The following is a 136,082-nucleotide window of genomic DNA, read 5'->3' on the forward strand; positions in this document are numbered from 1 at the left end:
AATGTCCTAAGCTGACCTAGGGGTTCTCTGGGCCCCCAGGACTAGGGAGGCCTCTGGAGTGAACAGAAATGAGAGGGGTGGGGCTGAAAGCATGGAACCCCTGCCATAGGGACACAAAACCAGGGAGACATCTTGCCACAGCGAGGGGGGGGGGAGTGGCTGGGCCCAGAGGGTGGGCCTGCCTCTCTGGGAAGCCACTGATGGACACAGCAGATTCACCAGCTGGGCGTCCACACAGGCCAGCTCTTCAGAGATGGACTAGTGCTACCTAACATGGGCTCTCGGTGTCCAAGAGGGATCAGTGATGCCTGCCATCCACTAGCGATGCCTGCTCTGGGCGCTGAGAACAGCAGAGAAGCGGGGGGTACTTTATAGAAGGAACACGTGGACTGAGTGTTTGCCATCTCTGAGGGAGCACCAGATCACCAGCCTCTCCTCCCTTAGAGACCTTCTGACTTCAACACAGCTGACCCGGCAGGCACCAGCACCCTCGAATCTCCACAGCCTGGCCTTCTGACTCCATGCCCAGTGGCCGCCTGGTCACGGTCTAGCCTAAGTGGCCTGCAGCTCCTCCCACCCTCAAAAACCCAACCCACCAGTCCCGGAAGGGGACAGGAGACTCCAAGCCACCACGAGGGACTGTGCCCCCGGGGCCACATGGTGGGCAAGGTGATGTCAGAGCCCCAGGTCCCTGGGTGGGGACACAGAAACCTCTGAGGAGTGGGGGGGGGAACCCTTGCCCAAGAGAATTTGCCATTTATTCCCGAAGTTGCCAAAATCATCACCAAGGGTTCCCCGAGGGTGCACTGAGGGACAACGAGGAGGCTCCAACACTGATTGAGGGGGATCAGGAGCACAGTGAGGGGGTGGGTGGATGGGGGGGGGACCCCAGCTGCCCCTCCCCCTTCTAATGCCACAGGAAAGGGCTCCTCCTCTTGCCAGCACCCCTCCCCCCCAGGTCCAGTTTCTCTGTGGGGAGGTGGAGTGGGGGGCCATGGGAAGAGGGTGTAGTGTGAGTGGGCCCCAGAGAGGGGGGCAGGGGGGGCGGGCCCGTTACACATGCACTCACAACACTGACCTCCCGGGGAGCAAAGATGGGGGGCTGGGCCGGGCCAAGTCCCCCTCTCCCACCCCGGGATTATAGGAGGAAGGGGTTAGTGTTGGGGGCCGGGGGGCCCGGGGGCATCATAGGGGGCAGGCCAGGGCCACCCCCGAGGGGAGAGATGAACGTTGCTGGTGCGCCCGGGACCTGGGGCGCAGGGCTGAGGCGGAGCTGGTTCAGAGTGAGGGTTGCCGGGGGCGCAGGCTGGAATGGGTTGGTGACCGAAGGGCCAGAGGCAGGGGCACCTGGCGGGAGATAACGACACAGCACAAGAGTCAACGAAGGGCCTTCAACAAACCGCCCGCCCGCCCGCCCGCCCGCCTGCCTGCACGGATACCCCCGGACCTGTGCCCCTGCTCCCAGCAGCCACTGGGCCTGGCTGAGCAGAGGGAAGGATGGGACTCAGGCAAGAGGACAGAGTCTGGGCACACAGGTCACTCACCACTTGGCAGGAAGGGGTTTGAGGCCTTGGCTCCGGGGGGCGTGGGGCCGGGCCGGCTCACCAGTGAGTCCAGGTCCACCAGCGCTGCGTTGGGCCCCAGAAACGACTCGGGTGTCTTCCGCATAGGTGGCGTGGGGGTTGGTGTGGCTGTAGGTGGGGGGCTCCCCACAGACTCGGCCAGAGAGCCCCCGAGCCCACTCATATCAAAGGCCCCAGGGCTACGGGCGGGCACCTCCCCTGCAAGCAGCTCCAGCTCCCCTGGAAGGAAGCAGGGGAGGGGCGGTCAGGACACCGGCTCCGCCGCCCAAAGCCAGGCCTGAGAGGCTGGAGGGGCCGGAAGCTGGCACCCAGGATGGTTTTGAACCCATCTGGTCATGTGAGGCTGGAGGACCTGGTGCCTGCCCTGGCTGAGCAGCTGGGGGGGACAGGTTTGGGAGTCCCTGGCAGTTGGCCAAGCAACACCCCTCCTCAAAGTGGGGACCCAGATTTATACCCATATCACCTTGTCCCCCACAGTCACCAGAGACAGATGGGCGGACAGATAGGAGGTGGAATCTCACCCAGCCAGAGGCAGGGGACCCTGAAACCGTCTCCAAGGATGGGACGGCGAGACAGGCCAGACGCAAACGCCTGGCCGAGGTTGCTGATGGGAACACACACAGCAGGGGGGGAAGGGGGGGGCACGGGAGAAACGTGGACCCCGACTCAAATGATAAAAAGCACAGGTGCACACAGGGCGAAGGACAGACCAGGAGATGGCCATCCAACAAGCACTGCTGGAGTCCGTTTCAGGCGACCGTCACCCCAAGCACCATGCCCCCTCCCCCGCGGTGAGAAGGGGACACTGGGCAGAAGCCCTCAAGGGCATCCCCTCCACAAGGGCCTGGCGACTTCAGAGTCATCAGCACTGGTCAGCACTCAGGAGACCTCCTGGTTGGAGATCTCGATCTTTTAGAAAACAGACTGAAGAAGTCTACCTCGTGTGAAAGGCACCCACCAGCCCCGCCGAGGGGGGGGGGGGAAGTGGTGTGTGAGAAAGAGATGCTCAGTGGGCAGCCGCCCAGCAGCACAAGCGGTGCCCGGCCGCCCAGCTGGCCACTGTGGAAGCCTGCGGGCACTCTGTCCCACGTGGGAGGCAGCACCAGGAGACAAAGCTAAATGAACAAGCACCACAGGTGGCGGCCATCATCCAAGACCCCCGGGGCGGAGGGACGGCCCTGCTGGTGCAATGGGAGCCCAGGACAGCCGCTCGAAGGTCGAGTGTCCACCACCCTGCCAGGCCGTTTCTGCGGCTGGAACGACTTCAAGACACAGACCTCCTCTTTCAAGTCAGGGGGCTGGGTCTGACTCCAGGGCCCACACAGCACGGGCTCCGCCTCCCTGCACCCCACCCTGCCCAAGCCAGGCAGCTCAGCTCACCTGTGCTGCTCCCCGAGGTGGGCAGGGCCGTCCGCAGCCGGTCAAAGTCCGAGAACTCATCAGGCTCCGGGTCAAATCCTCCGACTGCAGAGGGCAGAGCAGTATGTTCCACTGCACACAGGAAGGGCCGCCCCACCCAGCCCCACCCTACCCTACCCTGGCGCACACGCGCACACACACTCTCCACACGTCCAGGGTCAGTCAGTACCTGCCGTGCCATTGGTGCTGGGCTTGGCAGGAGAACCCCCCCAGGGGTCTGAGAAGGCAGGCGCTGGAGCCCAGGGATCAGAGGCGGGCGGCGGACCACCGACTGGGGCCCCACCTGCAGAGGAAGGAGGCTCAGTGTGAGGGACAAGCTACCTGCCAATCAGTGCCCTCAGTTCCCTGGGTGCCCAGCTGGCTAGGCCGCCCCTAGCACAGGGCCCAGGTTGGCTCCTCTGGGAGGCTGTCGGTCTCCCCCATACATCCCTCTCCTGCTCCATTCCACATCCCTGCCTCTGGCGGAGCAGACCGCCTGGTTCTGCACCCCGACACCAGCATGGGGGCTCACCTGCGCGGGCTCCCTCAGGGCCACCCGCACGCAGCTTCCCTGGCCCCCCCATCCCCATGCTCAGCCACCGTCCTTGCCGGGACGTGACACTCAGCTGCACTCACCATCCGCGCCCCCCCACGGGTCAGGCGGGGGCCCCTCCCCAGCAGCGGGCGCTGTGGTCCCACCCCAGGGGTCAGCCGTGGGCCCAGCTGGGCCGGCCGGCCGCCAAGGGTCCCCAGAGGCCGGCGTCGGGGCCGTGCCCCCCCAGGGATCAGCAGCAGGCGGGACAGGAGGGCCCCCCCAAGGGTCCGAGGCTGGGGCAGTAGTGGGGGCGGCGGCAGCAGTGGCGATGGGGGCTGGGCCCCCCCAGGGATCCGAGGTGGCTGGAGGAGCAGGGGCTGTGAAGACGTCAGCAAGATCCATGAGGGAAGACTGTGGGGAGGGAGGGGGAGTGTGAGTTGGGGGGTTGTCCCACTTGCTGTCCTAGCTCAGCCAGGGGGCCCTCACCTGGCCCAGCCCCACTCCCCAGTACACCCCTGTGTCCCTTCAGCCAAAATGCCCCTTCCCTTCTGCTTCCCCCCAACCCCAAAAAGCCCGACCCCCCAAAGCCCTGCGTGTCTGTCCTGCCTCCAGTCTCCCTTCCTGTGGCAGCTGTGTTCTAGTGCCTCCCCGACCCCCCACTTCCCAGTCCCAGGGAGGGGGCCTGCGGGCTGGCCAGCTGACACACTGTCCCCTGGGTGTCAGTGCCCTTCCCCACAGGGTCCCAGGGAGACACATGGCCCAGGGGCAAGACTTTCCTCCCACCTGGGTGACCCAAGGACCTGCCTTCCGAGAGAAACCAGAGCTGCCATGACCCAACCTGGACCCGACACAGTCCCTGGTGTCGAGACCACCCCGGGCCCAGCCAGCCAGACAAAACCCAAGAGTCCATCAGCCTGACTGGTGCCACTACCCAGGCACTGGAAGGGCTGAGAAGGGGACCGCCTCACTGCAGTCTGGGTGCAGGCCCTGGGACAGAGCTCGCTGGAAGCCCACAGGACGCTGCCAGCCAAGGCGCCTGACTGCGCAGCAAGGGCCGCGGTGCATTCATTCTCGCTCCGCTCCCCGGTCACCAGGGGCCTGGGCTGGGATGGCAGCAGCAGCTTCCAGAACCCACAGCTCCCTCAGCACCACTCTCGTTGGAGGCACCACAGGACCTAGACCTAGTAGTGTCCTGTCAGCGGTCAAGGCCCTAGGGACCTCGCTGGAACCAGCAGCACAAAGGAAAAGGCCTGGGTACTAAGCCTCACTCCCTCCTCCTCAGAGAACCCCCCACCCTAGTCTCCCCTTTGCTCCCTTCCTCTCCTCCTGGCCCTCATCCCCCTCACCTCCTCCTGGCCCCCAGTCTCCCTCTTGCTCTCCTCGATGGCCATCTGCAGCCTCAGGTCGTCCCCACGGCGAATGCGCTCTTCCTGTGTGGGTGGTTTAGGGGGTGGAAGCAGGTGGCCAAGGGAAGGGGAGGGCAGGGCACAGATCAGAGTCTGAAACCCGGCTCTGGGGGAGGGGTCCAGACCCCACTGCTGCCCCCAGGACAAGCCCCCACCCGACAAATGGCATTGGAAATAAAAATGGGATGTGGAGGTAGGGAAAGGGAACAACCAGGATCCAGGGACGTGGGGAGATGAAGATGCATGGGGGTGGGGATGGGTGGGGGTGGCACAGGGAGGTCTGGGAAGCACTGGGAGGCTGGGGGTGGCTGCTGCTCTGCTGGGGGGGGCAGGCATGGCGTGGCCCCCAGGCATCTGTCTGTCTAGGCCTTTGCAGACCGGGAGAGAGGCCTGAGGCCCTGGGGGCGGGGCTGGCGCTGCGCTGACCTTGTCGTGCTCCTCCCGGCTCAAACTAAGGGCCAGCTGGAGCTGGACGTCATCCTCGGGGCCGCAGGGCGGGGGCTGGGGGAGAGAGACTGTGAGGGGCAGGGGCTGGGCCAGGGGGAGGGTGGGTGGGTGGGGAATAGAGGAAGAGAGAGAGAGAGAGACAGACAGACAGACAGCAAGTGCCTGAGGAGGCTGAAAAATTGGGACCAGGGGGAGGGTGCCTTGAGAGTGGGGGTGGGAGGACAGAGAGAGAGAGAGATAGAGCTGGAAGCAGCCAGTGTTCTGGGCAGAGGGGTGAAAATGCAGGAATGGAAGAAATGGGCGACTGTCCTGATGGCTGAGGGCAAGAGTGGGGGTGGGGGGTGGACAGGACAGGGAAGGGCAGGGGCAGCAGAGCAAAGGGAGTGGCAGCATGGGCGTGGGAGGGCAGTCGGAGGTGGAGGGGCATCCAGAGAAAGAGGAAGGGGATTCCAAGACTATGGTAATGAGGCTGGGGGTGGTGGAGTGGAGACAAGGAGGGCAGAGGGCACGGAGATGGGATGGAGAACGGAGTCCCCACTACTACCACCGCCACCCCTACCCCATACCTGGTCGGCCTCCTCCTTGCTCATGGCCAAGGCCAGCTGCAGCTGCAGCTCCTCCTCCCCGCTGCTCTGTGGCCAGGCCTGCTCAGCCTCCGCAGGGGGGCCTGCGCCCACGGCCGCTGAGGAAGCTGGAGGATAGTGAGCACAGATCAGGGCTCGGGGAGTAGACCCCCCAACCAGATGGGGAGGGGGGCGTCTGTCTCTATGCTGGGCCAGCTGAGGATCTCTCACAATACCAAGTCAGGCCCTCCCCGCAAAAGGCCAATCCCGACCTTGAAGTCCCCTGGGAAAGGTGGGAGAAGGGTTGGGGCCCCAGAGAGGAGGGGAACCCCAGGAGCCAGAACTCCAACAGGTGTGTGTAGGGGCGGAAGGTGAGGCCGGGGAGGGGCTTCCTCCATCGAAGGCTCCAGCCCTGCTGCAGGGACAGCCTGGGGTGCCCAGTCAAGAGCCCAAGGGACAGGGACAGCAGCAGAGCCAGGCTCCGTGACACCAAGGGCCAGCATGCTGAGGGCTGCACCCACACACGTGGGGAGAGCGGCTTCCTTCCACCGCTGGCCACAGGCAGGCGGCCCAAATCCAGCCCCCAACCCTAAAACAAGGCATGGCAGGGCAGTCTGATGCTACTGAAAACCCCACACAGGGCAGCTCAGCCCTACACACAGGGCTCGAGGCACCCTCGGCAACTTCCACCCTGGAAGACCCAAGGGGCAAGGTGGTGCAGGTGCCGGGACGCCACGGAGGCAATCCCTTTCTAAACCCCCAGCCCCACAGCCCTAGGGAGGGGTCCAACATGCCCACCTGGGCCACCCTGCAGCGTTCTGCAAGAAGAAACCAGCCCAAGGTTGGAGTTCACTTTTCAAGAGCTGCTCGGGCCGTCCAACAGCCGAAAGAGTGGGGTTGGCGAAGTGAACCCACCCTGAGGCCCCAGGAGGAAAGCTGGGTGGGCCTGCTTCTGAGAGGTCCCCTAACCAGGAGGGTGAGCAGCACTGCGCAGGGCACCCAGCGCCACCTGAGGTCCTGCCATGCCCCTCATGGGAGTCTGCAGGGAGGGGCTCTGCTCCAGGGGTGGCTGGACAGCTAACACTGCGAGCTGGCCCCTAAAAAGATAGGCGCCCCCACCCCGACCCCAGCCAGCTGCTCAGCTCTGACCAATACACGTGACAAACTTCCGGGGAGGGGTAGGGGGGTAGAATCGCTGAATGGGGCGGGGCCCCCCACAGCAGCATCCTCCAGACTATCTAGGGAGATCGAGCCTAGCCCCACCTCCTGGGGCGGTCCTCCAACTACACAAACTGCCCTACCGGGTCACCATCCACCACACTGGCATCACCACCAATGAGGGCGTCCGCTTGGCCATTTAAAACCCCTCAAGGGCCGCGGGCAGCGCAGCCCGGACACACTCTGGCGGCATGGCAGGTTAAGCTCACAGGCTGGCGGTTTGAGTCCACCGGCTGGAAGCTCCCACTTCATCTCGAAATCTGCCGGGCAGCGCACAGGCCTGACAGACTGCACGCGGTCCCCCCGCCCGCCGAAGGGCAACAGCGTAAGGATGCTCCACACGCCTTTGCACGGCCCTGCGTGTGCGCTACCTCCCGTCCCACCTGCGCCCTGGACAGCAAGGCGGGCAGGTTCCTGACACCCGTGCCCCTCCCCACCCACCCCCGGGCTCTCTCCAGGGCGGGGTTCTGCTGCGTGGGGCTGGGGGCGCCCGAGGCGGCGGGGTCCCGGCTCACCGGTGGCCGTCTGCGCCAGCTTCTCCTTGGTCTTGAGCGCGTGCGCGCGCTCCTCCCGCAGCCGGTCCTCGTCGCGCAGCAGGGCCACCAGCTGCTTGGCCTTCTCGCGCACGTTCACCCCCTGGTCCTTGCCGTCGCGGTCCACGTACTGGAAGTCCTTGAGCGTCTGCACGGCGTACATGTTCTCCTTGCACTGCTGCGACACGCGCTCCGAGCCCGTCTTGATCAGGTACTCCATCAATGTCATGGCCTGCAGGCACGGCGCGGTCAGTGGGGCAGGCCGCGGGAGGGGGTCAGCTCAGGAAGGCACGTGGCCGCAAGGCACAAGGAGAAAATCCCAGAGCCACTACATGCTGTGAGCGAATACGCACGATTTGGGTGGAATGAAAGGTTATTTTCTGCAGCCTTATTCCCTCAACCTTTATACGGATCCCTGGTGGTGCGCGGGGCTACGGATTCAGCTGCCGACCAGGGAACGTAGGCAGCCCAAGCCCCCTAGTCATCCAAGGGGGAAAGAAGCTGGCTTCTGTGAAGGCTGAGTTTGGGCAGCCGCAAGGGCACTTCATGTCTGTCGCCCACGGCAACCCAGAGGAGGGGCAAGGGCAGCCGGTGCCCCTGGTACCACCACCAGCCTCGGCCACTCTGCTAGGGCAATTCCAGTGGCTTCCAGGCATAAGGGCCTCCCACAGTAGGCTCACTGGCCGCCCGGCATCTGCTCTGGGCAGACAGGGGTAACCCAACGGTGTGCACTGCCGTGCACCAGGTGGCATGGCACCCAGGAGTGACCGAAGTCACAGTGACGGAAGGTGGACAGTTGGAGTCCTCCCAGAAGCACCTGGTGAGAAAGACCTGGTCATCCTCTTACAAAGCAGCAGTCACGGTGACCGTGACCGTAGGCGTGGGCACCCACACCAAAACTGGGCTGTATTGGGGGGGGGGGGGCTGGCTTTTCCAGAGAAGTGTGAGCAGCCATTTCTGTTTCCCACAGGGGCCCAATAGGCACCTGAGACTGGAGAGGTTGGGAGGAGAGAAGAGGGCCCACACCCCTGAAGGGCATCTCAGCACCAGCCACGGGGCCACCCATGCGGGGCTCTCTGTGACCACACCAAAAAGACGCCCAGGTGGTGGTGGGTGCCTGCCACGTGGCCCACACTGGCAAGTTCCAGAGCCCTAGTGGTCTGGTAGGGACACACTGAGCTCTGACCCTCCTACAGAGCCCCAGCCTGTGACACCCACAGGGGCAGGGCTACTGTGTCCAGCAAGGCAGCTATCAGTGAGGACCCTTGACGACAGTGGGGTGGGAGACACCGGTTCAGAGGGAAACCCCAGGCCACCTAGGAAAGCAGGAGCGGGGGGGGGGGGGGCTGGTTTGCCACCGGCAGCTAAGGCAGCATGCGTTTGATAAGACGAGATCAAATGCCTTCTTCAGAAGGTGACAACCCAATTGCGGGGGTGGGGGTAGGGGGGGCAGGTGTTGCTCTCCCGAGCAGGGACTCTGAGACCAGGCCCCTCCCGTGCATGGAGGCTGCTCCCGGTCAGAGCTGCGTCCCTGGGGAGAAAGCACCAAGGACTGGGACAGCAGGTCCAGGGAAAACAAACGAAATGGCATGGGACAGGAGGAAGGGCAGCCCACGGCTGGCTCTGTGCTCTGCCCAGGTCATCTGGAGACACTGCTGGGGACTCCTCCTCAGAGCCACTCCCAGCCTCAAGGGGGTCAGTTAGACTTTAACTTGCCCTGGGGTCCGAAGCTACAGGAAGTGACTGGCCACACCCGGGCAACCAGGGCATGGAGGGTAGGGCGGGGCCACAGAGCCAGGCTCTAGGCCAGCAGGGCTTTGGGGTCCAGCGGTGGTGCTGGGCCTGGGCTTTTACTGGGTGGTCTCATTGGGCAATGGGGCTGGTGAGGGTGTGTGTGACGTCCCTCTCCCTGAGCTGTGGATGGGCAGCAGGGAAGAAGTCAGAGGCCACGTGGCAATCACCAAGGGCTCAGAGACCAGGGTCAACAGGAAGGGGGGACAGTGAGGGCGCCCTCCCCTGGAGCTGACCCCCCACCCCAGCAGTCCTGTCCCCTGGCCGTGAGAGGAAGCCCCCGTGTGTCACATGCCCATCTGTCCCAGCAGACACCACGGTGAGGAGGCGCTTGCTAACTCGAATGACGGAGGGCCCTCAGCGCAGGCCAGACATGGCCCCCGGGTGGGCTGCCCCAGGCTTTCTGGACTTTGGCATGGGGTAAAAGGTTGTGGACCGGGAAATGGCCCCAAGGCCCATCAGAGTTCTGTCGCCTGCCCCAGGGCTGCGGTGTGGAGTGGATTCGGACACGCAGGGACAGAGCAGACCTGTCACCCGCACAGGGAAGTCTCCTCTGTCTCCCCTCCCTTGGAGCAGCTGGAGGCTTGAACGGCTGACCCTGCAGCAAGCCAGCCCCCCAAGCTGCTCCCACGGGCTGCTTTCCAATAGGCCTGCTCCCACGGGGGGGGGGGGGTGTCTGATGACTCAGAGTTGACTTTTACTCACAGGGACCCATCCCTCCCCGCATCCTGCCCGCTCGCCTGCGCAGGACTGCCCCTCCACTTCCCTAGGCTGTGGCCTTCTCAGAGAGGGGGCAAGTTATAGCTCAAAGATCCACTCCAGGGCACCAACTCACGTGCCCATGGAAGCCCTCCCAGGAGAAGGGTTTCCTGCCTTAGGACAATCTGAGACAGGTTAAGGCAGGGGCTTCAAATGCTCCTAGAAAGATGGCATAGGACTAAGAGTAGCCACCCCACCCATCTCCTGGGGTCCTCCCGGAAAGCAGGGGTGAGGCTTGGGGAGCCGGCAGTGGCGTGGGGCCACTACACAGGGTGCTAGAGCACAGCCTCCAACCAAGCCAACAACAGGGAAGCCCCGCAGGGCCAGCAATAGTCAGCCCCGGCGAGAACAGGCACCCGGTGTTCAACGAAGCCCAATGGTGTAAACAACCGCCATGCCCAGCGGGAGCTCGCATGGACACCCTGGTCCTCGTCACGGGGAGGCACAGAGTGGGTGCCGGTCGCACTGCCCACCACCCCACACATGCAGCGGAGCTCTGTGCGTCGCTAACAGACAATGTGGCGGCGGCCGCCACCGCCACCACCATAAGCTGCGTGGAGTCACAAAAGGACCTCCATCAAACGTCTGACCCCCCACAACCAGGATAGAAACCAAGACAGTGAAATGGACGGGCCATGGAGGCTCCCTGAGAGAGAAGCAAGAAGGCAGAGAGAATGGAGTAACCCCCCTCTCCTCCCAGAGGGAATGAGAAACAGGAGAGGCTGATGACTGGTCTGACTGTCTTGTTGGTAGGAAATGCAAGACCTGCCCTGCTGCCCTGGACCAGCCCCCTGCATCCCCTTCTCCCCCCAGTCACCTAAGTTAGTATAAAGAGGTCACTGGAAACCAGAGAGAATTGCAAAGAAGCGGAGACAAGGACCTAGCCAGGAGGGGACCGAGCAGCTTCCCTGAGAGCTGTACCCCAAGCTAGCGCTCACCTCCTTCCTCAATGGGGAGAGCGTGACTGCTGGTTGCGGCCACCCACTCCAGCATGTGCCCAGTGCGCCAGAGGCCAGCTCTCAGGGAAGTGGGGAGGGGTACCAGGTGGGCACAGAGGATGCACTGAAGGCCGGGTCACGGGGACAGACCCTTCCACCAAACGCTGTCACGCAGGAAGGTATCATGCATGTCAGAGTGGGTTTCTAAACCACAGGGCACTAAGTCCGTCCAAGTAATGCATGCGGGTCCCGGAATGGGACAGACAAAAAGGGTATTTTGCATATAAAAAGGACACCAGCCCATCTCACACCCTACATCTACCCTAAACCCTAATCCTAGCTCTATCCCTAACCCTAACTCTATCCTTACCTTCACCCTAACTCTATCCCAAACCCTAACCCGACCCCTCTCTATCCCTAATCCTACCCCTCTAACCCTAATCCTACCCCTCTATCCCTACCCCCCACCCTAACCCTAACTCGAGTCCTACCCCTAACCCTAGCCCCACCCCACCGTCCGTGCATCCATCCGTCCATGCGCACCAACCTTGTAGACGTGCCTCCAGTTCTTGCCGTGGTCATTGAGCCGCTTCCAGATCATGCTCATGATCTCGGAGAAGGCCACCACGTTATAGGTCAGGTCAGCGATCTCCGACATGAGGGAGCTCGAGGGGCCCCACGGGTCATTACTCGTGGCCTCTCGGACCTTGATCTCCGCCTCCGAGTAGTTGTGGACGATGTTCTTCATCTGGCGCCGCAGCGACGAGGTCGACATGGTGCCTGGCGGGCAGCGAGGGGCTCGGCCCCCCGCCCCGGGGCGTCAAGAGGCGGTGTGGCTGGCAGAGGGGAGCTGCAGCAAGGGCTGGCGGTCAGCGCATCTGAGGGGGAACAGGAGGGGCCTTTGGAAACACGGGTGACTGGCTCCCCATAGCGCCTCCCCAACCGTGGCCCCTTAACCTTTCAGTTCCTCATAGCTGCCCAGCTCCTTCCGGCCTTAGGGCCCCAGCTGGCCAGGCAGACAGAGCGGAGGCTGAGGTGATGGGAAGGGGGGCCCCGGGGGCACCAGCTGTGTGCCTAGGTCTTCTCCGTAGGATGGGGTGGAGGCTTGGCCAAGGTTGTCAGACCGTGCATCCTGCCTGGGGCTCTTCCCTTCTCCCAAAGGATCCCCCTCAGTGGCCCCTCCCAGGTCAGCAGGCCTGGAGATCGTGGGTTCGTGGGTTCACTTCCCGGTCCTGATTCCGTGGTTCAGGGTGGCCCTTGTGGCCCTCTGGATATGGCTTTCCCAACAGAGGGGCTGGCTGGGCCGGAAGGGCCACTCAAGGCCGGGAAGGCAGGAAGGGCGGGCAGTCAGGAAGGGCTCATGGCATGACGCCTGGGAGAACTTGTTGCTCACTGGGAAGAGCCCAGCCTCCGAAGCTTGGAGGGTGTGGGCTCCGAAGGCCAGCCAGGCAGGAGGGAGATAAGGAGCCAGCTGCCTGCTCCGGCTGGGAAGACGTTATCTCCTTCAAGGAGCTTGCTGTCTAATGCAGCTGCATCCAGACTAGAGGTGGTGAGGGTCTGTGGCCCATGGGCATGAAGCCGTCCAGGCCCTGTCAAACCCCATGATCTTGGAGGCAGAGGGAGACCCATTGAGGCCCAGCTACCTCCACACAGGTACTGCTCATGGTTCAATGAAGCAACACTAAAAGAGGAGGTTTGGGGTATGTGTGTGTGTGGGGGGGGGGGTGTCAGTTGGAGAAATCTCCCCTTCTAGGCAGGCCTGAGACCCCTCACACACAGCCACTCCTTCCCAGCCCGCCCCCCCACTACCCGCTGCAAGTGGGCTTAGCAGGCCTCAGAGGGGCTTTGGGTCCTCGGAGGACTAGGGAGCAAGGCTAGGTACCCTGGAAATGCAGGGGATCACCAGTCTTTGATCCCCAACCTCACCTGGGCATAAAAAGGGATAGGGAAGACCCAAGAAAAATCCAAAACCACACACTCACTGCCATCCAGCACAGCCATCCGACAAGGCAGAGTGGAACTCCCCCTGTGGGTTTCTGAGACTCTCAACTCTTCACAGGAGCAGGGAGTTGGTGGTTTCCAACTGCAGTGAGCCTGGCAACATGTGCCCTACCCTGGCAGGAGGGAACCAGCACTGCTGCTGCAGCCACCGCCACTGTGTGCCTTGGAGTCGATGCAGACTCCTGGTGGCTCTCTACAGCAGGGCAGAGTTGCCGCCCAGGGCTTCTGAGACAGCCACGTCTTTGTCCCACAGAGCAACTGGTGGCTGGAACTGCCGACCTTTCAACCAAACAGCTTAACCATCTGGGCCTCTAAGGATGCCAACAGCAAGCACTCAGGTGGCTCTTACCTCATACCAGCCTGTCCCCACTCAGGCCTTCCTCCTTCCCGACAGCTCTGTGGCTCAGACACTCAAAGGAGGGGCCGGAGAGGGAACACCTTTGCCTGGGGAGGGGTGGGTGGAATGGACAGACACACACACACTCATCATTCCACCAACCTGAACCCCAGAGCAGGCTCTGTGCACTCAAGATGGGCAGGCATGGGGCCCCACAACCACCTAAGCTCCCTGGGCCACAAGGGAGAACTCAGGCCAGCTAATAAGGCACTGGGGTGGGGGTGGCAGACAATTAAAAGGGACATCCAAGGCCCCAGGGAGGCCAGACACACAACGCAAAGGCTCCGAGAACAAGGGGCTGGAGCAGACGAGGAGAATGACCGGAAAGACATTCCGAGAGCGAGGAGCTGTGTGAAGACACAAGCAGGAAGAAGAGGGAGGCCGGGAAAAACAGAGACCCAGAACCGAGGAAGGCAGTGTCCTGGGGCAGAGACTTCGCCCCAGAATGGGACATGACTCCACAGTGGATGTGGGGTCCGGATCCTGGGCCAGGATGCTGCCACGGAGCGGGTCACTCCGTGGTGGTTTGTTGGGCCAGCAGAGGCTGCTCACATAGGCGGGGACAGACTGCGGCTGTAGGAGGGAAACGGTGGCTCTGGCTGTCACTATCATCAGAATAGAAGGAAAACCAACAGAAGCCGTTTCCAGCTGAGCTGAGCGGCAGCAGCCCGTTAGGGCTAATGGTCAGAGCCTGTCAGGGTCCACAAGAGAAGGAAGGCAGCTTCAGGCCCTGGAATTGAACAGCAGGCACCAGAGGCAGCACCAGGTTGGCGGCCTCACGCGCTTCCCGGCCTGGGTGCACCAGGCCTTCGGCCCACCACGTGGGGCTGTTGGGACCCCAATGCAGAGGCTGGGAAGGGGCGGGGTTCAGGGATAAGTCACCGGCCAAGTAGCCGGGCTGGCCAGCAAGGGGCCCTGGGATGTCCAGGCCTGGGAAGGGAGGTGGGGCGGCGCGGGCAGGCTCCCCACCTGGGGCCTGCGGAAGGGAGGGACCTCGGGGACCGGGGGCCAGGTGAGCCGGGAGGACAGACGGGCAGGGAGGAAGAGGCGCTGCGGGATGGGGGTACAGGCGGGGGGGTGGGGGGGAGGTGGAGACAGCGAGCAGCGGAAGTCACTGCCGCCCAGAGATGACAGGCGCGTCGCGACGGACGGCCGCACAGAAGGGCGACGCTGGCCGGCCGGACTGACGGACACAAAGGCCGCATGAGCAGTCCTGAGCCGACTTGAGGCAGCCCGCCCGCCCGCCCCGCTGCCCCACCCGCGCTCACCTCGGCCCCTCACGCCGAGCTCCGGGGGGTCATGGCGGTCAAGCCCCTGCCCCCGCTCGGCCTCAGTGTCGCGGCGGCCGCGCGCTCGGGCGTTCCCGCGGACGCTTCGGAGGCCGCACGCCGACCGGCCCGCCGGCCCGGCGCCCGGGACCGGGCGCAGAGAGCCGGGCGGGGGAGGGGAGCCGCCGAGCGGACGGGAAGCAACCGAAGGAGACGGACCGGAAGCGGAAATGACCCCGGGCCCGGCCCCCCCCAGCGAGGCGCTTGCGCGGTTGTCCCGGCCAAGCCCCTCAGGCACCAGCGCTTCCGCCGTGACCTCACTTCCGGCCCTGCCGCCGCGGGCTCCACTTGCGGCCCCAGGGGACACCCCTCCCCACCGTCAGGTACCATGGGCGGTGCCGGGAGCTGTCCCGCGCCGTGCGGGGAGGCGCAGAGGGCTGGCCAGTCCAGGCCGTCCTCCCCACTAAGCACTACCCTCGAGCTGAGGGCGGGGCCAGACACAGATGGGCCAGCTCGTCAAGTAAAATACAACAAAATGTTTAATGAGCAAATTCGTCTTAGCAAATATGAAATTGCCACAGGGGCCGGGCACGAGGCGGGGCACAGGTCTGGGAGACTAAGGGGGTCAACTACGTAAGAAACCGGGGCCTGGGGAGGAGAGGGGCGGGAGGCCGCGAGGCAGGAGCTGTGGTCCTGGGGGAATGGGGGCGCACCGGGGGCCGGGCAACAAAATTCAAAATCGTTTGGCCATAAAATATAAACACGCTATGTTCCTACCATGGGCGGGGTGGGCGCAAAGGGCGGCTGAGGGGGAGGGGCGTGGGGTCCTAACCCGCCAAGTGCCGCCCCAGTGGCCTGGCCCTCGGACTCCTGTCCACTGCCCGCTCCCTCCCCCGCCCGCCCCCCATCGCTGCCATTCCAGTTGCTGCCGCTGTTGCTCCTCTTCCCAAGTTTGTCTGTGGGTCTTCGGCGGGGCGGCAGAGTCCGGCCCCTAGGACCAGCCCACCGCCCCGTGCACGCTGTGCGCCGCCTGCCTCTACCAGAAGTCCCGGCGGTGGTAGGAGTCCGGGTCACAGTACTTGGTGACGACCACTCGGTTGGCGAACTTACGGCCAGTCAGGCCCTGCATGGCTTTCTGACAGTCAAACACGGAAGTGAACTCCACGAAGATCTGCCGGACAAGAGGCGGGGTCAAGACCAAGGCCCTGAGGGGCAGGCCGGCTAACCAGGCCCCAGCCCTGCACCCAGCTGGGAAAGGAGCCCTGTGCAGGTTTGTGAGCCGTTCACCCCATTGGCCCCTAGATCACGGGGTCCGCAGCAGAGGTATCTTCAGGGGGAGAACACTGGGGAATGTGGAGGGAGGGTCCTGCAGGCAGACAAGGGGGCCGAGGGGACACACACACACACACACACACACACACGAGGGAAATACACCGCCCAGCTGTAATGCAGTTCGCAGAGAACCTTGAAGCGCAGGATGGACTCGGCTTCCAGCAGCTTAGAGGAAAGGGGGTGTGGGGGGGATGGGACACACCACCACACAATGGGTTTCATCCAGTTCTCCAGTGTGTGGAACAGTCTACAGAACAAATGACCTCATGTGTCCCCAACAAAGCTGGGGGGGGGGGGCACAGACGTGGTAGCATCAGTAAACACTGGGACCCTTGTTGGATAGCTGCAGGACCAGTGCTGAAGGGCTCAGTAAGGGCCCAAGACAGACAGAGCCACAGTGTCTCTTGGCTGCAGTCACGCCAGCCTTGGCAGGACGACACACTGAGCAGACACAGCTGGGTAGGGGTGCCCCAGCACCATTCTTTCGGAGACCAGCCTGAGAAAGGTGCAGGCGTGACGCTTCAGGATCTCTACTCGGCCGAGCAAAGCATGTCACGAAAAAAAATTTGGGGGGAGAAGGGGTGAGCAAGAGCACAGAAAACGGTGTTTCCGCTGCACTGTCACCTAAGCGCACAAAGAGCACATGAAGATGTGAAAGGTCGTGCACCTGTCCACTGTCAGCAGGCCGCCCTCCAAGCAGGCTTAGCACAGAGCTACCTGCAAGGCGGAAAGCACTCTGTGAAGAGTCACTTGTAAGGTCTGGCGGTGACAACTTGACCTAGATTGCAGTTAGACAGCCAATGGGAAGAGTCATTACTAGGAACCCGGGTGGCACAGTGGTTACGGGCTCAGCAGCGGCTCCTTGGGACAAAGAAGCCGTGGAGGGGCTGCTCCGAGTCAAAAATGACAGCAACAGGGCTTGGAGCCCATTCTGCCTGGTGTCAGCGAGTCGCACAGGTCTGAAAGCTGGGCTGGCAGCAATCATGGTGGCTGTGGCGGCCACCTAGGCTTGTGGTCCTTGCTTTGGCGCCTAAGGCCAGGGTTTCATGGGACAGCCCAGCAAATTGGCCTAATGACATGTTCAGTGTTTCTGTTCCACCTCCTAGTTCTAGTACTACCTGCAGTCCTAAAGCTTGCAGACAGCCATTCAAGAAACTAGTCTCTTGGCCAGACCAGCAGAGGAGAGGCAGCAGGGGAAATAGGCTGGGAACCAACTTGCCTCCACCAACCACTTTTGTCTCTTGCTATGAAATCAGAAAAACTGCATGATGACGGCTACCATTACTGAACAGTTTTGCTCAAAGATTCCATAGAAGAAACCTCATCAATAGTGGCAGAAAGATTTTTCTGGAGCCTCGGAGGCTGACAGACCCCTGAACTACAGCTCCAAATTCACCTTTAAAGCTTAAACAGGAATTACCCCCTGAAGTCATATTAAAACTAGTTTGGCTTCACTGATAGCGAACACTGGCCATGAGCAGGGTGCTTCACTGTGGTCTACCACAGCGACAGGGACCTGAGGGGCTCCACGGGTGTCACCCACTCCACTCAGTGTCCAGCAGACAAGGTTGAACTGGTGTACGTGCTCACCCAGGAAGTAAATCTACAATAATAAAGATGAGGATGGGAACACAGCACAAGGAAAACACATGGGACTTGGAAAGCAGGCAAAGCAGCCACCTCTGCTCCTGCCTCACAGCCAAGGGCTGCTGCACCATGCAGAGGAGGAGCCGGGTCCGTGTCGACATGGCAGGCCTACAAGGGGTGTCGGGGGGGGGGGGGGGGAGCGATGATTTGTGTGGCTTTAGCAGGGCACAGGACACACCACACCACACGCAGAGGGACCGCCAAGGCAGACACATGCACAACACATAAGGACTCGCATGCCCCAAGCAAGGCACTGGCCGGGGAGGCGCTGACCTTTCCGCAGCCGGGCACCTCGACGCCGTCCACGGGCCGGGGGATCTCAATGGACTTGACAAGGCCATACTTGCTGCACTCGTCACGCACGTCCTCCACGATCTCCTCGTACTCCTCGTCGTCCAGCAGCTCCTCGGGCAGCACCATGTTCATGAGGCACAGCACCTCAGTCGGGTGGCCGCCCATCTGCACCTGGGAGCTCATGAGCCCAGGCACTTGCAGGGTCACGGGCGTCTGGTTGATGGTGCTCTGTGGGCAGAGGGAGCATCAGTCACAGGGGGCCCGGCCACCCCCCACCCAGCCTCCCTCTCTAACGGCCCATCCCCGGGGTCCCTCTAGCAATGGAAGATGACGTGCCGGGGGGCTCACCAGCGTGGCATTCTTGGCGCCCACACTCGCCCGCTGGACCAGCAGTTTCTTGTCACCCAGCTGCATACCGTTCAACCCAGCAATGGCCTGGGGGCGGGAGGGGAGTCAGGGGGCAGTCTCACCCAACCCCCTTAACCTGTTTCCTCATCCTACATGCTTGGGCCACAAGACACACCCCCTTCCTTCCCCATCCCAGACGTCCCTGTGCCCAGGCTCACCTGGTCCGTGACGTTGATGTCCACGTACTCACAGAAGGCATAGCCCTTGGAGAGCCCTGTGGCGCTGTCTTTGACCAGGTTGAAGGCTTTAAGGGGCCCAAATGATGTCAGTAGCTCCTTCACCTGCATAGAGCCATAACACATCAGTGTTTGGGGGGTTAGGGGGAATGGTCAGGGAGTGGTAGATGGGGGAGGCAGGGGACTCACCTGGTCGTCATTCAGGTAGTTGGGTAAGCCCCCGATGAAAAGCTTGTGGGCAGAGTCAGGGACCACAGTGGACACAACTCCTGAGGGGAGAGAGGGAACGATTCAAACCCCCCCCCCCACCCACACACATATAAACCTACAGAGTACCCCACCCCTGAGATCCAGGGAGACCCAGCCGAAACAACCCCTGACAAGATGGGCCTCCACCAGGAGCCCGGGAGAAGTCCCAAATGGCCCCAAGACATTGGCAGGTGAAGGATGCCAACTCCTGATGGCAGACTGGCGAAAGGGGCCCCGCCCCAAAGTCACATAGACCCAAGTTCACTCTCAGCCTGGCCCTGGGTGCCCTCAGCAGGTCACTCTATGTGGTCTGCCTCATCCTACTGGCAGGGGTAACTAAAACCCCCATATCCTTAGGCCTCCTGCCTCCCAGTTCTTTCCTGCCTACCCACAACTGACACCAAGCCAGCCCCCTCATTGGTCTGTAACATTACAGAACATGCCTGAAAAATAGCTGTCCCACTATCCCCAGGGATCTGTACTCAAGTACGAACTGCTTCCTACCCAAGGTGCCCAAGTGCTGGTGACCATCCTCATTAACGACCAAGACCCAGCGCTCCAGACCCTCAGCCTGTGCCTGCAGCTGCTCACACACATGCACGCACATACACACTCTCTCTCTGACAGGTACCCCGTGTGCTGCACACTGGGACACTCCCCACCCACCCCAGCTGCTATGAGGTGGGCAACCCCTGCACATGGACTACAATCCCAAGGGTCCCGATGGACCTCCAACCAGAGCTGCAGAAAGCTGCATGAGCCCTGTAGTCCAACTCTGCCTCGAGCTACAGTGCTCCCAGCCCCAGGGAAATGCTGCTGGGCCCCAACGGGCTGTGCAGGGCACAGGAGAGACCCCTCTAGGGAACGGAGGGTTTCCAGCCTCACAGAACCACCCATGCATCCTCTGACAGCCCCGAGTTACTTAAATCACCTCACTTTTCCTGCTCCATCTGCAGCTTTGGTGCCTGAGGTCATCAGACATATGACTGCCTACCCCCCACGCCCAAAATTCAAGGTAGGGCTTCAGAGCGCTTGGAGGGGGGGTGGGATTTCCACCGTCTCCTCAATCCCACCTCCACACTAACTGGGAAGCTGCCTTTGCTGTAACCCTAACCGCTGCTGCTTTCAAAAGGGGCGCAGGAACTTGTCGTGGACGCAGGCAGCTCCCTGGATGGCTGGTGCTGGAGGTTCCCGAGCATGCAGTACTCAATGCCCGCCGCAGTGGGGCATCTACACCGTCCCTGAAGGGCCCCACCACCCCCGGCTCGGAGCAAGATGACCCCAAAGGTTCAGGCCTTTAGACACCCCTGGAACTGAACTCAACCCCCAAACTCTGTCAAAGGCCCAAGAGGCCTAGAAGGGAACCAGACACTTCGGAGCAATCATCCAGGGAGAAAGCGCAATGGGCAGGGCACTCAGGGAGGGAGAATGGAAAACAGTCGGGGAAAAGGGGGGAACAGTGCTGTCGTTCTGTGGGAACAGCAATCGTGGTCACACAGCCCACCAGCTGTGAACTGCTGACACCCAACCTGCCAGGTAAACGTTCACCCAGAGAAAACCCAAAAACTAATCTCACCAACTCAAAGCAACCATCTAGGACAGGGTATGTAAGTGCTCCCCACGGGCTGCTGAGGCAGTTAACGCTACAGAGCAGCGGATGGGTTTGAACTGCTCACCTTGTAACCATCTCTGCCAGCAAGCTGCTCCGCCCAGCTCTCAGAGTGAAAGACAAGCCACCGAGGGCAGCCACGCAGCAGCAGCAGCTGCCAGCACCACAGCCACACAGAGAGGCGACAGACGGGGCGGGGTCTCCAACAAGTCACTCATGGCTGCAGTCCTCACCACAGCAGGGTCAGCACCCTTCCCTGCCAAGGCCTGGGTCTCTGCTCAGCCTGTGCCGCGAATGCAGCCAGCAACAACGGGCACAGCCCTGTGCCAAAAAAACTGGACTGACAAAACCCACTCAGTCCTGAGTGGGAACCGGCTGCCCCGATACTAAGCAGCAGACAAGGCAATCCCCCTTCCAGACTCAGAGCCACACCTGACGCAGCCCGCAGCGCAGAAAGCCTCCAAGAGCACTCAGGACTCCCTGGGAGACGGGCACAAGGAAAGCACCACAAGTCTCGAGCAAATCAGAGAAAAGACCATCCAAAACACATGCAAACCCCCAATGGACGAAGGGACCTTACGGCGTCCAGCCTCCATGGCCAAGACTTACAAGCAAGTGCCAAGCGCAGGCCTCTGGAAGGAATGGAAATAGCAGGTCTGGATCAAGTGAGAGACAAGACCCCAAAACATAAAAACTACCCAAAAAAGGGTTGCTATGAGCCGAGACTAAATCTGGAATCTCTCGCCCATCCCAAACACAGGCTGCCCACAAGGTAGGGTGAGCGCCACCAAGGGTTGGGAACACCTTGGCTAATGGGCATCTGAGATGGGCAGCATGTGCCCAAGGCAAAGGCCCAAGGGCAGGAGGGTTGGCAGAGGAAGGATGAGAAAGGAAACGGGGGAGAAGTGGATAAAGAGAAGGCACACGGCGGAGATGGTGACTGATGACGTGAAACCGAACGCAGGGATGTCACTGAACAGAAAGAAAATGACCAGCCGCCAATTGAGACAGTTACCCAAAAATCATCTGCAGCTCGCCTGAGATGGGGATGGGAGAGAGACAGGCACGCATGCACGCACACGCACACATCCATCCGGGCACCCAGACGGCAGCAGGTCAGTGTGTACTGGGCCTTTTAAGGCCCTGCTGTGATGGCAGGAACGTGCGGGGCCCAATGTTTCATCACCCTCTAAGGGGTCCCCAGGAGAAGCCCGAGTTCTCCTAGATCCCAGGGGCCTGGCTAGCTCCACCCCAACACCCAGAGCAGGCAACACAGGGCTCTGCTGGGGCCAGGACAGGAGACTCCTCGTTTGTGGAAATGCCGTGGAGTTCAAAGGTCGGCGCCGTACGAGCTGTGCTGGCAGCGCCCGCCAGGCCCCGGCAGGCAGCCTCTGGTCTGTGGCAGCCGAGCGGAGGGAGGGAGGGAGCGGTCCCAGCGGGGCCGTGAAGCTGAAAGCATGTACTACCTGGCCCTGGAAGGACAGAGCGTGCCGAGCCGTCACTGTACAGTCCACCGGCCAGGCCTGCAGGGAATGGGCCCAGAGCACAGGATTCAAGGGGCGCGGGAAGGCAGACGGCGTCCACGCGCCAGGCCCCACACCGAACTCTGCCGATACCGCACTGCTCGCACCCACGCACGCTCACCCCACAGTTACACACGCAGGTATGCATGTTCACACCCACTCACACAGTAGGTTCATGAACTCCCTCCTGTGATGAAATCACGCGGCCTGCCCAGGGGCCCAGAGCCAGGCGGCCTCAGAGTGGGCACAGGACCCCAACTGCCTGCAGACAGCCGCCACCCCCTTCCAGCCTGGCCGGGCAGCTCTGTCAGTCTCAATGCGGGCAACGCCCCCCACCCCAAGGCCCTCTGTAAGAACTCTAGGTGGGCCCTCCCAGGGGCTCTGAGGGCACCCCACTCACCGGGCACATAGACGGAGGGATTCTCCGACATGCCAGGCAGAGGCTGGTAGTCATGTGGTCTGCGGATCTTCAGCGACTGACCCTGGAAGATGATGCCATCGAAGGCCATGGCCTGGGTGGTCTCATCCACTGAGCGGAACTGCAAGAGGGAGGAAGGGTGAGGAGACAGGGCCAAGGCAGGCACCCCAGGCTCCGGGGATAAACACTGCCAGTGGCCCGGGGTGGCTCATGGAGACGGGAGCACTACTACTGAGAACTGCCCTCACCCCTCCCAGTCTGAGGACCCAGGAGGGCGTATCCACTCCAGGCAGCATGGCCAGGGCAGAGACGTGGACTGTGTGCACTGAAAGGTGTGAGAAAGGGAGGGAAGGCAGCCCCAATGTGGTGACAGGTCCTCTCCTGCCACCTGACTCACCTCAAGAAATGCAAAGTTCTTGTCCTGGTTGATCTGCACAGCCAGGACTGGGTTTCCAGGGGCCTGTGTCAGGCCGCCCAAGCGCATCTGGGCGTTGAAGAAGTCCATCATGGCCTCCTACAGAGGGAAGAGGAGACGGGGGGCGGGAGGGGTGGAGAGAGGAGGGGGAGGGTGAGAGAGGGAGACACAGAGGGGCATGGGGGCAAAGGGGGAGGGCAAGGGAGGGCGAAGAGCCCGTGGAGCATGGTGGGGTGGGGGTGGTCGAGAGTGGAAAGGGAAGGAGGGCACAAGGTGGCACAGCGGCCAGACGGCGGGGAACCGGCATGGACACGAGGGGGGGGTGACGTACAGCAGAGAGGCCAGGCACAGAGGAAAGCACAGGACACAGAGAGGGCAGAGAGGAAGGGTGGGGATGAACTCGAAGCAGGCAAGAGCCAGGGAGCACCAGGGACAGAGAGGAAGACAGCAGGTGGACAGACGGAAGGGCAGACGCAGGGTACACACGGCGCGAGACAGGACACGCGGCGTGGCAGAGATAGACAAAGACAGAGAGAGGAGGTGAGAGTGGGGGGCGGGGGAGGAGGAGAGAAGAGTGATGTGGAGGGGTCTGGCCCTGGAGTCCGGGGGCTGGTTTATCAAATGTAGCAAAGTGCAGGTTGAGAAAGTCAGAATGGGCCTTACTTGCCTTCGACGATGGTAGCAAACTTTTTGTTGCTACGAGGGATCTCAGCCCCACAATATTTCACTTTAAAGAGAAATGGAAACAACTCTTTGATCTCGGGATTCTTGGGGGGCCGTGGGAGGGGGTGGGGAGAGGGATGGGGAGGAAAGGGCGGGGAGGGGAGGGAAGGGAGGAGGTCGGGGGCGATCAAAACCAGAGAGCAGCGACCACGGGAGGGAGAGGATGGGACAGGCCAGAGGGAGGCGTGTCAGAGAAGCAAGAGGGCAGCGTGCGTCTGTGTCTGTGTGCGCCGTGTCTGCGTCTCCCCCGTCTCTCCGAGGGTGGTCACTTATGTGTGCGCTGGAGCCCTGGGGGCCGAGGAGGGTGGGGGAGGGCAGATGGGGGAGGCGAGAGGAGGGGGAGGGAGAGGGCCACCCCCAGCCCGGCCCCTGGCTGGCTCAACTCCATCCGTCCGTCTGGGAGGGGGCCGGGGGGTCTTGCAGGAGCAGAGTCTGACCCGTGCAGGTTGAGGGGAAGGGGGTGGGGAGGGGGAGAGGGAGGGCCAGGGGCAGGGCAGTACCTCAGTGATGCCAAAGGGGATGTTTCCCACATAAAGGCGTCGGGCCTGTCTGGTCATCTGGCTGCCGACCACAGGCACCGGTGTCGGGGTCACAGCCAGGCCATCGGGGGTCATGGTGGGGAGCAAGGCAGTAGCCGGGATCTGACCCGCAGCTGGAAGGAAGTGGAGCAGCATTAATGAGAGCAGCACCCTGAGGCCCAGCAGGAATCCAGCACTGCCATCCCCTCCCAGGCCTCCCCCAGGCATCAGGGCTCGGATCCAGCCGCAGGCCTACCTTGCATGGCCTTGTACTGCATGGGCGTGATGTGCTCAAAGCCAGGCGGGGGCACGTCCCAGTACTTCCGAACCTTCTTCTTCTTCTCATGGCGAGGGGAGCGACTGGGAGCAGGAGGGCACCTCAGTCTGACCAAGTCCAGCCCACGTGCCACTGGGTGCTCCCGCCCCCACCCGATCAGCTGGGGGGAGGGGGAAGGACAGGTTGGGGCCCGGAAGGGGTAGTGCTGGGAGGGGGCGGGGGGTGGTGGTAAGGTGGGAGGGGGGCAGGTATGCTCAGCTCACATCAGTCCACCATGTTCCTCTTTAGCGCCTCTGGTCAAGGGTTTGCTGGGGGGCCATGAGAGAAAGGGGTGGGGTGGAGTGATAAGGGATCATCTTCCCCAACTCCTCCTCCACCACCACCACCACCACCACCACCACCACCCACACACACACAGACACTGAGCCTCAGGGATAGGCAAGCACCCCTCAGCCCTGCCACCCATACACACACTGCTCCCACCCAAAACAAGGGCAGAAGACAGACCACTCCAAACCTGCCCACCCAAATAGAACACAGAAGACTAAGGGGAAGCTTGGGAGAGTGATATCAGGCAGAGAAGGCACCGACCCTCCCAGGCCACCCAGTCACAGGAAACGAGACAGCCCACTCGGGCACCACGAGGCCCTGCAGAGTGCCAGACTGTCTTGTCCCTAGAGCAGGCCAGGCAGGAGCCCCTGCCCTGCTGGCAGCACCCTACCTGCGCCGCCGCCTGTCCCTGGAGGCGCTGCGCTGGTCCCGGTTGCGGCGGTCCCGGCTGCGGCTCCTCCGTTTGCGGTCCCGGCTTCGAGAGCGGCTGTGGCTGCGCTTCCGGTGGCGGTTCTCCTTGTCCCGCTCTGGGGGGGAGGGGAGGGGGTTTGAGGCTTGCTGTCACCACCCCACCTGGGCACGGGAGGGCAGGAGTCTCTGGGGGGCAGGGATGGAAGCTGGGGACAGAGTACCCCACCCTCACAGCAGGCCGCAAGAGGTCAGGTGCCATGCAGGAAACTCAAGCCTGTCCCAGTCCCTGTCCCATGGAGTGAATAATGCAGGACCCAGCTCAACTTTCAGAACAGACAGGGATGTCCAGGTTCCCAGAGCCAGGGCGCGTGCCCTAACTCCAGTTCCTCCCTCCTGCGAGCCCCACAGAACCAAGGGGCCAGTAGTGGGGAACCCTGGGGGGTTTCTTCCAACCCCAGCAGGCTGGCTGAGCCTTCAGTTAAGTCGGCTTGAGGGCTAGGGAGCACTCCCAGAGGGGAAGGCAATGGCAGGGACCCTCCCATCCTGAGAGCGCTGACATCCCGAGTCAGACACCAGGGTGATGGTAAGGTCTGCACCTAGAAGACTGCACTAGTGACCACCCAGACTCAGAGACCAGCACGCCGCACACAACCGACAGGCAGAAAGACCTGGGTGACAGGTACTTTAAGAGGCTCCCACTCCAGAGAGGCATTTAAGTGAAGCTAAGTCTTTCTCCCAAAAAGGACTCCCCTGGACTGAAGGGGGAAAGGACACGACACAACACGACCCACAAGGGCTCTGCAGGCCTAGGGTGGGTGTTTCCACAGAAAAATCAATGCAAGGGTTCCCCCTGGGGCAGCAGTGGGAGCCCGCAGCAGGCACCCCTTTCCCTTCTCTTCCTGCTCGGACCCTCTAAGAGGGAGCCCAGTACCTGGGAAAGCTCTAACCAAAGACCAGCTGAGTGAGATCAGGGAATGACAGCATTTCTGCCACCCAGGCATAGGGCTCTTGGAAAAACACTAGCAAAAGCAGAATTCTGGCTACCACCACTGCCACACTCACCATCCTCTCAGACCTCCCCCAAACCCAGGGAGAGAAAAGCAACAGCCTCTGCCACTGGACCCCACAAGGCCTGCAGTTTGAAACCAAAAGCTACTTCTTAAGGGAAATGACGCTCTCTCTCATACAAAGCCAGTCTCAGAAACCCAAAGGGGCAGTTCTAGCCAGCTCCCACTCTGCTGTAAGACTACTATAGGTTGGTTGGTACTGGTGCAAAGGCATGACTTTTTGGATCGGTGTGGCCACTGACCCCAAAGCAACAATCCAACAAGCAAACTCAATCAAGTGGCACGGCTGCCAAGCCATGACCAGGTGGCAGTGGGCTGGGTCAGGTCTGTGACCAGCCACCTGCCAACACCTGCGGGGTTCTAAGATCACAGAGGCGGATCCTTCTGTCCTGCAGAACTCCAACCAGGGACAGTGTCTCTGATGGCCAGCACCAAAAACCCCAGGTCCTCAGCACTGCCATGACCTCTAATTGTTCACCCGCCAAACCAAAAACAAGACCAAGACGACCAAAAAAACCCACTAGCCACTGCTGAGGATTAGGGGGGAAGGGGGCCCCACGGGAAGACAACGTGCCACGTGCTTGGCTCTGACCACCCACCCAGGCTCTACCTGGGAGTACCTTCCTCTGGCCACTACTATCAGCACCTCACAAAGTCACGCTCCCACTACGCCCTTGGGGCCCCTGCTCTCTCCCCGTTAGGGCAACGGAAACCGACGTTTCGAGCCCCGAAGTTGGGATAGGCCAAGATTACCCAGTCCACCACAGCTCTAGGTGAAACGGGGAGGCGAGGAGGCAAACTCCCCATTGTGCGGTGGTCGGGGGTACCAACGCCGCGGGGAGCGCATGGAGTGCGTGGGCACTCGGGCTCGTGACGACCGGGCAGGTGAGGTGCATACACAACGGGCGCCTCGCAACCCTGAGAGCCGGCCCGGCGCCCCTGCCTCCCCGCGGCGCTGCCCTGGTCCACGTGAAGAAGGCATTGGGGTGGCCCCCCGCCGCAAACCTCCCAACCGCCATTTTGGAAACAAAGGGGGCGTGGAGACGGGGCCGAGGGCCCGACCGGAAGCGGAAGTGCCAAGACAGCGGGAGAAAAAGCCGGGATTACGGAATCTAATCTGGTCTACTTAATGGAACAACGAAAATTCTCAAAACCAAGCTTCGGGCCCAGGAAAAGGAATAGGCTTGACGGCCTGGGTCCCCGTTCCGCCCCCGCTGGGAAGCACGTGGGACGCGGGACAGGCCCCCGGCACGCATGCGTCACGGGCCCGCACTCGGCCACCCACTTACCCGCGCCGCGCGCGCGGCGGAACGCCGGGAGGGATCACGTGGGCCTGGCGCGCGCCGCCGAGCGGAGGGAGAGGGGGGGAGGGAGGATGGCGCCGCGCGGCGCTGGGGGTGGGGTAGGGAGTAGGGGAAAAATGGCGGGGGGCGAAGAGAAACGCGAATAGCCACCCCAACCGCCGCCCCAAAGCCTCAGCACACTCACCCTGTTTATTCTCGTTGAGCTGCCGCTCGAACTCGTCGAAGTCCGACATGCTGAGGCGGCCGCGTAGGGCCCTGTGCAGCTCTTGCTTCGCCTTGCCGCCCGCCCGCTCCGGCCGCCTCAGCTACTTCCGCCGCCTGCTTCGGCTACTTCCGGCCGCCGCCGGCGCAGCGCCGCCTCCTGCCTAAGCAAGCCCGCGGCGCCCCGCCCCTCCCAGGCTCAGACCCCCCCTTTAACCCCGCCCACCCACCCGCCCACGAGCTGCCCCTCCCCCCAGGGCCTGACTCCAGCGGGGGCGGGGAGGCGACGGCTAAGGCTTTTCCGGAAACAGCCGAAGGCGGGGCGGCGTCGGCTTCCCAGGTGTTCGGGAGATTGGCTCCTCAACGTTCGGGTGTTTCCGTAGGTCCTCGCGTTCCTCCGCGCCGAGTCCCTTCTAATGGTCCTGCTGCTTCCGACAAGTCAAACCGTCCCAAGACTTGGCTTCGTCCACAGAGTATCTTCTGCTCTTTTCTGCCAGCTTATGCAAGCAATCAACGATTTCAACCTTAACCGTTCCGAAAGGCTCCCGGCGCTCGTCCGCAGCTCAATTCCAAGCTTCGGCTCTTTCCGGAGATTCCACTCGCTCACTCCTCCCCTTCCTGGAAACTTCGGCTCCTCCCGCCACCGCTTCGGGAAAGTCTCTCTCTCTCTGAGTCCCTTCGGGTTTTTCCGTGTGCGCTTCGGTTTCTTCCGCCTTCAGGAACAGAAAAGGATTGGGAGGACGATGACGATATGTAAGGAAAAGGGACGCAAGGAGCTGGGTCCCGGCACTTCGCTCTCTGAGTGAGAGGGGGAAAAAAAGGCCGATTTTGTGGAAGGCCTAATAAGATTGCGCAAAACAAACCCAGCCAGCGGGATGAAGGGTGCGCGCGACCGCTGCGGTGGGTGCCAGCGCGGCTTAGTGCGCCTGCGCAGTTAGGAAGCGGGAGATACGCGAGAAGACTGCTGCGCCTGCGTAGAGATCAGTTTGAAGCGGTTTCTCTTCCCAGAGGGGCGGAGGCGCAGTGCCCAGAATACCTGCACGCATGCGCGAGTTTCCTTTCCTATTGCCTAATCCCCTAACATGAAGCAGGCCCACTCTCTCCTGGTTGTCCCAGCAACCGCTTCCGTCGGCTTGCTCTCCCTCCCTCCGCGCAGGCGCAGAAGCCGCGAGGCGCACACTTCGGGGAGACGCACGATCTGGCACTGGCGCCCCCTGGCGGCCGGCGGGAGCATCTGCCCTAAAATTGCCTAGTCCCCCAGGTAGCCACCCAGGCAGGCTAGCGGTCACTCACTCCGCCTGCCACCGCTATCCATGCCAAATAACTCAGAGGACAGTGCTCATGTTTCTTTTCGGAGCTCTACCCCCGCTGTTCCTTGGAGCACAGCTGCCTCTCCTCCACCCACCTCTGCCCGCAGGGGGCTAATTACATCCTGTCGTCCCTGTTTCCCGCCTGACCGCCCTGCTCCCTGAAACCCCCTGAGCCCCCATCGCCATCTCCGTGGCAACAGCCACCCCCTCCCGACCACGTCCCCTCGGAGCAAGAGGCTGGGGCCTGGTTTATTCCAAATTTTCTCATCTCTTTTTAATTTAAATTCTCTGTATAATTCTCTGTTGCACGTGGGATCGTGGGATCCAGCAGCCTGAGGCTGAGAAGCTCCTGGTGCGGGGAGGTCGGGCCAGGCCAGCTTCTCTTGGCGGCTGAGGGTGGACGTGGGGTCTGCGCTGTCCCTCCAGCCCAGCCAGAGCGGGCAGCAGGCAGCCAGCTCCGAAGGAGACGCCATTTTCCCCGCGAGGGTGGGCAGGACGGCCCAGGAGGAAGAGTGTGGTTGGGTTTAGAAGTGGGTACTAAAAGGGCAGAAACGGGCCCTGGGCAGTAGCCTTTGCGAGCCTCAGTAATGCCCAGCAGAACTCACAACCCAGGGGAAGAAGAACGTGGAAGGCAAGGGGTGAGGGGGAGAGCAGCTCTATATACAGGGGGCCTCGGGTGGGCGTCAGCAGGAAGGGAGGAAAGGCTCACGGCCCCCCTACCGAGGACCCCACTGGAAACACCCGCACATGCAGACGTGCTCCCCGGAAGGCCCCACTTGCGCATCACGCCTGAAGGGGCTGGGAAGGGGCAATGCAATCACGCATGCGCATTGCCAGGGGCCTGGGCCAGTGTCACAGGTGCACCGGCTCCCCACCGCGGGGGAGGGAGGGGGCGGGGCCAGGGGCCAGCGAGCACGTCCAGTGGGGCATCACCGCTTGAAGCGGTAGGTGATGGGCAGCAACAGCTTGCTCTTCTTGAGCGCCTGCACCTTCTTCAGGGTCTCCTCGTCCAGGGCCAGGAAGCAGCGGCGCGAGTACTCAAGTAGGCGCTCCTTGGAGGGGTCGAACTCGCCCACCTCTGCCAGCTTCTCGGGGGCCACAATCAGCAGCTCGGCGATGGGCGTGGTCAGCGCGACCGTGTTGCGGTCCACGCGGTGGTGTTCGAACGCCCGAGACATGCTCTTCAGCTTCTGGAAGGTGCCCAGGATCTTCTTGTAGCGGCACAGGACGCCATCCGCGTCCTTCACTGCAGGGGGACGTGCGGGACAGACACACATGGGGACAGAGGGATGCAGGTGTGGTGGAGTCGGGGTTCCCACACGGAAATGGAGACACGGGAGGACCCCCAAACCAGAAGCGTAGGGCAAACAAAATGGGGAGCAGGGGGGACAAAAACAAGGGTGACAGGAGATGGGGACGACAACAGCGATGGGGCAGAGGTAGCCCAGTGGACAGTGAGGGAGGAGGGTATGAGAAGAGTGGGAAGGAATTGCAAATGTGTCAGAATTTCCGTGGCCACTCGTCCCCAGGCCACCGCCCTGAGACCCTGCCCCAGCCTGCCTTCCTCACAGCGGACTGACACTTGGCAGGATGTCTGCTGTGGGAGGTCCCATCAGATCCCACCCTCCGAAGGGGCTCCTGTAGAGCCTCCATTTCGCCTACGAGGGCACTGAGGCAGAGAGAGGTTAAGGGGTGGTCTATGGTCAGGTACTGATTGGGTGACCAGAATGAACAGCTCACACCCGCCCCATTGCGGCTTTCCCAGAGGGGGAAACAGACCCTGGGGTCAGAAGAATGACCTCTTCAAAGTCCCCCGGGAATCCCTGCCCACGCACAGGGTCGCTGAGGCACACTCATGCACTACTCACACTGATGTATACGTGCACGGACACTCATGTTCACATACACTCATGCGTATACACACACATACTCATGCATGCACACATACACACAGCCATGTACACATGCTCATGCACACTTATGCTCACGTACTTATCCATCCTCAGACATACTGTCATACTCCTACATGGACACACTCATATACAGCACACATATTCACACTCACTCCCATACACACATGGACATGTGTACTCACAGGTGCATACACACCTGTATATATGCATATTTATTCACACCTGTACGTACATCTCAGACATACATACACACACCTATACACATACTTGCACATAGGCACTCACACAAGCACTCATCCTGCATGCGCACACACACTGGTGCATATATATCCACTCTTGCGTACACACACATGCTCACACATGTACATGTGTACTCATACAGGCACTCACACCTGCACAAACACCACACTCACATACGCACATATGCTCACACATGCACCCATGTACACCTGTGCGCGCACACACATATATATCCATGTTTACACATACGCACACATGCAGCCATGTATACCTGCACACATACCCACGCCTGCACACATATATTCATACAGAGACATCCACACTAACAGGCATACAGGTGAACTCACCACGTTGCCTCTCCCGAGCCTTGGGCTTCCCAAAACGCCGCCGGCCGGCACTTCCCTTCTGCTTCTGCCTCTTCCTTTCCCCAGAACTGCCTTCCTCAGACCCCGCGGTGAGCGAGGAGGCAGCCGACTCAGGGTCTGAGGCCTCGGCCCCTGCTCCGCCCCTGCTGTCCCCCTCACTCCTCCTCGGCCCAGGCTTCACACGGCAGTGGTCCTCTGGGGGGAATGAGAGGAGCGATGCATGTGAATGGAGGGGACAGGAGGCAGGTCAGCAGGAAGGGGTGGGCTGCCATCCTCTCACTGCCCCTGGGGCCTAGGTGGGTTCCTGGAGGTCAGGGGGACCATAAAAGGTGGGGCAGGTCCTGGCAAGGAGGTCTGGTGCTGGGGTTCCCACCGATAAGGCCCAGGAACCCCCAGCACCGACCAGCCAAAGACAGAGGCTGACTGCACAGGATGGAGCTGCAGTACCACACCCACCGCTAGAGGCGGTGCTGGGCAAAGGCACTGCTGTTTCCCAGGACACCAAAGTCAAGTCCACGACCACCGAGTGCCTCCCGATCCACAGCGACCCTGCTTAGAGTTTCCCAGACTGAGACTGTATCCTTTTTGGGTGCGGCCAGCCTTGTTTTTTGTCCCACAGCCTCGTTTTTTGTCCTACAGCGTGGCTAGGGGTTTGAACCTCCAACCTGGCAGTTAGCAGTCAAGGCTTAGTGGACAGCGCCACCCAGACCTCCCCGCTGGCATTCTGGTGAAGCTGTGGGTTGAGTTTAGGGGGCTGCTAAGCAAAAGGTCAAGTCAGAGGGAAACCCAGTGAAGGGCACGTAAGAAACCTTGGACATCAGGTGGCCAGAGGCATTGGAGTGCAGAGGGCTTGTCTCCAAAAGAGCAGAGATTAGCAGCAAGGTCCGAGACAGAGAGGGGTGGAAAGGGTCCTGGTCCCTAAGAAGGTGAGAGCCGGCCTTCCAGGGCTGCCTCCCCCCACACCTGCATCCAGCCGCGCAGAGGAGATGAACTTGTCCAGCTGGCACCTCAGGAAGTCCCTCTCCTCTTCCAGGTCCTCAATGCGCTTCTGCAGCCACGAGTTCCTCTCCAGGGCCATGTGCAGCTGGGCCTTGACGCCATTCATCAGGGCCAGGGCTGGGGAAGCAGCCTCAGGGGCCTCTAAGGCATGGGAAAGGGGGCGTGCCCGTGACGCCCTAGGACCACCCCTGGGGGCGGGGCCAACAGGGCCCAGGCCACCCCACATGCGCGGCTCACCCTCGAAGTTCTCCCGAGACGGGCTCAGACCGTAAAAGATCTGAGGGTCTAGGTGGGGCGTCTGGTCGAAGGGGATGGAGATCTCGAAGGTCTCATCGTCCTTCTTCACTGCAAACAAGAGGCCGCCGACGGTCACACCCGGGACGGGCCCCAGACAAGCCCCCACCGCCAACCGCAGCAGTCCCAAGGAGGGGAGAGGGCAGGGGCCCTGGTTCCTCACTTGTCCTCCGCCGGCTGTTTCGGTCACTCATGGCAGGGCTTGCTGCGGACCCGCGCGGCTGAGCGCCTCAGGGGCACTGGACAGAAACAGGTGCCAGAGGAGGAGGGCCTGGATGGACACCCTGGTTGAGGGAGGAGGGGCAGGGGCCTCCCAGATTCCTGGTCTAAGTGGGGAGGGCTGGGGGTCAGGACTCCTGATGTAAGGGAGGAGGGCTGGGGATCCCCAGACTGCTGGTCTGAGGGAGGAGGGGCTAGGGGTCAGGACTCTTGAGTCTGAAGGAAGAGGCCCTAGGGGCCTGGACACCTAGGTCTGAGGGTGGAGGAGCAGGGGACCCTCAGATTCCTGGATCTCAGGAAAGGGGAATTGGAGATCAGGACTCCAGGATCTGAGAGAGGAGGGGTGGGGGGCTCTGAATCTGAGGGTCCTGGGGGGCTGGGGACTTAGCCCGCAGAATTTCAAGGATGTGGGGCCCCAAATTTCTGGGATCGCCATGGGGTCTACAGAGTAGGAAGACGAGGCCTGACCTGGAAGATCCCCGTCACAGGGCACCTCCGGGGAGAGGTGCATGGGGGAAACTGCCCCAACTTCCGGGCTCAGGCATGGGGTTCGGCCCACGCGTGGCGCCCCCACCTGCGCTTCGCGCCCCTCCCCCGCACTCGCGTGGGCGAGCAGAGCCCCTCCCTCGCAGCGGGGGCCATGAGCGCGCGGTGCGCCGGAAGGAAGGTCACGCGTGGGGATGCGCCCCCCCGCCCCCGCCCTTTGTCCCGCGGGTGGGAGGGGGAGCGATGATGGGCAAGGGCCGCAGGGGGTAGGCGCCGGTCAGGGGGCGGGGACGCGGCCACCTCCCGCCCGTGGTGCCCGGGTCGGCGGGCTGACCTCCCCCTCCCGCGCTCACCCACCCGCGCGCGGAGTCCGGCTGGGGGCCCGGCGGCGGCGGCGGCGCCCATGCTCGGCGCCGGGGAGCGTCTTCAAAGTGTCACGGGCACGGGAAGCGCCTACCCACTTGCGCTCGGGCGGGGCGGCGGAACAACGCGCCTCCGTTGGGGCAGCGCGGCGGCGGCGGCGGGGAGGGGACCCCGTGGAATCGTGCCCGGGACGGCTCTGCGGGCACCGCCCCCTCCGCGAGTATCTGGCCGGGATGAGGCCCGTGTCCCCGCGTCCGGCCCGCACTTGCGCGATGGCCCCTTACGGCCCTTTTCCAGCCCCCTCCCACTCTGAAGCCGAGCAGGGAGCGTCACGAAATTCCCGTCTCTCGTGGAACTGGCGCGGCTCGCGGGTCCCTTGGGTGGGTGGTGGCGATTCGCCGAGTCGAGGCCCCACGGGAAGGCAGGCGAGTGGAGGAGATAGCTTGCAAACTGGGGCAGAGAGGGGAACCCCGTTTTGCCCACCTTCAGGAATTGGTCCGGGAGGGTCCCATGCCAGGCAATCTACTCCATGAACTCCCCAGGGCTCAAGCATTCCCTGGGATGGAGGCGGATCACGGTCACAGTCAGGGGTAAATGGGGACACCCCGCACCCTGAAAAACGTCCAGGAGCACCCCTTGCCCCACTTAGAAATGAGAAACTGACTTAGGGACACTCAGACCTAGATTTGCGTGCATGCTGGCTGCTGCTACTTCCGCAGGTGGGGGAGACTAGCGGGCCCTGAAGAGGACGCGGTGGGAATGCAATGGAGACCCTTGACCAGCATTCTGATGGGGGGCGGGATGGACGTGCCTGTTATATTCTTTGAGGTCAGATAGTGGTTGCACACAGGCAGCTCTCCTTCCCGCCCCAAAGGAGGTCAGAACTGTAGCCTAGCATAAAATGGACGCGCAAGGAAATTGAGGGAAGGAGGCAACTGTTTATTGCGTGCCCTGGTCAGTTCCACCTGCTTCTGCCTTCCTGGTCCCCATGCTCTGGAATCCAGCCAGCCCTCACGAAAAGCCAGAGGGAGAGCGGAGCACTGAAGGTTGGTGATCTCTAGGAAGCGGTCACCACACTCCTGCACTGTCCGCCTACACACACACACACACTCTCTCTCTCTCTCTCTCTCTCTCTTTACAGACGTGAAGCAGCCCCATCTAAAAGCCCAGGGCGGTAGGGGGGCGCCTCCTGCCCTACATGCATGTGGCTTCCGAGCTACAGGGTTCACCGCTGGATTCGTGGAGTCGGCTGCGATTTAAAATACGAATAGTCCATTCAACAGGATACTGGAACGGTTGGTTACCACTGGTGAAGAAATGTCTGCTGTCTGTCCATGTGCTTTGTGCATCTGAATACTACGAGCCCCGCCCCCTCCGCAGGTTAAGCCTTGCCTAGCTGGCGGTTTGATCCCACTGGCTGCTTCAGAGAAAGACAAGGCAGTCGATTACCACAATGATTTACAGCCTGTAGACCCCACACCCACCCACCCACCCCTGTCAGTTCTACACTGTCCTATAAAGTCGCCATGAGTCAAATTGACTGGCTGAAGGTGGGGTTGGTGTGTCATGCTTCCAGTCTGTGAGTGGTGGGACGGGTACATGCTCAGCTGTGAACCAAAGGGCTAGTCTGTCCAGAGGTGGGGCGCAGGAAAGGCCTGGCGAGACCCTTGGAGCAGTTGGCTCTGTAACACCGGAGCTCACCTCACCCAGGGGTTGGCAGGCCGGGAAGTTTGGGTATATGAATTGCCATTTAAAGATGTGTTTCTTCCTGTGGATTGTGGTCTACCAAGTTAAGTTTTAAAAACCTTGTGCCCGGAAGACAGGGGTCGTCAGGGGCAGAGCTGGGCTTCAAGCCAGTGGCAGGAGGCAGACCACCCCACTGCCCAGCCAGGCACACTGAGGCCCCAAGTGGCACTTGCTGGGGGCTCTCTGTGGCTGGGCAGGGGGCAGACGGGGCCCAGTTGTCATGATCCAGGGACAATCCATCGGTCCTCCTGGTAGGAACGGGGCTGAATCGTTACCTTGTGGAAGATGCTGCCAGGTGAGCTGGAAGCGGGCGGCGCCCAAAGGGCTAGGATGAGGACTCCAGGTCGCCCACAGCCTCGTTGGATTTGTACCACCAAGTCCCCCCACCCCCACCCCGCCCATGAGAACTCCCCCATGGCAGATCTAATGTCTGTGAGGTCAGAGGGCTCCCTCTGGGGCCCCCATCATCACCTCACCCCCCACCCCAAACTTGAAGGACCAGAAGACTTCATGTGTGGCCTCCAGGCCAGAGGCGGGGCTGCATTTGCATCGGGTATCTGGGTGTCTGAAGGCCATAGGCGTCCCGGGGCCCTCACCAGAAGGAGACTGCTGCCTTTGCTGGCGCCCGGGCTCACGGGTGCTTCCACCGCGTGTGCTTCTGCAGCGTGTTCTGCTCCATAAAGCGGCGCGGGCAGTGGGGGCACTGGAATGGGCGCTCCCCGGAGTGCACCCGGCTGTGCTGAGCCAGCTCACCAGCTTCCCGGAAGCGGCGGGGGCAGACCGGGCAGCTGTAGGGCCGGCCACCCCCCTCCTGGTGGATGGAGTGATGGCGAGTCAGGTGGCTGGCCCGCTTGAAGGCCTTCCCGCAGGTGTCGCACTCGAAGGGCTTCACCTCCGAGTGGGTGATGCTGTGTCGCTGCAGGTAGGACATGTACTCGAAGACACGCGAGCAGACGGGGCAGCTGTAGCACTTCTTCTGGGGCGCCGCGCCCTCGGCCCCGGGCCCCCGGGGGTTCTCCTCCTCCACCAGCACGGTGTAGGGCACGCCCTGGGTGTCAATGAGCAGGTAGTGGTTGGCCCGCAGAGGGGAGGAGGTCTGGGGAGACACCGTGGAGGAGGAAGGGCCAGGCTCAGGGGACCGGGCTGTCCGAGGGGGCGGGGCCTCCATGGCCCCCAAGAAGAGAAGCGCCTGGGGCTGGTGGCAGAGGGGTGGCAGCACCAGCATCCGGAGGGGTGGCTGAGGCCTGTGGCAGTAGAGAGAGGTTACTAGAAGGGGGGAACCGAGCCCCAATACCCAGCTGCCATGAACTTCTGCACCCCTCCCTCTCCTGGTCCTTTAACGCTCCCCTGAGCCCCCTGACTCTAGATGGCTCTTTAGCAACCACAAACTCAGTGCCTGGGCGTTGATTCGATTCAGTGACCCTCTGGGGTGGAGCTGGGCTGAGCTGAGGTACCTGGGGTTTCTGCAAGTCGCAGCCCACTGGGCGGCACCCAACACCCACAACGATGTTTCTGGGAGCTGGCGCCGACATCTTTCTCCTGCAGAGGCTGCTGGTGGGTTCGCACCCAAGACCTTTCTGTTTGCAACCACGTGCTTGACCACCGCGTCACGGGGCGCAAGTTATCTGGTTGCTAGTGTCTCTCTTCACACATCCAAGAGTCTCCTAACGTCTTGCTCCACTGTGCTCCCTCACTGGATCTCGGTCCCTCAGAGCGGCCCCTAGGAGCCCACCTTGGGTCCCTCCGCCCTAGCCACGCCCCAGGGCGTCGCCATGCTCCACCCACCGGTCTCCACCCACCCACCCCACCCCGCCTTATACCCTCTACATGCTGCATCCAGAGGGATCCTTCCTGCCCTGGCAACAACCGCCGCGCAGCACAAGCCTTCTCTGTTGGGCTACGATCTTAGGGTCCTCGGGTCTTAACCCTCAGGTCTTACCTGCCCTCTGGCCACCTCCAGGTCTCAAACCCACCTCCACCCACAACCCAGGTGCCAGCGCCCTATGGGGCTCCACCCCGGAGCCGGCCCTCGGCCCGCTCCCTCGGAGCCCTCCCGTCCGAGCCCTCTCCAGGTGTCGGCCGCACCCCGCCCCGTGCACAGGTGCCCCGGGGCCCGCCCCGCCCCTCTCGGCCGCCCGCGCCCGCCCTCCTCCCGGCCCCCGTACCGGGTGCAGCAGCCTCTTCGGTCCGGGCGACTTCGGAAGGGCCCCGGGCTAACCTCGTGATTGTAGGTGGCGGCGCGGTGGGGGAGACCCTAGGAGTCCTCCGGGAGCTGGCTGCGCCGAGCCGGGGGAGAGAAGACCCGGGGCGAGAAGAGGGTCCGAGGAGGGCGGTGGGGGCGGGGCGCCAGGGCCTTCGGGAAATGGCTCCGGCCGGAAACACTCGCCGAGATGGAGGTTCCCGGGAGCTCAGGGTCCCCCCACAGCCGCCACCCCCTGGACCCCCAACACACAGACGCAGAGGCCGAAATTGGAGTGCGGAATGTTTATTGAGCGGGAAGGGAGGGCGGGGGCGGAGGATGGGAAGAGAAGGGAGAGATACAGAGAAGAACTGGACGGCGCCCGTGCCCTTCCTTTTGTCTCCATTTCGCAGAGCAGGAAAGCGAGGCTGAGAGAGGTTAGGTCGCTTTCGAAGGCTCGCCCAGCACAGCACCACCAGGAGCGCAAGCCCGTGTTCTCCCCTCCCCGCCACCCATGTCGCGGGCCGGCAGCTCGGTCCACGTCACGCAGCGAGGAAGGGCAGTGCTTGTGTGTATGAGCGAGGGCGGGGACTTTGGAAAGACGGGGAAACTGAGGCCCGGGGCCGGGCGTGTGTGTATGGGGGTGGAGGTGGTCGTGGCGCTGCGTGGGGCGGGCGGGGTGGCCGGCTTGGCGGCGCAGAGCCGCGCTCAGTGCAGCCGCACGTGCTGCGCCAGCTCCGCGGCGTCCTGAAAGCGGCGCGGGCAGAGCGGGCAGGTGTGCGGCGGACCGGCGCGGGCTCGGTGCGTGGCGCGGTGCCGCGACAGGTGGCTGGAGCGCTTGAAGGCCTTGCCGCAGGCGCCGCACGTGAAGGGCTTGAGGTCCGAGTGCGACACGCGGTGGCTCTGCAGCCGCAGCGGGCTCGCAAAGACACGGGCGCACTCCGGGCAGCTGTAGCCCTTGCGCGGGCCGGGCTCCCCCGGGGCCGCCTCGCGGGGGGGCGGGCCCCGGGGCTCCTCCTCCAGCTGCACCGTGTACGTGTAGGGGACCCCGTTGGCGTCGATAAGCAGGTGGCGGCCCAGCCGTGGGGCTCGGGACCCGGTCGCCGAGGAAGGGGTAGAGGCGGGACCTTCAGCCTTGGGGAAAGGGGGCGCCTTGGGGGGCGGCGGGTCCATGGCCTCGGGGGAGGAGGACCGTGGGTGGGGCGGCCGCGGCGGCAGCAGCAGCATCAGGAGCGGCAGCTGGGAGCGGCGGAGGGGACAAAAGTTAAGGATCTCCCTCTCTTTTGAGCGCCCCCATCGCGACTGCTCCTTATTCCAGTCTAAGGGGCTACTTCTGCCCCTCAAAGGAACTCTGGCCAGTCCACACCTGAGTTCCATCTGGCAGACACCAGGACATCTGGGCTCCCGCCTTTCCTCCTGTCAGCCCCCAAGGCGTCACCCATCCAGTACCCCGATCCTTCCTGGCAGGCTGGTCCCCAAAATCGATTCTCTTCCTTGCATCTTGGGAACCCCTTTATCTCAGCCACTGGGCTCTTCTGCCTCCAGAACTTCCTTTTCTTCTTGAACAGGCGCAACTTCACCGGCTCCCCACACCACTAGTGCACCACTGCCGCCGCCCACCTTCCCGCCCTGCCCAGGGCGCGTTCTCCATCACTGTAAGCACCCGTGGCCGTTCCCAGTTCCCAGGGCACAAGCCGGGAGCCCCACTAACCCAGTTCCCCACTTTGCACTCCTCTCTCCTGTTCCTCCCTGGGGCCTTTTCACCCTCTGCCCACTTTGCAAACATGCATACACCCCCTGCTCCCCGCTGATACCCCAGGGCGCCGGGACCTTGAGGGTAGGGAAGCCCCCACCCTCGGGGGTTCCTGCTGAGTCCCGCCCCTGTATATAAGGCGCTGACACCTTTAGAGTTCTCCTCTGCACCTGAGGACCCTCCTGGGACTCCCCGTTACTTGGCTGGGACTAGGGGCCTCCTTTATAAACCCCACTTCTGCGCGTGCAGCCTGCAGGCCTTAGTTCGCCTTGGCCCTCGGTATCCCGAGGCCCCACCCCTCCCCGTTATGCACAGCATGCCCCTCCACCCCCCCTGGTCCCTCTCCTACTGCACATCCCCGGACCCCTGCAGGCCTTCTGCACATGCACCCCTCCCCCACTTCTACGAAGCGCCCCCGCCCAGCCTCAGCGCCCTCCCGGCTCCTCCCTCCGCCCCGGCCCCCGTACCCGGTGCTGCGACCTCTCGGGTCCGGAGGAGCGGGCCGAGGTCCCCGCGGCCCTGGGCTTCCCCAGGCGAGCGCCGGCGGCGGCGGCGGGGCCGAGACTTCCGGGAGGCTCCGGGCCGGCGGCGCCGGGGACGCGGGACGGGGGGCGCAGGGCGCGAGGGGCGGCGGCGTCCCTGGGAAAGGGCGCCGACCGAGAACGTGCGCGCCCTGCACGAAGGTTCCGCCGCGGCCGCTGTGCCCACTGGCACGCCGCCAGAGCCCCTCAAACGAGGATGGGCGCCCAGGGGCGCGAGACCCCACAAAAGAAGCCCAGCCTCCACCTACCACCACCCCCCCCCCCCGAGGGGAACAGGACGGCCAATAAACGGAGGCTATGTTTGGTACTGCATTGAGAGAATCCGCTGCACAAAGACCTCTAAGGGTTAAACGAGCCAGGCAGCCGCTCTAAGGGCTGAGGTCTGCCTGCCCCATGCCAGGGTGTTTCCAGTCACCTCACGTGCACGGGAAAAGGTGGCCATTGGATAAAGAAGACCAAAGGAAACTCAAATGCATTGGAATTAGGGTGCTAGCGAACTCCAAAAACCAAACTCACTGCCATCCAGCCTATTCCAACTCATAGCGACCCTGTATAGATCGGTCCCCGCTGGGTTTCCGGAGACTGTAGATGCACCTGGAGGAACTGCAGGTGGCTTCCTACTGTTGACCTTGCGGTAGGTGGTTGATCGCAGATACCATGGACGGATTTTAAAAGGAACAGTGCGGAATGAGATAGGTGTACCTTAGCAGTGAGGATGGTGAGCCTTCATCTCACCTGCTTTGGACACGTTACCAGATCAGTCATTGGTAAAGGGAATCTTGTGGAGGGGTGTGGGAGGAGAGGCAGGCTGATGGACGCCCCCCAGAGTGGTTGCCACAGTGGGCTCAAACAGGTAAGGATGTTGCTGCGTTGAGTTCCTACGAAGTCACTGTGAACTCAGTCACAGCCGGGTGGGGCCTCTGCTAGACGGTGCCCCACAGGGAGGGTAGTCCCCAGAGGCTTATCCTCTGTCTGCTGGGCCACACCATGTACATGGGGTCTGTAGAAAGTGAGTTCGCCAGCTGGGAAAAAGGGGAAACTGAGGCCCGGGCATGACCTGGTGCAGGGGTGGGGGAGACTCTTCCCATGACACAGGTGGGGAAAGGGAGGCCCAAGTGACACCAGGTAGAGGGATACAGGGATAGGGTGATACTGCTCCCCTTGGGGAAATGGAGGCCCAGACTACCCACCACCCTGGCAGAGGGTACGCGGTGCCCAGAAATGACCAGACTCGGCTCATCAACAGTGGGGAAGGTATAATACTCTGTGGATGTGGGGAAGCGGAGGCCCGCCCACCACACAGCCTGACAGAGGGGCAGAGGGGTTGCGATCACTCCATCGGGCAGGCAGGAAACGGAGGCCCTGGGGGCAGGCAGCAGCCTTACGTCCCAATGTCTCAAAGCACCAAACGCTGTGGGCGGGGCGCTCCCGAGGGGCGGGGCCACGGGGGGCGGCCCCTAGTGCGTGGGCACATGCTCGGCCAACGTCGCCGTGTCCTGGAAACGGCGCGGGCAGTACGGGCACACGTAGGGCCGGTCGGTGCCTGTGCGCCGCACCGTGTTGTGCGCCATGCGCCGGTGGCGCGCCAGGTCGCTGGAGCGCTTGAAGGCGCGGTCGCAGGTGTCACAGGTGAACGGCCTGACCATGGAGTGCGTCAGGAGGTGGCGCTGCAGCTGCATGGGCGAGCTGCACACGCGGCCGCACTCCGGGCAGGGGCAGCTGCGGGCCTCCGCCTCCTCCTCCTGGCCGCCGTCGGGGGCGGGCTCCTCGGCCAGCGGCCGCCGCCCCTCCTTGCGGTGCGCCGTGTACTTGTAGGGCACGCCTTGCGTGTCGATGAGCAGGTAGTAATGCGGCGGCGAGGACGAGGCGGGCGGCGGGTCCATGGTCTCAGGGGAGGCGCGCAGGGTGGGAGGCGGGTCCGTGGTCTCGGGGGAGGTGCGCAAGGTAGGTGGAGGTTCCGTGGCTTCTGGAGAGGAGCGGAGGGTGGGTGGCCGGGGCGGCAGCAGCATCACCTGGGAGGTGGCTAGGAACAATGAGGGGAGAAATGGGGGTCACTGTCAGGCCCAATGTGTGTGTGTGTGGGGGGGGTAGGTGCCCCCAGGAACCATGGCCCATCAGCACGCCACCGGCATGCCCCAGGCCAGCTGGTCACCTAGGGTGGGCAGGTTTCACAAGAGGAGTCTAGTCTGAGGCTCGGGAGAAAGACTTGGCACCCATTCCGGGAGCCTCGTGTCCCTGGTTCGAATTGCTTTATTGGAGATCTGTCTGCCTTTAAACTTACGCGGATCCAAGCAGAAACGGCACGCACGCGCAAAACAAACGTCCGCGGATCTCGGCAGAGTGCCGCCTGATTTGCAGGGGACCCGGGGCGCCGGCAGATGTAATAGCAGCCCACCGCGAGGGAGGAGAGCCACACGAGACGTGGGTGCCCTGCGCACAGAAAAGCTCCGCTGCCGGTGCGGCGTTCAAGGCGGTCTGGGGGCTCCGTCACCCGGTGAGCCTCGAACTGCTAACCGGCCGCTGCTCCTAGGGAAGATGAGGCTGCCGGCTCCCGTGGGGCGGACTGGGGGGGCCTCGGAAACCCTCACGGGGTCGCTGTGAGTAGGAACCAAACCGATGGCAGTGAGTTCGGGTTTGGGTGCAAATGTGAGCCTGCGGCTACGTGACGCGAGGGGCGCCGGGTGGCTGGAGAAACGTCGCCAGAGGCTGGCTCAGTGAACACACAACCTTCAGCTCGTTTAAAAGGGAGCCCCGGGCCACCGTGGTTATGCGTTGGGCTGCGCTCCACGCGGTCGGCAGTTTGAAACCACTGCCTTCTCTGCGAGAAACAAAAGGCGGCTTTCTACTCCCGTAGAGCGTTAGTTTTGGAAGCCCACGTGGGCAGTTCTGCCCTGCCCTATAGGGTCGCTGTAAGTCGGCATGGGCTCGACAGCAGGGCGCTAATGCTCAAAAGTCCTTGGTGATATGGTTTGCCCTTGACTGTGCGCCTAATGAGTCGGCGGTGCAGCGGAAGCAAGGCCAGGCGATCTGCCTCTGAGCAACTAGAGCCAAGAGGACCCTGCAGGGCACATGTGGCATCCCCGGGAGCTCCAGCTAGATGGCAGCACCATTTCGTTTGTCGGGTCCCCTCGAGGTGGAATCGACCCCACAACAGCAAACAGCGAACAAGGCGCGTGAAACACCTACCTGGGAACCGTGGGAGCAGGCTGGCAGCCATCCCACCCACACCTGTGCCACGGTGGCGTGGTTCTGTGTGCATTCGGGATGGGCCCCACTGCCAGGGCAGGGCTGCCCACCGGGTCTTCAGATCCCTGTCCCCCAGGCCGTTCTTCCTCGGCCGCCACCGGGTGGGTCTCAACTGCCAGCCTTGCGGTTAGCAGCGGAGCACTGAGCTGTTGGTTTCCCTGCCTGTCCTGTCCCTTGCTCTCCCAGTTCAAGGACACGTCTGCTGGACAGCGCCGCCCCGACGTTACTGAGGGGGTGGGCAGAGAACTGGACACCGGTGCTTGCCGGAAGGGTCCCACCTGAAGCTGTAGAGGGGCAGCAGTGCAGCGTTGGGCTGCCGTGCTCACAGGTCAGCAGTTCTAACCGCCCCAGCAGCTCGCCGACAGACAGACAGACAGACAGAGCCGAGAGCTCGCTGTGGACGTCATCACGTCCCTTCGGCTCACACTGACCCCGTGTGTCACTGAACGACACGCCTGTTGCTGTTTGAGCCCCTTGTGGCAGAGGGGCTTCTTGGATGACCCTCGACTGGGGCACGCAGGACGCCCTCCTCCAGACCCCTCCTGGTGACATATCCCAAGCCCTCTCGTCAGGGGACGGCCACCAGGTGGGACTGCCCAACGGCCAAGGGTCTGCTTCCGCGATGCCCTGCGCACACCCGGGCTGCCCTGGCTCGGCACCACGTGTCCAACGGGAAGGTCACTCCTTGGGGTGGGGCCGTCCTGTGCACCGTGGTGCTCAGTGGCAGCCTGGGCATGACACTACCTAACGGCGCCTCGCCCCAGCTGGAACCTCAGACCCGCATGGCGGGCTACACCCTTGCCAGCCCCAGCCCCCAGCAATAGCCCTAGCATAAGACACACAGCCGGCCGGAGGCCCGGAGTGGACCTGACGGAGTGGGAGGGGCCCGTGGACCCGCCGGCTGTGCTCTGGACAGAGCGGCCGCCAGGGTTTCCTTGGCCGCGTCCTTGGTACGAGGATTACTTCACGAGCGAGTAGGCGGGCGCTGGGGGGGGGGCTGCATGCCACGTCGGGGTCTCCGTGTCCCGCCCGCCGCCTGCGCGGCCCCGAGCAACACTGCACGTGCCGCAAAGGGCTCCTGGAGAGTGGGCCGCGGCACCCCTTCTCCTCACTGCGCTCTGGAGGCTCCGCACGGGGGCGCGGGGGGAGTCATCGTTGGTTCACCTTGGACTGCTAACCAACCGCAAGCTCTGCAGTTCCAAACCACCAGCCGATCGGAGGGAGGAACTCGAAGGTTTCTACTCCCCTGAAGAGGTAGTCTTGGAAACAACCCCCACCCCCAAGGGCGGTTCTCCTCTGTCCTGCAAGGTGGGCATCCCTCCATGGCAGGGGCTTTGGGTTGTCATTGTCCTACAGACTGGAGGGGACCCGGCGTGGACCCGGCACAGCGCGCCTGTACAGCCCATTTCAGCCCTTTCCCTGGTGGGCCAGAGGCTCGCCTGACTGCTCTGCGTCCGTCCAGGGGCAAGCCAGTTCTCTCCAAGGTCCGCCTGCACCTCACTGGGCGGGGGAGGCGCGGGATCACGGAACGCTTGCCCTCCTGGGTCACGGAGACCCCAGAACTGAGCCAGAACAGCTCCACAGGTCAGACGACAGTAGGCAGGGCAGCCGTGCCACGCAGTGCGGGGCGCCAGGGGGCTGCGGCCTGTCCTGGGTCCGTCCTGACCCACGGCGGCCCAACAGGGCCAGGAGGAACTGCCCCTGGGGTTTTCCAGGCTGCCCATCTGGCTGTTAACAGCCCAGCCAGTAGCCACCAAGCTACCAGGCCCCCAAAATGGAAACCCTGACCACTTTCTTCTAGTTCCTAAATGCTGCCTCCACCGGCCCCTGCCCCCCACTATCACGATCCCAATTCTGCCTTACAAATCCAGCTGGACCAGACAGGAACTGGACACACAGGGAATCCAGGGCAGATGATCCCTTCAGGACCAATGCTGAGAGTGGTGATACCGGGAGGATGGAGGGCGGGTGGGGTGGAGAGGGAGAGCCGATTATAGGGATCTACACATCCTCCCTGGGGGGAATGAACAACAGAAAAGTGGGTAAAGGGAGACGTCAGACAGAGTAAGACATGACAAAATAATAATTTATAAACTATCAAGGGTTCAGGAGGGAGGGGGGAGGGGGGAGGGAGGGGTAAAATGAGGAGCTGATACCAAGAGTTCAATCAGAAAGCAAATGTTTTCAGAATGATGGCAACAAATGTACAGATGTGCTTGACACGATGGATGGATGGATTATGCTGAGTTGTACAAGCCCCTGATAGAATGATTTAAAAAACTAATTGAGTAGACAGCCTCATCTTTCTGTCCCCATCCCCCAAATCAGTTGGTGGGTTAGAACTGCTGACCTTGTGGATAGCAGCCCTTCCCTTCTCCCCCTCAACTCATGGACCCCATAGGACAGGGGAGAGCTGCCCCTGTGGATGTCCAGGACTGGCACTCTGGACGAGGGTACAGAGCTTCCTCGTCGTTCTCACTCCAATAGCTGCTGGCTTCCAACTGCCGACCTTGCGCTTAGCACCCAGTGAGTAACTGCCATGTCACCAAGGCATGGGAGAGGTCAAACCTCCTGACCACCTAGCTGTTTGCCCCACCCAAAGCCACTCGGAGGAAAGGGAAAACAAAGGTGGTGTATTGACCTGTCAGTTCCTGCCTGCCAAGGGCACCCTTTAGGGCCAAGAACAACTGACCTGTGGTGTAATCTTTGTAGAGGTCGACTGCCACCTCTCCTGGCCATGGAGCGGCTGATGGACTCAACCTGCTAGCCTGTCTGTCCACTGGCAGCCAAGCCCCAACCACTGCACCGCCGAGATCCCCTGGTAATGACCTCCTGCTACTGGAGGCGCCGTGGAGTCCCCACAGCCTTGAAGGCACGGGTGCAGCCCCGTTTGGGAGTCGGCTTTCCCTGGTGGTCTTCAGCGTCTCAGTGGCAGAGATCCACTGGGACGGAACCCACGTGTAGACTTCAGAGAGAAGAAAGCCTTCCCCTGGGGCAGCAGCCCTGAACCCCGCCCTCTTGAACTGTGAGGAAACCAACCGGTTCCTCGAAGCCACCCACAGACAGACTTGCGGTATTTCTGAGACAGCAGCGCTTGCAGGCAGAGCCACAGGGGACTCATCACTGAGGAAGTATGTCAGCTCACATAGCTGAGCCCCCACCTTCTCCCCGAGTTTGCTTATGCCCCTCACCGCCTCTGCCCAAACCCTGACAGCCCCGTGTTCCGACTGGTCAGCTAGCCGGTGTCTTCGCTGCCCCAGCTGTCCACAATGGCAGGACCCAGGGTTGCTATTTTGGGACCCTCGGTCTGGCAAAGGTCTAGATAGAATGTAGGAGTTTGACACAGCATTGTTTAGATGGGTGAGCACTCAATATTTATTGGATGGACAGGTGGCTAGGGGCTCAATACAACCTGGACTAAATGAATGGATGGACAGAGACTCTGTAATACTGGTTGGATGGACAGATAGATGGATGAACAGACTCGACACTACTGATCAGGCTGGATGGGTGGGTAGGGGCCCCATCGATGGACGGATGGACGAGCGCTCACTGTGGGTTGGATGAGTGGTTCAGGGTTCGGGCGATGCTGGTTGGATGGATGGAGGGATGAATTGGGACTCAGTACAGTACTGACTGAATGGAGAGGTAAGAGCTCAATATTGGTTGAATGGATGAATGGGTGAAAGGTACAGGGTTCAATACGTTGGTTGAATGGATGGATGGTGACTCAATACAACATTGATCAGCTGGACATACAACCCCCTCCCTGGCGGATGGACAACAGAAAAATGGGTGAAGGGAGATGCCGGACAATGTTAAGATTAAATAATAATTTATAAATTATCAAGAGTTCATGGGGGGGGAGAAAAAAATGAGGAGCTGATACGAAGAGCTCAAGTAGAAAGAAAATGTTTTCAGAACGATGAGGGCAATAAATGTACAAATGTGCTTGACACCATGGATGGATGGATGGATCATGATAAAAGTTGTATGAGCCCCCAATAAAATGCTTTTTAAAAGAAAGAAATATATATAATAATCAACTGGATGGATGGGTGGGTGGGTGGATGGACGGGTGGGTGGATGGACGGATGGGTGGGTGGACGGATGGATGGATGGACGGATGGATGGACGGATGGGTGGGTGGGTGGATGGATGGTTGGACGGGTGGGTGGATGGATGGATGGGTGGAAGGATGGGTGGATGGATGGATGGGTGGGTGGATAGGGGCTCAAAGCAACATGGGCTGAGTGAGTGAATACTGACTAAATGGATGAATGAATTAAACTGCCTTCTCTTCTCCCCCTCAAAAATAACCAAACCCTGTTCAATATGATCCTGCTGAAGCCCTACCATCCACACAGGTTAGAAACGGTGGATCTCATGTCCTCTCTCCCTCTCCATCCCCAAAGCCAGTGCTCTTGGAGCCACAGGCTCCCCTCTGCCCTCCCTCTCTCGCCATGGCTGTCCCTGGCTCTCACTGTTGTCCTGGTTTCCAGGTCCCCGCTTCTCTGGCTGCAGAGAGCTCCTTGTTCAATAAGTTATCTGCCTGACTCAGGTGCAACTCCTGCCCTGTCCAGAATTTTCTCAGCCGGGCCGCCAACACCCTCAGGACGCAGCCCAAATCCCACACAGCCTGCAAGAGTTTAGGGGTCCCCATGAAGAGCCATCCTTGGCTAGCACAAACGGCTAAGGCCCAACTGGAAGGAGCTGAAAGGTTGGTGGATTGGATCCACCCAGGGACACCTGGGAAGAGAAGCCTGGGAATCTACTTCTGAGAAATCCGCCCTGGAAAATCCAACAGCTAAACCACTAACAGGCAGACCACAGGACCAGGCCGACATGCGCATAAAAAGACAGCAGGTCTCACCTGACTCAGCAAGACGCAAGGGCAAGCAAGCGGTGTCACTTCATACCCGGAGGGGACAAAAGCAGACAAGTGGGGGCTGGCGATGGCCAAAGGAGGGCTCTGGTACAAGTCTGGTGAGAACTGGCGCCCCTGCTGTGAGGCAGTGGCCAGGGTCTGCTGAGAATGAGCAGGCCTCAGCGCCCGGGGACTTTCCCGCCTGGATTCACTGCTCAAACTCAGCAGCACAGGAGAGCCCAGCGAAGCACAGGTCACAGCAGCTGCAAGTCCATCACAGCAGAAGCTGGAAACAACTTTAACATCCAATCACTCGGGAGTGAATAAACCAGTGGGGTCAAATGAGCAAAACAACTGACAAACAAAACCACCCAATGGATCACAGATCTAGGGAGACACCAGTGTCACCCGAGTCGGGGTTGACTAGACATTAACTCACACAGCTGCTCCACCTCCTCCCTATTGTTGTGCTCCAGTGACCATAGCACTTCACGCCCCGGCCAGGCCCTGAACCTGCGGGAAGCTGAACACAAATGTTTGCCTGGACCCTCCTCCCCTTGGCCCTCTGGTGGCAGCCTCCCCTCCACCTTCCAGGACCCCGTGCAAGCTGGGGAGCAAGGCACTGCCCAGGTGCCCCCTCGCATCAGGCCACAAGCTCCAGCGGGCTCCCACTTCTCATCCCTCCGGTGCCCTGCCTTCACTGTACACCAGGGCCTCTCCAGCCACCTGGCTAGACCAGTTTCTGTGCCCTCCCCAACTTTGGGCCACACCATCTCCCCCAAGTGCAGCCTCCTTCCCAGACCTTGCCCTCTGGCCTGATGTGCAACCAGCTGCTACTGTCGCCGCTGCCACCGCGACCGCTGCCATCTGTCGCCTTTGCACAGTTCCGACTCCCAGCACCCCTTAGGGCCGGAGAAGAACGGCTCCCCCAGGTTTCCAAGGCTTGGAAGACGTGGAATGTGAGGCCTTTCTCCCCCCGCACCTCTGGGTGAGTCCACACAGCCCATCTTTCAGCTGGCTTCTGAGCACCCATTTGTGGCGCTCAGTGGTGAGAGGCTGGATGTGTCTCAACAGGGGCATGAATTTTCATTTTTGGCGGGGTGGGGTGGATACAGTAGGATTGAACTGTGTCTTCCCAAAGCCTGTGTTGGAATGCTAGCCCTTGGACCCGTGGACATGGTTCTGCTTGGAATGAGTACTCCCTGCTGCACTAGTCAAGCCAGAGTCCCGTGACCTGTGGCCCTTGATCCCTCTGACCCTCAAAGACCTCACGCACGCAGAGCAGTGCTGGCCTCCATGGAGTTTTCAGTGGCTGGCTTTTGCAGGTGTATACGTGGCATGGTGATGCACTGAATACTCTGGATACTTGGGTAATGCATCGGGCTGGTAACTGCAAGGTCGGCGGTTTGAACCCACCAGCTGCTGGAGGATAGAAAGTTGGTTTCCTATTCCCATGAAAGATGGATGGACAGCCTGGGAAATCCTCAGGGGCAGCTCTGCTCTGCCCTATAGGATGCCTGGGAGTTGGCAATGATGCAGTGGCAGGAGGTGGCACTCAGGAGTGCACTCCAGCCTCGGGCTGTCTTTAGAGTCTGTCCCGGGCCTATACATTATGGGACGTGAGCGCTCCGGATCCCATTCTACAGAAAGGGAAACTCAGTCCCAGCCGCAGCCAGTGACTGATGCTGGGCTATCAGGAGGGCTTCCTAGAATCTGACAAGAGACCAGGCCTCTCAGCACTGGCCTGGATGGCTGAGAGAAGGGGGCAGGAGCCACGTGCTCCACACACAGTGGGCGGTTCAACACAGAGACACAACCACACAGCGGGGATGAGAGAGCGGCCAGCCAGCAGCTGCTGCGCCACGGCAGGGCCTAAACCCGATCTGCACGCGTCCTGCGGAAGTCTGAATGAATAAAAGCTCTCGGTGGCCACGCAGCATCGGGCCGCGGAAGGAAGGCCCCCATCCTCCTTCACCTCTCGCTCTTCAGTTCACACAGGCTCAGACCTGTAGCCTCGAGGCCCCTCCCCGCCGACAGTCCAGTTCTCCAGCCTGGGGCGCCCCACGCCAGCACCCTCACTTCCCTCTGGGGGCCGTGCCGACCCCCGACTCCCAGCCGGCAGTTCGAGTCCCACCTCCTCCTCTGCAGGAGCCCCTCTGCTCAGCGGCCCCGCCGGGCCCACCTGCCCACACATTCTCACGCCGCAGCGCCTCCCGCCCGCAGGGAAGTGCGTGGGTCCCACGCCTGGGCCGGTTGGGGGTCCAGCCTCATTCCCTTCCCGGGCTGTCGGCCCTCCCCTCTCGCCACCCCACCCCCGGGGTCGCTGCAGCCCCTCTCTCGCGGGCTGGCTCCGGCGCCCCGCGCCCGGGGGACCACTGTGTCCCGCAGCCAAGCCCTCCCCGCCGCCCCGCGCCCCCACGGCGCCGCCGGGCAGGCCCCGAGGGCCGCCTCCCCCGGGCCTGCCCGCTCCCCGAGCCCCGGCCCGGCCTCCATACCCCGGCACAGCAAACTTTCGGGTCCGGAAGTGGCCGCAGGGACGAGTTCCGGAGATGGCTCCGACATCCCGAGCCGAAGGAAGAGATGGACCAGCTTCTTCGGGATGCAGAGAGCGGCCGGAAGTGAGCCCCGGAAACCACTCCGGCCAGAAACGCACGCCCACGGGAGCACGGTTCCTAGGTCGTTTGGGTTCCTGCGCCACCCTCAGTGCCCGCCAGTCCATTTGTACTGGCAGCGACCTAATGGGGCCTGGGGAGGACTGCTCCCCACTGGGTGCCCGAGGCTGTAAGTCTTTAGAAAAGCAGATTGCCTCATCTTTCTCCCTCCAAGAGGCTGGTGTGTTTGAACCTCTGACCTTTTAATTCGCAGCCCAACGTCTAACCCACTGCACTCACTGTAAAGCGGGTGGTGGTTTGACTCATAGCGACTGAACCAAACACGATCGGTCCCCCAACATCCCAGATTATAGCCCTGGACATGCTCTGGTGCGGTTCCATGCTGCAGCACAGGGGTCCCCAGTGAGGCATCCCTGGCTTATGCAAATGTTTTGTTTCTAAGGCCATGGCTAGAGTCACGCAGCTTAGCCAAGGCTGACCCGGATCGTGCCACACCCCTCCACTGGAAGGTGAAGGGAGGAGGGCACTGAGTTGTGGTAATAGTTCCTCTTTGAAGTGCACTTTGAGTTTCAGCTACACCTAGGTAGATTTAAAATGATCATTACCATGCTGTAACCAACTGATGGAATCAGATCGCCCCCCAGCCACTATTCTGTAGACTGTGAGAAAGTGCATGTTAATTGTAGGGTCTGATACACTAGTTCGTGTTGTATTATGGTAGTACTCATGTGCTATGTCTCAACTTTGTTTTCAAAATCTTAAGGCCCAAATACAAACTTCTTGGGGGGTGGGGAGGGTGAAGGGCAATGATATCCAGCCCTAGAAGACACCTTTCTCACACAGCCTCCTGCTCTCCCTAACACTGGTAACCTTCCAGCACGCCCCGAAGCTGGAAAGAGGTCTACCTTGCCCAGCCCTGCAATTTGCATCTCACCTGGCTGGGCCATGGAGACCCAGGGAAGGATTCCCAGGACACTCCTTGCTGACGGCGCCGGTGTTTTTAAATTTTTTATATAGTTTTGAGCCTCCATACATGTATTTCTGCTTAATAAGCTCTAGCTACTTTTATTGGGTTATGATTTTAATTTTCCATTTTATTGGGAGCTCTTACAGATACAGTAATCCATAGTTCAATAACATCGAGCAGCAATTGTACAATTGTACCTACGGATTTTTATTTGTCTTGTTGAAAGGATGCACAACAGAACACACACACGCAACACTTTCAGAGGTCCAATTCAGTGGCACGGATTGTATTTTTCTGTGGGTGCAGTGATTCTCAGCCTCCTCCCCGCTTAGCATAATCCCCTGCCCCCTCAGCTTCCTATCATCCTGTGGAGTTGCCGCTGTTGGCCTGAGTCCACGCGAGCAGCTTCCAAGGCCCCAAGGCTTACAAGGTGAAGCAAGCAGCAGTGTTGGGGTTTAAGAATCCGGGGGCTGTTTTTGGCAGGCAGTTGAAATGCTTTCGCGGAGCACTAAGCTTCAGGTGTGCACACTGAACTGCAGAATATATGGAGCTCACGGGAATTTTAAATTCCGCCTTGACACACACACAGAGACAGTCATGGAAATCCGATGGACGGAGCCGTGTGGGTAGACTGCTGGGTCGCCTGGCAGCTTAGCCACGAGCCTCCCCGAGGGCCGGACGTGTCCTCAGATGGCCCACCCACTGCATCACCTCTACGACACGCCCAGCCCGCTCAGCCTCGCACCCTCCCCCCCCCGCCGGCATGTTCCCGAGGGAGTCTCCAGCCCTAACCTTAGGATGCCCCAGTCGACCCTGCGGTGGGTCACTGGGCTGGATCCTACAGAGCCCGGTGGAAGCCCGCTCGAGACCACCCCGGGGTGCCCAGCCGACCCTCCAATCCGACGCCCCGCCCTCAGGCCCGGGGCCCCGCTCCGAGCAAGCGGCGCCGCGCTCGGGCCGTGGAGCGGCCGCCCGGGAGTCCGGGGTCGAGGCTGAAGGGATTTCCAGTCTCCGCGGCGCGCCACTGGGCTGTTTCCGGGGGGGAGGGGAGGCGTCCCCGCGAGAGCCTTCCGGCCGGAAACTCAGTCCCTGGATGGAACCGTTCCAAGAGCCTTTTGTTCCAACGCCCGCAATCGGCCCCTTCTTTCTTGCGTGCATGCGTTTATTGTCTCTCGTTATTCCTCCAACACACACATCTATATGTCAGGGCGGATCTTCGGGGACCAGGGGGTCCGCAAGCCGGATGCGGGCAGCCCCTGCCTGCCCGGTGGCGTGGTCTCGAGGGGGCCGCGGGGGGCGACAAAGACCGGGAGAAGGCGGCCCTGGGCTTTGTTCTCTGCGGCTGCAGGTGTCCTGCGGGCGCGGACGCTCAGCGGCGCCGGGCACACGTCCGCACGAGGGTCGGCCCCGCCTTTGTGCTTGCTCAGGTGCCATCGAGTCACTTCCACAAACACCTGCTCGGCCCCCACAGCCCCTGCTGGGCCGGAGCCCACCCTGGGACCCCCGAGGCACCCGTGCTTTTCCTTGAGGGTGGTCCTCTTTTGCGCTGGACCCCTCCAGTAAGCAGGGCGCCTTTTCCCAGGGGGGCTGGCCCCTCGTCACCGTCTGAACAGGGGAGGGAGGGGGAATGGAGCAGCTGATACCAAGGGCTCAAGCCGAAAGAAAAACTTTCGGAAATGTTGATGGCAACCGATGTGTAAGTGTGCTTGATACATTGATGTATTGTTACAAGATTTGTAAGAGCTCCCCCCACACACACAATAAAACGATTTTTAAAAAAATTAAAAATACGAACCAAGACAATGTCTTGCCACTAGTTCAAAATTTAAAACAAAAACCCCCAAACAACCAAAACCCTTCGAAGGGACATCCTGGCTGTTTTTCTTCCAACACAGATTTGGGGCTGCTGTCTTGTTGCGGCAGTCCACCGCACTTTCAGTATTCTTCCACACCACAATTCGAATGCACCGATTCTTCACTAGTTGTCCTCGTCTTTAAAACTTTTATTTTAAGCTGAATTTACTCCCGAGCCACGTGGTTTTTGCTTCTTTGGTTTCTTCTAGGAGATCTTCTTCTTCTGTGCAGCCTCCTCTTCTGGTTTAGAAAAGATGTGTTCCTTTTCAGTAGGGGTCATCTCGGTGTGGCAGGGGGAGCTCAGGGATGAATCGAGCCCACCATGAGCTCCAGAAGTCACGTGGTGCATCTTGGGGGGCTTGGTTCCCCCGCGTGTGCTCAGTGACCAGAGAAGCCACATCAAAACCCTCCAGTTCAGCATCACGCTCTGCATTCTTAAACATGTACAGCAAAAATTCACCCTCTTTATGGGGCACCAACTGTGGGTCCAACCCCACCATTTGGCCTGGGCACAGCTATGAACTCCACCACTGTAATGTTGGAAGGGCACACACTGCTTCAGCAGAGGGACGTCTCTCAAATATCTGGTGGCTTTCCAGATACGCGGCGCCTGGATGGCCTGGGCAGTTGTCACGGGTGTTCTTGAAATGGATCCGGAGATTCTTCGGCCGTCTTGACTGGGGTGATTCTGGGGGGTTTCCTGGGTCAAGTGAGTAGTGAACCAATTGGCAGATCCCCCCAGGTCACTGGGGCTCTACACATCTTCTTTATTCATGGTCCAGATTTCCCACACGTATGAGGCTGCTGAAAAAAACATGGCTTGGATCAGGTGCCCCTTAGCCCTCAAAGTGAGGTATGTTTGCATTTGGGCACCATTTTCTTAAATTATCGACTCGACATTCAGATCCAATAAGTAGGGGGAAAGGATACAACAGAAACACACACCTCTCCTGATTGTCAACCACAAGCATCTTGTTCAGTTCCAACAACTGCTTCTTGTGCTAGGCCCAGGTTCCACGCGAGCATATTCACATTCTCTGCAATGTTGTCCGTCATGTTGATGTTCCAGACAAACCTTTGTGTAGCCAATAGGATGCAGGTGAGCATCTGTGGGAGGTACATCATCTGTTGGCAATTTGAGACTTAAGAAGGAGGGGGTGGAGGTTAGCCTGTCAACAGGTTGTAGCTTGAAGACATCATTTGGAGGCACTAAGGAGATAAATAGCTCGCTGGAGGCAGGACACACACGCACTCCCTGCAAGACATTCCTGTTGGCAAGACACATGGAGCTGCTCGAGAGCCCTGGAGCTGGAGGAGCCACGTGGAGATGCTTCCACTGCCACTGGATCCACACGACTTTCCACCCACTGGGTTGTGATCTTCCTGCTCTCAGTGTAATTACATGTGTTGTGTGAGTCTGAAGAGGACATTATATATTGGTGTCGGACATATGGGCTAATATCGGACTGATGGACTTGATCTGGACTGGGCTGGGATGCTTTCTCAATATTCAACTGCTCTTGTATATAAAGTTCTTTCCTATACACATGAGTGTTCCTATGAATTTGTTTCTCTAGTCTGCCCAGACTCACACAGTGGGTGAGTGGCTCCAGCAAGGCATGTGTCGGCTCTCAGAGTCTCGCTTTTGTCAGCACCGTCAGTGTGGCTTAGACTTCTTTCAATACCATCGGTCGTTCATTATCTGCTACCTCCTCCTGAAATGGATGGACGCCAACCAATTCCTTTTGGTACAGTGTATTCCTTCCAACACCTTTTGATGCTTAAAGCATCTTTCAATATTTTCTCCATGTAATCCTTCAGTGTTCCAACTCACGACTAGATTTGTTTTTTCTCTTCTGGTCTTCCCGCTTGAGAAACGAGCATATTCTGCTTCTAACTCCAGATGTTTACACTTTTCTTAATTTAAAAAGTTTTATAGCACGTACTTGATGTGTTAGTCCAGGTAGAGAAACAAATTCAGACACTCATATGTGTATAAGAAAAAGCTTTATATAAAAGCCGTGGTTGGTGGTATTGGTTGACCCCATTGGCTGAGTCAGGCCCACCTGGGCGATTTCACGAGCCTGGGCCTAGTTTGGCCCGCCCAGGTGTACCTCCCACCTGGGTGGGGGACTTGAGTAGAAGCAAGTTCAGTTTGGGGTCTTCATAGATGTCTAATGGTTGCCAGATGTTTTTCCAACCTCCTCTCTGGGGACCTTTGCAGGCTTGGGAGGGACGATTCCCTGTCCCTTAACTAGCTACCTAACAACCTCATTCTAAGTTTAGCCATTTTGTGCTTAACTAAACCCAACCCTTCCCCAGCACACAGTATCTCCCGCCCCATCCCCCACTAACTTTTCCCACCCCAGGCACCCAGAAGAAACCATGCTTTGTAAAACCACGCTATCTGGCCACTAGCTTCACAGGAACCAGTGCCTGCTCCAACCTCCTCCTGACGGTACCGCACAAAACCCGCTGTTGGCTAGCTTTTGGAACCAGACCCGCTGTTAGCCAGCATTTGGGGTCAGACCGACTTAATCGAGAGCTGACTTTGTCCCCTAGCAATAATAAACCTTTGTTCTTTCTGACACTTCTTGCTGTGGTCATTCATTTTGAGCCCAAACCGGAAGAACTCGATGGTACCCTGCTACCACAACCAGTTGCTCTGAAAAAGGTCACATGGGAAGGTTCTGGATAGAATGCGAGAAAAATGTGGACACAACTCAAAGCCATAAAAACGACCGGGCTGACCGATTGGATCGGGATGGCTGGGACCCTCGGGCCAACCCCTAACCACAAGACTGAGGTGCTTGCCCTCCAGGTCTGGACCTGAACTCATCGTGAGAGAACCGCCAGCCCTTTAAGATCAAAAGGGCAGCATTTTCCCAAGAGCAACTGTAAGGTAGAGACCAGCCATTATCTTACATTAAAACGAGGGGGGGGGGCGGTTCAGAAGGGTACGGATCTGCCATGAGAAAATGTATATGCAAAAGAGGACGGGACAGACGTGGTTGAGGTGCGGGGGTCCCTGAAGCATGGACACCTCTGAGCCCAGAGCTTGATGAGGGGAGATTCCAATGGATGAGCTGAATGAGAATGGGTGGCAATCGTCGAGTCTGAAACTAACCTGCTCAGCAAACGTGGACCGATTCACCAAAAAGTGTTCCCATTGGTTGACAGCAGGCAGCGACAGTAACAACAGAGCTGCTGCTTGAGGGGGATCCAGTTCGGACACGCACAGGTTTATTCCCAGCAAAGCATGCGCACACCCGTCTCGGCTGCCAGTGGATGGCCCCAGACAAGTTCTCGCAGTCACACTTGCCTTGCTGTTATCAGACCAGACCAAACTCGGCCCCACCGAGACCATGCCGACGCATCAGGGAGAACTGCCCCCGTGAGCTCCCGAGACTGTCACTCTGTGTGGGACTGGAACGTCCCGAGGAGCTGCCTGGTGGTTTCGAATTGCTGCCTCTCTGGTTAACAGCCCAGCGAGTAACCACTAGGCCACCAGGCACGGCTGCTATTTGGTATCATCGGGATTCCTTACAATAGTCTGATCCAAACAGGGGCTTCCTAGGGGATCTGCTGGGACAGTTAATTTCAAGGTCAGCTTTGAAGGTTATGACTAGTTCTGGGGATCCTAACGAGGCCCATCTTGATACACTTTCTCAAAGGACACGGGGTGATTGTGGGGGGCTGTGAGTCAGGCATTTTAAGATCACTGAAAACTGCAGGGAAGGAAAGGCCAGGGGCGTTGCCCCTGCAGTTCTTCTCCCACCAGGACGAAGCGCCTGCCGTCCAGCAAGGGTGGCGAGGGGCGTCCTACGAGAATTTCGTTGGGAAATCTTACCCCTTCGCCCCGCAGCCCTGACCTTGCCCCTTCAGAATTCTGGTTGTTCCCTGAGCTCAAAGAATGTTTAAAAGGTGTGTTAGGCCAGGTACACACAGAAACAAAACCAGAGACACTCATATGTGTGTAAGAGAGAGCTTTTTATCAGAGAACACTTGTATATTGAGAAAACATCCCAGCCCAGATCAAGTCCATAAGTCGGAAATTAGCCCATGTCTGCGATACTAGTCCGTAAATTTATCCTTAGACGCACATAACACATGCAATGATGCTGAATGCAGGAAAGTGACAGACTGGTGGGTGGAAAGTCTTGTGGATCCAGTGGTGGTGGAAACATGGCAATGCTGGTGTGGGTCTCCATGGGCTCCTCCAGCTCTGAGTGTCTCGGCAGCAGGAAAGGGAAGGCAGAGAGAGAGAAGCCCGACTCTGATGTCCGAATCACTAGAGAGTGTGTGTCGTGCCTCTCAGGAGGAAGAGATGAAGTTCCCAGAATCCTCATGAGGCCCGCCAGGAAGCACAATCAGGCTAAGACCTGATTGACAGGCCAGACTCCACCCCTTCACTCTATTTATCAAGTTGACATGAAATTATGTAATTACCACAAAAGGAGTCAGGCTTGAGTCCCGCAAGCATGCCCAAATTCTTTTACTATGCCCTAAATGCAAGGGCGGGGAATTCTTGGGACAAGGGTTAGAAAAACTATAGGTTTGCTTTTTCTTTTTTCCCTAATAAAGGTTTTTATGATCCTGTAGCAATATCTGCTGACTTATCATCACAGGCAATGACAGAAAGGTTTCAAGCCATGACCTGACCTTTCTGCATGGGTCGTAAGGTAGACAGTGGGACCCGAGATATTACATAGGGAAAACCAAACCCCACTGCCTTCTAGTCGACCCTGTAGGGCAGGGAAGAGCTGCCTCCAGGGGCTTCAGACACTACAACTCTTAAAACAAAACAAAAACCTTTTTTAAAAAAAATCAATCATTTTATTGGGGGCTCTTACAACTCTTATCACAATCCACACATACATCCATCGTGTCGAGCACATTTGTACATTTGGTGCCCTCATCATTCTCAAAACATTTGCTTTCTACTTGAGCCCTTGGTATCAGCTCATTTTTCCCCTCCCTCCCCGCTTCTCCCTTCCTCATGAACCCTTGATAATTTAGAATTTTTATTATTATTTTGTCATATCTTACACTGTCCGATGTCTCCCTTCACCCACTTTTCTGTTGTCCGCCCCCCATGGATGGAGTTATTTGTAGATCCTTGTAATCAGTTCCTCCTTTCTGCCCTCCAGCTTCCTGGTATCACCCTCTCATTACTGGTCCTGAAGGGATCATCTGTCCTGGATTCCCTGTGTTTCCAGTTTCTATCTGTACCAGTGTACATGCTCTGGTCTGCTGGACTTGTAAGGTAGAATTGGGATTATGATAGTGTAGGGGAGGAAGCAATGATAAGAACTAGAGGAAAGTTGTATATTTCATCGTTGCACCCTGCACCCTGACTGGCTCATCTCCTCCCCGAAACCCTTCTGTAAGGGGATGTCCAGTTGCCTACAGATGGGCTTTGGGTCTCCACTCTGCACTCCCCCTCCTTCACAATGATATGATCTTTTGTTCTTTGATGCCTACTACTTGATCCCTTCGTCACCTCGTGATCACACAGGCTGGTGTGCTCCAAAACCAGTTTTATTGGCATATACATGTTTCATACCATTTAACCATGCAACCCTATCAATAAGATGTGTGCATCAGCACCACAAACAATTCCAGGATATCTTCTTCTACCAAGTTCTTGTAAGCCCCACATTTGCCCCCAGAGACTGTAACTCTTTTCGCGAGGTAACAGCCTCAACTTTCTCCAGAGGAACATGGGGTGGGTTTCAAACCTTGTGATTGGTCTAACTACGACACCACCAAACCTACCGTTATCTAGTCAACGCCACTCCTGGGGAGGCCATAGGGCAGAGTACACTGGCCTGTCTGGCTTCTGAAGGCTGGAAATATTTCAGAGAGCAGACAGTCTCCTCTTTTCCCCCCAAGGAGCGGCTGATGGGTTTTGAACTGCTGACCTTATGGGTGGCAGCCCAATGGGTAACCACTACGCCCCCAGGATTCCTTATTACCCAGGCTGGTGGGTGCGAGAACCTAGCTGAGAAAGGAGGCCTGGCTCAGAATGGGGCTGCAGAATTATATGGAGAAACCTCGGGTGCCTGACGCCTGCTTTTGCCCCCGCGAAGTACAAATGGTTTAGCACCTGTGGTAGTTACATAATCTGGTGTCAATTTGAGGATTAAGAGTATAGGGGTGGAGTCTAGCTTGTCAATCAGGTCATAGCCAAGGAGGCCTCTGTGTGGGCATGGCCTTCCCCTGAGGATTCTGTGAATTCCTGGGTTTCCTCCTTGGAGGCAGGAGACACCTCTCTGCTCAATCCCTGAGAGATGCTGTACTGGCAAGACACATGGTGCTTCGCTGATGTAGCCCATGCCCTGGGAACTGGAGGAGCCACTTGGAGATTTGGAGACCCCTGCCAGCGCTGAGATGCCTCTACCAACCTGGATCCACAAGACGTTGCACCCACTGGCCTGATCTTCCTGCATTTGGTGTCATTGCATGTATTTCTTGAGTCTGAAGAGGACTTCATAGATTGGTATTGGACACATGGGCTGGGATGTTTTCTCAATATTCAATTGCTCTTGTATATGAACCCTTTTTTTATACACACGAGTATCTATGAATTTGTTTCTCTTGTCTACCCAGACTTACACAGCACCCGGTGGCTAACCCAGAGAAGAGAGGTTGGTGCCCATCCAGTGGCACCTTGGAAGAAGAGCCTGGAGCTTCACCTTCAAAAGGTCACAGCCTCTGGAGACAACATGGGCACCAGCTCTGCTCTCACACACAACGGACGCCAGGAATTGGAATCTCGATCTGGGCTTCCTGTTGCTGGGTTTAAAATGATGACCAACCAGCGGAGTGAATTTCAAAATGTGAGGACCGTTAACAGCACTACCTACTGCTGGGCCGACAGTACCGACTCAACAGCAACCTTCTATGGCTTTTCTGAGGCTGGACATCTTTACCGGAGCAGAAAGCCTGGGCTTTATCCCTTGGGGTGGCTAGGGGGTTTGAACCAGAGGCCTGTGGTTAGCAGTACAACTGCCCAACCCACTGAGCCGTCGGGACTTGTAGTAAGAGCCCTGGTGCCCTGGGGTCAGTTCTGATTGTGTACGGCAGAAGGAAACCCTGCCCGGGCCTGTGCCCTGCTCACCACTGTTGCTCTCTTAGAGCCCGGCTTTGCAGCCACTGTGTCAGTCCGTCTTGTGGAGGGGTCTCCCTCTTTTTTGCTGAACTTCTTTCTCCTTCGGATGTGCCCTAGTGGCACAGTAGATAAACACCGGGCTGTGATCCCCTGGGCCAGCAGTTTGAGCCCACCGGCCACTCTGCAGGGGAGAGATGAGACTTTCTACTTCAGGAAAGAGTCAGCGTCTTGGAAATCCACAGGGGCAGTTCCACCCTGTCCCACAGGGTCCCTATGAGTCGGCATGGGCTCAATGCATTTGGTTTTCTTTCTACTTGACTGACGACAGCACACAGCCCAAACCAAGCTCACCGCCACTGAGTCGGGTCTGGGTCATAGCGACCCTACACCTGGCTCTTTTCAAGAGTAGAAAGCCTCGCCTTTCTGCCGCGGTGCGGCTGGTGGCTTCGAACTGCTGACCTTGCGTTTGGTAGCCCAGAGCTCCTAGGTAACAGAACTCGCCCCACCACACTGCACCCAACTGCCAGTCTTGGTATTTTCATACGCGACCCACCACGACGACCCGACCCTGAGAAGTCAGGCGTGCTCGTTCCCATTTTGCAAGTGAGAAAACGGAGGCACAGCGGGGGACTCACTTGGTCCAGGGCAGCTGAAGACCATCGACTGAGACGGGAAGCCCCTGAAATAACCCCGCCACCGCCACCCGCCTCACCAGCTTCCCTCCGACGACAACCTTCGTCCCCTCCTGGGGAGGCCTCGTGGGTTCCCAAGCCCCCTCCCCGCACGGCTCCTCACGTTTCCCGCCTTCCCGCGCGGACCTTTCTAGCCTCCACTGTCCTCTCTATCGTTCCCGCGCACGCCGGCCCATCTACCCACACGCGTCCTCTCGTTTCCCCGACAACCGGCCGCTCTGCCCACCGCCAACCTCTCTATGGTTACCGTCAGATTGTTCCCGGAGATCCGACGCTAAGCTCCCTCGCGCGGCCGTGCGATCCAGGATCTGCGCTTCCTTTCCGGTTCGGTCGGTCCGCGCAGGCGGCCAGTGGGAGAACAGCTCGAGAGAAGGCCCGGCCCCTGCGAAGAAGGAACCGAGCCTTTTAGCGGGCGGCCCTGGGAAGAAGGTGCGCATCCAGGTTCTCTGCGAAAGGGCTCCGGCTGGAACCTCGAGGCAGCGAGAGAAAGGGTCCGCTTTCCCTTTAGGCCCCTAGTCTCCAAGAAGGGCCCCAAAGCCAAGGTCACGCACTGTTTACATAGTTTCCTGTTTCATTCCCCACTCCACCCCCACCATGGCAGCAACTGGGAGAAACAAGAGGCTGGCAACTTCCCGCTTTATTCCATAGCCTGGGGGTAGGAGCCCCCCTCCCCCCCCCACCCCAAGACACTAGTGGAGTCCCAGACTTCACTGTGCATCCCTGGAAGCAAAACCACAAATCCCACTGCTGGTCAAGTTGATTCGTACTCTTCGCCACTCTAGGTGAGGTTTCACAGTCCGTACATTTTTAGAAGAGCAGACAGCCTCATCTTTCAACTGAGGAGCAGCTAAATGGATTTGAACCACCAACCTAGTAGTCAGCGCTCACTACATAGCCCGCCACACCACTAGAGCCCCTCTTTCCTTTGAAAGAAGTTGATCATAGCTGAGGAGCTGGATTTAGCCGGAAGCTAATGACGTTTGCTCTTTAAAGGCTTCTTTACCTGAAAGAGCCCTTCCCAAGGTCTTGAGTTGACTCCAGACACGTCTAAGAATACTGAAGATGAGACACTGCTCAAAAGAGTCTGCAGTGTCCTGCAACCTTTGATCCACTTGTGACAGGAACGGGGCACATGTCCAGCAGTGTGAATCTAAACTCAAACGTTCTTAATTCCGAAAATGTCACTGCCATCAAGTTGTTTCTGACTCATTGTGACCCTAGAGGACAGAGTAGAACTGACCCTTTTGGTTTCCAAGACTGTAACTCACCCGCTACACCATGGGACAAAGAGGCGATTTTCTGCGCCAGTAAATACAGTTACAGTCTTAGAAACTCACAAGAGTGGTGCTAGCCTGTCCCCCATGGCACTGAGAGTTTTATTGACTTGAGATTTTAGACAACCATTGTTACCAGCTACCTAGTCACTCACATGTTGATATTTTGATTCATTAATTCAATGAAGCTCTATGGAATTCCTGAGTAGGTGCTGGGGATAGGGCAGGAGAAGCTATGAACATGGCGTCGACCTTCAGAGATGTTAGAGGAAACCAGCCTCTAACAACTGCAGCGTTCATAGGTACAAACGTATGCTGATAACATATAAAGATCATAGTAAAGGCATAGAGAATAGGAGGGATAGGTAGGAGAGAAGATAAAGGAATCAGACACATTTCATAGTAGCATGCTCACCACCTGACGGCCATGATCTCAGCAGCCAGGTCCTCGCAGGGAGGGAGGGAGAGAGAGAGAGAGAGAGAGAGAGAGAGAGAGAGAGAGAGAGAGAGAGAGAGAGAGAGAATGATGATAAGGAATATTTCTAATCACAGCTTATATATCCTTAGGGGGCGCTGATTAAAGGTAACCACATCATAACAGGCAGGGCCAGTACCGTAGGAATATGCATGACAGGAAGGGGATGAGCTAGAGGTGTGTTAGTCTGGGTAAACTATAGAAACAAATCCACATAAACTCATATGTATATAGGAGAGAATTTTATATAAAGGGTAAGTGTATATTAAGAAAACATCCCAACCCAGTGCAGCCCAAGCCCACAAGTCCAACATTAGCCCATATGTCCAACACCGATCTACAAAGTCCTTCTCCATCCCACAAAACACACATAATGATGTTGACTACAGGAAAGCCGAATCAGTGTGCAAGCATCTCACCGTTGGCAGGGGTCTCCACACTCGGCTGCTCCAGCACCCAGGGCTGCATCAGGAAGTAGGTCCATGTGGCTTCTCCTTAGGGTGCCTTGCAGGAAGAGAGCCTTGCCAGCTGAAGCAGGGAACTGGCTAAGGCAGCTGCACCCTGGTCCAACCATCAGAAAGCAAGAGACCCAAGAAATAGAAAGGTGGGGCTCACTGAGCCATTTATCTCTCCCCCCTTTGATCAATCCCGCATGTGTGTATTGGCCAGGTTGGCACAATATACCTTAACTATCTCAGTGTGTACACGAAATAGGAAGGGGAGGGACTAGGGGTACACATGTGACAAGATGGGCAGACCCTAGATTCAAGATGGCAGCCTAACCTTGGTCAACCTTGAATTGGCTCAACCTTGTCTCTGGGCTCTCCTTCAGGGAGTCAATCCACTATCCTTATCAGAAGGGAGTGGGCCCTCTTTAGGGTGGGACACACTGTAGATTCTGATTGCTCTAGATGGCTGATAACCCTCAGAGAGATAAACTTCAAGCAGCTGACATTGACCTCCAATTGTACAGTCATTGAATATGTGTTGCAAGCAGCATCTTAGGTTTGGCATATAGTGGGGTAACAACCTGGGGGAAAATCCTTCTGCATCCCACACAGAGAGCTTACTGCTTCATGAAAATGATCTATGGAATTGCTTTGAGGTTAAGAAAATTCTAATTAAATTTTTTTCTGTAGGTCCCCAACCCCCACCCCAACATTTTATTGTAAAAACTTTCAAATAAGGAAAAGTCAAGGGAATTGGGATATGCACATCCATTGACCAATTGCTCTCTGTGAGTAAGAAAACCCCAAAGACCTATGGCCATCAAGTTGATTCTGACTCCCAGTGACCCCGCGCGTCATGGGGAACTGTTCCATAGGGTTCCCAAGACCGTTGTATTTCCAGAAGCTGTGCCACATCTTCCTCCCACAGAAGGGCTGTTGGGTTTGAACCACCTACCTGAGCACTTCACTTATACGCCTCCAGGGCTCCTCCTAAGCCACCATACAGGCTCATCATTTCTCCAGCTTGGCTCAGAAATACCATGCCAGTCAATTCTCTTGTTTTCTTTAACAGCTTCTTGAGAGGTAATTCACATGCTGCACAATTCACCATTTCCAGTGTGTCACCCAAAGGATTTGGTACAGTCACAGTATTACCACTGAATCAGAACATTTTCCTCGTGTTGAAAGGAACCCTACCCTTTAGGTATCACCCTCGCCCCATTTCTCTGTTCCCTGCCCAGGCACTGGCAGCCACTCCTGGGGCTTCTGCCTTTAGATTTTCCTGTTCCGGACATGTCAGATGAACAAAATCATACAGTACATGGTGGGCTTAAGTGCCTGGCCTTCTTTCATGTAACATGATTGTGGTAGTTACATAATCCGTTGTCAATTTGAGACTTAATAGTGAAGGGGTGGAGTTTAGCCCGTCAATCAGATCACAGCTTGATGACCTCATTTGGAGGCACTAAGGAGAGAAATAGCTCACTGGAGGTGGGACACACACTCACTCCCTGTGAGACATTCCTGTTGACAAGACACATGGAGCTGTACCGATATAGCCAGAGCCCTGGAGCTGGAGGAGGCACGTGAAAACCCACATCAGCATTGAGATGCTTCCACCGCCACTGGACCCACAAGACTTTCCACCCACTGGCCTGTGATCTTCCTGCACTCAGCGTCATTGCATGTGCTGTGTGAGTCTGAAGAGGAATTTACAGACTGGTACTGGACGTATGGGCTAATATCAGACTGATGGACTTGGTCTGGGCTGGGCTGGGATGTATTCTTAATATACAATGACTCTTTATAGAAAACTCTTTCCTAGATACATAAGAGTCTCCTGGATTTGTCTCTCTAGACAACCCGGACTCACACAATGATGTTTTCAGGGTCTACCAATGGTGAAGCACGTGTCAGCACTTCATTCTTTTTTTATGCCCAGACATATTGCATTAGAAAACATTTCCGTTATCCATCCATCAATGGGTGGGCATTTGAGTCATCTCTGCCTTTTGTCTACTATGACTACCGAATGCTGCTGTGAGCGAGCAAGCGGATGTATGGGAATTGTTGGGTGGGGATGTGCTGTGCTTTCATTTATCTTGGGTACACACCTAAGAGTGGAATTGCTTGTTCGTGGGACAGGTTCTAAGGAGCCAGGAGGGTGTTAACAGAAAGATTGATGGTTCAAATCCACCCAGTGTTCACTCAGGACAACAACCAGTGGATCTTCTTCTGTAAAGATAACAGCTGAGAAAACTCTGGGTGGGGTATGTTAGACAGGATTCTCTAGAGAAACAAAACTAGGACACATGATTATATATGTATCCATATATATGGATATATATATATATACACACACACAACATGAAGGGATATAACAGCTAATTAGCTCACACAGTACAGAGGGCTCAGTTCAACTCACTTCTGTAGAACAGTTAATACACTGGAAGTCCTTCAACTCATGAGGGCCCTTGGGTCCAAGGTCAAATAAGCAGACAGCTGAGTCTTCCCTCTTGGACATGCAGGAAGTCCAACTACATTCAACAAACTGCAAGGCGGGTCACCAACAGTCAGCAAGACGCCAAGGTCCAACACTTCTAAGCTCAAGTGATGTACACACCAGCAGCATTGCGAAGCAGATCTTGACAGAATCTCAAGCTCTAGCGACAAAATCCACAGGTTGGTTGTCCCACAGGTGGTGTAGCTCCCAAGTTGAGACAGAGAACTAGGAGTCACGCTGGTCCAATCACCAGAGAGCAAGAAAGCTAAGCAGAGCGTGCCAAGCCATTTATCTCTCTGCCCACCAATCAAACTACGACCTTATTGATCCCACATGTTCTTATTGGTCAGGTTGGCACCATAAACCTACCTATCACAGTCGGGTGATCCTACTCTGTCACATGGGGCTGCTTTGAGTCAGGATCAGTTCACTGGCACTCCATGTCAACAACATGGCAGCGCTGGTTTGATGGTGATCACACCCGTTCCATTTTTTCGTTAGCAACATGAAAGGAGCTTAAACACAGGGCAGCACAACCTCATCAGCTCCCCCCAGAAGGAGGGGAAATGGACTCTTGAGGAATGGCCATCATATTTATGTATCTCCTACTCTGTCTTTCCAAGAAGGTCATTGGAATGTATCCCAACATGGAAGAAACATGCCCAGAGTGCTCCTTAGAGGCAAGGATGACAAGACTTTGTCTTACATACTTGGACATGAAGTTGGGAGAGTCCAGTCCCCGCAGAGGGAGAGGGGCTTCCTGCTTGGTAAAGTGGAGGGAGCAGCAGAAAAAGAGGGGGGCCTTCAACAAGATGGATGGACACGTCAGCTGCAACAATGGGCTCAGGCACAGGCTGGGTTGTGAGGAGGGCGCACGACCGGGCGGTGTTTCCTTCTGTTGTGCACGGGGTCGCTATGGGTTGGAACTGGCTCCACAGCCCCTGACGATAACAAAACCCCAGAGGGCTGCCATAGCTCACGGGTGCTCACAACAGCTGTGCAGGAACGAGGGTTCACTGTTCTCCAAGGCCGGCACACTGGCCGAGCCTGGGATGGGGAAGTCCTTGGCAGTCCCTAGGTGGCAGTCAGTCAAAAGCTAATAAGCCAGCCCAAAGGTTGGGGAGTTGAACCCTTTTGGAGGTCCCTCAGAAGACACACCTAGAGGGAGCTGATAACTGTGGGGCTCCAGCCCCCACTATCGAATGGGTGCAAGGGCAGTTGTGTCATTGAGGGGCAAAAGTAAAGAGGCATCAGGCAAGATAAAGCATGCCAGTGCTCACCTCCAGGAAGGCCATGATCTCAGCAGCCAGATCTGTAGAGAGAGGGAATATATTTCCAACCAGAACTTATCTACCTCGGGGTGTGCTGCAAGCCCCCCAATTACAGGTGACCACATGCATAACAGGAAGGGTTGTACCACAAGCATACATGTGACAGGAAGGGGACATGCTAGGGTTTTATATGCAATAGGAAGGGAGACACTAGGGGCATACATGTGACAAGATGGGTGGAGTCAGGTATCATATCAAAAAACAAAAAATCATACCATTGTGTGCTCACCTTCCCGATACGATCACTGAAGACAAACGGATACATCAGCAAAAGTGATGAAGAAAGCTGATGGTGCCTGGCTATCAAAAGATATAGTATCTGGGGTCTTAAAGTCTTGAAGGTAAACAAGCGGCCATCTAGCTCAGAAGCAACAAAGCCCACATGGAAGAAGCGCACCAGCCTGTGTGATCACAAGGTGTTGAAGGGATCAGGTATCAGGCCTCAAAGAACATATATAAAATTATTGTAAAGGAGGGGGAGTGCAGATTGGGGACCCAAGACCCATCTGTATACAATTGGACATTCCCTTACAGAAAGATCTCAGGGAGGAGATGAGCCAGTCAGGGCGCAATGTAGCAACGATGAAACATACAACTTCCCCCTAGTTCCTAAATACTTCCCCCAACCCCACTGTCATGATCCCAATTCTACTTTAGAAACCCAGCTAGACCAGAGGATGTACACTGGTACAGATAGGAACTGGAAACATAGGGAATCCAGGACATATGATCCCTTCAGGACTAGTGATGAGAGTGGCGATACTGGGAAGGTGGAGGGAGGGGAGGGTGGAAAGGGGGAGCTGATTACAAGGATCTATATATAACCTAACTGGGGGATGGACAACAGAAAAGTGGGTGAAGGGTGTTGTCGGACAGTGTAAGATGTGACAAAATAATAAAAATTTATAAATTATCAAGGGTTCATGAGGGAGTAGGGAGGGAGGGGGAAATGAGGAGCTGATACCAAGTGCTCACGTAGAAAGCAAATGTTTTGAGAATGATGATGGCAACAAATGTACAAATGTGCTCAACACAATGGATGTATGTATGGATTGTGTTAAGAGTTGTATGAGCCCCCAATAAAATAATTAAAAAAATTTTTTTTAAAGATGGGTGGACTCTAAAGTCAAGATGGCAGCCTAACCTTGGTCATCCCTGAGTTGGCTTGACCTTTGGACTCTCCTTCAGGGGAACAATCCATTATCCTTCTCAGAAGGGAGTGAGCCCTACCTAGGATCAGTGAGACTGTAGGGTCTGACTGCTCTAGAATCTGGAGCATCTAGAGCCTAGATGGCTGATAACCTTAGGAAAATGACCTTTAAGCAGATGACCTCCAAGTGGATGCTCATTGACCATGTGTGAGCAAGCAGCACCTTAGGTTTGGCATATATTATGGGGGGACAACCTGGGGAATAACCTTTCTGTATCTCACACTCAATGATTTCAAGGAGAGAGAAAATGTTCTGAAACTGAAGGTGGTAGCAATCTCACAACACTGCTTGATGGGATAGAACTATGGAATGTTTTATCTGTAAGAGCTCCCATGAAGATGATTAATAACAATGAAGAAGGAGGAGGAAGCAGACTTAGAAAGGGCAGCCTTGAAAACCCCATGGAGCAATCCTACCCTGCCCCTTTGTGGCCTTGAGTCATGAATCAACCTGTGACAACCGCTCACCAAGGGAGTCCCAGTCCTGACCTTGGTACTGCCCCAAAGCCTGGTCTTTGAGCTCTTCCCTCCCCATTCAGCATTTCTCAGCCATCATGGCAGTTTCTTGACTCTGGCTACAGCCAAGGATCATCCAATGGGTACTTAGGATCTTTAAATCAGTGGTGAAAATGGTGGATCAGTCTACTTGACCAACAACCTAGTAGGGGCTGATTCCAACCCATGCAGAGGTGCCTCGGAAGAAAGGCCAGGCGATCTGCTTCCAAAAGGTCTCACCTGGAAAGCCCTGCACAGGAGGCCTATTGTGCATGTCTGACGTCCCCAAGAGTCGGGATGAAAGGCAACATGAAGGGAGCGTGCTAGCCGTGACTTTGATGTTTACTAAAAGTCTTTGTCTTTGAGCTCTTTCCTCCCCATCAACGTTTCTCAGACATCCTGCCAGTACCTTCACGTTTGCTCCAGCCAAAGACCAGCCGCCTGTACTACTACTGTCTCCTCATTCTTTCTTCACCCCTCCTTTCCCAGAACCTCACGCTTATAAACCCTGTGTCCCTACTGCATCACAGAGAGAACGGGACACCAGACACACCAGAGGATAAAAAGCCATGATCAGCCTGTGTGCTGGGCAAATCATCCTAGAAGCTGGCCTATATGAGGTCACATGGATTGGAGGAAAGCTTATTCACACCCTGCAATACACAAATAACCTGCTTGCTGAAAGGGAGGAGGACCTGAAACCCTTGCTGATGATCAAGGGCTGCAGCCTTCAGTTTGGATTACCACTCAATCTAAAGACCCCAAATCCCCACAACTAGATCAACAGACATCACAATAAATGGAGGAAAGATTGACGCTGTCCAGGATTTTGTCTTGCTGGGATCCACAATCAGTGCTCGTGGAAGCAACAGGGAAGAGATCAAATGAGACATTGCCTAGGGTAAGTCGGCTACAGAAGACCTGTTAAGAGTGTGAAGAAGCTAGGGTGTTATTTTGAGGATGAAGGCAAACCTGACCCACGCCCATGGTGTTTTCCATGTGAAAGTTGGACATTGAATAAAGAAAGAAGATGAAGAAGAATCGATGCATTTGAACTACGGTGAGGTGAAGAATACTCAAAGTACAGCAAAAAGCGTAAATAAATCTGGAAGAAGGGCTGCCAGAATGCTCTTTGGAGACAAGGATAGAGGCTTGGTCATGCGATATCGGGCGGGCATCCTGCGTGATAAAGAGGAGGGGCAGAGATAATGGGCGCACACAGCGGCAATGGACTCAAACACAAGAACAATTGTGAGGAAGGCGCAGGCCGGCGATGTTTCCGTCTGTTGGGCATGGGTCGCTGCGGGTCGGAATCGACTCGATGGCACGTTAACAACCTTCCGAACCTGGGCCTGCCTGCCAGGACCACAGAAAGGCCGCGACTGAATAAAGCCGGTGGGATCCTCGGATCTGCTTAAATTTGCCAGAAAAAGTTAAAGTCGAGTTAGTTCACGGAGCCTTCCAGACCTTCTAGCATCAAAGGGCGTCTCTGCTTTCCCGGGGAGAATGGGCAGGTCGGAAACCGAGGTTCCCGCCCCCGCCCCCCGCGGCGGTGGCCACCGGACCCGGGCGGCCGCCTGTGCGCCTGCGCAGTAGCCCTGCCGTCGCCCGAGCCCCGCCCCTTCTCCGAGCGACCCGGGACCTCGGGGGCGGGGCCTGAGCGCAAGATGGCCGCCGCGCGCCCGGAGTCCCCGAGTCCGAGCTCGCCGACCTCGGAGTCCCGATCTCCGGAGTCAGCGGACCTGGTGCGGGCGAGGAAAGGGCTGAGCGCGGGGTTCGAGGCGGGAGGGGGCGTCGCACACGCGGCGGGGTCCCTGAGGGCGCGGCGGGGAGGTGTTTAGGGCTCTAGCCGTGGAGGCGGCGGAGCTTTCCAGGGATGAGCGAGGGGAGGGGCTGGGGGCGGGTCTTGAGGACGAACCTATGGGTTGCGAGGGGATGATCAGTGGGCGGGGCTTGTCCCTGTGCCTGATTACAGAGGGGAGGGTGCGAGGGCGTGGTTTAGAGAGGAGCCTATCGCTGTGGCTTGAAGGCGGGGCTTAGGGAGGAACATGAATGTCAAAGGGAGCATTGGTGGGCGGGGTTTGGAGAAGGGCATTGAGGGCGGGACTTAGGGAGGAGCCTATGAGTGGGACGGGTTGAGATGGGGGACCTTTTGGGGGTGGAGCCTGAGGATGGAGTTGTGTCCTGGGATTAGATGGTAAATAGGAGGCGGGGCTATATCCAGTGAGAGGACTCCTAGGAATTGCATTGGTGTCATTAGGGGGCGGAGACTGAAGGGGCGGAGCCTCAGAGGACTAGTGGTCTTGCCTGAAGTTTGGGAAGGTGACCCTGAAAGATGTCGTGGTGGGGGTAGTGGTTGGGGTAAGGGGCGTGGGGGGTGTTAATGAAGGACACCCATGTTGGGAGAAGGGATAATTCCGCAAAAATCAGCCTGGTACGTCTCAATGTCGAAGGGAGTATTTTGAGGGAGAAATACCTACAACGGTGTTAATTTCAAGACCTCCATATTCCCCCATTTTGGATTGAGAATAATTGAAGAAGTGCATTCAACAAACGTGGATTGAGTGCTTCTGTGGACTGCGTGTACAGAACAGACCAGGATTGTGTTCTGGAGGGTGTAGTTCAGAGAGAGGAGACAATAAATTTGTGATATATTGTATACAAGAATAAAAAGTGGGACGAGGCAGAAATTGGAGGTGGTGGAGGGGCGCTAAATTTAGCCAGAGCCAAATCAGGTGCATATTGGCTTATCTTTAACACTAGGGTTGGGGAGGAAGGCAGGACCAGGAATGTGAGGAGTATTACAAATCATGGGAATTTGGGGACTTTGAAGTGAAGTTGGAGCCCCGGGAGGCATCTGAGTGGGAGAATGACGTGATATAATGGACGTTTTCCAAGCTCATTCAGGCAGCTGCTGTTAGGAGAGGCTGAACAACAAAATGGGTTTTAACTAAGGAGGAAGAGAGAGAGGGATGGATGCGTGATACAGGATCCATGTGCCTTGTATTGCAGATTCCATATTTGCAAATTCATCTGCCTGCGAAAATGTATCCATCACCCCAAAATCAATACTGGAAGGGTTGTCCTGAACATTTATAGACATGTACCGAGCAGCGAGGAATTTGCCTTTCAGCTCACAAGGCTGGTTGGTTTTTCTTAATTCAGCATAGCAGGGACTTTATAGAGAATACATTCAAAACACAAAGACAACTGCCCTCAAGTGACTTCTGATTCATAGAGACCCTGAGGGATGGAGTAGAACTGCCCCTTTGTGTTTCTGAGCTTATAGATCATTATGGGAGCAGAAACTCCCATTTTTCTCCCCAAGAGTGATTAGTGGGCTAGAACTGCTGACCTTGAGATTAGCAACACAACACCCAAAGAAAACATAGCCCCATTCACCTGTTCCCCCATGCACAAACTCACTGACATAGATGCCGTCCTTGAAGTTGGGGACCCCTTGACTGCTGTCGTCCATTTGCTTCCATGTTCCTCACCTCACTACCAGCTACTCGATTCTGACTCACGCGACCCTAGAGGACAGGGTAGAACTGCCCTGCAGGGTCCAGAGACTTTCACTCTTTGATGGGAGTAGAAAGCCTCATTTTCCTTCAGCAGAGCAGCTGGCGGTTTCGAACTGGTGACCTCACAGTTAGCAGCCCAACGTTTAATCACTACGCCAACAGGGCTCTGTGTGCCTTGTAGGTCATTCTTAAGAGCGCCTCATGCTTCTGTCTGGTCTGAAGAAGACTTCAGGGGATAGTTTTGGTTTCAGGTTAAAAGATTCATCTCAGGGCAATAGTCCCTGTGGTTTGTCCAGAATCGATGGCTCTAGAAAGTCTGGATTCCAGGAGATTCTGGCATTCTGTGCCGTGTTTCCCCACTGTGCTGTGGTCAGAGTTCTTGTACGGAATCTCTGAACCAAATGGGTCAGTGATGGTAGTTGGTCATTCAGTTCTTCTGGTCTCATGGCATAGGGGCAGTTGTTCTCGGAAGTGATAAGTCACACAGTGCACATCGTCCTATTTAGAACTCTCCTCCCTCTTACCCTAGCAAGTTGACATCAATTGTACCTTACATGGCTGCCTGCAAGATGGTAAGGTCTCCCCCACCGTGCAAGGAACTGGGAGTTCGTTTTGAGGGTTCATCCAGCCTCTGTAGTTCCAGAAAGTCTGGATGCCACAAGAATTTAAAATTCTGTGTTGTACACTTTCTCCCTTCTTTGATGAGGAGCCCTCTTTGGAGGGGGTGACTTTAATAAGTGGGGGGGGGACTGCTGGGGAAGCACTTCGAGGTTGCCATGCAGGTCCACAGGCTCCTTGTGTCACCCCCCACCCCCATCTTTCAGGTCTTGGTGCCCGAGGATGAGCGCCCCACGACACCCGCGAGTGACCTCATCGAGATTCAAGTGGTCAGAGTGACGGACACCACACTGGTCCCCGAGCTCCCGGAGCCAGGGTCCCTCCACTGTGCCTTGTGCCCAGCTGCCTTCCGGCTCGTCTCGGAGCTGCTGTTCCACGAACATGGCCACCTGGCTGGGGCTGAGGGTGGTGGGCAGGGGGCGAGCCCCAGCCGCTGTCACGTGTGTGGCCACAGGTGCCCGGGGCCGGCGAGCCTGCGGGCCCACTACAGCCTGCACACCGGGGAACGGCCCTACCGCTGCCCGCGATGCCCGCGCGCCTTCAAGGCCCTGGCGCCCCTCCTGCGGCACCAGCTGCAGCACGGCGTGGACACGGGGGAGGGGGGGCCGAGGCCCGGGGTGACCCTGGAGAGGGCGGCGGCAGCAGGGGCAGCGGTGGGGAAGCCGTTCGCGTGCAGGTTCTGCGCCAAGCCCTTCCGCCGGTCCTCGGACATGCGCGACCACGAGCGGGTGCACACGGGCGAGCGGCCCTACCACTGCGGTGTGTGCGGCAAGGGCTTCACGCAGTCGTCCGTGCTGAGTGGCCACGCGCGCATCCACACCGGCGAGCGCCCCTTCCGCTGCACGCTCTGCGGCCGCACCTTCAACAACTCCTCCAACTTCCGCAAGCACCAGCGCACCCACGGCCATGCACCCGGGGACTCCGGGGGCCCACCGGGGCCGGGGGCCGAGCGCTCAGGCCGTGCGTGTGGGCCACGGGACACCCTGGAAGAGGGTCGCGGGGGATGGCGAAGGTGAAAGTGGAGGTCAGGCAGTAGGCTGGGCAGAGGGGCTGCTTGGGGGAATGAAGGTGAGGAGTGGAAGAGAGATGGCAAGGGAAGGCGGGGTTGGGAGCGCAGAGGGACCCCTTCCCCTCAAACCCTGGCAGACACCTTTGGGAGACCTAGAGAGAGGTATGGAGGTAGCCCTCTGGCCGCCCAGCTAGCAAGGGGGCGCATGGGCTGGATTCCACACAGCTTGTCACCACAGCGTGTAGACAACCACAGGGAGGAGGCATACATCTGGCTGGAGTGGGATGGGGGGTGGGGTTGAGCTATCCCTGGATTCGGAGTGGACAAAAACCTTTGTCCACCTCATGGATTGTCCTGGACCTGGGGTGTCTACCTACTGTCTGTTAGAAAATGCCCACGGAGTCTTCCTTGGAGAGATGCTGGGACCCCATCACCCCCCAGGTCACAGCTCAGGGCCGTCGGGCCCCCAGGGATGCCCATGCTTTACTCCAACAGCTCCTGCACCCCCACCCTGACTTCCTATTTGCAAGCAGTTGACCAGGAGACAGATCCCCGTTCGACATGCCCCTTCAGAGCCCGAGGCTGCCTAGTCTCCAGGGTGCCCTTGGCCTTCTTTGTGCCCTCCATTCCCAGGTGTGAAGCAACCACACATTGCCCACTCCTTGGGCAATGCCAGGCAAGGGTTGGCTGATGGCGGCGAGGTGGGCCAGTTGGTACCGAAAGCCTAAGCATGGTGGGTATGCAGTAAGGAGGCCAGCTGAGGTGGCAGGCAGCAAGGACCGAGCTGGGGCTGGATGACACCAGCTCCAACCCTATTAAAGGACTTTTCAGAAGGGTTTGTTTTCTCTCTCAGTCGTGTATGTGGCCTGTTGGCTTCCGGGGAGCAGGGGTTAGGGGGCCTGTGAGCTTGGGCCCCGCCCCAGGTGGGAGCATATCGCTCCCCAAACCTCTTTCCTCATCTCATCTTGTCCTTGAAGTGGAAAAGTGGAAGTCAAGACCGCAGGTTCCCTGCCTCTCCACATGGAAGAACAAGAGAAAGAAAAAAACAACGCTGGAAAGTAGAAAATCAATTCTCTCCCTTTTTAAAAAAATGTAGGGAGTCCATTGGAGAATGGAGGTCTCAGGACAAACCACTTCCCCAACACCAGAGAGACAGGGTGCTAGGATCACCCCCCACTTAACCAGAATGAAACCCGCTGATGCTAGATCTAGTATCGGGCCAGGTCAGGCACTGTCACCTCGGTTTCAACTCTGACCCCAGGCACACACAACAAATCAGCCAGGCCCTGCACCGTGCTCACTGCCCTTACTGTCTGAGCCCCTGGTGTCCACCATGGCGTCCATCCCTCTTGAGTGCCCCGCTCTCCCCGCCATGCCCATCTCCCAGGAGGATGACTGAGTACTGCAGCCATGGCCGGAGGTGATGCGCACGAGCTTGAGGGATGAAAAATTCCTGGAGGCCCTGTCTTGGCAGCGGGCGGCCCTTTGGGATTTTTGACCTCCAGGACCCTGTGGGGGACCAGCCTCCTCATCATCGAATGGGCCCAAGGGGCGGTTGTGTAATCGAGGGGTAAATTAAAGAGCCATCAGAGAAGTGAGCGTGTGAGGGCGCACCTTCTTCCCTGATGACTGGAACCAGAGTGAGACTGTCCAGTGTGTGCTCACTGACATGTCATCTCAGGCAAGCAAGCCACACGGGAAGCTCCTACGTAACCGGAAGGAGTTGTATTAAAAGCATACACGTATCATGAAGGGGACAGGCTAGGGGTAGACACACAACCGGAAGGGGAGCCTTTAGAGGCGCACCTGTGACAGGAAGGCAGGTATGTAACAAGATGTGCGGGCTTGAGTCAAGATGGCACCCTAACCTTGGTTGTCTCTGACATGACTTGACCTTAGGTGTCTTTGGGCTCTTCTCTGGGGGAACAGTCTATGCGCCTTATCAGAAAGGAGGGGGCCGTTCTTAGGGTTAGGTGGTCTGACTGCTTTTGATGGCAGACAACCTTCAGGCAGAGAGCCTTCAAGTGAGTATGGTGAGCGGCCATGAGTTTGCAAACAGCACCTTCACTTTGGCACTGTTATGGGGGGACATCGAGGGGACTAACTTTCACTTGGGAGAACGTGAATGGGACACATCTCCAACTTATGAATATGAAGGTTCCCTTCCCGGAGGCCTGGCCTCCCAGACCCCTTAAATGAATGTTGAGAGTTTGTCCACTGACACTCTCTTCCAACGTTGTGTTTCCCACAAGGACCCCCCCATCAGGTTTCTCCTGGTGAACCTTCTAGAAGAAGAAAACCATCATGCTTCCAGAAGGGGGTGGGGCCAAGCAGAAGAGTTGTACACAGCCTCTGGCTGGTCAGAGACATTTTGTGGTTCAGAGCTACTATGGGAAAGGCCCCTGGTGATGCACTTGAGTAGTAGCCGGAAGGTGGGCATTTCAAGTCCTGCTGGAGGGGTCTTGGGGAAAATGGCCCGAGGACCTGCTTCTGAAAAGGGATGCTCTGACACCCAGGGTCCCCATGAGTCAGAATCATCTCAAAGGCAAACAGTAGTCCTGGGGGCAGCAGCTCTGAGCAAGGGGGACAAAGAAGTCTGGAGGGACATCGTGATTGGCATGCAGAGTGTGCAGATTTGCACACCGTCCTGATCACCCCTTGTGACTAACGCCATAGCCTGTTGCTGCCAGGCGCCCATGAGTTGGTTTCAGTGGGGCGACCTTGTGTACAACAGGACAAATCACTGCTTAGTCCTGGGACGTGCTGGCAACTGCCCCTGTGTTGGAGCCTGTTGTTGCAGCCACTGTATTGATCCATCTTCTTGCGGGCCTTCCAGTTTTGCAATTGACTCTACGAAGCATGATGCTCTTCCCTGGGGACTGATCCCTCTTGATAACATGCCTAAAAGACATGAGACAAGGTCTCTTGCCACCTTCACGTCTAAGGAACTATCTGGTGGTACTTCTTCCCAGACAGATCAGTTGATTTTTTTTTTGATCAATTGATTCTTTAGGCAGCCCACGGTATATTTATTCCACACGGACCATCGTCCAAAGACATCGGTTCTTCTCTGGTCTCCTTCAACATCTACCTTTCCGCATACAACAGGGGTAACTGAAAAGACCATAGCTTGGGGCAGGGCTCACCTGAGTCTTCAAAGTGACATTTTTACTTCTGAACACTTCAGAGAGGGGCTTGGGTAGCAGATTTGCCCAATGCGGTATTGTGTTAGTCCAGGTAGACTAGAGAAACAAATCCAGGGAGACTCATGTGTATAAGAAAGAGCTTGATATAAAAGAGTAAATGAATATTGAGAAGACATCCCAGCTCAGATCAAGTTCATAAGTCCGATATTAGCCCATATATCTGATACCAGTCTATATATTCCTCTTCAGACACATCCAATGATGCTGAGTGCAGGAAGATCACAGGCCAGTGGGTGGAAAGTCTTGTGGATCCAGTGGTGAGGGAAGCCTGTCAGCACTGGTGTGGGTCTCCATGGGGCTCCTCCAGCTCCAGGGCAATGGTTGGATCAACGTAGCTTCATGTGGCTTGTGAACAGGAATGTCTCACAGAGAGTGTATCTGGCCTCCAGTGAGCTATTTCTCTCCTTCACGGCTCCAAATGAAGTCATCAATGCAACCCAATTGACAGACTAGCCTCCACCCCTTCACAAGTTTACGGGAGATGCTGTCGCTGCCACAGGTATGTCAATCATTCATAGTCAGCCGGGCTTCAAGATGACCAGCATTTAACTTTAGAATGCCTCCCTGCTTGTCCTACTTTGTTAGCAACTCCACCCAGGCCAGGCTGCTGCTACTGCTGCTGTTTCTTCTTTTTATGTTAAACATAGAACAAAGAGTAATTTAAAATGTGCTAGAAACATTAAAATGGGGAGAACCTCCTCCACACTGAGTGATGGACATCCAGTTCACCGTGCACATGCCTAATACTGCATCAATCTCCCACTGTGGAGCCAGCTAACCATCTGTGCTACCAATTGTCTTTCCATTGCGACTGTCCTTGTAGAGCAAGCCAATAATCTTCCCCCAGCTGGGCAGCAGCCCTGCCAGCCCCCTAACCCTTGGTCTGTAAAGTTTGTGGAGTTGGTAATACCTTGGTTCTTAGCTTTGCACAGTGAAAGAATTCACGCTAAAGCCTGTTTTGTAACCCCAGTGGGTTTTTAGGAAGGACAGGCAAGTGTCAGGTTTTACAGTCTCAAAGGGGTTCCCAACTGGGCCCAAACAACCACATGGAAAAGAGCACCCACGTGTGCAGATCTTGGGGGTTGGGGTGGGGATTGTGGAAGGCCAGGAGCCCAAAAACCCTACAGGCTGAGAACATATGTGCCAGGAGGCTGTGGGCCCGGAACAGGGCACATATGCCCCTGCAACGGGGAGGGAGACCTTCCCCTCTACCTGCCTCTGACTAAGAGCAGGGTAAGAGAGTGTTCCCGCGAGTCCTCCCTGCCTTTATTCTAGCCCACCCCCTGGCCGGGAGGTGTGGTATTGGTTATGGTGGTGATGGTATTGGTAACCCCATTGACTGGTATTGGTTAACCCCATTGGCTGAGTTAGGCCCACCTGGGTGATGTCATGATCCTTGGCATACTTTGGCCCGCCCAAGTGTACTTCCCACCTGGCTGGGGGTCTTGAGTACGAGCATGCTCAGTTTGGGGTCTTCATGGGTGTCTAAAGGTTGCCTGGTTTCCTTCCAACCTCCTCTCTGGGGACCTTTGCAGGCATGGGAGGGACAACTCCCTATCCGTTAACTAGCTATGTAACAGGACCTTGTCCTCTGCATTCACCATACTGTACTCATTTAGAACCCTCAAGGACAGATCCCAACCTCATCGCCAACTCACCACACCTTGTTGCTTTGACAAGGGATTGCAAACATGAATGCCCAAGGGACCTGATCATGTAAATTGGGGTGAGGTGGCCCAGGCTGAAGGGGAACTACTGGAGCAAGTGGAGTGGAATAGGGTAACTTGCACCTCAGGTTGCTGCTTGGATTCCACAAAGAGTGGTGGGTATTTCCGTGAACTGGAATAATGTGGGCACCCCACCGAAAGGGGCTGATGGAGGAATGCACACAAGTTTGCTAGCTCTTAAAATGTATTTCTAGAATTTTCATTAGTACTGTGGAAAATTCGTCTGATTTTCAGATCTTCCTAAGTGCTTCAATGAATTCATCAATTAATTCATTAATTTAATTAATCCATGTGTGGACTGTGTTGGGCTGCTAATTGCAAAGCCAGCAGTTTGGAACTACCAGCTGCTGTATGGGGGAAAAGTTGGGGCTTAAAAAAAAGTTGGGGCTTTCTTTTACTACAGTTAAGAGTCTCAGAAACTCACAGGGGAAGTTCTGCCCTGTCCCATGGGTCACTATAAGTCGGCATTGACTCGATGGCAGTGAGTTTAGTTTTTGGTTTGGTGGACTGAGCGAAACATATCACTGGATGAGAACCGATTTCCAACACCAGAGACCTGACCTGAAACCATCCAAGCTCCTCAATTTGGAATTGGAGGTTTCTCCAGGGCCCAGCCTGTTCACACTCATGATGGACACATACCCCAGCCTCCAGCCACATTACATACCCTGTGGCAGTTACACAATCTGGTGTCAATTTGAGACTATTAAGAGTGAGTTCATCCTGCCAATCAGGTCGCAGCTTGATCACCTCATTTGGAGGCAGAACACAGAGAAAAATAATTCACTGGAGCCCAGATACACTCTCCGCTTGACATTCCTGATGACAAGCCAAGTGGAACTACGCAGATGCAGCCCGAGCCCTGGAGCTGGAGGAGCCACGTGGAGACCCACACCAGTGCTGACAGGCTTCCACCACCCCTGAATCCACAAGCCTTCCCATCTACTGGCCTGTGACCTTGCTGCACTCAGCTTCATTGCATGTGTTGCGTGAGTCTGAAGAGGAATTTATAGACTGATATTGGACATATGAGCTAATATCAGACTTATGGACTGGATCTGGACTGGGCTGTTTCCTTAATATACAATCACTTTATATAAAGTTCTTTCTTATACATACGGGTATCTCTGGATTTGTTTCTGTAGTCAACCCATGCTCACACATACCCATTGCCTTCAAGTGGATTCTGACTCAGAGTGACCCTGTAGGTCAGAGTGGAACTGACCAGTAGGGTTTTCTAGGCTGTGATTTTAAGGGGAGCTGGTTACCTCGTCTTGTTCTCATGGAGTACAGCTGGTCGTGGGTGTTGGTAGTGGCCCTTGAACAAAGCTCTGCCTTCGATTCTCCATTCTGACCACAGTGACCCTATGGGGTGGAGTTGAGCTGCCTCAAAGACTTTCCAAGGCTGAAATCCTTAGGGAAGCAGACTGCCACCCGAGTCTCCCACAGAACACCCGGGGGGCTTGAAGCACCCACCGTTGGACTCACAGCTCAGTGCTTGCTTAACTGTGCCACCTGAACATCCGTCTGCCTGCCATACTGATTATGAAATCCTCCAGGGTGGCTGGACACTCCCACCCTTCCACCTGAAATTCCTGGTCCCTGTCACCTGGAAAGCCCCTGGGATGTCACCATTCAGGTGTCAGTCTTTCTTCCTGGGAGATCCTCCGAGCCATCCCTCCCTCTCCTCCCCTCTCTAGCATGCCGAGGCTCCACCCAACGTGGTCTCTTTGAGCACCAGGCTTGCTTCACACCTGCTCTCAAGCCTTTACAACTTAGTGTCCAAACTAGCTTGAGGTCCTTGTGTGGGTGGGTCCAACCGGACATGTCGAGGCAGCCACCCCCCACCCCCAAAGTTTTGCTCTCCTGGGTCTGGCTCATCTCAAGCATCACGTTTTTAAGGGTCACCTTGAAATAGGATTGGAATGACGTGGCAGCGGCAACTATGGGCTCTGACTTAGGAACAATTGGGAGGATGGTGCAGGGCAGGGACGTGTTTTGTTCTTTGGTATGTGGGGGGTCTGAGTGGGTCAGAACGGACTCTTTGGCGGCACCTTACAATGATCCTCTTGATCTGGTGATTCTCAGAGTCCCGGTGACACGTGGTTGAAACAGCACGAATAGCTAGGTTAGTGGTTCAAGCCCATGCCAAGAGGGGATCGCAAGCAAGGTTTCTGACAGTGCCTGAGAAAGCGCACAGCGCAGTTCCACGCTGCACACACGCTGCCCTAAAGTTTTGAGGAGCGTCCCCCCCCAATTTTGATTCAAAGGAATAGGACTGTATTGTGAAGGAGGGGCCACAGCAGGAACCTTAGAGTTTCAGGAGTTTGAGGAAAGGCATGGAGCCCAGTGGTGAGACCCCCAATCTCCACCCTGTGCTTCTTCAGGGACCCTCCCATCCCACCCTTTACCCCCACACCCTCCACGAAAGGCTGGCTGGGAGAATAATTAGGGACGACCCCAGGGAGGGTAAGGAATCCAGGCACCTTCATTAAAACGGACGGTCTTGTTCCCCTCCAGATCTCCACTGCACAGCCTGGCATAGAGGTGCCCTCCACCAAGGCTCTTGGATGGGGAGGGTTGCTCAGCGGCTGCGGGCGCCCCAGAGCAGGTTGGCGCCCACCGTTCTGTTCTATTTTGCAGCACCTGGCCCCCATGCCCCCTGGGTTGCAAGCAAGGACTCGGACCACCCTGTTGATAAGATTTATTTATCTCCGCTCTGTACAAGCCGCGTCTGCCAGCCCACCCCACCCCCACAATCCCAAAGAGCACCCAGTCCCCACCGGTGTCTTCCCCCTCCACCCCGTCTCCACGATCCCCAACAGATTCAAGACCAGCAAGGTCGGGGCCGAATGGCGCGGAGAGTGGGGCTGGAGGAGGGCTACAAAAAGAGGCTTGAATGGTCGCTGACCATCAGGTTCGCTTCAGATGGGCTGGGGAATGGAGGGGGAGGGGCGGGCTGCTGGGGCCCGGAGGGAGGGTTGCAGTCTTGAGTCTGGGGGTGAGGGGAGTCTGATTTACCGCAGAGAGGGAAGCACGCTCACCCATCGGCCGGGTGGGGGTCGCACTACAGGGGTGGGTGGGTGGCCCTGCTCAGGCGTCCTTCCCCGCCGCCAGGGCGCCCGCCCCCACGCCAGGTCCCCCGAGACCCTCGGCCTTGTGCGCCAGGCGGTGCTTTTTGAGGCCGTAGGTGTTGGCGAAGCCCTCGCCGCAGGAAGAGCAGCGGAAGGGCCGGCCGCCCTGGTGGGCCGCCAGGTGCTTGCGGAAGTAGCCGGGATCCTTGAAGGCCTTGAGGCAGGCGGGGCAGCGCAGCTCAGGCCGCGGCGGCTCGTGGGCGCGCTGGTGCCGCAGCACGGAGCTCAGGTAGAAGAAGCCCTTGCCGCAGTGCTCGCAGCGGTAGGCGCGCTCGCCCAGGTGCAGCCGCTGGTGCTCCAGCAGGTTGGAGCGGTAGCGGAAGGTCTTGCCGCAGGCGCCGCAGCGCTGGGGCCGCGCCACGGCGTGCAGCCGCCGGTGCTCGGCCAGGCTGGAGGACTGCGCGAAGCGCTTGGCGCACACGCCGCACTTGAAGGCGCGCTCGCCGGTGTGCACCACACGGTGTTGCCGCAGGTACCAGGAGCGCAGGAAGCCGCGGCCGCACACGCCGCAGCGGTAGGGCCGCTGCTCCGTGTGACAGCGCTGGTGCCGCATGAGCAGGGCCGCCTCCCAGAAGCGCTTGCCGCACACCGGGCAGCGGAAGCCGCGCTTCTGCCGGTGGCTGCGGCGGTGCAGCAGCAGGTCGTAGGCGCCCGCGAAGCTCTGGCCGCACAGCCCGCAGCCCAGGGTGCGGCGCACTAGGTGCACATACTTGTGCGTCACCAGCCCCAGGAAGTGCTTGAAGCTCTGGCCGCAAGTGGCGCAGCTGAAGCGCTCAGGGCCCGAGCCTCCGCCGCCCGCGCCCTGGCTGCCTGCGCCACTTGCGTCCTCGCCGCCCGCCACGCCCGCCAGCGCCGCCACAGCCGCGCCCACCTCGCCCGCCAGCCCGTTGTCCAGCGCATTAGCAGCTTCAGCCGCTCCGCCACTGCTGTCCGGGGGCTGCGTGGCACTGGACGCCGGCGGCAGCAGGCGCTCGGGAGCTGCCTGGTGCACCAGCTTGTGCCACATGAGGTTCTCAATGAAGCCGAAGGTCTTGCCGCAGGCGTCGCAGCCGTAGGGCTTCTCGGCCATATGGGCCTCCTTGTGGCTCATGACGTGGAAGAGGTCCGGGAAGTGCTCCCCGCAGTCGGAGCAGGCATAACTGAGCGCCTCGGCCGCTGCGCCGCCGGCCCCGCCTGCCGCCCCTGTCCCACAGCCCCCCGCCGAGCCCTGGGGCCCGGGGAGCCCCGCGGCGCCCGCCAGTGCGCAAGGCAGCTGCAGGCGGTGCACCTGGCGGTGGCGCGTCAGGCTCTGCGGGTAGCCGAAGACCTTGCCGCAGAGCTCGCACTTGTAGGGCCGCTCGCGCGTGTGCACCACGTGGTGCTTGCTCAGGTGGAAGGACTCTCGGAAGCGCTTCCCGCACACGGGGCACTGGTGCGGCTTCTCGCCCGTGTGGATACGCTCGTGTCGCTTGAGCGTCTCGCGGCGCCCAAAGCCCCGCCCACAGATGCCGCAGCAGAAGGTCTTGCCTGGCGCCCCCGCCCCCGAGCCCCCCGAGCCGCTGGGCCCCGCGCCCCCCAGCAGCAACGGGTGCGCGCCCAGCAGTGGCACGGGCACGGCGCCATACACCACGGCCGCTGCCGCGGCGGCCGCTGCCTTCTCGCTGTCGGTGGTCGGCGGCTCGGAGGGCAGCAGGTAGGGCCCGGGGGGGAAGGGCGGCGCCGGGGTCTGCGGGCCGCCGGCGGGGGTCTGCGGGCCGGCGGGCGGCGCGGCCTTGGCAGCGGCGTCGGGTGCAAGCTGCGCGTGCGCGGCCTTGTGGCGCAGCAGGCTCTGCGGCGCCGAGTAGGACTTGCCGCACAGGTCGCACGGGTAGACGGGCCGCGGGCCCGCGGCGCCCGCGTGTGCCGCCTGGTGCTTGAGGAGGTAGGCGGCGTCGCGGAAGGCCTTGCCGCAGATGCCGCAGGGCAGGCGCAGCAGGTCGGCCGAGTGGGTCTTCACGTGGCGCTTGAGGCTCTCGCGCCGGTTGAAGCTCTTGCCGCAGACGCTGCACGAGAAGGGCTTCTCGCCCGTGTGGATGATCTGGTGCTGGTGCAGGTGGCTGGGCTTCTTGAAGACCTTCCAGCACAGCGGGCAGGCGAATGGGCCCTCGCCACTGCCCGTGCCCGGCGCCGGGGCCCCGACGCCCACTCCTACTCCCACTCCGACCCCGGCCGGCGCGGCGGGTGCTGCGGCGGCTCCATCCACGGCCGGCGCGGTGGCGGGCGTGGCGGGCAGGCCGGTGTGGGGTGCGGAGGTGGAGGTGGCAGTGGCGGCAGCTGCAGCAGCAGCAGCGGCAGCGGCGGTGGCAGCGGCAGCAGTGGGTGTGGGCGTGGGGAGGCCCAGCGGCGGGAGGGGCGCGCCGGGTGTGGGCGGGGGCGCAGGCGGCCCGCCGGGTGCGGGCGGCAGGTCCTTGTGGCAGCGGCGGTGGCGGATGAGGCTGGACACGTGGTTGTAGGTGCGGCCGCAGACCCCGCACTCGTAGGGGCGCTCGCCCGAGTGCACCAGCATGTGCTGCACCAAGTGCGAGGACTGCTTGAAGGACTTCTGGCACACGCCGCACGGGAAGCGACGCTCCATCAGGTACTTGAGCCGCCGGAAGTAGCCCTTGTCGTCCTTGGACGGGTCACAGGCCACGCCCGTGGGGGGCCCTGGCGGGGTCTGTGCGGGACTGGGAAGCGGCCCCGGGGTGCCAGTGGGTGCGCCCAACCCCGGTGTCACCCCCGGCCCAGATGCCGGGCCCGCGCGCTTCAGATTCCCGAAGAGGTGCTGGTGGCCCGAGAGGTCCACGATGCCCCACTGCGGGGCCGGGAAGGCGGCATCGAAGAGGGGTGGCGGGGGTGCCCCGAAGGCGGGGGGCAGGGGCGGGTCCGGCTTCTTGGCATGGGCAGCGACAGAGGACGAGGACGAAGATTGTGCCTCGGCCTTGGGCTTGAAGGTGGACTGCGGCGGGTAGTCGTACTGCGGCGTCGGGGGCGGCGGTGGCTGGGGGGGTGGCCCGGGCGCGCAGGGCAGCGCGGCCATGGCCTTGCCGTGCTCCCCGTACAGCTCCATGGGCTCGAAGCGCTGGTGGTTCAAGAACTCCAGGAAGTCGAAGGGGTAGCTCTGGAAGTGCACGCCGTCCTCACCCCCCAGGCCACTGTTCCCGCCGCCCCCGGCGCTGCTGCCAGTGGGGTTTGCCTCCATTGTGGCTACTCTGCGAGGAAGAAGGCGGGTCTCAGTGGGGCCGGGCCAGGACTAGGGCTCCCAGCCACCATCCTCCACTTCCAGCTTTTGCCCCTGCCCTTCTGTCTTTCCACCCCACTCAGACCCACGAGGCCACTGCAGCTTGTTCTCTCTGCCCAGTGTCCCCTTTGTTTCTTAACATCTCTCTTGCGTCCCCGCTAACCCCTGATTCTTGGGGGTCTTATACACTTCCTCTGCCCCATCTCCCATGTGTCCCCCCACACCTTTTCCATTCTCTTAGGCCAGCAGCCCCTCTGTTCTCAAACACCTGCAGCCACCACCCCTTGGGTTACCTCTGGAAAACTGACAACAGTCTGTTTCCACTACTGTGGTTCCCCTGCTCGGGGTAGGGGGACGCAAAGGTGTAAGCAGGGGCCATAACCAAAAGCTGGCCTGTGAATCCCCAGAGGTACATGGGAAGTAAGGCGTGGTGACCAAGTGCCTAAGAGCCCCACGGTTAAAATCCTGTGGGGCAGTTCTACCTTGCACATGTAAGGTAGCCTGAGTCAGAATGTGGGAGAGGGGAGGGTGATATGTGTCTATCACGATGGTTAAGAGGGTGGAGTCTGGGGGCTGAGTGCCAGCTTCCAGCCTATGCTCTGTGATCCCAACTGTGTCCCCAAGGCATTCTGTGCCTCAGCTTCGTTCCCCCTCAGACATCGAGGGACAAAAACCTGCCCCTCGGGCTGCTGGGAGGACTCAGCCAGAGATGGTGATGCCTGCCTGCAGGGCCTTCCGATCCCCTGGGAGACTCATGCCACCTTGAACCTGTGACTTGGGCCAGCTTTGAGGCTGAGGTCTTTGCGGATGCTGTCAAGTAAGATGAGGTCACACCTGAAGGGGCCCTCAGCCAGTGACTGTGTCCTTTACATACCCCTCATTTTCATTGGGTGGGTTCTGACTCACAGCTATGTAGGGGGGGGGGTTAGAGGAGAGATCAGCCCTAGAGGATTTTCTATACATCTTTCTCCCGTGGGGTAGCTGGTGGCATAACTGGAAGCACTTCAGGCATAGCAGCCCAGCCAGGTGAGGACCGACCCCGCCCCCGAGCTTGGAGGGACACTCAGATGACATTCCCCAAGGGACTCTGCTCAGGGCTGTGCCGCCCAAGCTCTGGATTAGGGACTTCTGGGACCCAGAACCTTGAGGAAGAGTTTGTGTTGTAAGCCACCCACTGGGTGGTACCGTGATGGTGGGCCTGAATCACGCCCCCCCCATCCCCCAGGACCCCATCACAGGCCCACCTACATGACCGCAGGCCAGTCCTTCAAACTCAGTGGAGTGTCATGGTTACTTACAGGAATTTCACAGCCTTGTGGCCTCCATGGAGGCTGGGTGGACCTCTGGGGGCCCCTTAAAAACAGAAAGGGGCACCCTCTTGAAATCTGTCTGCATGGGATCCCACTGCCAGCAACTGGAGGTTCGATAAGAACCTGCGGGGCAGTGGGGTTATGTTGATGTGAGAAGAACCCCTTAAAGAAGGGGGATGTGGGGGATGCCTAATTCAAGAATGCCATCAATGCCCCTGAATCCAACTGCTATTCTCAACAACAAAACTTAATTTTAAACAGCTAGTCTACACCTTGCTGTGAAGGTGCTTTGTAGGATGCAATCAACAGTTACACTGCTGAGTTTAAGGGAATGACCCGAGCTCATGTGGGTGGGCCTTATCCAATGAGTAGACCTCATCCAGCCTCTGAGGTTTCCTGAGGAGGAGGAATTCCACCTGCCTGCCCTGCCTGCCCTGTGAATTTCACACTCAAGACTGCCACCACTCTCTCCTGAGTTCCCAACCTGCCCTCTGGGTTTCAGACTTGCTGGCTCCCACAACTCCATCAGTCAGTTCCTAAAAAGAGACCCTTCTGTGTCTCCTGTTGTTTGTTTTACCCCGGAGAGACCTGGCGGATACGGGAGTGGATCCACTCCAACCCTGGGCAGCTCCTTGTGACCAAGCAGAACTGCCCTAGGGGATCTGCTAGGCTGTCAACGCCCTAGGAGCAGGTCTCCAAGGTCCCACAAGGTCTCCTGCGGGCCCACTGGGTGGCTTTGAACAGCCAACCAGGGCTCCTTAACTATTTGGGCTGGAGCCTTACGTGGTGATGAGGAGAGCTTGCCCAGGTGGCTAGGCTGGGGGAGGTGGTTACTATTCTCACACAGGGCATCATTATGGCAAGATGGTTTCCTCTGCCTAGAATGCTCTTGCCCAGATTTCCGCCTCCTTCCGTGAGATGTTACCTGTTTGGATGGCACTTCTGTGTGACGTGAGCCAAGCCCTAGTTGAAATGCAGGCGTCACCACCATTCCCCCCATCCTGCTACTCTGCCTTTGTCACACTTCTTGCCAACGAGTTACATGTCTGTGCCCTTGATCAAGAGATCACGGTTGGCACCCAGCTGCTCCACACCCAAAACCAAACTCCCTGCCGTCCAGTTGATGCTGACACAGAGTGACCCTGCAGACCCCTGTGGGTTTCTGAGACTGTAATTCTTCTCGGGTGTAGAAAGCCTCCTCTTTCCCCTGCAAAGCTGCTGGTGACTGGTGGTTTAGAACTGCTGACCTTGTGTCTAGCAGCCCAAAGTGTAACCAATACACCTGTAGGATTCCATAGGTGCTCCATACAGGCTGCCAAAATGTGGAAGATAAACTTTGGCCGTTTGGCAGCAATTATGGGTAATGGGCACAGCATGATTAATGTAACTGACTGATACCGCTGAACTGTATGCCTGGAAAAATGCCCAATTGGCAAGTGTGTGCTACCTTTTTTTTTTATTATTCCGACAAAAAAGGCGGCACAGACACACAAAAAAACCCAACACATTCCTTAGTGTCCATTGGGTCAGAGAGAAGAATCAAAGAGTGCATTAGAGTGTGTTGCCAGGTTAATAAGAACGGAAGAATGATAAAACTCACGAGGTACAGCTAAAGCAGTGCTAAGAGGAAAAGTCATAGCCACGATGCAGCTCTCACGAATTACTTGCTGACTGGGTGGCACAGAGTAAGGCTAAGCTCGCCAGGACTCCCTGAGGGCGGGGATATGGGTGAGATGGGATGGAACTGATGTTGGGGGTGGGACCCTTGGACACGGGATCCTGGGGGGCAGCAACATTATCAGGCGAGCAGATGCTGCAGGGCTACTGCTGCAAGAGGAGCATTCATGGGAGACAGAACTGTAAAGGCTCATGCTTATTTCCACTGGCACTTTCCTGGGTTTTTTTTTTTTTTTTGAGGGGACTGAAGCCAGAGAATGGTGGTGTTCCAAGGGAGTTGTGGCATGGGGAGGGATTATGGGGGAGAGGTCTTCTGGGAAGAAATTACCCCAGAAGGGGCAGGCGTGCTCAAGTGGTCACAAGAGCAGCTTGTTTGTTCCGAGAGTTCTGTTTACCATCTCACCGACTCCTCACCACAACCCCCAGTACCGGCCTCGTTTTAAACGTGAGGGAACTGAGGAACAGCAGAGAGGAACCACTTCCCCGAGGACACACAGCCAGGAACGGGAGAAGCAGGACCTTTCTGGTGCCACAAGGCTGCCCTGAGAGGAGGGCATTCTCTCCTGCTGTTCTGCGGAGCAGTCTCAAGTGGCCCTGTTGCTTTTCTGGGTCTCTCCATGTGTTGGTACGGTGGTTCGCCCCACCACCCTGGAGGACGCCTGTGATGACTGGCTCATCTGCCAGAAGAGGGAGACAATGACGCCCCGAGTCCTACTGCTAGCTGGCAGCTGGGATGGGGCCTCGGGTGGGTCCGCACGCCGAGGAGTGGAACCTGCTCCTTAGCAGCCGCAGGACTGTGACCTTCCAGAAGCAGACTCCAGAAGCTGGCCATTCTTTCAAGGTGCCTGGGTGGAGCGTGCAGCTCGGACAGTCAGCCTTTAGGGTGGTAGTCGGAGGCTGCACCTGGTGCCACCCAGGGTCCCCGGTCTGAAGTTTGTGGGTATGGAGTGCTAGCAAGCCAGTTTCTACTCATGGGGGCCACGATGTGACAGAGCTAAGCACAACCACGGGCTCTGTAGCCTATCTTCTCTGCGTGGGGGTGGAGTGCTTAACCATTGAGCCACCAGGGCTCTTTCCCCAAAGTGTATCCCCTATGATGTGCTGTCTTCCAATCTTTCTCCCTCCAAAATGCAGAAAGACCTCTGACACACCACTCCACACCACCACCACCCCTACACTTTAAACCGAAAGTGTGTTCACCCCATCCACCTGGCTAGGCCCAGGGCAGTTACCAACAAGGCCCAATCCTACCAAGCATATGCTGAGCACCTGTGGGGCCCTCATGGGCATCATTCCCACTAGATAGGAGGGCCTAGGCCAAACCCTACAGAGATCTCGCTGCACTTAGTAAATGCTTAAGAAAATAGTGGTCGGCTTGGCGTGCACCATCTGCCCCCCCCCCAGCCTTTGGATGACTCCGCTTCCCCCCTTCCTGACTGACTGGGGGGTCTGCACCAGCACGTGCTTCTCATGCTGAAGCCACGCCCCTACCCTGAGGCCCCTCCCTCCCCACGCCCCTCCACTGGTGGAGCTCTTCATGGCTGGAAGGTTCTCATTCCTCCACATCCACCTCTTGGCGCCTCCCTTCCGTCTTCACTGTTTTGCTCACGCGGGGGCCCCTCCTTGTACTTGATGCTCTGCCTGGCAGCCCGGACCTGCCTGCGCTTCTCCCTGGGCCCTCCCCAAGCCTGGTGACACCGCAGAGACGCCGGGCCCCTCTAAAAAGGAATCCTAGTGTGCCACGATTCAGTGCTCAGCCGCTAACCGAATGACTGATGGTTCGAATACATCCAGCCGCTCTTCACGCTCTCCTCCCATGGAGTGGCTGGTGGGTTTGAACCGTGGACCTTGTGGCTAGCAGCCCAAACACTTAACCTGGACAGTGCCACTGAAAATCAAACGCACTGCCATCAATGAAATTTTGACTCACAGTGACCCTGGGACAACGTAGAATTGTCCCTCTGGGTTTCCGACACTCTTAACTCTTTCCAGGAGTAGAAAACCTCATTTTTCTCCCACGGTGCCGGCAGGTGGTTTCACAGCGCTGACCAATTGGCAGCCCAATGCATCATCATGACGCCTTCAGAACTCCAGGACTCAGCTGAATCAATGATGAATGAGGCAAGGGGAGGAGGCGTGGCTTGCCCAAAGGGCGGAGCCTGGGCAGGCCCTGGACAGGGCAGAGAGACTCCTTCAGGAAAAGGTGTGGGGTGCCCGTAGGCCAGAATGAAGGGACTGGACACACATGTGCAGTCAAACCTGGCGGGAACCGCAGACGGGGAGGCCAGTCGGAGAAAGAAAGTGGTGCGCGCACAGCCAAGGGCCGAGAACTTTAGAGACCTGGAAAAGCCAGACCAGCACCGCCGAGTTCCGGCTCCACTCAAGCTTTGCTTTGCAATGTCTGCCCTGTCCTATCGGTGTGAACTGCACACGGAGCAACTCTGTCCCGTGCGGCGCCTGCCACATGTCGAAGGTGCTCACTAAGCACCCAGTACCTTTGCACTTGCTTCCCCCTGCCTGCAACGCTGCCCCACCCCCACTCACCCCGGTTCCTCTCTCTCCTCTGAGATAGCTACAGTAGCCCCCCCAACAAGGCTCTATCATAGTATCCAACCAACATCATTTGTAGTTTTTATTTAGGTCTTATCAGTCGCCTCAACCAGACTGTGTGGCTGGCGCGTTAATGTCCAGACACATGACACACTAGGAGAGCGCATGGTGCTTCCCAACGCGGTGAACTTTACAGCCGCAGCCTGCTCCCCAGGGGCTGCTGGTGGGACTCGAACCGCAGCTGAGTCCTTAACCCATAACACCGTAACAACCAAGGGCTCCCTCAACTGCAACCCCGACCCCCCACCCCCATGCGACTCTGTCCCGGACTGCTCAAAGAGGAATGGGGGGATGAGTGAATGGCTAGTTAAAGGAGGCTTCTCTGGGAAGTCCAAGATGGAGTGGGACGTGGAGGGGGAGTGGCAGGGCAGACTAGGGGCCTCAGGACACAGGGAGAGGGCCACTCGCAGAGGGGTGTGCCCCCAAGAAGGGGCAGACCCAAACGAGGCTGGGCGGGGGTATTCGTAGGGGCCTGGGGGTAGAACAAAACAAACACGCGCTGCTATCAAGTGCAGCCCACCTCAACCAGGACACCCGCCCCACGGCCACCGACCGCGTGGATTCCAACTCGCAGCGACCCTGCGGGTTTCCGAGGCTGTTCGTCTTTGTGGGAGCAAAGGGCCTCATCTGTCTCACACTTGGGAGCTGCTGGTGGGGTTGAACTGTTGACCTTTCGGTTAGCTGCCCCCCAGAGCTCCTTCTTACAACTCATAGCGACCCTATAAGACGGGCGAGCTGCCCCATAGGGTTTTCGAGATTTCCTCATCGTTCTCCTGAAGAGCCGCTGGTGGGTTTGAACCGCTTAGTCTGGTTAGGAGCCTGCGCTTAACTATCTGCGCCACCAGAGCGCCTGCCTGGAGTTTAGCTTTCTACCTGAACCCCAGGGCAGGATGTTCTAGAGGAGCGGAGCAGGGTGAGACGGATGCTTTCATGGGTGTGGATGATGAGAGGCGGGGGGGTGTCTTCTGGGGGCGGCGGCACAAGTTTTGGGGGTGCCGAGGTGTGTTGAATGAGCAAGATTGGGGTAAAGGACCAGTGCAAAGCTGGAAGCAATCCTGGGCCAATAGAAGGGGGAGGGGGTTTCATCGACAGCGACTCGGGGGGGGGGCTCTGGGGGTTCTCCTGGAGAACGATGGGGGGGCTAGGGAAATGCACCCTGGGGGACTCTGGCAGTTTAGGGGTGCCACGAGTGAAAATGTTTTGGCATCAGTCCGACAGGGGGTCGTTAATGGGGAGGTAACTGGGGTGATCCCCGGGGGGGGGCAGGTATTGGAGGGCCCGACGGGAGCAGCACTGATTGGGGGTGTCCCGGGGCCAGCACGAGACAGGGCGGAGCCCCCCGCCCCCGTGGCATCCGGGGCCCCGGGCCGCACGCCCCGTCACTCACCGGCGCCGGGGTCTCCGCCGGGAGGAGGCCGAGGAGGCGGAGGAGGCGCCGCCGCTCCGGGGAGACCCGAGCGCCCGACCGGAAGTGCTGCCCCCTCCCCCTCCTCGGCAGCCCCGCGCCGCCCGCCCGCCTGCCCGCCCGGAAGCGGAAGTCGCGACCGTCCCCGAGGCGCCGGCGTGGAGGAGCCGAAAGAGGAGGTGGCGGCGGCGGCGGCGGCGGCGGGGCGAAGTGCGTCTGCGCACTGGCTCGGGGACGCGGGCCAGGGAAAGCCTCGTCCGCTTCCGGTGGACGAAATGAGCAAGGTGCGCATGCGCCATGTGCTGCCTCCTTTCTGAAGGCACCGCCCACACGCTCGTTTAGGCAACACCCCTCGTCTCTGGTTTCATGCGTTAGCCCCGCCCCCCGCTGGGGCCACGCCCACGTTAGAAATTAATCACTGTAAGCCCGCCCGTTGCCTAAAAGCTGCCAAATTCCTCTGTTCTTTTCCTAAGCCCAAACCCTTCCCCCTAAAACAAACAAACAAATAAACAAACAAGCTCATTGCTATTGAGTCGATTCCGACTCATAGCGACCCTATAGGGCAGATAGAAGTGCCTCGTGCGTTTCCAAGGCTAACTTCTTACAAGAGTAGAAAGTCTCGTTTTTCTGCAGAGCGGCTGGTAGTTTCAAATGGCTGACCTTGCTGTTAGCGGCCCAATGAGTAGCCACTAAGCAGCCAGGGCTCCACGTTCCTATCCTGTTGTTTTTAAGTGCTATCCAATTGGTTGCGATCCTATGCGCAACAGAACGAAACACTGCACGGTCCTGCGCCGTCCTCACGATGCCCTTCTCCAGGGACTGGTCTCTCATGACAATATGCCCAAAGTATGTAAGGCTACGTCTTGTCATACTTGTCTCAAAGGAGCACTCTGGCCTTATTTCTTCCAACACAGATCTGTTTGTCCTCTTAGCAGTCCATGGTCCTTTCAATACTATTCTCCAGCACCACAATGCAAAAGCATGGATTGATTCTTCCTCGGTCTTCCTGATCAGCCACTCAAATGTATGAGCTGTGGGTTTTAAAAGATGTCCAGCCTCGGAGACCCACAGGGACAGTTCTGCTCTGTCCTTTAGAGCCTCTGAATCGGAATGGACTCCTAGACAATTCCTTAAAGCCCTGCCTCTCAAGTTTCCCGTGCACCACCCCTCCTCCCTAGAGCATTTAAACTCCACCCTTTTCCTAACTTGTGAGTCAGTTCTGACTCATCCCTCTGCTTTTGCTGTAATTTAGGTGCCCTCTGGTCTGTACCTAACTCATAGCGAACAAAACACCGCCCCATCCTCACAATTGTTCTATTGGAGATCATTGTGCCCTAGTCTGGGAAACCTGCAGGGGCAGTTCTACCCTGTCCTGTAGGGTATGTTGCTATGAGTTGGCATCATCTCCATGGCAGTGAGTTTAGGTTGGTTTTTCTACTTTACCTTCTTTAAACACCGGTCCTTCATGATGACATGTCCAAAGTTGACATATCACCATCCTTGCTTCTAAGGAGCTTTCTAGCTGGACTTCTTCCAACAGAGATATGTGCATCCTTCCCGCAGTATCTCCAGTATTCTTTGCTGACACTCTTCCTTATTCATTGTCCAGCTTTCACATGAAATGAATGAAAATACCGTGGCTTGGGTCAGGTCCATCTTACTCCCTAAGGTGGCATCTTTGCATGATACTATAAAACGGTCTTTTGCAGCACAGTCAAGTTCAGCGTCGTTTTATTTCTTGATTGCTGCTGCCGTGAATGTTGGTTGCGGATCCAAGCAAAAATCTTTCCATCTTTTCTCCATTTACTGGGATGCTGTGTATCGGTCGGTCCAGTTATAAGGATTCTGATTTTCTTTATACTGAGGTGTAATCCCTACTAAAGGCTTCATCGGTAAGTGCTTCAACTCCTCCTCACTTTCAGCAAGCAAAGCTGTGCTATTGAATGATAACGGGTTTTTCTTGAGTCTTCTTCCCCTCCTGTACTGCGTTCTTCTTTGTGTAGCCCAGCGCCTTGGATTATTTGCTCAGCACAGAGTGAATAAGTATGGTGAAAAGGATATAACCCTGATGCACATGTTTCCTGACTTTAAACCTTGCAGCTACCTTGTTCTATTTGAATGCTACCTTGTCCTGACTTTAAACCTTGCAGCTACCTTGTTCTATTTGAATGCTACCTTGTCCTGACTTTAAACCTTGCAGCTACCTTGTTCTATTTGAATGCTACCTTGTCCTGACTTTAAACCTTGCAGCTACCTTGTTCTATTTGAATGCTACCTTGTCCTGACTTTAAACCTTGCAGTTCTACCTTGTTCTGCCCCCCTGGTCTACACACAGGTTCCACAAGAGTTCAGTTGTTTCAGAATTCCCATTCTTCACAAGGTTATCAATCGCTTGTTGTGATCCACACAGCCGACTGTCTTTGCATAGTCAATAAAACACCGGTAAACGTCCTTTTTGGTATTGTATGCTTTCATCTAAGATCCAGGAGAGCCTGGCAAGAACAGCCTTTGCTCCTCATCCTCCTTCTGAACCCACCTGGTACATTCCCTTAAAACAGTGGTTCTCAAAATATGGATAGGGGTCCCACTGCAGCAGCAGTATACCCTGGAAGCTGGTTACAGATGCAATTTATTGGGACTCTCCCGCTCTCAGACCTATTGAATTAGAATACCTGGGGGTGAGGGCATGTCTAGCAATCTTTTTTTAAAAAATACCTTTCAGGTGATTTGGCTACACTCCTAACTTTGAGAAGCACCGCTTGCTTTAACTCATTTTGCTCTGTATGCCCTAGCCCTGGAAGATGTACTAGTACAGTGGTTCTCAACCTGTGGGCCATGACCCCTTTGGGGAGTCCAACGACCCTTTCACAGGGGTCACCCAATTCATAACACTAGCAAAATATAGTGATGAAGTAGCAACGAAAATACTGTTATGGTTGGGGGAGTCACCGCAACATGAGGAACTGTATTAAAGAGTCGCGGTATTAGGAAGGTTGCGAACCACTGTTCTAGAAGCTTCACTCCTGCTGACTCACCCCACTGCCAGCAGCCAAGCCTTGGCCTAACCCTCCCACCCCTTTCCTCTGGGTCTTTCCTTAAAGAACTGGACCTCCTCACTCTCCCCAGGGCTGGAGTAACAATCATGCCACCCTGGGACCGTTCCTAGCCATTAAATCCCACCTCTCCCAAAATGGAATCCTAGTTGCTTTGGTGGGTTATGAGTTGAGCAACTAACCACAAGGTAAGCACTTGGGCCTCACCAGGTGCTCCGCTGGAGAACCATGAGGCCGTCTGCTACCATAAAGATTTGCATCCTTGGAAACCACAGGCGAAGTTCGGCCCGGCCCTCATGAGTCAGAATTGACTTGAGGCAGGTGAGTTTTCTCCTAAAATCTGCTCTCAATCCTGTAGTTTCTCCTTTAAGGCCAGCCCCTCAGAAAGATGTTCCCCTTTAATCTCAGGAGCCCTGATTGTGTAGTGCTTAAGCATTGGGCTACCCACACAGTCAACAGTTCAAATCCCCCAGCAGCTCCTTGGGAGATAGATGAGGCTCTCTACACAAAGAGTTACACAACTGTCCCTATAGGGTCACTAGGTGTAGAGTCGACCGACTGGATGGCAGTGAGTTTCGTTGATGTTGTTTTCAGTCGAAACAACTACAAACCCAGGATTCCCAGTCACAGCAACCTTATAGAACTGGTGTGGACCGGCCCTGCTGTGTTTCCTATGGAAGCGGATGCCCACATTTTCTCCCCAGGAGCAGCTAGCTGGTGGGTTTGAAGCAACGAGCTTGTGATTAGCAGTAGAGTGGTGCCACCCTCCCACAGTCACCAGGGCTCCCTGCTCAGTGCCATCAAGCGGTTGTGGCAGATAGAGAACTTCCCTGAAATCTGGTACATATTTTGAGGAGGCCGACCGCCATGTTGTTCTGCAGTGGATCGGCTGGTGGGTGCAAACCCACAGCCTCTTGGGTAGTGGCAGGCTGGTTCATTGCAGCGCCACCGCGATGCCTTCCGACTCACTTCCCATTGGGTCTATTCTGGCGCACAGCGAGCCCTGCAGGACAGAGTAGAAAACCCTTCGCCCCACTGGTGGGTCTGCTAACCGCGAGGCCAGTGGTTAGAATGCAGCCGCCACACTGGGGAGAAAGACAGGTTTTCGGGTCCCAATAAGGATCGCCAGCTTCGGAAACCCACAGGGGCAGTTCCGCTCTATCCCTGGAGCATCGCTGCGAGCTGGGATCCACTGGAAGGCAGGGAGCTTTGCTGCTTAAAACCAAACTCCCTACCAACGAGTCCATTCTGACACATAGCAACACATAGCGACCTGTGGGACAGGGTACAAATGCCGCTGTGGGTTTCCAAGACTGTAACTCTTCAGTGGAGTAGAAAGCCCGGTCTTTCCCTTGCAGATCACAGCCAGCCCCAGGTGTAACCACTTGGCCACCTGGGCTCCTCATTCACTGGCATGGAGTGGTGCCAGCTCACAGCGACCCCACAGGAGAGGGCAGAACTGCCCCTTGGGGTGTCTGAGACTGCATCTCTTTAAGGGAGCAAAGCCTCCGCTTTCTGCTGCAGAGTTGTGGGATACCCCTGACACAGAGCGGTTAGTAGTTTCGAACTGCTGACCCTACAGATGGCAGCCCAATGCGTAACCAATACACCCCCAGAGCTCCTCAGTGTGTCTAGGTGGCCCACGTATTTCTCTCACCCACCTCGAAGCCCCAGAAAGCCCCGCCCATAGCCCTCACTTTCCTGCCCAATGAGCCATACCCCTCAGTCTCAGTCCCGCCCCTGACATCCTTAGCCCCGCCCCCGTCAAGCCACCTCTGCAAATCCTATCCAAGTTGGTTCCCTTCTGCAAACAGTGGGACCCCAGGACTAGGATATGGGGGCGCAGTGTAGCTGTACCTGGCTGGAGGGGGGCAAGGGCAGACCCTGTTCTATTCAGGATGCCTATTTCTGAGAAACCTTTGCAGGAGGAGTGTCCGACTGTGAAGGGGTGGGTCACAGGTTCCCCCACCCCCCTGGGCATCCTAGTAATGAGGCCGGTGACCCCCAGAACTTGCGGTGGGGGCGGGGGTCCAGTTCCACCAGCACTTAGTTTACACGGGGAACCAGCAGGCAGAAATTTATTTCCGCAGTCCGGCCTCTAGGGACCCTCCAGCCTCGGGGAGCGGGGCAGAAGGCAGCAGAACCCCAAAATGTGGGTTGCCCACCTGCCCCCCAGAGGAGAAGCAAGACTCGCGCCCCCCCTGCTGGGAAACAACACCCACTGGACTTTTGGCCAGGGGAAGGGTGGCCAGGGTGGAGGGTCAGTCGGGCCCACTGCCCCCCGGGCCCTCCTGGTCCGCCCCTGCCGTGGCCAGGATGCCCTCCTCGTCGTCCCATGGTGGCTGCTCGGCCACTGGGCCCGGGTCCGGGGCACACAGGGGCTCCCCCTGGGCGCCAGGGTGCTTGCGTTTGGCGTGGCGCCGCAGCGTGTTGGCCTCGGTGAAGCGCAGACGGCAGACCGGGCACTGGAAGGGGCGCTCGCCCGAGTGGACACGGTGGTGCTGGGCCAGCTCGCCAGCCTCGCGGAAGCGGCGCGGGCAGAGCAGGCAGCAGAAGGGCCGCAGGCCGGCGTGGATGTTGCAGTGGCGCCGCAGGTGGCTGGAGCGCTTGAAGGCTTTGCCGCAGGCATTGCACAGGTGCGGCTTCAGCTCCGAGTGCGAGATGCGATGGCGCTCCAGGTCCGAGAGGTAGGGGAAGGCCCGCAGGCAGACCGGGCAGAAGTGCGGCGCCTTCTTGGGGCCGGCGCCCTCGGGCCCCGCTGCCACCGACCCTTCGGACACCGTGTAGGGCACGCCGTGGTCATCGATCAGCAGCAGGCTGCTGCCCCCGCTGCCGCTGCCCACCGGGGATGGCACTTCTGGGGGCCGCAGAGGCTCCTGGCCAGGCCTGGAGGGCCAGCCCTGGCGGCCAGAGAGCTTGGCCTTGGAGGAGGCAGGCCCCCCAGGACGGCGGCCTCGGCGGCCCCGGGAAACGGGAAGAGGTGCGGCCGGAGACTTGGCTTCCTCCGCGGGCAAATGCGAAGGCAACGGGAATGGGCTGGGGGTGTCCATTGAGCAGTGGGGGGTTTGGGTCTGGGCACCGGAGCTGGGCTAGGAGGAGAGAGGGGCAGTGTCAGTGCAGGAACGGTTTGGAGCGTCCCTGTGCACCACCTCGCTCGCCCCTCATCCAAGACTCTAGCCTCGGGTGCTGCAGCCTGCGGACAGGAGTGGACAAGCCATTTGCCCTCAAAACAAAACAGATAAACACACCCATCATCCCGTCGATTCTGACTCAGAGCGACAGGCCAGGACAGATCTGTCCCTAAGGGTTTCCAAGCTTGTGATTCTTTTACACAGCTTCCCCCAGGGCTGTTGGCAGAAGCAAATACCTAACACTTTGTCCAAGGAGCAGTGGTCAGGAGCCAGTGGTAACGCAGTGGGTTCTGCATCCACGGCTAACAGCAAGGTCAGTAGTTCAGAACTGCCAGCTGCCCTGATGAAGAAAGAAGAGGCTGTTTACTCCTATAGAGCACAGTCTTGTAAACCCACAGAGGTAGTTCTACCCCGTTCTATATGATCTCTGAATTAGAATCAACTTGCTGGCAGGCACTGTGTTTGGACACTTTATCCCTGACGATGGGCTACAGTGTGTGGGGAGGGAGGGGGGGAGGTGCGGAGGCAATGAAGGTTTTTTGTTTTTTTCTGAAAAATAAGTTTGGGAACCTAGATGTTCAGTATCAGCTTGGGCTGGGGGGGAAATATACATACTCACACCCAATCGATGCTCAGAGAGGCAGGCTGCAACATCTCTCAGGAACGACCTCTGATCTTTCATTAGGACGCTTAACCCACAGCACCGCTACCCTGCCTCCCTACCTGGAGTCAAAGTCAACTCATGGCCAACCTAGGTAGCTTTCTGAGACTTTACATCTTGACAGGAGCAGACAGCCTCATTCTCCCCAGAAGCGGCTGGTGGCTTTGAACCAAACACCTTGTGGTTCATCCCATGCTTACTCAATAGCCCCTCCGGGGCTCCATCCAAGAAAGGATTCTGAAGCTCACTGCCATGGAGTGGATTCTGAATCACAACAACCCTGTAGGGCAGCACAGTGCTGCCTCTGTGAGTTTCTGAGACCGTTACGCTTAATGAGAACAAACTTATCTCCCAAGAAGCCGCCGGTGGTTTCAAACTGCCGACCTTGGGGTTAGCAAACTGATGCTTCACCCACCCACAGTGATTAAGTATAGAGTCTAAATGAGGGTATTGCTTAGTTTGGAGAGCTTGAAAACAGTCTGTGGAACCCCAGAGCTATTGGGACTTAAGAAATGTTCTTGTCCCCTTTCCTTGGAGCCAAGATGGGGAGAAGAATGGGACTCCCAGTCCAGGCTGAGAGTGCTGAAGTGGCTGGGCTCGAGAATGAAGACTCCTGGCCTTCATACCCCAAGCCTGCGGCCTATTATTTTTGTGCCCTTGGACAAGCCGGTGCTGTTCCTCTGCCTCAATGAAGCCTCCTGCAAAATGGGCCCATCTTTCTCCCTGCACACATGAGACATGGGCTGAGGAGCTGCTGTGGTCAGGTCGAGTTGAGTTGATGTTCAATGCCCAGAGAACAGTGTGAGCCAGGCGTTGGGCTGCCAGGTGGGCATTTTAAACCCACCAACCACTTGCTCCACGCTAGTAAGGCAAGGCTGTCTGCTCCCATAAAGATTTAATCTTGAGAAGTCCACATGGGGACAATGTGGGTTGGACTTCACTTGATGGCAGTGGGCTCCTGTTTTGGTTTTTAAGGTGTGTGTGTGTGTGTGTGTGTGTGTGAGAGAGAGAGAGAGAGAGAGAGAGAGAGAGAGAGAGAGAGAGAGAGAGAGAGAGAGAGAGAGAGAGAACTGTCCCCATAAGGTTGTCTAGTCTGTAATCTTTATGAGACGAGCCCTGGTGGCGCAGTGTTTAAGTACTCAGCTGCTAACGGAAGGACTGGCTGTGAGAACCCATCAGTTGTCAAAGGAGATTACATACTGCTTCACCGTTGGAAATCTTACGCAATAGGGGCAATTCTACCTTGTTCTACAAGGTTGCTAATGAGTCAGCATTGACTTTGGCAGTGAGTTTTTTCTCTCTATTTCTGTATAGCTCTTGTGGCTCAGTGAGTTATGCATTGAGCTGATAATCACAAGGTTAGCAGTTCAAACCCACCAGCTCATCAGCAAGGGGGAAAAGATTAGCCTCAGGAACCCATGGGAGGGACAGTTCTGCTTTATAAGGGTGTGGTGAGTCCTAATTGACTCGATGGCAGTTTGGTTTGTTTATTGTTTACCATCAGCTTGAGTGGCTGAGCCCTCCCACCAACTCTTTGAGTAAGCTGAGGCATGGGAATTGCAGGGCAGTTGCCCAAGTGTCTCCACCAGCAGCTGGCAGGGCCAAGAAGACTCCAGCCAGATCTTGTGGGTGTGCCAGTGGCCCAAGGAGACAAGAGGACATTGTTGGGTCTTAGCCCCCAAGTGAATCCGGCTCTGCAGGCCGTTAAGGGCTTCTCTTACCTAACGTATCCTCTTCTGTAAAATGGGAATATGTGACCAGGCAGAAGAAAGAAGCCAGAGCTAAGGTACCTAGCAAGCCCCCGCCATCGTGAGGCTATGCTTACTCCCAAGTGCCTCGCAGAGCCTGGGTTGGGCGCAGAGGGTCCGTGGGACTCGAATTAAAGGCGAGTCATAATTGAGGACACGGGATTGACTGGTTTTAAAGAGGGAATCAACAGGTGCGGTTAGGTCCGGCTGAAGTCCAGCGAGGGACAACCGCTTCCCCTTGATAACCTGATTCACTCCTGTGCGGGGCTGGACTAGAACCCGGTGCTTCCGAAAGAAAGGGATGCAGATGGCCCCTTCGACGCCTCGGGGGGCGGGGGAACCCCAACACCAGCCCAGAAGAGCGCCTCTGGGCCCCCAGCTGCGTGGCCCGCACATGGGGCGGGCCCTGCGGAGGCGGCGACCAATGAGAAGCGCCCGAACCTTGGACAGCGAGGGTGTCAGGCAGGGGGTCTGCGCGCTCGCGAGCGCCGGCCCCGCGAGCCGGGCTGGAGGTCGGCGTGCGCGCGCGCCAGGGCGAGCGAGCACGCGGGAAGGAACAGGTGTTGGGGGGCGCGCGCGAGGAGCCGCCCCTCCTTCCCCTCCCCCGCCCGGGCCCCCCGCCTCTCGGGTACCTCATTTACATGTCGCCTGGGCTTGTGTGTGTGCGCGCGCGCTCGCGCGCGGGGCCACGGGCCGGAGCGTGGGAAGGGGCGGGGGTGAGGGGGCCCTGCCCCTCGGCGGCGGGCCGGGGGCGGTGGCGCGCGTGGGGGTCGGCCCCGCCCCTAGGGGCGGGCCCAAGTTGGCTCCTCCCACCCCTTGCCCGGAGAGTCCACGCGCCCGCGGGGAACAAAGGACTCGCCGGGCCCGCTGGGTCCTAAGGCCCGAAGCGTCCGCGCGGCACACTGCGCCTGCGCGTCTCTCCCCTCTTTGGTTGCTTTAACCCCCCTCCCTGCTTTCCTGGAATTTTGGGGTCGGGGAAGTGATCCCGCCACCCTCACCATAAACCACGTCCCCGAATACATAAGAAACGTCTCTCCGCCTGCAAAGCACCCAGTGGGGTGACCCAATCCAAGGGCGACACGGAAGGCGTGCGGATGGCGGGGGGGAAGGGGGTGCGGGGCTGGCTGCCCACTGCCCGTAGTTAACATGGTGCCGGACAGGCTTCGGAGCCCAGGAGGGCGAAGCGAACAAGATGGAGCCTGGGCTTTTCGGTTCGGCTTTATAAATGGCACTTGTCGCGTTTCGATGCGCGATTCAGCTGTATAGTCCCCCCAGGAGGGGTCTGAAGCTAAGCCAGGGGAAGAACAACTGCCCCCGGGACGCGGGCGCTGTTCGCGTCGCCGCGGGGCAAAGGAGACCGGCTTCCAGGCTGGCTGCCCTTCCTCTGCACGGCGTCGTAGTCTGCCCCCATCCTCCAAACCTCACCCTGCCCTTTGCCTTCACTCAAGATGGCACCAATCTGGCTTCGCTAACCTTTTCCAGGGCTGGGAAAGGAGGGAGAAGGGAGGGGTGTGGAAAGGGGAGCCTAGAGGGCGGGAGGATGGGGCAGTAAAGGGGGGTCGAGGCGGAAGTTGAGGGGCCCCCCGGGTGGAAGTGACGCTGCTCCCGCTGCCCAAAATGTCGGCGCCCAGAGGGAGGTGTAAGTAATTAAAGAGGAAAGCCGACCGACTACCCCGGCCTCCCGGGGCCGCTCCAGGTCTCCAGAACGCCCCCTCCCTACGAGTGGGGTGGACTTGCCTGGCCCTGATTCCCACCTGACCTGCCCCTGCCCCGGGAGCCCGGGGCCTGCACGTTTTAGGGACAGGGTGAGGCACACAAAAGGCCAGCGTTCGGGACCTGGGACCTGGAGCGGACTTGGGGGGAGGGCAGCACCACAGGCTACCGGGCGTGGGAGGAGGCGGGGCCTAAGTGGCGAGCGGGGAGGAGCCTGGTGTGGGCGTGGCTTAGTGCGAGAATGGGAGGGGCTTGAGCTGTGGGCAATGCATGGGAGGATCTTAGATAAATGGGTGTGGTTTCATCAAGGGGCGTGGCTCAAGGAGAATGATGGGCGGGTCCTAGGCTAAAAGTTATAAGAAGCTTCAGAGGCTAGTGGACAAATAAGGCCTAATGGGGATATTAGTGGGGTGGGAGGAGCTTTGAGCAGAATGGGTGGGGCTTGTCTAGGGTGTGACCTTGTGTGTAGGGAGACCTGGTGGTGTAGTGGTAATGCCTTGAGTTGTTAACTGCAAAGTCAGCAGTTGGAAACCACAAGGTGTTCCTCGGGATCCCATAGGATTACAATGTTGGAAACTCACAGGCGCAGTTCTTCCCTGTCCTATAGGGTAGGACTCAACTCGATGGCAGTGCAGTGAGAGAAGAGTTGTAACCCCTGGGTGAAAACAAATGGTTTGTGCGAAACTAATAAGCAAAAGGTTGATGGTACTGAAGAAGAGACCTGACAACTTACTTCCCTAGAGATTACAGCCAAGAAAAAAAAAGCCTTCAGAGTCATGGATATAACGCACAGTCGCACAGTGGGTCAACATGAGTCAGTTTCACATGGACAGCAACGGGAGAGGAGGTTAGAGGGAAACAACAACAACAAAAAGCAACTCAAAATTAAACTCACTGCCGTGGAGTCGATTCTGACTCTGTGACCTTATAGGACAGGGTAGAGCTGCCCCTGTGGGGTTCCGACGCTTCACAGCAACACACAGCCTCCGTTTTCTTCGTGGAGTGGATTGGTGGGTTCAAACAGCTGACGTTGCGACAAGGAGTCTGAGGAGCAGCCCCGCTGCGCACCAGGACTTCTGGTCTTGAAGAGGATAGGGCTTTAATTGAGGGTGGGGTTTTGGGAGCAAGTCTTAGTGGAGAAAAGTGGGGCTCCAAGAAGGCAGAGGATCTTAGAACAGCATGGTGGGACTTAAGGGACTGCTACAGACTGCAAGGTCGGTGGTTCAAACCCACCAGCGGCTCCTCAGCAGGCAGATGAGGCTGGCTGCTCCCTAAAGATTTGTCAGGGTGGGAAGCCCTCCATAGGGCCACTCGATGTCACTGATAGTAACCAAACCGTATTGCTTGCTGCCTCTTTCCTAAGCACATGGTACACACATTGCCATTTGAGGTGACGCTTACCCCCATACCTGAGCCCCCATCTGTGAGGGGTGCTACGTGGACTCCCGGTTTGTAGGTGAGCAGGGCACCCCTTGGCTTTATCCGAAGTCACAGGGTGAATTCCAGTTACCTTGGATTATCCAAGGATGAACCACGTGTGCCTAGTATTAAACCTTTGTCCTTCAATTCATTTAGTTGTTGTTATTGCTCTTGGCTTCCAAGGTGAGTGGGAGGGGCTTGGTGTCGAGTGGGCGGGGCTTGAGTGGGAGCGGGAGGGGCTTATTGAGAAGCAGGGGCAACTTGGTGAGGCTTGGAGGGCTAGCGAGGAAGCTTGACAAGGAGTGGGTGGGGTTTAGTGGGAATGGGCAGGACTTGGTAACAAGTAGGAGGGGCTTGGTCAGGGATGGGTGTGGCTTGGTTGGGAGTGGGACCGGCTTGGCGAAGGGGGATTGGCTTACTGAGAATTGCGGCTGTTCGGTGCCATCTGACTCAGTGACCCCATGCCCAGAAGAACTGAACACAGCCTACACCTGCATCATCCTCACAATTGCTGTAATTGAGCCCTTTGTTGTAGCCACTGTCAATCTACCTAGTTGAGGGTCTTCCTCATTTTCACTAACCATCAACTGTATGGAGCATGATGTCCTTTTCCAGGGACTGGTCCCTCTGAGTTACATCTCCCAAGGGTGTGAGATGAAGCCTTACATCTTCACTTCTAAGGAGCATTCCAGTTGCCTGTGGTGGTCCTTCAACCATGGTTGGCATTCACAGGTTCTCCTCTGGCCCCTCCTTAGTCAGTGTCTGCCTTTCACATGCAGATGAGGCGGCTGAAAATACCCTGGCTTGGGTCAGGCACGGGAGCCCCGGTTACACGGTTACACTTTCGGCTGCGATCTGCAAGGTCAGCCGTTTGGAACCACCAGTTGCTCCGCAGTAGAAAGATGAGACTTTCTACCCCCGTAAAGAGTTAACAGTCTCAGAAACTCACAGGGGGCATTTCTAGGTCCTCTTGTGGTGGTGACCCCCAACCATAGAATAAAATTACTTTTGTTGCGACTTCATAACTGTAATTTTGCTACTGTTATGAATCGTCATGTAAATATCTTGATACGCAGGATGTATTTTCATTGTTACAGATGGAACATAATTAAAGCATAGTGATGAATCACAAAAACTACGCAATTATATAGTGTGAAATATTTATTTCTAATAATAAATCAATGACATTTTGTCTTGAAGCATGGTGTAGCATGGGTAACAGTCTTCACGCATGGTACTCATATGTGGGCGTATCTGCATGGGGGCGGACCCGGCAGGAGACGGATAGAGGGGCGGTGTGAGAGGGTCGTTTGAACCCCAAAGGGGTCGAGACCCACAGGTTGAGAACCGCTGACTTGCTATAGGGCAAGGTAGAACTGCCCCTATGGATTTTCAAGGCTGTATCTCTTTAAGGGAGTAGAAAGCCTCATCTTTCTCCTGTGGAGCAACTAGTGGTTTCAAACTGCTGACCTTGCAGATCGCAGCCCATCATGTAACCACGATGCCACCAGGGCTGTTTAAATGATAACAGGATGGACGCAAAGGACAGTGGGGGGCTTGGACAGCCCAGGGAGGGTTGTGATGGGTCCGTGAGCCCAAGGAGCTTGGGAGGGGAGGGTTGATGGGGAAGTGACGTCGCCCCTGACCCAGTCTCTCCCCTCTTACTACTCCAGAGAATCCTCAGACCCCACCACCATGGGCGATGCCCCGCTGCCAGCGCCCCCGGCCCAGGCTCCGGCCCCGCCCGCGGCTGCGCCCCGGGTCCCCTTCCACTGCAGCGAGTGTGGCAAGAGCTTCCGCTACCGCTCGGACCTGCGGCGCCACTTCGCGCGGCACACGGCGCTCAAGCCCCACGCGTGTCCGCGCTGCGGCAAAGGCTTCAAGCACAGCTTCAACCTGGCCAACCACCTGCGCTCGCACACCGGCGAGCGGCCCTACCGCTGCTCCGCCTGCCCCAAGGGCTTCCGGGACTCCACCGGCCTGCTCCACCACCAGGTGAGTCCCCCAGATCCCACTACCTCGCCACCAACTTTGTGGGCGGGACACCCCTTCTGAGCCCAGGGTCCCGGGGGCTTCCAGGTCGAGAAGCTGGAGAGAACTGGCCTTTTCGGCTTTCTAGGGCTACCTCATCTTTCTTGCTCGGAGCCAGCAGTGCCTTCCAACCACCCCCACCCCAGGTCACCTCTCCCCGCAGGTGGCTTGACCTCTGCAGCTGATTCCTATGTCTACCGCATTGGTTTTGGCTCTGGTCAAAGGTGGGGCCTGGTTGGCACATCCCCCTTTGGCCCAGCTCATGCGCTGGCCCAAGGATTGGTGGTTCTCCCTCGCTGAGCAGCTTGTCCGGAGAAAGGCCTGGTTGTGTGCTTCTGGAAGGTCACAGTCCCACGGCATTGTGAAGCAGGTCTGCTCCGTACACTGGAGCCTGCTGGTTGTGCTTCGCGACTTTGTTCTGTTTTGTTCACAAGCAGTGGCAGTGACCCACCCGAGGCCACCATCCTGACCGGCCACATGATAAGGCCACATCGGTAATGGTCATTCGTAGGCTTCTCTCCGAGGAGTTCAGATGGCCCTATCTCTCTCTCCGCCTGGTGTCCCCTTAGTATGTGGTTTCCATCGCCCCAGACAAGCCTTCTCTTCCCCTGGCCTCCGTCTTCCGTGACACCATTGCTTCTGCATGCCAATCAAGAGGCTTCTGAGAAGGGGGGGTGGGGGCTGGTTCAGGAGACTCAGGCTGGGCCCTTGCTGAAGGGTGGGCATCTGAACTCCGCCTCCAAATGAGGTCATCAAACTGCAACCTGACCAACAGGCTAAAGCCCCCTTCACTCTTAAGTCTCAAATTGACAACAGATTATGTAACTACCATGGCTAGCCAATGTCTGGTTAGAAGTATTTCTTGTATGAGCCCCTAATTAAAAAAAAAAAAAGAAGTATTTCAACAACAAAAAGATCAGGACCACTGTCACAAAGGAACATGAAGGCCAATTGGCCCACAGGATGTACTGGACATACCTATTGGGTTTAGGGACTGGGGTTCTAGAAGTTTCTAAGGTATAACTGTTGGTCTCCCCCCTTCTGAAGCAGAGAAGAGTGAAGGGAATGAGAAGGTCAGGGAGTATGGGGTTCATGTGGTCTGTTAGTCCTCTGGATGGATTGCGTCCATGTGTCTGAGATCAGAAGAACTAGAAGTGGGTCTCAACCTGTGGGTCGTGACCCCTTTGGGGGTCGAATTACCCTTTCACAGGGATCACCTGATTCATCACAGTAGCAAAATGACAGTGGTGAAGTAGCAATGAAAATAATTTTATGGGCTCTTGGGCGCTTGGTCTCTTGGTCTTGTCTTGCTTGGGCGGTCTGGTCGTCTTCGTGGGAGGGGAGAGATCCTTGCGTGTCCCGGAGCAGTCTCTGCCAGGCCGCACGGTCAAAGGAATCCTATGGGTGCCGTGTAAAACCTGATGCTTCTTTGAACTTTCATTAAATTCACTTGGATCACGAAAAAAAAGAAAGAAAATAATTTTATGGTTGGTGGGTCACAACATGAGGAACTGTATCCATGGGTCAAGGCATGAGGAAGGTTGAGAACCGCTGAACTAGATGGTGCCGTAGACCACGACCAATGTCCCTGTGAGGGGTTACAATAGAGCTGGTGGATAGAAGTAAACGCCCAGCCCACTGCTATGGGGTCAGTTCCAACTCATGGTGACCTCACAGGACAGGACACAACTGCTCCTTGGAACTCCCAGGAAGGGGAATCTTTACCGCAGCCTCATCTTTCTTCTGAGGACCAGCTGGTGGGTTCGAACTGCTGACCTTTCTGCCAGCAGCCAGTCTTAGCCAGAGTGCTGCCGGATCTCCTTTTTCAGCTTCAAACTCACTGCCCTCGAGTCAATTCAGACACCTCAGGGCCTTCAAAGGCAGTGGTTCTCAACCTTCCTCATGCCGCGATCCTTTAATGCAGTCTAACCATGAAATTATTTTTGTTGCTACTTCATCCCTGTCATTTTGCTACTGTGATGATTCATCATGTAAATATCTGATAGACAGGATTTATTGTCATTGTTGCACATTGCACATAAACATAATTAAAGCATGGTGATTAATCACAAAACAATATGTAATGATATATTGTGTGATATTTATGTGTTTTCCAATCGTCTTAGGCGACACCCGTGAAAGGGTCATTTGATCCCTAAGGGGGTCGCGACTCACAGGTTGAGAACCGCTGCTTTAGACGATAGTCACAGTGCTCCTTAGGGCTTCCAAGAGTCGGTAACTCTCTAGGAGCAAGCAGCTTCCTCTTTCTCCAGAACAGTGGCTCGTGGATTTGAACCCATAAATTGCAGAAGATAGAGGCCCCAAGAGCCTAACCCCCTGTGCCTTCAGGCTCCTCTTTTCAACTCCAAATCCACTGCCACGGAGTCAATTTCAACATAGAGCGACATCCCCCACCCCACCCCTCATTTGGCAGTAGACCTGCTTAATGTTTCTGAGGCTGTACATCTTTGCTGGGAGCAGGCAGCCTCAACTTCCTTTCTCCGAGTGGAAGGTGGGTTTGAACCTAGGACTCACGGGTTAGGGTTCCCGCCTGAGCCAGCCACCAGAGCTCTTTCTCCTGGGTACATCCACAGGGCCCCAGTGTTGCAGGCTGTGAGGGGGCGTTCGGACCCCCCCCCCCGCACCTTTGGGGCATCTGAATGGCTGCCCAGGTGCCTTGGCGGCTGGGCCCAGGGCCCTGACACTGTCCCTTTCTGCCCGCCCCCCAGGTCGTCCACACCGGCGAGAAGCCTTACTGCTGCCTGGTCTGCGAGCTCCGCTTCTCCTCGCGCTCCAGCCTGGGCCGCCACCTCAAGCGCCAGCACCGCGGGGTGCTGCCGTCACCCCTGCAGGCCGGGGCGGCGGGCCTGAGCGCGCCTTGCTCCGTCTGCTGCAACGTGGGCCCCTGCGCGGTGTGCGGGGGCGCGGGCGGCGGCGGCGAGGGTCCGGAGGGCGCGGGCACGGGCGCGGGCGCGGGCGGCTGGGGGTTGGCGGAGGAGGCGGCGGCGGCCGCGGCGGCCTCCCTGCCCCCGTTTGCCTGCGGGGCCTGCGCGCGGCGCTTCGACCAGGGCCGGGAGCTGGCTGCGCACTGGGCAGCGCACACCGACGTGAAGCCCTTCAAGTGCCCGCGCTGCGAGCGCGACTTCAACGCGCCCGCGCTGCTCGAGCGCCACAAGCTGACCCACGACCTGCCGGGCCCCGGCGGTGCGCCCCCCGCAGCAGCTGCCCAGGCCTGGGCGGCCGGGGAGCCCGAGGCCACCAGCGAGCGGGCCGGCCCCGAGGTGGGCGACGCGCCCCCGGCCTGGGACGCGGGGCTGCCCCTGGGGCCCGCGGGGGGCGGCGTGCCCGAGCTGGGGGTGCTGCTGCCCGAGGGCGGCGGCGAGGCCCCTGCGCCCCCGGCGGCCACCGAGCCCCCGGAAGACACGTTGTACCAGTGTGACTGCGGGACCTTCTTCGCGTCGTCCGGGGCGCTGGCCGGCCACCTGGAGGCCCACTCGGGACCGGCCACCTACGGCTGCGGCCACTGCGGCGCGCTCTACGCCGCGCTGGCCGCCTTGGAGGAGCACCGGCGCAGCAGCCACGGCGAGGGCGGCGGCGAGGAGGGGGGCGCGGCCACGGTGGCCCCCGACGGGGAGGCGGCGCCTGGGGAGCCCGCGTCGGGCGGCTCAGGTCGCGGCAAGAAGATCTTTGGCTGCTCCGAGTGTGAGAAGCTGTTCCGCTCGCCGCGCGACCTGGAGCGGCACGTGCTGGTGCACACGGGCGAGAAGCCGTTCCCGTGCCTGGAGTGCGGCAAGTTCTTCCGCCACGAGTGCTACCTCAAGCGGCACCGGCTGCTGCACGGCAGCGAGCGGCCCTTCCCCTGCCATATTTGCGGCAAGGGCTTCATCACGCTCAGCAACCTCTCGCGCCACCTGAAGCTGCACCGAGGCATGGACTGAAAGCCCCCGCCCTCGCCCTGCGGGGCTGGGGGACCCCATCAAGAGGCCAGAGGGCCTCCCGGAGCCTAGACACAGGCCCCCCGGAGCCTGAGACCCTGGCTGGAGAGGTGGGGCCACCAACACCCATCCAGGCCCCTGAGTGACAGGACCTGGATGCACATGGAGGCCACAGATAAACCAGAACCTCCGCAGAGCGTCAGAGATGGGGAACACCCCCCCTCCACAAAAAAGGAAACTATGGGGAGTGTCTCGAGTTTGAGACCCCTGGGAAATGGAGCAGGGCACCCCCAAATCAATAGGCCCTAGGCTGAGGGGACCTGGGGATGAGAACTGGGTCCCCCATAAGCCCCCACTTCTTGAAGGCCCTACTCAAAAGGTCAACCCCCGCCCCCCAAGGGAAGACCACCACCTTACCTGACAGCCATCATTCCCAAAGACGTTGGTCTGAAGAATATGGGAGGGACCAGATCCTGGAATTTCCCTGGACCCTCCACATCCCCAAATGCCACAATAGAGCCCCGCCCCCACAAGCCCTGATGCAGATATCAGAGCGATCTGCCTTCTCCCATTTCATTCCCGATTCTGGAAAGTGGACCAAGGTAGATGTCCCCCACCACCACCCTCTCCCTGCAAATTAGAGCTCCCTTCCCCACTGTGGAATGGACGGGCCTTTACAATCGACTCCGCCCCAAAACACTAGAATAGGCTGGCCGGAAGAAGTCTCCCTGCCCAGTAGTAGAACAACTGAGTGGTCCAGATACATGCAACCCCGCCCCCACCCCTACCCACTTGGAATGGACTGGTCCAGGCGGTGTCCCTTAGCGAGAGGCAGGCAGACACCACTCCCACCCTATAGGGTGGACCCATCCAAGCCGCCCTCCATCCTGTGAGCACATCAGAGCTGGGCGGTGCTGGGCGATGGACCCGCCCTCCCTCCCCCTCTGCAGTAGCATTTGTCTGTCTCATCATCTCCGTCAATTTGTCTGTCTCTGTGTCTCAACTCCAAAGAGAAGGGTGGGGCTCCATTGGGGGTCCCCTCACCCCTGTGAGCCTCGATCCCACCCTATTCCCTAGTGTGTCCAGAACCCCAATAAACCTCGTCCTGTCAGGCAACTGCTGCCTCATTTTCTGATCCTTGTATCTAGGGGTGTGGGATACCCCCTTCTCTGACATATCCCCAACTCACTGCTATCGAGTGCATTCTGACTCATGACGACCCTATAGGACAAGGTAGAACTGTCCCTGTGGGTTTCCGAGACTGAAACTCCTTACGGGAGTAGAAAGCCTCATCGTTCTCCCACAGAGTGGCTGGAGGTTTAGAACTGCCAACCTTCACAGTTAGCAGCCCAGCCCGTCGTGTAATCATTACACCATGAGGGCTCCTTTAGGCAACCAGGGCTCCAAGGTCCCTAAATCTAGAAAGCTTTTTACTTGCTCTCAAAGAATTTTGGGTCCCTTGCCTAGATCCTTTAAAAGAAAGTTTAAGTTCCATTGAAATGGAAACCTGTCCTTTAAACAAAGCCTACCTTCAGTAGACAGGACACGCCCATGAGGAGTCAGGAACGCCCCTTAGGAAGAAAGCACCCCCCCCCCCTAGAAGCTGGGCACGCCCCCTAGCAAGAAAGCACATCCCCTACGACCCTGCACACCCTCTGGGAGATTGACACGCCCCCTAGAAACCCAATCATTGTAAACACAAGTTTTCTTAGAAAGAGGCTCCACCTCTTGGCTTCTGTTTCTAAGCAACAACCTGTGTACCTTGCCGCTGCCCTCTGTCAGTAGGCCCCGCCTCTCAGGTCCGCTCTTTAGCTTGCCTTCTTGCAGGTGGTTGGTATACACGGACTATTTCTTCCATGCCAGACACTGTACCCCACTCTCCCAGGAAGAGAGTGATCCCAGAGGGTGAGGAGCCCTCTGCAGACATAGAGAGGCACGTGACTCGGGTGGCCAGGGCCGGCCTCTCTGCGGAAGTGGCTTTGCAGGGTGGAAGGGTTGCGTGGAGGGAAAGAGCCGTGTAGGGAAGCCAGGTTGTGGGCCACGTGTGTGAAAATAGACACGTCACAGAGCATGAGCCAAATTCCACGATTTCTACAGGCGCCGTTGAGTGACATTACGGTCATCATATTGTGCAAACGTACCTACTGTGGGCAGGTGCCCTGGAGTTGATTTCAGCTCACAGGTCCCAAGTGGACAAAGAAGCACCGCCCCCAAAGGGAGTTTGCATGAGGACCCACTGGGCCAACGGGACTCGTCAACTGAGCACTTCAGCGTTGTGCCACCATGTTTCCAGTTCCTTCACCCACTAGCAGAAACTCCCTACTCCTTACTTAGGCAGTGGCTCCCTGTTACCCTCAAAAAAGGGAACCCTGCCTCTGCTCAAGCCCTCCCTCAACGCAAGAACACTTTGTTCTAATCACCTGCCACGCCATGATGCTCACCTTCCCAACACGATTGCTAAAGACAAATCGGGTGCCTAAGCAAATGTGGTGAAGAAAGCTGATGGTGCCCGGCTACCAAAAGATACAGCGTCTGGGGTCTTAGAGGCTTGAAGGTAAACAAGCAGCCATCTAGCAGGGAAGCAACAAAGCCCACATGGAAGAAGCACACCAGCCTGTGTGACCGAGTGTCGACAGAATCACGTATCAGGCATCAGAAGACCTCAAACCAGTAGTTCTCAACCCGTGGGTCGCGACCCCTTTGGGGGTCGAATGACCCTTTTACAGGGTCGCCTGATTCATAACAGTAGCAAAGTTGCAGTTACTGTATAAAGTAACAACAGAACTAATTTTATGGTTGAGGAGATGGTCACTACAACATGAGGAACTGTATTAAAGGGTCTCACGGCATTAGGAAGGTTGAGAACCTCTGCCTCAAACAATCATATGGATGCAGACTAGCAGGGCTAGAGTGGAGACCCAAAGCCCATCTGTAGACAATTGGACATCCCCTTACACAGGGGTCACAGGAAGGGAAGAGCCAGTCAGGGTGCAGTGGAGCTCCGATGAAACATACAACTTTCCTCTAGTTCTTTAATGCTCCCCTCCCCTCATGACCCATGTTCTACCTTACAAATCAGGCTAGACCAGAGCATGTACACAAGTCCAGATAAGAGCTCTCAGCACACAGAATCCAGGACAGATAAGATAACCCCTCAGGAACAATCATGGGAGTAGCCATACCATTAGTAAAGGGGGAGAAAGGGGAAACCGATAGCAATGATTGGCATGTAACCCCCTTCACCCCCAGGGTGACAAACAACAGAAACATGGGTGAAGGGAGACAGCAGAGGGTGCAAGACATGAAAATAATAATTTATCATTGATCAAGAGGTCACGAAGGTGGGAGGGTGGAGGAGGGAGGAAAAAAAGAGAGCTGATACCAAGGGCGCTAGTAGAAAATGTTTTGAAGTGGATGATGGCAACCTATGTACAAATGTGCTTGATGGTATGAGCCCCTAATAAATTGTTTTTAAAAAATGTAAGAGCCCCCATATAAAATGATTTTTTTAAAAGTGACACACCGTGAAAGTGCTCGCTCTTGTAATCTCGGTCCTGTAATCTCGATTTCGCTCCCGCAGCCAAGGGATGGGTCCCGACTGCAGCCATCCTATAGAGCGTGATCTGAACTGCTCCAGTGGGTTTCCAGGCTGTAAATCTTCAAAGCAGTGGAAAACCTCGCCTGTTTCCCCAGCGGAGCAGATGCAGGGTTTAAACCGCTGACCTCCAGGCTAGCAGCCCAATACTTACCAGGCCGTCTTTCAGTGCGTCCTAGTATCCTGTGGGCAAAGCGATCTGCTACCAACTCAGAGGTTGGTGGTTCGAGCCACGAGCTGCTTTGCGGCAGAAAGGCGTGGCTGTCTGTTTCCATAGCAGTGACCGTCTCAGAAACCCGATGGAGTACTTTGGACCGTGTCTACATGGTCACTGTGCGTCCCAATCATCTCAGCCACAAAGAGGTTAGGTCTGAAGTGCAGAATCATCACGTGCGCTTTCACAAAGTCCTCCTGGTTGTGGGGGAAGAGGAACTGATTTTGGTGGGCCCAGGGAGGAAGAAGGTATTACTATCAGCCGAAGGGTGATGTCGGGTCCTGGGCAAGAGTGATGGCAGGTCGAGGCGCAGAGTAATGGGTGGGTTTGAGATGAATTTCAAAGGAGAGTAGGTGGGTATACATCTCAAACCTAGAAGACAGGCCCTGTGGGTTTCCAAGATTATACCGTAACTCTTAAAAAAATTAGTGACATGTAATTCACATATCATGCAATCCATTAGTTCAATCACACCAAGAAGAGTTGTACAAACATCACCACAATCCGTTTTAGAACTCATCATTACCAACTCCCCACCCCCTCCCTTAGCACACCCCCAAGGAACCATTAATCCAGTTAGTACTTCTTTAGATTTACCGCCAAGACTATAACTATTTAGGGGAGTAGAAAAATAAAATCTTTCCCCTGGGGAGTGGCTGGTGGATCCAAGTGGTTTGAACCACTATGCCAGCTGCTAACTTCAAGGTCCGAAGTTCAAAACCACCAGCCACTCCAAGGGCCAAAGAAGAGGCTCTCTACTCATGTAAGGAGTCACAGTGTCAGAAACTCACAGGGCCAGATCTACAGTGCTTTGTAGAGTCTAGTGGACTTCATGGCTGTGTGTGTGTGTGTGTGTGTGTGTGTGTGTGTGTAGAGGAGGTAATAGTAAGAAAGATTAGAGTGACTAGTTGGGTGATTCAGTATTGGGCTGCTAACCAAAAGTTCAATGGTTCGAACCTACCAATCCCTCCGGGAGAGAAAGATGAGGCAGTGAGCCTCTATAAATACTAAAGCCTCAGCAACTCTATGAAGTTGTTTCGCTCTGTCCTGTGGGCTCACAGTGGATCCAAATAGATTTGATTGAAAGGGCTGGCTGTTTGCACTTGGTACTAGGGGATTTACGGATGGTCCAGGTTTCCATCTTGAACTTTGTAAAATCAACCTGCTAGGAGGTAAGCGCTGGACAGCTAACTGCAAGGTCAAACCCTATTATCTCCACTCTTTGGGAGGAAGTTGAAGATGTCTGCTCCCGTAAAAATGAGCAGCTTCAGAAATCCCATGTAGGGCCGGTAGGAGTCGGAATCGGCTCAAGGGCTGTGGGTTTGGGGTTGTGGAGGAAGAGCTGTATTCCAATACAGTTGAAAACCTAGAGGATGTGGGGAACTTTTCTAGACACACACTACCTACCTAAACTAACAGACTGAGGTAGACAAGCTGAACAGAGCCATAACAGAAGGAGAACTTGATCAGGTGGTTAGAAAACTCCCAACCAAGATAAACAAAAACAATTCCATGTCAGGAGGTTTCACTGGTGCAGTCTACCAAATATTCAGAGAGAAATAGACATAGATCCGACTCAAATGATTCCAGAGCATTAAAAAAGGATGGAAAATACCCCCCACCTACTTTATGAAGTGTAGGGATTATGTAATCTCCTGTCAACTTGAGTGAAGGGGTGGAGTCTAGACTGTCAATCAGGTCATAGCCAGTGAGGCCTGTGTGTGTGGGCTTGGCCTTCTCCTGAGGATTCTGGGAACTCCTGTCTTCCTCCTTGGAGGTGGGACACACACTCTCCCTGTGAGACATTCCTGTTGAGAAGACGCATGAAGCTATGCTGATGGAACTAGGGTCCTGGAGCTAGAGGAGCCACGTGGAGACACACGGCAGTGCTGAGATGCTTCCCCTGCCACTTTCCACCCATTAGCCTGTGATCTTCCTGAATTTGGCATCATTGCATGTGCTGCATGAGTCTGAAGAGGAATATATAGACTGGTATTGGACACATGGGCTAATATTGGACTTATGGACTTGATCTGGACTGGGCTGGGAGGTTTTCTCAATATATAGTGACTCTTTGATATAAATTTCTCTCTTACACACATAGGGATGTCCTTGGATTTGTTTCTCGAGCCCACCCGGATGAAGACATGAAGCAAAGCCTAACCACAACTCCCAAACCAGACAGAGTCTTCAAAGAAGCAGAGTCTTCTCTCACAAGTTTGAAGAGGTGCGTATCCTGGGATGTGTGACACTACTGCCAGGAGCAAACATACACATGCATGCTCACCTGCTCCAGGAAGTGCAGGTAACCATAAGCAATACTGGTAGCCCCCAAGACAGAGGCCCCCAAATGCTCGTCAACAGCACAATGGACAAATACAGAGCCAAATGCCCATGCCATCAGTCTGTCCTGGCTCACAGTCCCTGCACGTGTGTCTGAGTTCAAACGGTGCTCCATGGGGTTCTCTGAATGGGGGTTACCTGCTCTTTTGTCCTGTGGGTGGACACTCACCTGTGGGTGGAGTCAAAGCTCCAACCTTTCGACAAGCAGTCCAGTGTGTTAACCTTTGGCACAAGGCAGGGAGGGGCTATTATCATCGATCCACTCAGCCATCCATCTATATATGTCTAGGTGTCTACCTATCTATTGGTAGATCTAGCTACCTAGCATATCTATGGGCTCGCTGTGAGTTGGAATCAGCTCAATAGCAATGAATTATCTTCATATGACTATTATATCTATCTATCTATCTATCTATCTATCTATCTATCTATCTATCTATCTATCTATCTATCTATCTATCTATCTACATGCCTATCTATCCCGTCATCCACCAATCTATCATATCTTTGTATTTATAATCTATCCATCCAACTACCTATCATCTGTATCAATATTTATCTCTATATCTACCTATTGTTTCTCTCTACCCACCCACCTACCCCTCATATTTATTGATCTACTAGCTATCCATCCATATCTACCTATTATCTATCTACTTATACATGTTTATGTATCTACCTATGGATTTCTAACTGCAAGGTAGGTAGTTCAAAATTACTGCCTGATCCAAAGGAGAAAGGTGTGGCTTTCTATTCCTGTAAAGAGTTACAGTGTCTACGAGAGAGAGAGAGAGAGAGAGAGAGAGAGTGAGAGAGAGAGAGAGAGAGAGAGAGAGAGATCAGTGTTGGAAATCCACAGGGATAGTTCTATCCAGTTCTTTGGGGTCTATCTATCTATCTATCTATCTATCTATCTATCTATCTATCTATCATTTCTCTATATATACCATTCCATCCATCCATCCACCTATCACATTTACCTATCAACTATCTCCTATTATCTAGCTATCATTCTTTCTATGTCTATCTAACAGTCCATCTGCCTTCCATATCTCCCTACTCACCTATCTGAGAAAACAAGTAAAATATCAGCGATCATGGGATATTTCTAGTCCTTAGGAACAATGCCAGCCTCTGGGGACTCTAAACCTTAGAAACATTCCGCTCTACTCGGAAACCACCAGCCAGGAAGCATGCTCAGTCTGTACAGGTGAAAATACAATCCAGTCCGCTTCCAGAAACAAGGCCGGGTCCTTAGGAACAGGCACCGCCCCTAGGGCCAAGGCCCGCCCACTTGGAGAGCAGCTGAGACAGGCACCGCCCCTAGGGGAAAGGCCCGCCCACTTGGAGACCAGCTGAGACAGGCACCGCCCCTAGGGCCAAGGCCCGCCCACTTGGAGAGCAGCTGAGAGACAGGCACCGCCCCTAGGGCCAAGGCCCGCCCACTTGGAGACCAGCTGAGACAGGCACCGCCCCTAGGGCCAAGGCCCGCCCACTTGGAGAGCAGCTGAGACAGGCACCGCCCCTAGGGCCAAGGCCCGCCCACTTGGAGAGCAGCTGAGACAGGCACCGCCCCTAGGGGAAAGGCCCGCCCACTTGGAGACCAGCTGAGAGACAGGCACCGCCCCTAGGGCCAAGGCCCGCCCACTTGGAGACCAGCTGAGACAGGCACCGCCCCTAGGGGAAAGGCCCGCCCACTTGGAGACCAGCTGAGACAGGCACCGCCCCTAGGGGAAAGGCCCGCCCACTTGGAGAGCAGCTGAGAGACAGGCACCGCCCCTAGGGCCAAGGCCCGCCCACTTGGAGACCAGCTGAGACAGGCACCGCCCCTAGGGCCAAGGCCCGCCCACTTGGAGACCAGCTGAGACAGGCACCGCCCCTAGGGGAAAGGCCCGCCCACTTGGAGACCAGCTGAGACAGGCCACTTGGAGACCAGATTGGAGAGAGACACCGCCACCGCCGCCTTGGGGACCCTGGCTGGAAGGCTGCCCAGTTGTCATGGAGATGGCTGCCTGCTGCACAAGAAAGGAAAAAAAAACAAAACGACTCTAGCAGACTCAGGCTCCTATACCCACCACATCTTCCCGCTTTTCTCTCCCCTGCGCCCTCAAGGAGTCTCTGGTAGCGCAGCGGCCGAAGCGCTGGCTGCTAACCAAACGCTCTGTGGTTTCAACCCACCAGCAAGAGAAAGACGTGGCAGACGGCTTCGGAAAAGATTCACGGTCTTCCAAAGCCTGGGGCAGTGCTATGAATCGAATGGGCTGCTAGAGGCAAAGCCAGAAGTTCGAGGCCACCAACCACTGTACGAGAGAAAGATGAGGCTTTCGACTCTACCCACAAAGAGTGACCGTCTCAGAAACTCATAGCAGCAGTTCGACCCTGTCCTATGGGGTCGGTAGGAGTCAGCATCCACTCGATGGCTGTGAGTTTTGGGTTTGGAGGTTGGGAACCTTGCAGGAGCTCCACGGAAGAAAAGTCTGGCTGTCTGCTGCTGTACGGATGACCGAGGGCCTGTAAGAGCGCTTGCACTCCGTCAGCCACCCAGGGCCCATGTCAGTCAGCACCCACTGCTGGTTTGCACCCCTTACCCACCTCGTTCCATTTTATAACCCAAACCGAACTCAGGGCATCTAGCCGATGATGATCATTGTGACCCTACAGCACAGGGTAGAACTGCCCTGATGGCTTTCCGAAACTGTAACTCTCATGAACCCTTCCTCATTCATAAATTATTATTTTGTCATATATTACACTGTCCGACGTCTCCACCACCATCCAACCCCACCCCCCACCTTCTTCTCTGCTGTCCATCCCCCAGGGAGGAGGATGTACGTAGATTCTTGTAATAGGTTTCCCCTTTCTACCCCATATTCTCTCCACCCTCAGGTATCGTCACTCTCACCACTGGTCCTGGAGGAGTCATCTGTCCTGGATTCCCTGTGTTTCCAGTTGCTATCTGTGCCGATGGACATCCTCTGACCCAGCCAGATTTGTAAGGTAGAATTGGGATCTTTATGACCTTAGAAAGTCCTGTCTTTTGCCCTGTGGTGTGGCTGGTGGTTTCCGACTGGGGAACTGGGAACCTCAGCCTAACACATTACCACTAGGCCACCTGCCCCATTTTATAGACCTGCTAATTGAGCATGAAGAAAGTTTGCCCTGGGGCAATTTCAGTTTCTCCAAGACATCAGCTCCTGGCTGCATGCAGAGGACTCCTGGTGGAGTGCCTCTCTCAGGCGACCTGTGTCATTAAGTTTTTAAGTCCTGAACTCCACGGGGCCCCCCTACCCCATCAGAGGCTCCTTCTCAGGAAATGTGCGCCCATCCCGCCCTTCACACCCCCTGCCCCGCCCGCCCTCAGCACCAAAAAGGAGCAAGGTGTGGAGATTTCAACCACAAAGTCTGCTTTCAAACGCACTGCATGTTCCCAGGGAGAAAGAAGAGGCTGTAGGCACCCAAGAAGGCTTACAGCTTCAATACCACTGCTGTGTGTGTGTGTGTGTGTGTCTCTGTGTGTGTGTGTGTGTGTAAAATAATTTTATTGGGGGCTCTTGCAACTCTTATCACAAGCCATCCATCCATCCATTGTGTCAAGCACATTTGTATATATGTTGCCATCATCATTTTCAAAACATATTTGAGCTCTTGGTATCAGCTAATTTCCCGCCCACCCCACTCCCCTAAGTATTCTGAGAAGGTTCACATTGGGAGGAACAAAACAAACCTATTGCCATTTAGTTGATTCCGACTCACATCCACTCTACAAAGAGTTCCAAAGGCAGTACATTATTTTAAATTATTCTTTAAATAATATTTTATTGACATATCTTACTCATTCAATATATCCTTCCCATACAGGTCTTTTGTTCAATCGCATTGGGTGGGGCTATACAATCAACAATGCTATGGACTCATCTCTCCCCCTCCTACTCCCCACCCCCACTTCCCGTACCTTCAGGGGACCATTACTCCTGTCACTGTCTTAGGGGTCCTCTATCTTGACTGTCATGTACCAAGAGATTTTTTTTAACATTTTATTAGAGACTCATACAACTCTTATCACAATCCATACATATACATACATCAATTGTATAAAGCACATCTGTACATTCCTTGCCCTCATCATTTTCAAAGCATTTGCTGTCCACTTAAGCCCTTTGCATCAAGGCCTCTTTTTTCCCCTCCCTCCCTGCTCCCCCCTCCCTCACGAACCCTTGATAATTTATAAATTATTATTTTGTCATATCTTGCCCTGTTTGGCGTCTCCCTTCACCCCCTTTTCTGTTGTCCATCCCCCAGGGAGGAGGTCACATGTAGCTCCTTGTAATCAGTTCCCCCTTTCCAACCCACTCACTCTCTATCCTCCCAGTATCGCCACTCACATCCCTGGTCCTGAAGGTATCATCTGCCCTGGATTCTGTGCCTCCAGCTCCTATCTGCACCAGTGTACAACCTCTGCTCTATTCAGACTTGCAAGGTAGAATTCGGATCATGGTAGTTGGTGGGGAGGAAGCATTTAGGAACTGGAGGAAAGCTGTATTCTTCATCGGTGCTACATCGCACCCTGACTGACTCATCTCCTCCCCTAAACCCCTCTGCAAGGGGATCTCCAGCGGCCAACAAATGGGCTTTGGGTCCCCACTCTGCACTTCCCCCTTCATTCACTATGGTAAGATTTTTTTTTCTGATGATGCCTTATACCTGATCCCTTAGACACCTCGTGATCGCACCGGCTGGTGTGCTTCTTCCATGTGGGCTTTGTTGCTTCTGAGCTAGATGGCCGCTTGTTCACCTTCAAGCTTTTAAGACCCCAGACACTATCTCTTTTGATAGCTGGGCACCATCAGCTTATACCAAGCGATCTTAAATGTACAAAAGAACATATGCAAATCTAACATGATTAATGAGGTCTATCACATAAAGACCTTAATAGTAAGGGGCGGAAATCTGAAAGAACTAGAGGATAGTCATGTGGCTCATCAGTGCTGTACTGCATCCTGGATTTATCCTGCATCCATGTGACCCTTGTGAGAGAAACTGTCCAACTGTCTTACTGGTAGGCTTTGGGTCTCCACGACATCCACGCCCCTTCACATCGATTTGGTTGCTCGTTCTTGAACTTCTGATACCTCTTCCCATTGATACCTCGTGATCACACAGGCCGGTGAGCTTCTTCCATGTGGGCTTTGTTGCTTCCCTAAACAAAAATGGTTGATTGTTTAACTATAGAGGCTATACATTTTTATTTTAAAACCTTTTGTTGGGGGATCTTACATCTCTTATCACAATCCATCCATCCATCATCCATCCATCCATCCATCCATCCATCCATGGTGTCAAGCACGTTTGTACATATGTTGCCATCATCATTTTCAAAACATTTTCTTTCTACTCAAGCCCTTGGTATCAGCTCCTCATTTTAATTTATTTATTATTTAATTTTGGCTGTAAATCTTTACAGGAGCAGACTACCTCCTCTTCTCCCTGACAGATGGTTGGTGGGTTCTAGCCGCCCTCCTTGAGGTGAGCAGTCCAATGCTTACCCAACAGCACCCAACCAGGCTCCAGTCCAGGGTAATGTGGAAGAAATATGTGAACAGAACTCAAACATCACAATAGCAAGCAGGCTCATGGATGGGCGGAGACAGGGGGTCCCCCAGGACTATGGCCTTTGCCACCCCTCAAGTCTGTAAGAGAACTCACCCCCTGTTAGAACATCAACAATCTGATGGTTGATTTACCCACGGTTGGCGCAGAAGGAGACCTGGGAACAGGAACACAGGAACGATGCCTGTGGTTTTTACAGGCTGTGGAGTCGGCAGAACAATACATCGCCTGGCCCTGCATTGTCCTTACAACGCTTCTTATGTTGGAGCGCATGGTTGCAGCCACCGTGTCCGACTACCTCGTCTGGGGCCTTCCTCTCTTTCTCTGCCTGCGGCAGTCACATCATCTGGTGTCCTTTTGAGGATGAAGAGTGTAGGGGTGGAGTCTAGCCTGTCAATCAGGATATAGCCAATGAGGCCCCTGTGTGGGCGTGGCCTGCTCCTGTGAATTCTGGGATTTCCAGTATTTTCTCCTTGGAGGCGGAAGACACTTCTCTCTCTCTCTGCTCACGTCCTTGGAGACTCCTCACTGACAAGGCTGACTCCCTGGGAGACATCCCTGAGGAGAAACCACACGGACCTACCCTGGTGCAGCCGGAACCCTGGACCTGGAGAAGCCACATGGAGACCCCTGCCATCACTGAGATGCTTACAACGCAACGACATCCACACGACTTCCCACCCACTGGCCTGTGATCTTCCTGCATTCGGCATCAATGCACGTGTTTCGTGAGTCTGAAGAGGACTTTATAGATTGGTATCAGACATAGGAGCTAATATCGGACTTATGAACTTAATCTGGACTGGGCTGGGCTGTTTTCTCAATATGGAGCTGCTCTTGTATATAAACCTCTTTCTTATACACATATGAGTGTCTATGAATTGGTTTCTTTAGTCTATCCAGACTAACACACTGCCCCTCTACGTCACCAAGCATGATGTTCTTCTCCAGGGACCGGTCTCTTCTGATAAGTTCTCTGAAGTACGTGAGACCAAGTCTCGCTGACTAGACATTGGGAATACGGAGACAGGACAGGACTCCTGTCCTCACAGATCCCCGACACGCACGTAAGCCGTAGTGCAACCAGCACTTTGGAGAGCTAGCCTCTCTCTCCGACTTCACCAGAGCTTCCCCTGAGTGGCCTTCACTTACCAAGTGGTGGTGCAGGGGGCTACCCATTGGTCTGCTTACGACAAGGTCAGCAGTTCAAAACCACTAGCTGCTCCTCGGGAGAATGACGAGGCTTTCTACTCCCATAAAGATTTACAGCTTCAGAAACCCGCAAAGGTAGGTTTACCCTGTCCTGTGGGGTCTTCATGAGTCGGCATTGACTCGGTGGCAGTGAGTTTGGTTTTGATTTTGGGGAAGGGGGTTGGAAAGACAGACTGGGGGCAGAGTGAACCACAACGCCCTTCCCTCATTTTAAGTTCATAGACTCGTTTTTAGGGGGTCCCTGGGTGACTCGCACAGCGAATGTGGGCAGCTGCGGAAGGTGGGAGGTTATAGTACACTCAAAGGTGCCTTTGAAGAAAGTCCTGGCGATCTGCTTCCAGAAAACCCCAGGGAGCACCGTTCCACTCAACCCCTACGGAGTCGCCAAGAGTCGGCAGAGTCAGAACCAGGGTGGCTGTGTGCGCCAAACACTTTGTTGGGAACAGACGACTAACCAACAACGACTCCCTGCCCTCGAGTCAATTCCGACTCACAGAGACCCTCCGGGTGGAACTGCTCCTGGGGATCTCCAAGACCCTGACTCTGTACGGAGCAGAAAGCCTTGTCTTTCTTCTACAGAGTAGCCGGGGGTTTCAAACCGCTGACCTTGCGGTTAAGCAACCCAACTAGTTACCTCTCAGCCACCAGGGCTCCTTGAATTCGTTCATTCTGATGGGGGTGGAGAGAGGCAGTCAAGGCACAAACTAACAATTAGTCTTATAAATATTGTGCTGCTCATGGCCCCGGAGTCTATTCTGATCCATAGTGACCCCATGTGACAGACAGACAGACAGACAGACAGACAGACAGACAGGTGAGAGGTGCTGGAGGAAGCTTTGTAGGCGCCATCTTCACAGGAGAGATTGCCACCCCTTTTCCTGCTGAGCTGCTCCGTACACTGAGACCACCAATCTTTCAGTAGCCACTCAGGTACAGCGCCCCTGGGATCATCAATACAAAGTTGCAAGATAAGGCATAGTCCGGGCTTTGTTGGTTAAGCACTGGGCTGCTAACCACAGGGCCAGCTGTTCGAACCGCTCAGTCGCTCCAGTGGAGAAGCATGAAGCTGTCCACTCTCATAAAGAGTGACATCTCGGAAACCCACAGGGGGCAGCTCTACCCTGGCACCATCAGTCTGAATCAGCTCGATGGCAGGGAGTTTAGGTTTTTGGTGTTGAGGGTGGCCGAGACAGCTCTGCCGGGTGGTGTCGCAATTATATACTGAGCTGCTAAGCACCAAGTCAGCTGTTCGAAACCACCCGGCGCTCCGCAGGAGAAAGACAAGATTTTCAACTTCAGTAGAGTTGTGGTCCCCCTCAGGATCCATCGTAAGAGCAATGATACCAGGAGGGGAAGGGGAAGGTGGGGGGAGAGAGGGAGCCAAGCTGTCAGGGCCCAGGAGATCTGAGAGAAGGGTGGGAGGACGCCTTGTGAGGGTCATGTCCATCAGGGGACACATCACGTGCAAGAGCCCGGAGTCCGGAATGTGTGGGGCTGGGGAAGGGGTGCCCAGTGACACGAGCAGAGAGAGGTGGGAGGGGAGCACCAGGCCTAGCGCTCCCTGAGCTGGAGTGGATGAGGTTGGGGTGGGCTGGGCGGTGGGGGAAAAGCGTCAGGGGAGGGGGAGCTTGCTCTGACACCCCCCTCCCCTGGAGGCAGTGCTGGGTGTGAGGACCCCAAGGATGCAGCTGCTGCAGTGGGATTGGCAGCCAGGAGCCAGTCAGGAGTCAATCCGCGCAGGTCTCGCCCCCTCCCCGCCCCCGCCCCCATCCCAGCTGGGTTTTCACCTGGTCCTGGCCCCCACACCCCACCGCAACCCCCACCCCAGTCCAGGCCTGGGCCTAGGTCTCCTCCGCATCCTGCCGGGCCTCCACCGCATTCCCCTGGGAATTGCTGCAGGAGACAGACGCTAATCAGACCATGTGACCCCAGCCTGAGAGCCTCCAGTGTGGTTTCTGAGGAAGAGGCCCAGCCGGGTCCGGGGGGTCCTCCCTCCCCTCCCTCCCTCCCCTCCCTCCCCTCCCAGGCCCCAAACCCCAAGGGCACACCCAACCCCCTGTTGCGACCACCCTCAGCTCCTTGAAGCTGGACATTTTCTGAGTGCCTCCCATGCCCCCATTCCTGCCCCCGCTCATTCTCTACCCCCCATTTCTTTGTTCTTTTTCTAACACCCCCCCTTTTCTCCTGGGCTTATTTGTTGTTGTTTTTGTTGTTCTTCTTCCCTGTCTTCCTCATCCTCCTCCATCCCCTGTGGGAGATTCACATGGAGAGAAATTGGACGAAGACTAAACCCCCCAACTTATCACAGAGGGAGTCTGGAAAGCTGGTAGTCCACGGTAGGAAAGCCTCCACTTTGGTAAGTTAGAGATAAAGTCCAAGTCCATGATCCTGCTTTAAATATCGTTCCCACAGATTCTCCCCTAACAGCCATGCTGCCTGAAACTGAGCACATGTTGATTCTGTCTCCCTAGAGAAGCAGACTTCCTTTTCTCTCTTCCCGCCCTGTCACCTTCCCCAGATGCAGGTATTAGGTTTCCTCACCTGCGAGCTCAGGGACCCTAATGCAGATACACCCACCTTGTGACACATGTGACCACTGAAGAGGCATGTCTCTTTTTTTTTCCTGAAGATGCATGTCTGAGAGCTACCTGTAAATGTCCCAGGATAGTAAAGGTTCTCTCTCACTTCTCCCAGTTCCACGTGGTCCATCAACTGGGCCTGAGCTGAGCATTTCACCATACAATGTGTCTGGCGCCTTTATTTTATTCCCTCTCCTAGATTTCCTATCCTCTGTGACTTTAATATCATCTTGTCCTCGCTGTACATTTGCGCCTTCTGGCCCTTCCGTTGTTGGAGGGCCGTTTCCTTGGACACCACCACCCTGCCCCCTTCCCTTTTCCATGGTCTCTTCCCCTTTCCTTGATTTCTTTACTTCTTCCCCTTCCTCCTTCCGCTCTTTTCCTTCCTGTTGCTTTGTTTCCATCACCCCGTTGCTCTTCCCCCTCCGCCTGTCCCCTTCCTCCCCCTCATTCTGTCTCCTCTTGAAGGCACAACCTTTGATGCATCGAAAATGCCTTAAATACGTGTACACACACACACACACACACACACAAGGGACAGGCCCCGAAGGTCACCACACAGACACTTGGACAAGAACTCACAGCTGCTGCTCAGGATAACAGAAAGGCCACGGAAGCAACCAAGCAAAAGCCAGCTCACTGCTGTCCCTCCTGCCCTGACTCCTGGCCACCCTCTAGGCCAGGGTGGGACGGCCCTTGTGGGTTTCACAGACTCTCACTCTTTACGGTAGCAGGGAGCCTCGTCTTTCTCCTGCAGAGCAGCTGGGGCTTCCAACCGCTGACCTGGCAGCAAAGAGCTTAGCCCACTCTTCAGCAAGTCTCCTCCCAAACGGTAGGGATGACCGAGATGATCATGGACGGACAGACAGCAGTAGACAGGAGGCAGAGTGTTGTTCAGCCATAACAGGATCATCACACTGGTCCGGGGTACAAGGCGGATGAAACAAGCACCTTTTGCCCAAGCACAGTATTCGAGCTTTCTCCTTCTGGCAGTGCAGAGTGGCTTCGAATCACCAAGCTTTAGACTGATAACCACAAGGTGGGCAGTTCAAATCCACCAACTGCTCCATGGGAGAAAGTTGAAGTTATCTCCTCCCGGGGGGATTTACGACCTTGGATACTCTCTTGTGGGGTTGTTGGCTCAGAACGATGGCAGCGGCTTGGGTTTGGTTTGGGGGACTGATATACCAATGGCCAGCTTTAAAATATTGGGGATACACCTGACTCCCTGGCTACCCCTACAAGGCCAAAGAAACACTCTGTGCCCTGACCCATGACTGTCTCCCATCTCACTGGAAAGTGCAAAGGACTTATGCGCACTACCTGTGAACATTTTCTTCTTCTTAAAAATAAAAATCATTTCAATGGGGGCTCTTACAGCCCTTATCACAATCCATACGTCCATCCATGGTGTCAAGCACATTTGTACATATGTTGCCATCATCATTTTCAAAACATTTTCTTTCTGCTCGAGCCCTTGGTATCAGCTCATTTCCACTCTCTAAACCTTCTCCCCAAAGAATTCCACACTATTAAATTTATGTCAAATCAAAAGGGCAGGTTAGGCATTTTGTTAGTCCAGGTGGACTAGAGAAATCCACAGACATGCATAGGTTTTTGAGAAAGACCTTTATATAAAGAGTAATTGTGTATTAAGAAAACATCCCAGCCCAGTCCAGATCAGGTCTTAAGTCTGATATTAGCCCATATGTCCAATACCAGTCTATAAATTCCCCTTCAGACTCACACAGACATGCAATAATGCCAAATGAAGGAAGGTCACAGGCCAGTGGGTGGAAAGTCTTAAGGATCCTGTGATGGTGGAGGCATCTCAGCACTGGCGGGCGTCTTCACATGGCTCCTCCAGCTCCACGGCTCTGGCTCTATCAGTGTAGCTCCATGTGCCTTGTCAACAGCAATGTCTCACAGAGAGTGAGCATGTATCTGGCCTCCAGTGAGCTATTTATCTCTGTGGCGCCTCCAAATGAGGTCATCAAGCTGCAACCTGATTGACAGGCTAGACCCCGCCCCTTTGCAAGTTGGCACCAGATGATGTAACTACAACAGACACGTTATCAAGCGGGACCAGTCCCTGGAGAAGGACACCACGCTCGGGAAAGTAGAGGATCATGGAAAAGGAGGAAGACTCTCAATGCAATGGGTTGACACAGTGGCTGCAAGAGAACAATTGTGAGGATATCACAAGACCAGGCAGTGTTGCATCCTACTGTAGATGGGATCCCTATGAGTCAGAACAGACTCAGCGTCACCTAAAAACAACAGTGATAGATATGACGCCCAGATGAGTTGGAACCTGTGTTAGTCCGGGTAGACGAGAAAAACAAATCCAGAAACTCTCATATATGTATAAGAAAGAGATTTATATCAAAGAGTAATTATACATCAAGAAAACATCCCAGCCCAGTCAAGATCAGATCCATAAATCCAATATTAGCCCACAAGTCTGATACTAGTCCACAAAGCCCTCTTCAGACTCACGCAGCCACATGCAATGATGCCGAATGCAGGAAGATCACAGGTCAGTGGGTGAAAGTCTTGTGGATCCACCGGCGGTTGGTGGAAGCATCTCAGCACTGAGGTCTCCACTGCATGGCTCATTCAAGTCTCAGGGTGGCTCCACGTGGCTTGTCAACAGGAAGGTGAAGCGGAGAGAGAAGGGACATCCCAGAATCCTCATAAGGCCACACCCAGAAGGAGGCATCATCAGGCTGTGACCTGACTGACAGGCTAGGGTCCACCCCATTGACTCTTAATATCCTCAAGTTGACAGGAGATTATGTAACTATCACAGAACCCCTAGAAGAAATATTTTCTTACTCGCTCTCATATTTTTGGCATTCAACAAACAGCACAAAGTGCAACATGCCCTACTGTGGGCCACGGTATGTTTTCAGGCTATGTTGTTTGTGGTAGGTGGCATTGAGTGGGCTCCAACCTATAATGGACTACAGAACCCAATGGTGACCAGTCTTGTGCCACCCTTTCAATGGTCGCCATGTTTGCTGCAGCCACTGGGCCAATCCATCTTGTTGGGGGCCTTCTTCGTTTCCACCGACTTTCTACTTCACCAAGTATGGATGTCTTCTCCCAAGGACTGGCCTCTCCTGATAACATGGCCAAACTACATGAGACGATGTCTCCCCACCCTTGTTTCTAAGGAGCCTCCTGGCTGTACTTCTTCCACGACGGATTTGCATGTTCTCTGGCTGCTCATGGTCTTTTCACCAACATTGTAACTCAACAACTGGAGCCCTGGTGGCCTACTGAGTTACACGTTGGTTGTTGACCACAAGATCGGTTGTTTGAACCCCCCAGACGCTCTGTGGGTGAGATGATGAGGCATTCTACTCTCGTAAAGAGTTACAGTCTCAGAAACCTCAGGGTTTCTGAGGGCAGTTCTACCCTGCCCTTCCTGGATTGCTATGAGTCAGGATGGACTCAGTGGCAGAGAGTTTGATTTTTGAGTTCATAACTCACATGCATCAGTTATCTCAAGGTCTTCCTTATTCAACATCCAACTTCCCCATGCATTTGAGGCGACTGCGAATCCCGTGGCTTTGGGCTAGGTGTGCCTTAGTCCTCAAGAGACATTTTTTGGTTTTTTTTTTTTTGGCAGCATGCAGCAGATTTGCCCAGTGCAACATGGGGTTGGATTTTTGACCGTTGCTTCCATGAATGTTGATTCCATGAGCTATCTCGCTGACCACCATCAAGTCGATTCTGACTCATTGTGACCTTTTAGGACAGGCTACCACTGACCTTGGGGGTTTCTGAGACCGTAACTCTGTGTTAGTTCGGGTGAACTAGAGAAACAAATCCAGAGACACTCATATGTGTGTACTAGAGAACTTTATATCAAAGAGTAATAGTATATTAAGAAAACATCCCAGCCTAGTCCAGATCAAGTCCATAAATCCAATGTTAGCCCATATGTCTGATATCAGTCTGAAAACTCCTCTTCAGACTCATGCAACATTTGAAATAATGAGTGCAGGAAGATCACAGGCCAGTGGGTGGAAAGTCTTGTGGATCCAGTGGCGGTGTAAGCAGCTTAGTGCTGACATGGGTCTCCATGTGGCTCCTCCAGCTCCACAGCTCTGGCTGCCATCCGCATAGTTCCAGGTGGCTTGTCAACAAGAATAGGAAGCAGAGAGAGTCAAAACAGAGCGTGCCTGACCTCCACTCAGCTGTTAATCTCTGTGGCGCCCCCAAATGAGGTCATCAAGCTGCGACCTGATTGACAGGCTAGACTCCACCCTGTCACAAATTGACAGATTATGTAACCACCATAAACTCTTTCCAGGAGTAGAAAGTCTCATCTTTCTCCTGTGGCTGGCGTTCTTGAACTGCTGACCTTGCGGTTAGTGCCCAACGTGTAATCACACCGCCACCAGGGCTCCACCCCATGAGCTATAACCATGTGGATATCCATCTCTCCAGTGAGTTACCACCGGCACCCCCTTCACAGCGCTCACCCCAGGTCTCCACAAACACTGCTTCCAAGAAGCCCTCTGGGATCTTTCTTACCCAAGTGTGAGCTCAGCTGGGTGCCTTTTTCTATTCTCTTTATTCCCACAACATACTGTGTCACCCCCCTCCCCGCCGGGCCAGAACCCCCAAAGTGTGATGGGGGCTGTGCTTGTTTGCCTCCTCCCAACAGACCTTGGCTCCACACAGACAGGTGTGAACAGTCTGCAATGCCGCAGGTTCAGCACCAAGGACAGCACTAGTCCATAGTAGATGCTTAGTAAATCAAGATGTTGCTTCCGATGGTGTTTCCACTGCTGTCAGCAGTTCAAACCCACCAGCTGCTCTGGGGAAGAAAGATGAGGCGGTGTGCTCCCATGAAAGATGTGTTGCCTTGGGAATCCTGTGGTTCTGCCTTTATGTTGATTCTGATCCGTACAATCCCATGTGCAACAGAATGAAACACCTCCCGGTTCTGCACTGTGGTAGTTACATCATCTGTTGTCAACTTGAGACTTATGAGTGAAGGGGCGGAGTCCAGCCTGTCAATCAGGTCACAGCTTGATTACCTCATTTGGAGACACTAAGGAGATAAATAGCTCACTGGAGGCGGGACACAGGCTCACTCCCCGTGATACATTACTCTCTTCACTGCTACTACCGACCCATACAAGCCACGGTAGAACTGCCCAGTCCTCTTTGTCACTGTTTACGGGAGTAGAAAGCCCTGTCTTTCTTCCTGCCCATCAATGGTGTGGTTAGGAGCCATGGAGTGGGTTCCGACCCACTGCGACTCCATGCACAGCGGAAGGAAACACTGCGCCATCCCCACCGCTATCATTCCGGGGCCGGAGCCCAATGGTACAGCCACAGCCCCCAACCTTCTGCACCAGGGCATTCCTTTTTCATTGCTTCTCTACCGCACCCAGCATAATGCCCACCCCACCCCGCTCCAGGGACCGGTCTCTCCTGACAAGACGTCCAAAGTATGTAAGGTCCCAGGGGCAGCGCTGTCAATGAAACACGGTTGTGAAAGGAGACTGTCTGCCCCGTGAACCTTCACTCCATTCACAAGGAAACAGGGAAGGAATCGAGGATCGCAGTCTGGACAACCCTGTTCTGCTGCCTGGGGTCTGCTCGGTCTGGGTGGGCTCCAGGGCGGTCAGCAATAGGGAGTTCTGTTGTGGTACTGAGTCCATGTGGTCCCAGGGAGCGGTTCTACCCCTGTAGGGTCGCTCTGAGTCCGAATCGACGGTCTATGGGAGGGGTGCGGCAAATAAGGAGCGCGAATGGATACATGCAGGGCTCATCACAGAAGGGGAAACTGAGGCTCAGAGAAAAGATAGCCAAGTGATGGTTGGAATCACGTTCCAGTGCCAAGTCCCCGTTTTTTTCTGTCTCTGTCACTGTCCCCATTCATTACCACCCCAACCCCCAAAGCGCGCGCACCCCCCCCCACATACACACCCCCCCACACACCCTGCCCCCCCCGTCCAACACAGCACCTGGCACAGGCCAGCTGATAAATGTGTGTCTGTTGAAGGAATGAATGAATGTGTGTGTCCCTTGGGAGGTGTAACTTGAGTCCAGCCTTGCCGGGCCCCAGCACCCGCGCCCTCCCTCGCTGGACCCAGGAGTCCAGCGCCCCACCGCTCGCCCGCCCTCCCGCCGGCGCTCCCTCCCCGCCCCCTGGGTCCCCCCGCCCGCCAGCTTCCGGCTTCCCAGCCAGCCTTCCTCTCTCGGGCAGGGGCGCGAGCCCAGGTTTCCGGGGGGAAGGCTTAGGCGGCGACACCGAGCCCAGCCTCCTCCACGCGCCCCCCCCCCCGCGGTCCCCCTCCCTCCCTCCCCGCCGCCACCGTCCGCGCTCGGCCGGCCGCGGGGAAGAAAGGAGCCCAGGCGTGGAGGTAAGCAGCGAGCGCCCCGGATCGGGTCCAGATCCCGGCTGGCACCTCCGCCGGCCGCCGCCCCGACCCTGCTGGCTGTCTGCGGGAGCCGCGGGCTGGGCCGGAGCGGGGGTCTGCACCCCTCGGGGACCTAGGGCGCCCCACGCCCAGTTGCCTGCCCGCCCCCACCCCCGATCCAGCGGCCGGACCTCGGTTTGCTCCTGTCGGTTTAGGGGCAGCTAAGTCCCCAGCTACCTCCGCCCTCTCGTCTTCAGTGCCCAGCCCCCCGCCCCAACCCGTTCTCCCTCAGCACCTAGGAATCCAGACCCCCCAAGATGGGAGTCCAGCTCCCCAGTCCTGTCATCTCCCAGACCCGGAGTCCCACCTGCCCTCTCCTTCTTCAGACCCTGGGTCCTGACCCCCAGCCTTCCTCCCTCAAACCAGGAGTCCTGACCCCCAGCCCTCCTCCTCCCTCAGACCAGGAGTCCTGACCCCCAGCCCCTCCTCCCTCAGACCAGGAGTCCTGACCCCAAGTCCCTCCTCCCTCAGACCAGGAGTCCTGATCCCCAGTCCTCCTCCCTCAGACCAGGAGTCCTGACCCCAGCCCTCCTCCTCTCTCAGACCAGGAGTCCTGCCCCCAGCCCCTCCTCCCTCAGACCAGGAGTCCTGACCCCCAGCCCTCCTCCCTCAGACCAGGAGTCCTGACCCCCAGCCCTCCTCCTCCCTCAGACCAGGAGTCCTGACCCCCAGCCCTCCTCTCTCAGACCAGGAGTCCTGCCCCCAGCCCCTCCTCCCTCAGACCAGGAGTCCTGACCCCCAGCCCTCCTCCTCCCTCAGACCAGGAGTCCTGACTCCCAGCCCTTCTCCCTCAGACCAGGGGTCCTGACCCCCAGCCCTCCTCCCTCAGACCAGGAGTCCTGACCCCCAGCCCTCCTCCTCCCTCAGACCAGGAGTCCTGACCCCCAGCCCTCCTCCCTCAGACCAGGAGTCCTGACCCCCAGCCCTCCTCCTCCCTCAGACCAGGAGTCCTGACCCCCCAAGTCCTCCTCCCTCAGACCAGGGGTCCTGACCCCCAGCCCTCCTCCTCCCTCAGACCAGGGGTCCTGACCCCCAGCCCTCCTCCTCCCTCAGACCAGGAGTCCTGACCCCCAGCCCTCCTCCCTCAGACCAGGAGTCCTGACCCCCAGCCCTCCTCCCTCAGACCAGGAGTCCTGACCCCCCAAGTCCTCCTCCTCCCTCAGACCAGGAGTCCTGACCCCCAGCCCTCCTCCTCCCTCAGACCAGGAGTTCTGACCCACAGTCCTCCTCCCTCAGACCAGGAGTCCTGACCCCCAGCCCTCCTCCTCCCTCAGACCAGGAGTCCTGACCCCCAGCCCTCCTCCCTCAGACCAGGAGTCCTGACCCCCAGCCCTCTGTCCTCAGACCAGGAGTCCTGACCCCCAGCCCTCCTCCCTCAGACCAGGAGTCCTGACCCCCAGCCCTCCTCCCTCAGACCAGGAGTCCTGACCCCCAGCCCTCCTCTCTCAGACCAGGAGTCCTGACCCCCAGCCCCTCCTCCCTCAGACCAGGAGTCCTGACCCCCAGCCCTCCTCCCTCAGACCAGGAGTCCTGACCCCCCAAGTCCTCCTCCTCCCTCAGACCAGGAGTCCTCACCCCCAGCCCTCCTCCTCCCTCAGACCAGGAGTCCTGACCCCCAGCCCTCCTTCCTCAGACCAGGAGTCCTGACCCCCAACCCTCCTCCTCCCACAGACCAGGAGTCCTGACCTCCCAGCCCTCCTCCCTCAGACCAGGAGTCCTGACCCCCAGCCCCTCCTCCCCTAGCCCAGGAGTCCTGACCCCCAGCCCCTCCTCCCTCAGACCAGGAGTCCTGACTCCTAGTCCCTTCTCCCTCAGACCAGGAGTCCTGACCCCCAGCCCTCTGTCCTCAGACCAGGAGTCCTGACCCCCAGCCCTCCTCCCTCAGACCAGGAGTCCTGACCCCCCAAGTCCTCCTCCTCCCTCAGACCAGGAGTCCTCACCCCCAGCCCTCCTCCTCCCTCAGACCAGGAGTCCTGACCCCCAGCCCTCCTCCCTCAGACCAGGAGTCCTGACCCCCAGCCCCTCCTCCCTCAGACCAGGAGTCCTCACCCCCAGCCCTCCTCCCTCAGACCAGGAGTCCTCACCCCCAGCTCCTCCTCCCTGGGAGTCTGAGCTCTCTTGCTCTTCACCCATCCTCTGTTTCCAGGGCCTCCAGACTTGGAATCCCACCCCTGCCACTCTGATTCCTGGGTCATTCCTGTCCCTTCCCAGACATCCACCCTGGTCCTGGTAGCAGTCAGTTTACTGACTTGATCTCCCTGTGTCTCTACTATCTCTTGTCTCTGCTGGCCTCCCTCTCGCTTTCTTCCATCCACCTCGGATCTCTGTTTGTACCGTCTTGGCCTTGGGTCTCTAATTCTCTTCTGTCTCTACATCTGTGTGTCTCACTGATGGGTTCCTCCCTTATTTCTCACTCTGTTCTCTGTCTCACCATCCTATCTCTTGGTCTCTGTGTTTTCTTGTCTGTCTCTGGTCCCTCTGTACCTCCCTGCTCTCTGTCTTTCATCTTGAGTTCTCCCTTGTCCTCCTGGCCTCTCCCTGATCTCTCATCTCTTATGCTGGTTTATCTGTATCTCCTTGATCTCTCTTCTCTGTTTCTCCCTGATTTCCGTTTTCTATCTTTGTCTCTCCTTGATTTCTCTCTCTCCCTGGTCTCTTATCTCCATCTTATTCTTGTCTCTCTGCTCTTCCTTATCCCTTATCTCTGTCTCTCCCTGGTTTTTCTGGTGTCTTGTCTCTCATCTGTGTTATTCTGGTCTCTCTGTCTCTCCTTGATCTCACATCTCTGTCTCTCCTTGGTTCTCTGTCTTTCTGATCTCTGTGTATCTCATCTCCGTCCCTCTGGCCTCTCATCTCCCCATGGTCCTTCTGTCTCTCATCTCTGTTGCTCTCTGATGTCTCTGGCTCTCCTTGGTCTCTCTGCCTTTCATCTCTGTCACTTCCTGGTCTTTCTGATCTCTTCTTAGTGTCTCTGTCTCTCCTTGGCCTTTGTATCTCTCATCTCTGTCCCTTCCTGGTGCCTCTGTCTCTCATCGCCGACCCTCCCTGGTCTCTCCTTGGTGTCTCTGTCTCTCATCTCTGTCTCTCCTTGGCCTTTGTATCTCTCATCTCTGTCCCTTCCTGGTGTCTCTGTCTCTCATCTCTGCCCCTCCCTGGCCCCCCGTCTCTGTCTTCTGCACTTCTCCGTCTCTGTTTCGCCATCTCCTTTCCGTGGCCCACCAACCCATCTCTACCTCCCCCTGATCCTTGACCCCATCTTTCTCTCTCTCTCTCCCTTTCTCCTCGCAGGTATGGACCCCCAGCCCCCTCCACCTGCCCAGGGCAGCCCACCGCACCGTGGGCGCGGGCGCGGCCGAGGCCGGGGGCGCGGGCGTGGACGGGGCCGAGGCTGCGGCCGCGGTGGCGCGGGCGCCCCACGCGCGCCCCTGCCCTGCCCGACCTGCGGCCGCCTCTTCCGTTTCCCCTACTACCTCTCCCGGCACCGGCTGAGCCACTCGGGCCTGCGGCCACACGCCTGCCCGCTGTGCCCCAAGGCCTTCCGCCGCCCCGCGCACCTCTCGCGCCACCTGCGCGGCCACGGTCCGCAGCCCCCGCTGCGCTGCGCCGCCTGCCCACGCACCTTCCCGGAGCCCGCGCAGCTGCGGCGCCACCTGGCCCAGGAGCACGCGGGCGGCGAGGTGGAGCTGCCCACGCCGCG

At 57.1% G+C, this 136,082-nt stretch overlaps 11 protein-coding genes across 17 annotated transcripts in view; 3 read left to right on the top strand and 8 right to left on the bottom strand.

Moving 5' to 3' along the window:
• Positions 1 to 736: 736 nt before the first annotated feature.
• EPN1 (epsin 1) lies at positions 737 to 15,072 on the bottom strand. Its single transcript, XM_075536798.1, has 11 exons — positions 14,838 to 15,072; positions 11,719 to 12,049; positions 7,666 to 7,915; positions 5,936 to 6,060; positions 5,349 to 5,423; positions 4,863 to 4,946; positions 3,618 to 3,927; positions 3,172 to 3,285; positions 2,964 to 3,047; positions 1,545 to 1,802; positions 737 to 1,347 (listed from the first exon to the last, which is right to left on the bottom strand). The coding sequence occupies exons 2-11, from the start codon at positions 11,944 to 11,946 to the stop codon at positions 1,139 to 1,141; spliced, it is 1,737 nt and encodes a 578-aa protein (XP_075392913.1). The 5' UTR covers positions 11,947 to 12,049; positions 14,838 to 15,072; the 3' UTR covers positions 737 to 1,138.
• A 286-nt stretch (positions 15,073 to 15,358) lies between these two features.
• On the bottom strand, positions 15,359 to 27,935 carry U2AF2 (U2 small nuclear RNA auxiliary factor 2). Of its 4 annotated transcripts, none has more exons than XM_075537965.1 (13): positions 27,723 to 27,935; positions 25,148 to 25,283; positions 24,690 to 24,734; positions 24,406 to 24,509; positions 24,132 to 24,283; positions 22,891 to 23,007; positions 22,476 to 22,614; positions 22,019 to 22,075; positions 18,884 to 18,963; positions 18,677 to 18,799; positions 18,447 to 18,545; positions 18,090 to 18,338; positions 15,359 to 16,008 (listed from the first exon to the last, which is right to left on the bottom strand). In XM_075537965.1, exons 1-13 carry the CDS (start codon positions 27,769 to 27,771, stop codon positions 15,874 to 15,876), a joined length of 1,485 nt encoding a protein of 494 aa, XP_075394080.1. In that variant the 5' UTR covers positions 27,772 to 27,935; the 3' UTR covers positions 15,359 to 15,873. The 4 variants fall into 4 exon arrangements, with proteins under 4 accessions (XP_075394080.1, XP_075394081.1, XP_075394082.1 ...); XM_075537966.1 differs by having other exon boundaries at positions 18,459 to 18,545; positions 27,723 to 27,933; XM_075537967.1 differs by lacking the exon at positions 22,019 to 22,075 and having other exon boundaries at positions 27,723 to 27,931.
• A 1,374-nt stretch (positions 27,936 to 29,309) lies between these two features.
• CCDC106 (coiled-coil domain containing 106) lies at positions 29,310 to 34,190 on the bottom strand. 2 transcript variants are annotated; one of them, XM_075537969.1, is made up of 6 exons: positions 33,923 to 34,190; positions 33,024 to 33,099; positions 32,804 to 32,911; positions 32,531 to 32,707; positions 31,550 to 31,762; positions 29,310 to 30,295 (listed from the first exon to the last, which is right to left on the bottom strand). In XM_075537969.1, exons 2-6 carry the CDS (start codon positions 33,052 to 33,054, stop codon positions 29,979 to 29,981), a joined length of 846 nt encoding a protein of 281 aa, XP_075394084.1. In that variant the 5' UTR covers positions 33,055 to 33,099; positions 33,923 to 34,190; the 3' UTR covers positions 29,310 to 29,978. The 2 variants fall into 2 exon arrangements, with proteins under 2 accessions (XP_075394084.1, XP_075394085.1); XM_075537970.1 differs by having other exon boundaries at positions 33,024 to 33,131.
• Positions 34,191 to 36,090: 1,900 nt separating this feature from the next.
• Positions 36,091 to 38,008, bottom strand: ZNF581 (zinc finger protein 581). Its single transcript, XM_075536930.1, has 2 exons — positions 37,840 to 38,008; positions 36,091 to 36,918 (listed from the first exon to the last, which is right to left on the bottom strand). Exon 2 carries the CDS (start codon positions 36,897 to 36,899, stop codon positions 36,306 to 36,308), a length of 594 nt encoding a protein of 197 aa, XP_075393045.1. The 5' UTR covers positions 36,900 to 36,918; positions 37,840 to 38,008; the 3' UTR covers positions 36,091 to 36,305.
• A 135-nt stretch (positions 38,009 to 38,143) lies between these two features.
• LOC142431415 (zinc finger protein 580) lies at positions 38,144 to 40,264 on the bottom strand. The gene is made up of 2 exons (XM_075536334.1): positions 40,074 to 40,264; positions 38,144 to 39,092 (listed from the first exon to the last, which is right to left on the bottom strand). The coding sequence occupies exon 2, from the start codon at positions 39,078 to 39,080 to the stop codon at positions 38,562 to 38,564; it is 519 nt and encodes a 172-aa protein (XP_075392449.1). The 5' UTR covers positions 39,081 to 39,092; positions 40,074 to 40,264; the 3' UTR covers positions 38,144 to 38,561.
• Positions 40,265 to 41,389: 1,125 nt separating this feature from the next.
• LOC142432010 (zinc finger protein 580-like) lies at positions 41,390 to 61,972 on the bottom strand. 2 transcript variants are annotated; one of them, XM_075537048.1, is made up of 2 exons: positions 61,748 to 61,972; positions 41,390 to 42,171 (listed from the first exon to the last, which is right to left on the bottom strand). In XM_075537048.1, exons 1-2 carry the CDS (start codon positions 61,935 to 61,937, stop codon positions 41,606 to 41,608), a joined length of 756 nt encoding a protein of 251 aa, XP_075393163.1. In that variant the 5' UTR covers positions 61,938 to 61,972; the 3' UTR covers positions 41,390 to 41,605. The 2 variants fall into 2 exon arrangements, with proteins under 2 accessions (XP_075393163.1, XP_075393164.1); XM_075537049.1 differs by lacking the exon at positions 61,748 to 61,972 and adding an exon at positions 50,757 to 50,867.
• Positions 61,973 to 70,888: 8,916 nt separating this feature from the next.
• ZNF784 (zinc finger protein 784) lies at positions 70,889 to 75,216 on the top strand. The gene is made up of 2 exons (XM_075536574.1): positions 70,889 to 70,982; positions 73,586 to 75,216. The coding sequence occupies exons 1-2, from the start codon at positions 70,905 to 70,907 to the stop codon at positions 74,393 to 74,395; spliced, it is 888 nt and encodes a 295-aa protein (XP_075392689.1). The 5' UTR covers positions 70,889 to 70,904; the 3' UTR covers positions 74,396 to 75,216.
• Positions 75,217 to 82,033: 6,817 nt separating this feature from the next.
• ZNF865 (zinc finger protein 865) lies at positions 82,034 to 92,879 on the bottom strand. The gene is made up of 2 exons (XM_075536774.1): positions 92,678 to 92,879; positions 82,034 to 85,664 (listed from the first exon to the last, which is right to left on the bottom strand). Exon 2 carries the CDS (start codon positions 85,652 to 85,654, stop codon positions 82,415 to 82,417), a length of 3,240 nt encoding a protein of 1,079 aa, XP_075392889.1. The 5' UTR covers positions 85,655 to 85,664; positions 92,678 to 92,879; the 3' UTR covers positions 82,034 to 82,414.
• Positions 92,880 to 97,631: 4,752 nt separating this feature from the next.
• On the bottom strand, positions 97,632 to 102,017 carry ZNF524 (zinc finger protein 524). Of its 2 annotated transcripts, none has more exons than XM_075536985.1 (2): positions 101,921 to 102,017; positions 97,632 to 98,837 (listed from the first exon to the last, which is right to left on the bottom strand). In XM_075536985.1, exon 2 carries the CDS (start codon positions 98,796 to 98,798, stop codon positions 98,010 to 98,012), a length of 789 nt encoding a protein of 262 aa, XP_075393100.1. In that variant the 5' UTR covers positions 98,799 to 98,837; positions 101,921 to 102,017; the 3' UTR covers positions 97,632 to 98,009. The 2 variants fall into 2 exon arrangements, with proteins under 2 accessions (XP_075393100.1, XP_075393099.1); XM_075536984.1 differs by lacking the exon at positions 101,921 to 102,017 and adding an exon at positions 99,116 to 99,224.
• Positions 102,018 to 102,835: 818 nt separating this feature from the next.
• FIZ1 (FLT3 interacting zinc finger 1) lies at positions 102,836 to 111,494 on the top strand. The gene is made up of 3 exons (XM_075537360.1): positions 102,836 to 102,927; positions 106,094 to 106,415; positions 109,181 to 111,494. The coding sequence occupies exons 2-3, from the start codon at positions 106,116 to 106,118 to the stop codon at positions 110,387 to 110,389; spliced, it is 1,509 nt and encodes a 502-aa protein (XP_075393475.1). The 5' UTR covers positions 102,836 to 102,927; positions 106,094 to 106,115; the 3' UTR covers positions 110,390 to 111,494.
• Positions 111,495 to 132,195: 20,701 nt separating this feature from the next.
• Positions 132,196 to 136,082, top strand: part of ZNF579 (zinc finger protein 579) — a 5,620-nt gene continuing 1,733 nt past the window's right edge. The window contains exons 1-2 of the mRNA XM_075537332.1: positions 132,196 to 132,328; positions 135,674 to 136,082. The exon at positions 135,674 to 136,082 is cut by the window's right edge and continues 1,733 nt beyond it. Coding sequence (XP_075393447.1) covers positions 135,676 to 136,082 — 407 coding nt within the window. The 5' untranslated portion in view covers positions 132,196 to 132,328; positions 135,674 to 135,675. The remainder of the gene's footprint in view (positions 132,329 to 135,673) is intronic.

The sequence above is a fragment of the Tenrec ecaudatus genome, chromosome 18 (assembly GCF_050624435.1).
Source record: "Tenrec ecaudatus isolate mTenEca1 chromosome 18, mTenEca1.hap1, whole genome shotgun sequence".
Taxonomy (NCBI): Eukaryota; Metazoa; Chordata; class Mammalia; order Afrosoricida; family Tenrecidae; genus Tenrec; species Tenrec ecaudatus.

What these genes read in the sequence shown, in the direction of transcription:
- U2AF2 (XM_075537965.1), bottom strand. Translation starts at nt 27,771, where the DNA reads ATGTCGGACTTCGACGAGTTCGAGCGGCAGCTCAACGAGAATAAACAG. An exon ending in GAGGAACATGGTGGACTGAT is followed by an intron (nt 24,510 to 24,689) that starts GTGAGCTGAGCA and finishes TCCTGCTCCCAG; the next exon opens with TCGCTCCCCTCGCCATGAGA. An exon ending in CTCTGTCCTTCCAGGGCCAG is followed by an intron (nt 18,964 to 22,018) that starts GTAGTACATGCT and finishes CTCTCCCCTCAG; the next exon opens with GAGTTGTGTCCACTGTGGTC.
- EPN1 (XM_075536798.1), bottom strand. Translation starts at nt 11,946, where the DNA reads ATGTCGACCTCGTCGCTGCGGCGCCAGATGAAGAACATCGTCCACAAC. An exon ending in ACTGGAGGCACGTCTACAAG is followed by an intron (nt 7,916 to 11,718) that starts GTTGGTGCGCAT and finishes CCGTGCCTGCAG; the next exon opens with GCCATGACATTGATGGAGTA. An exon ending in CACCTCGGGGAGCAGCACAG is followed by an intron (nt 1,803 to 2,963) that starts GTGAGCTGAGCT and finishes GCTTCCTTCCAG; the next exon opens with GGGAGCTGGAGCTGCTTGCA.
- LOC142431415 (XM_075536334.1), bottom strand. Translation starts at nt 39,080, where the DNA reads ATGCTGCTGCTGCCGCCGCGGCCGCCCCACCCACGGTCCTCCTCCCCC.
- ZNF865 (XM_075536774.1), bottom strand. Translation starts at nt 85,654, where the DNA reads ATGGAGGCAAACCCCACTGGCAGCAGCGCCGGGGGCGGCGGGAACAGT.
- LOC142432010 (XM_075537048.1), bottom strand. Translation starts at nt 61,937, where the DNA reads ATGCGCACCTTCTTCCCAGGGCCGCCCGCTAAAAGGCTCGGTTCCTTC. An exon ending in TCTCCGGGAACAATCTGACG is followed by an intron (nt 42,172 to 61,747) that starts GTAACCATAGAG and finishes CATTGTTCCTAG; the next exon opens with CCACCTCCCAGGTGATGCTG.
- FIZ1 (XM_075537360.1), top strand. Translation starts at nt 106,116, where the DNA reads ATGGGCGATGCCCCGCTGCCAGCGCCCCCGGCCCAGGCTCCGGCCCCG. An exon ending in CCGGCCTGCTCCACCACCAG is followed by an intron (nt 106,416 to 109,180) that starts GTGAGTCCCCCA and finishes CCCGCCCCCCAG; the next exon opens with GTCGTCCACACCGGCGAGAA.
- CCDC106 (XM_075537969.1), bottom strand. Translation starts at nt 33,054, where the DNA reads ATGAGTGACCGAAACAGCCGGCGGAGGACAA. An exon ending in GTCTCGGGAGAACTTCGAGG is followed by an intron (nt 32,708 to 32,803) that starts GTGAGCCGCGCA and finishes CCCATGCCTTAG; the next exon opens with AGGCCCCTGAGGCTGCTTCC. An exon ending in GGCTCGGGAGAGGCAACGTG is followed by an intron (nt 30,296 to 31,549) that starts GTGAGTTCACCT and finishes GTCCCCCTGCAG; the next exon opens with TGAAGGACGCGGATGGCGTC.
- ZNF581 (XM_075536930.1), bottom strand. Translation starts at nt 36,899, where the DNA reads ATGCTGGTGCTGCCACCCCTCTGCCACCAGCCCCAGGCGCTTCTCTTC.
- ZNF784 (XM_075536574.1), top strand. Translation starts at nt 70,905, where the DNA reads ATGGCCGCCGCGCGCCCGGAGTCCCCGAGTCCGAGCTCGCCGACCTCG. An exon ending in CTCCGGAGTCAGCGGACCTG is followed by an intron (nt 70,983 to 73,585) that starts GTGCGGGCGAGG and finishes CCCATCTTTCAG; the next exon opens with GTCTTGGTGCCCGAGGATGA.
- ZNF524 (XM_075536985.1), bottom strand. Translation starts at nt 98,798, where the DNA reads ATGGACACCCCCAGCCCATTCCCGTTGCCTTCGCATTTGCCCGCGGAG.